At 48.9% G+C, this 119,006-nt stretch overlaps 30 protein-coding genes and 2 non-coding genes across 32 annotated transcripts; 18 read left to right on the forward strand and 14 right to left on the reverse strand.

The window, feature by feature from the left end:
* Window positions 1-8,262: 8,262 nt before the first annotated feature.
* On the reverse strand, window positions 8,263-9,854 carry BCR38DRAFT_337854 (acyl-CoA dehydrogenase; the record flags this gene model as incomplete). The annotated part of the gene is made up of 5 exons (XM_040855566.1): window positions 8,263-8,747; window positions 8,801-8,890; window positions 8,950-9,177; window positions 9,260-9,572; window positions 9,675-9,854. 5 exons carry the CDS (start codon window positions 9,852-9,854, stop codon window positions 8,263-8,265), a joined length of 1,296 nt encoding a protein of 431 aa, XP_040718166.1.
* A 2,387-nt stretch (window positions 9,855-12,241) lies between these two features.
* BCR38DRAFT_510657 (uncharacterized protein) lies at window positions 12,242-13,047 on the forward strand (the record flags this gene model as incomplete). Its single annotated transcript, XM_040865016.1, has 2 exons — window positions 12,242-12,570; window positions 12,653-13,047. Exons 1-2 carry the CDS (start codon window positions 12,300-12,302, stop codon window positions 13,045-13,047), a joined length of 666 nt encoding a protein of 221 aa, XP_040718167.1. The 5' UTR covers window positions 12,242-12,299.
* A 5,017-nt stretch (window positions 13,048-18,064) lies between these two features.
* Window positions 18,065-18,167, forward strand: BCR38DRAFT_t123. Its single transcript has one exon. It is a non-coding gene; the product is annotated as a tRNA-Thr (tRNA).
* Window positions 18,168-21,625: 3,458 nt separating this feature from the next.
* On the forward strand, window positions 21,626-22,363 carry BCR38DRAFT_522455 (uncharacterized protein; the record flags this gene model as incomplete). The annotated part of the gene is made up of 3 exons (XM_040865231.1): window positions 21,626-22,165; window positions 22,217-22,282; window positions 22,336-22,363. Exons 1-3 carry the CDS (start codon window positions 21,690-21,692, stop codon window positions 22,361-22,363), a joined length of 570 nt encoding a protein of 189 aa, XP_040718168.1. The 5' UTR covers window positions 21,626-21,689.
* A 467-nt stretch (window positions 22,364-22,830) lies between these two features.
* BCR38DRAFT_483158 (uncharacterized protein) lies at window positions 22,831-23,543 on the forward strand (the record flags this gene model as incomplete). The annotated part of the gene is made up of 2 exons (XM_040863587.1): window positions 22,831-23,101; window positions 23,236-23,543. 2 exons carry the CDS (start codon window positions 22,831-22,833, stop codon window positions 23,541-23,543), a joined length of 579 nt encoding a protein of 192 aa, XP_040718169.1.
* Window positions 23,544-25,180: 1,637 nt separating this feature from the next.
* BCR38DRAFT_365101 (Cupredoxin) lies at window positions 25,181-28,300 on the reverse strand. The gene is made up of 11 exons (XM_040857224.1): window positions 27,769-28,300; window positions 27,584-27,713; window positions 27,499-27,522; window positions 27,398-27,437; window positions 27,233-27,334; window positions 26,941-27,163; window positions 26,745-26,875; window positions 26,549-26,692; window positions 26,354-26,488; window positions 25,626-26,273; window positions 25,181-25,567 (listed from the first exon to the last, which is right to left on the reverse strand). The coding sequence occupies exons 1-11, from the start codon at window positions 28,016-28,018 to the stop codon at window positions 25,445-25,447; spliced, it is 1,950 nt and encodes a 649-aa protein (XP_040718170.1). The 5' UTR covers window positions 28,019-28,300; the 3' UTR covers window positions 25,181-25,444.
* A 9,023-nt stretch (window positions 28,301-37,323) lies between these two features.
* Window positions 37,324-39,979, forward strand: BCR38DRAFT_464677 (laccase TilA). Its single transcript, XM_040862674.1, has 6 exons — window positions 37,324-37,793; window positions 37,857-38,176; window positions 38,343-38,599; window positions 38,653-38,863; window positions 38,920-39,476; window positions 39,529-39,979. The coding sequence occupies exons 1-6, from the start codon at window positions 37,558-37,560 to the stop codon at window positions 39,646-39,648; spliced, it is 1,701 nt and encodes a 566-aa protein (XP_040718171.1). The 5' UTR covers window positions 37,324-37,557; the 3' UTR covers window positions 39,649-39,979.
* Window positions 39,980-40,501: 522 nt separating this feature from the next.
* Window positions 40,502-41,571, reverse strand: BCR38DRAFT_456278 (enoyl-CoA hydratase/isomerase family protein; the record flags this gene model as incomplete). The annotated part of the gene is made up of 2 exons (XM_040861899.1): window positions 40,502-41,305; window positions 41,560-41,571. 2 exons carry the CDS (start codon window positions 41,569-41,571, stop codon window positions 40,502-40,504), a joined length of 816 nt encoding a protein of 271 aa, XP_040718172.1.
* Window positions 41,572-48,597: 7,026 nt separating this feature from the next.
* On the forward strand, window positions 48,598-50,427 carry BCR38DRAFT_427465 (beta-lactamase/transpeptidase-like protein). The gene has a single exon (XM_040859835.1). It carries the CDS (start codon window positions 48,866-48,868, stop codon window positions 50,042-50,044), a length of 1,179 nt encoding a protein of 392 aa, XP_040718173.1. The 5' UTR covers window positions 48,598-48,865; the 3' UTR covers window positions 50,045-50,427.
* A 2,465-nt stretch (window positions 50,428-52,892) lies between these two features.
* Window positions 52,893-53,833, forward strand: BCR38DRAFT_522459 (uncharacterized protein). Its single transcript, XM_040865232.1, has 2 exons — window positions 52,893-53,125; window positions 53,224-53,833. Exons 1-2 carry the CDS (start codon window positions 53,006-53,008, stop codon window positions 53,620-53,622), a joined length of 519 nt encoding a protein of 172 aa, XP_040718174.1. The 5' UTR covers window positions 52,893-53,005; the 3' UTR covers window positions 53,623-53,833.
* Window positions 53,834-57,041: 3,208 nt separating this feature from the next.
* BCR38DRAFT_336997 (WD40-repeat-containing domain protein) lies at window positions 57,042-59,141 on the forward strand (the record flags this gene model as incomplete). Its single annotated transcript, XM_040855502.1, has 2 exons — window positions 57,042-58,358; window positions 58,449-59,141. The coding sequence occupies 2 exons, from the start codon at window positions 57,042-57,044 to the stop codon at window positions 59,139-59,141; spliced, it is 2,010 nt and encodes a 669-aa protein (XP_040718175.1).
* Window positions 59,142-60,650: 1,509 nt separating this feature from the next.
* BCR38DRAFT_483169 (uncharacterized protein) lies at window positions 60,651-61,798 on the forward strand (the record flags this gene model as incomplete). Its single annotated transcript, XM_040863588.1, has 3 exons — window positions 60,651-60,860; window positions 60,921-61,338; window positions 61,410-61,798. 3 exons carry the CDS (start codon window positions 60,651-60,653, stop codon window positions 61,796-61,798), a joined length of 1,017 nt encoding a protein of 338 aa, XP_040718176.1.
* Window positions 61,799-62,720: 922 nt separating this feature from the next.
* On the reverse strand, window positions 62,721-64,655 carry BCR38DRAFT_365109 (cytochrome P450). Its single transcript, XM_040857225.1, has 4 exons — window positions 64,357-64,655; window positions 63,765-64,309; window positions 63,097-63,689; window positions 62,721-63,011 (listed from the first exon to the last, which is right to left on the reverse strand). The coding sequence occupies exons 1-4, from the start codon at window positions 64,577-64,579 to the stop codon at window positions 62,843-62,845; spliced, it is 1,530 nt and encodes a 509-aa protein (XP_040718177.1). The 5' UTR covers window positions 64,580-64,655; the 3' UTR covers window positions 62,721-62,842.
* Window positions 64,656-66,326: 1,671 nt separating this feature from the next.
* On the reverse strand, window positions 66,327-67,510 carry BCR38DRAFT_483171 (Pyruvate/Phosphoenolpyruvate kinase-like domain-containing protein; the record flags this gene model as incomplete). The annotated part of the gene is made up of 6 exons (XM_040863589.1): window positions 66,327-66,504; window positions 66,571-66,764; window positions 66,789-66,895; window positions 66,965-67,140; window positions 67,200-67,276; window positions 67,337-67,510. The coding sequence occupies 6 exons, from the start codon at window positions 67,508-67,510 to the stop codon at window positions 66,327-66,329; spliced, it is 906 nt and encodes a 301-aa protein (XP_040718178.1).
* A 2,742-nt stretch (window positions 67,511-70,252) lies between these two features.
* On the reverse strand, window positions 70,253-71,151 carry BCR38DRAFT_407520 (alkaline ceramidase family protein; the record flags this gene model as incomplete). The annotated part of the gene is made up of 3 exons (XM_040858174.1): window positions 70,253-70,863; window positions 70,916-70,989; window positions 71,072-71,151. The coding sequence occupies 3 exons, from the start codon at window positions 71,149-71,151 to the stop codon at window positions 70,253-70,255; spliced, it is 765 nt and encodes a 254-aa protein (XP_040718179.1).
* Window positions 70,804-71,375, forward strand: BCR38DRAFT_427475 (uncharacterized protein). Its single transcript, XM_040859836.1, has 3 exons — window positions 70,804-70,863; window positions 70,916-70,989; window positions 71,072-71,375. Exon 3 carries the CDS (start codon window positions 71,150-71,152, stop codon window positions 71,324-71,326), a length of 177 nt encoding a protein of 58 aa, XP_040718180.1. The 5' UTR covers window positions 70,804-70,863; window positions 70,916-70,989; window positions 71,072-71,149; the 3' UTR covers window positions 71,327-71,375.
* Window positions 71,376-74,326: 2,951 nt separating this feature from the next.
* Window positions 74,327-75,440, reverse strand: BCR38DRAFT_510721 (uncharacterized protein; the record flags this gene model as incomplete). The annotated part of the gene is made up of 2 exons (XM_040865017.1): window positions 74,327-74,900; window positions 74,998-75,440. 2 exons carry the CDS (start codon window positions 75,438-75,440, stop codon window positions 74,327-74,329), a joined length of 1,017 nt encoding a protein of 338 aa, XP_040718181.1.
* Window positions 75,441-77,204: 1,764 nt separating this feature from the next.
* On the reverse strand, window positions 77,205-78,255 carry BCR38DRAFT_407522 (uncharacterized protein; the record flags this gene model as incomplete). The annotated part of the gene is made up of 4 exons (XM_040858175.1): window positions 77,205-77,385; window positions 77,449-77,652; window positions 77,740-78,200; window positions 78,250-78,255. The coding sequence occupies 4 exons, from the start codon at window positions 78,253-78,255 to the stop codon at window positions 77,205-77,207; spliced, it is 852 nt and encodes a 283-aa protein (XP_040718182.1).
* A 1,128-nt stretch (window positions 78,256-79,383) lies between these two features.
* BCR38DRAFT_483175 (uncharacterized protein) lies at window positions 79,384-80,201 on the forward strand (the record flags this gene model as incomplete). The annotated part of the gene is made up of 2 exons (XM_040863590.1): window positions 79,384-79,729; window positions 79,795-80,201. The coding sequence occupies 2 exons, from the start codon at window positions 79,384-79,386 to the stop codon at window positions 80,199-80,201; spliced, it is 753 nt and encodes a 250-aa protein (XP_040718183.1).
* A 1,905-nt stretch (window positions 80,202-82,106) lies between these two features.
* Window positions 82,107-82,504, forward strand: BCR38DRAFT_407524 (uncharacterized protein; the record flags this gene model as incomplete). The annotated part of the gene is made up of 2 exons (XM_040858176.1): window positions 82,107-82,332; window positions 82,401-82,504. The coding sequence occupies 2 exons, from the start codon at window positions 82,107-82,109 to the stop codon at window positions 82,502-82,504; spliced, it is 330 nt and encodes a 109-aa protein (XP_040718184.1).
* A 1,006-nt stretch (window positions 82,505-83,510) lies between these two features.
* BCR38DRAFT_338302 (uncharacterized protein) lies at window positions 83,511-84,827 on the reverse strand (the record flags this gene model as incomplete). Its single annotated transcript, XM_040855609.1, has 2 exons — window positions 83,511-83,966; window positions 84,027-84,827. 2 exons carry the CDS (start codon window positions 84,825-84,827, stop codon window positions 83,511-83,513), a joined length of 1,257 nt encoding a protein of 418 aa, XP_040718185.1.
* Window positions 84,828-87,455: 2,628 nt separating this feature from the next.
* BCR38DRAFT_427482 (uncharacterized protein) lies at window positions 87,456-88,784 on the reverse strand. The gene is made up of 3 exons (XM_040859837.1): window positions 88,436-88,784; window positions 87,867-88,373; window positions 87,456-87,811 (listed from the first exon to the last, which is right to left on the reverse strand). The coding sequence occupies exons 1-3, from the start codon at window positions 88,689-88,691 to the stop codon at window positions 87,585-87,587; spliced, it is 990 nt and encodes a 329-aa protein (XP_040718186.1). The 5' UTR covers window positions 88,692-88,784; the 3' UTR covers window positions 87,456-87,584.
* Window positions 88,785-88,896: 112 nt separating this feature from the next.
* BCR38DRAFT_510724 (uncharacterized protein) lies at window positions 88,897-89,265 on the reverse strand (the record flags this gene model as incomplete). The annotated part of the gene is made up of 1 exon (XM_040865018.1): window positions 88,897-89,265. A coding segment is annotated over one exon (369 nt), but the record flags the coding sequence as incomplete, so codon positions are not given.
* A 3,632-nt stretch (window positions 89,266-92,897) lies between these two features.
* On the reverse strand, window positions 92,898-94,967 carry BCR38DRAFT_337231 (uncharacterized protein; the record flags this gene model as incomplete). Its single annotated transcript, XM_040855523.1, has 2 exons — window positions 92,898-94,372; window positions 94,511-94,967. The coding sequence occupies 2 exons, from the start codon at window positions 94,965-94,967 to the stop codon at window positions 92,898-92,900; spliced, it is 1,932 nt and encodes a 643-aa protein (XP_040718188.1).
* Window positions 94,968-95,948: 981 nt separating this feature from the next.
* BCR38DRAFT_t124 lies at window positions 95,949-96,019 on the forward strand. The gene has a single exon. It is a non-coding gene; the product is annotated as a tRNA-Gly (tRNA).
* A 992-nt stretch (window positions 96,020-97,011) lies between these two features.
* BCR38DRAFT_407528 (beta-lactamase-like protein) lies at window positions 97,012-97,972 on the reverse strand (the record flags this gene model as incomplete). The annotated part of the gene is made up of 2 exons (XM_040858177.1): window positions 97,012-97,427; window positions 97,489-97,972. The coding sequence occupies 2 exons, from the start codon at window positions 97,970-97,972 to the stop codon at window positions 97,012-97,014; spliced, it is 900 nt and encodes a 299-aa protein (XP_040718189.1).
* Window positions 97,973-100,565: 2,593 nt separating this feature from the next.
* Window positions 100,566-101,396, forward strand: BCR38DRAFT_483181 (glycoside hydrolase; the record flags this gene model as incomplete). The annotated part of the gene is made up of 3 exons (XM_040863591.1): window positions 100,566-100,611; window positions 100,668-101,012; window positions 101,110-101,396. The coding sequence occupies 3 exons, from the start codon at window positions 100,566-100,568 to the stop codon at window positions 101,394-101,396; spliced, it is 678 nt and encodes a 225-aa protein (XP_040718190.1).
* A 2,533-nt stretch (window positions 101,397-103,929) lies between these two features.
* Window positions 103,930-104,682, reverse strand: BCR38DRAFT_483182 (uncharacterized protein; the record flags this gene model as incomplete). Its single annotated transcript, XM_040863592.1, has 1 exon — window positions 103,930-104,682. The coding sequence occupies one exon, from the start codon at window positions 104,680-104,682 to the stop codon at window positions 103,930-103,932; it is 753 nt and encodes a 250-aa protein (XP_040718191.1).
* A 1,389-nt stretch (window positions 104,683-106,071) lies between these two features.
* Window positions 106,072-107,694, forward strand: BCR38DRAFT_456294 (cytochrome P450; the record flags this gene model as incomplete). The annotated part of the gene is made up of 3 exons (XM_040861900.1): window positions 106,072-107,238; window positions 107,296-107,468; window positions 107,535-107,694. The coding sequence occupies 3 exons, from the start codon at window positions 106,072-106,074 to the stop codon at window positions 107,692-107,694; spliced, it is 1,500 nt and encodes a 499-aa protein (XP_040718192.1).
* Window positions 107,695-108,171: 477 nt separating this feature from the next.
* On the forward strand, window positions 108,172-110,574 carry BCR38DRAFT_336543 (fungal-specific transcription factor domain-containing protein; the record flags this gene model as incomplete). The annotated part of the gene is made up of 5 exons (XM_040855464.1): window positions 108,172-108,287; window positions 108,354-109,115; window positions 109,169-109,612; window positions 109,660-110,071; window positions 110,125-110,574. The coding sequence occupies 5 exons, from the start codon at window positions 108,172-108,174 to the stop codon at window positions 110,572-110,574; spliced, it is 2,184 nt and encodes a 727-aa protein (XP_040718193.1).
* A 666-nt stretch (window positions 110,575-111,240) lies between these two features.
* On the forward strand, window positions 111,241-111,584 carry BCR38DRAFT_160135 (uncharacterized protein). The gene has a single exon (XM_040853774.1). The coding sequence runs from the start codon at window positions 111,312-111,314 to the stop codon at window positions 111,519-111,521; it is 210 nt and encodes a 69-aa protein (XP_040718194.1). The 5' UTR covers window positions 111,241-111,311; the 3' UTR covers window positions 111,522-111,584.
* Window positions 111,585-112,809: 1,225 nt separating this feature from the next.
* On the forward strand, window positions 112,810-113,826 carry BCR38DRAFT_427503 (uncharacterized protein). Its single transcript, XM_040859838.1, has 2 exons — window positions 112,810-113,348; window positions 113,429-113,826. Exons 1-2 carry the CDS (start codon window positions 113,049-113,051, stop codon window positions 113,702-113,704), a joined length of 576 nt encoding a protein of 191 aa, XP_040718195.1. The 5' UTR covers window positions 112,810-113,048; the 3' UTR covers window positions 113,705-113,826.
* The last annotated feature ends 5,180 nt before the right edge of the window (window positions 113,827-119,006 follow it).

Below are 119,006 nucleotides of genomic sequence, written 5' to 3' on the forward strand. Positions count from 1 at the left end.
ATCAGAGGTCGTTACAACTATCTCGGATGAGATTTGACCCATAAGAAACCCAGTCTCGTCAAAATTATAGATATCCTCCTCTTGAATTCCATACTTATTAATTGTATTCCATACGAGATAAAACCACGCGCGGTACGCGTCGGGGTCTTCGCAGAGGACTCTCTGGTAGTCGATTCTTCGATTAAAACGCGTCCGGAGGTCTGGTTGTCGTCGTACGAAGCTCGAAGCCCAGTTAATACCGACGCGTCCTGCGTCGCGTTGGTGGAGTAGTCGATTCGTCATATCTTCAACACCACTTATTCGAGGAGGAAATGATCGTGAATCTAGGTCGAATATGTAGCGTACGATCGCGTCTTCTTCGGAATAGGTAAGCTTTTGCGTTGGTGATCGTATATCCTGTCGTGAAGTACCGCCGCGATATCGGTGACGTAAGGTTGTATGAGGGATATTATAGATCCGTGCTACGGATCGTACGCTTAGTTGGGGGTTATTTTGAAGCGCTTGAAGCGCTAATTGAATATCGCTTTCTTCCCAATTACGTGCCATTGTAGAAGGTGGAAAATAAGGGATAAAACCTAGGTTGTACGGAAATGCGCGAAAGTGTTCAATTGGACCGTGGGGTACGTTATAAGATATGTTCTTATAAAAGTATCAATGCTTGTTCCAAAGACCTGCTTTCGAGCTAAGTAGTTATTCGAGAGGGGATCGCATATCTCGACCATCTTGATATCCTTATAGCCACTGACGCTGCGAGAACCTTAATAAGTGTCGAAAGGACTGAAATCTGTTGTTATAACTTAGCCTTCAGCCTTAGTATAGTCGTCTTTATTAATTCTTTTCAGAGGGAAGACTTTTGCTTATCTCGCCTAGTGTGGTATTTCTCCTATTATTAAGGATCGTTATAACAGATAGTGTAACGGTGTGACGGTTGTCACGTGATTGACCTACACTGGTTTGAATAGATTGATAAGTGGTTGCAGATATCAAAGTCAGGGACTTTGGTATTGGTCTCTTTTGGTGAAGACATCTGGTACGGTGGCGTAGTGGCAAGGATTGCAACCCCTAGCACGGCGTGACAAACGGGGTAAGGCCGGACATCAGGGAAATAGGTTACGGGGCTAGGAGAAAGTTTATTTTCTCTTCTTTAAGAGGCACAGAGGCAGAGTAGGACACGAGTCCCCCATCTTCACGCATCATCATCCTCATCTTCATATTATCATCTCCTTCTTATCTATATCTTCACCTTCGCTTTTCAGTCAGTTATTTAGTTATTTTAGTTATTCAGCTTATCTTTACGTTCGAGATCCTATTATCACGATACGAGTATCAGAGGCACATCCGACCAACTCGCGCACCAGACGTATAATGAAACGGGGTCAGGCGGTCAGTAGGATATACCTACCACCTAACACACTGAACAGACGGCTCCAGTACCAACAGATCCCATCTGTTGGTCTTATCAGACGAAGATCGTGGTACTGGTTATAAGAGTGAAGCTCTTACACGTCTGGTGGGCGAGTTGGTCGGATGTGCCTCTGATACTCGTATCGTGATAATAGGATCTCGAACGTAAAGATAAGCTGAATAACTAAAACAACTAACCGCATTGACCACCTTTTTGCATGCACCCCCATTTTGCAGGGTCTAACGGAACATACAACCAATAAGAGGGACAGCGAGAACGGCAGACGACGCCGAGTCACTGGACCGCGTAGCGCAATAACTGACAAACGCCCTCAAGTGCAAGAAAAACACTTAGCAGACTGGGTTTTGGTCCAGGAAGCCCTTGGACTAGCCCCAACGCACGCGCAAATCAAGGAGCTCGCGCAGCGCGTCCTAGCCCTCAAAGGTGACCACCAACCACTCGGCAAGAATTGGCTGGAAGCCTTTCTAAAGCGTCACCCAGCACTAAAGACTAAAAAGCAACGCCGTATTGACTCTCAGCGTATCAATGGCGCGTCTACCGAGGTAATCCAAGCCTGGTTTGCTTCAAAATTACGTATTCCTGCAATTCAAGCGATTAAGCCGCAATGCAGGTATAATATGGATGAGCATGGCCTTATGGAGGGTCGAGGGGGCTCTGGGCTAGTTTTCGGGAGCGCTACCTTACGCGCAATATACCAGAAACAGCCTGGTTCGAGGGCGTGGACGTCAATTTTGGAATGTGTGGATGCCCTTGGCAATACCTTACCCCCCCTGGTTATTTTCAAGGGCAAGGACGTCCAAGAGCAGTGGTTCCCTGATAAAAATCTTCAGGACTTCAAGGAATAGCGCTTCAAGGCATCCCCCAAGGGCTGGACAGACGATACGATAGCTATCAAATGGCTTGAAGACGTTTTTATACCCCTTACGCTTCCTCAGGACCCTTCAGACACTCGTTTACTTATTTTGGATGGTCACGGTAGTCACACAACTGATACTTTTATGTCTCTTTGCTATCAAAACAACATATACTTATTATTTTTACCCCCACACTCATCTCATGTCCTTCAGCCCCTCGATGTTGGGGTGTTCTCAGCTATGAAAACGGCATATCGCAAGGAGGTCGGGTTTTTAACCCTATTAACTGATTCAGCACCTATTTGCAAGCGAAATTTTATGCGCTGTTACGCCAGAGCACACCAGAGGGCCCTAACGGCTCAAAATATCAAGTCTGGTTGGCGTACAAGTGGTCTATGGCCCCTAAATGTCGCTAGGCCCCTTACTAGCCCTCTTCTGCTTGAAAATAGCGACCGCACACGTCACCAAGGTCCATACATTCTTATTACAACCCAGAAAGTCCAGAAAACGCTCCAGACGCCTTTAGAGGGCAATATTGTATGGTCAACGCCAAAGAAGAGCGTAGATATAGAGCGCCAGTTTAGGGAGTTCAATCGACTCCAACAAACTAACATGACTACACAACGCCAGCTATTTAGAAAGATGAAAAAAGGGTTTTATGAGAAGGATTATCTATTAGTAAGCGCAGAATTACAAATTGAGGGCTTGAAACAGCGATTGGAGCTTATGAAGCCACGGAAAAAAAAAAGAAGGTGCAAATAAGTCCAAACGCGAAATTCGCAAGGATTGAGGACGTACGGCGGATGAAGGAAGTATCTAATGAAGCTCTTGTTGATGATTCGGGTTCAGAAATATCTAATGTATCTACTGTCGAAAGCGATTGTATAGTTGTTCAGAATTGAATTTGTGGTGGTTGTTTGAAATTGCAGTGTTATTCGTGGTGTTTTGTTTTATAGGGTGTCGGAATGGGGGTGAAATACGTTATCTCCAAAGATGAAATCCTCAACTAATTTGTACCCATTTCTCATCCAATGAATTGTAAAACGTTTTCCGGTCCATAATGGTAATATGGGTCTTTTCCCTTTCGTAACGCTGCAAGTCACAAGGTAGGAACTCTATAAGACCGCGAACCAAGCTCAAATGCACCTGTGACCATGCGTCCTCGATTACCGTACGTAAGTTAGTAGCGTTATGGAATGTTCTTAATCGTATTAGTATACACAGATACGCCGGCCTTACATTCATCCCTGCGTATATTATTCTTGGGTACCTAACGTACAAAATGGCTAAAGATTTCTCCTCCCTAGCAGATAGGCGTTTTGGTGCACCTAATCGCTTCTAATAAGGTGCAATCTTAGTTGATTTAGCTCTGCTGGCGATGTCGCCTATGAGTTCAAACCGAAAGGTTGTCAACCGCGTTAGCCGCCTCCCTCTGACCTTTGTCTCATACCCTCGCCACCATAGTCGCTGCACGTACTTTAGGGCCATATTCACAGTTAGGGCCGCCGTTTCCGTTTATAAACATACTCAGCTAAGAGCCTGATGGGGATACAGAACGAGTGCCTCCGGGTAGTCTGTGGCGCCCACAAAGCGACGCCGGTTCGCCACCTGGAAGCAGAAGCAGCAATCCCGCCACTAGACCTCTATCTTAGTGCCCGGGCTGCTAAGTTTGAAGAACGGCTACGGCTTAGCGGGAAGAGAAATCTGCTTCGCAGCGCGAGCGCTAAAGCGTCACATATACTCCGGCAGGATAGGCCGGCGAAGAGGAAGCAGGCGTCGCAGCTACTCCGACCGGCCGGGTACACTATGGAGAAGGAGGCCCGGGGCTCCGAGTGGATGAGTGAGGAAAAGGAGGTCCCGGCTGCCCTCCTCGGCCACTGGAGGAAGAGATGGCTCACCGGAGCAGAGCATCACGATCGCCAGCGACGGGCTATCGCTGAGGAACCGGAGGGCCCTTCGATGCAGATACCGAAAGGGGGCAAGTATTTCGGCCTGAACCGACTGGAGGCATCTACGCTGTGCCAGATCAGGACGGAAAAAATAGGACTAGCAGCCTTCTTATTCAAGATAGGGGCTTTTGGCGTGTACTCGCCGCTATGCCGCTGTGGCGACGCCCCTGAGACGGCAGAGCACGTAATCCTCTTTTGCGGGCTGTTGGAAGGACCGAGGGAACGATTACGGGCCGCTATCGCACCACGGCCACTATACTCTCGCAGAGACCTCGCAACGGCAACAGGGGAACCAGTAGTTAGTGGGACTATTGTAAGGTGGCTGCTAGGGACGGGTCGGGCAGCTTCAAGGCCCAGATAGCATCGATCTTCTCAGGGGGGACTTTGTTGGTAGGTTGATGATGCGAGTGCATATGGGGTGTGAATTGTTGTATTGGAAAAGGATGCCAGGTCAGCTATTCTGGCCTGGCAGAGCTCTTTTATAGCTCTTATCTATCTTATCTATAGCTATAGGGTAACCCCCATGGGGTCACGTATCAGTTGAGAACCAACGTAGTATGGTAGTGAACGCAACGCAGTCGCCAATAGGGCGAACCGACGACGCAGGGTATGTATTTAGTCCAGCCATTAGGGCACGGTTTGACATACGGGAGTACTAGTAGAGGTACTGGGGGCTTCGAGCCTGCGGCGTATTTAATAATAATAATAATAATATAAAGATACCAAAAGATCGAATGTCCAGGATCATGTGTGATTTTTGTGCCCAATGAAAGTCAGAGGTGGGTATTTGTCTTGTGATATGTCAATTAGGTCGTGTGGCCGAGACTTTTTAAGGGTGACTGCCCCCGCAAATGAATCCTAACAATCAGGCTACATTCGATCAGTTTGTCGTTCAGTATAACAGACAGGCCGTAACTTACCGTAGTTTTACAGGCCTTGTATTCGAAGAGGTCGGCATGGTAAGTGCGGCGCAAGATATATGAGCTGTAAGAGTTGGTGAGTCAATACCTTGCCATCGTACGACACAGGATGATTTATCCCTTCGAAGCAATGGGCAATGAATAAACCAGTTAGATCCACCAATTATATTGAACTAAGGCCCAGTACCCAATACGCTGCAAACTTCTTGCAGAAAGTCAGGGCGATAGTATTGGACGGGGTCCTCCAATGCTCGGGCTCTAAGCCGGGCAATACATAGTCGAGATCTTTGAGCACGGCACTCGCACTCGCCAGCCAAGGCAGAGATTCTATATTCGGCAGGGGTTTAAACAGGGGGGTCCATGCAATCGAAAACAGAGGATTTCCGTTTCAACTTAATTACGGGACGGAAGCATGCCAATAGGCTCTTGCCGTGGTAACTAGCGAGCGGGTTCCAGTAATACATTCTTCACTATATCAAGATTCAGCAAGCTTTGGGGCACGATGACTCTTTATGGTATTTAGCAAGCCGTGAAGACGAAGCTAGAAAGACAATATAGCATAGCTGGGGTGGCAATCCCAGCTCTAAAGGTGGATATCATCCTCAATCCTGCGACTAGCCTTGTATGGGCAGAGGGTATGAACAAAGAGATGCAAAAAGGCGTTCTGACGTCCAGGAATGGCAGTGTCTGTTGTCTGGGTTGTTGTTTACTTTCTATAGTGGGTGTGGCCAGACTTTTGCTTTTTAAGTTTAGCTCAAAATATAGAACGTGAATGAAATTACGTAGAAGTATCTGGTATGCAATCCTATGAACGGAAAATCTTTTTCGTAATATTTGTGTGGTACATCTAGGTGTAACGTAGTCCACGGTCCAATTGCACACTTTGGCAGACCTTATACGACAATGTATAAGTTAATTCAACCACAACGCCTATCATCAATTGAAACTACTCAGAATCATTATCTTCAGACGTCTCTACATCATTTCCACAAGTGCGCGCATTATGTCCGGGCTCGCCGCAGATTCTACAGCGCCGTACACGCGCAATTCGCCGCCTCGTACGACCACCAATTTGACGAAATTCGTCATGTAACTGCCCATCAACCTCTCGTTGAGACTGTAGGTCCTGTCCAGCTTGTATACGAAGTGACCCTCCACTCTGTAGCTGTTTTTTCTTCGCACGGCGACGTCGACTTAAGGTCTCATTTGCCTTTCGAAGTGATTCGACCTCGCCTTCTAAAAGGGCAAGCCGATGCATAACCTTCGTTGTACCTCGCGCAATCTGATCTATTCCAGCAAAAATTGACGTTGGTGAGCTATTTTGATGTCGTACAATCCTATTTTTCACATAATCGCTTTGTGATTGGGCTTCGGTTGGGTTGTTCGGAGTCTTTGATTCCCAAGGGACGGGGAGACCAGCCAAGCTACCCGGAGGTGTTGGCGTATGTAATTTCACATCGAGCTGTGATATGACATAATCTGCATCGTACGGAACTATTCCTACCCCTCGGAAACCTCCTTGGATATTTGAAACCGTGAAAGTTGCGTTGTACGCGTTTAAAAACGCCGGTAAAAAGTCTTCTTTCGAGATATGACTTATATGTGCTCGCATGAGAGCTTCGATTTCTTTTCCGTACGCTCTTTTTAACCCGCGAAAACAACCAACATCAAGAGGCTGGAGCTCATGCGACGAATGAGGAGGCATACAAAGCGTGACGATATTGTTAGCTTTGCAATATACCTCGAAATCGGTCGAGTGATGGCTTTCGTGACCGTCGAGGATCAATAGGCGATGAGTACCTTTCGTACGAGACTTGGTGTGATGATCGAAGTGTTTTATCCAATCTTCGCCTCTCTCGTTCGTAGTACAGCCATTTTTAATAACTACGATAACCCAATCAGGCGATAATGGGCTATTTTCGTACCATGACGAGAGGTGGGTTTTGCCGACGAAAATGATGTACGGAGGGAGGGCATAACCGGACGACCCAACGCCTTGAATAACTGTAACCCATTCCCGATTTCCTTGCTAGGCTACTCTAGGCCTTCCACGCTGATCAGAAGTCGTCACGACCATTTCGGACGAGATTTGGCCCATCAAAAAACCGGTCTCGTCGAAGTTGTAGATATCCTCCTCCTAGATCGCATATTTCGCAATTGTATTCCATACCAGGTCAAACCACGCGCGATACGCGTCGGGATCTTCGCAGAGGACTCTCTAATAGTCGATCCTTCGATTTAAACGCGTCCAGAGGTCTAGTTGTCGTCTTACGAAGCTCGAGGCCCAGTTGACGCCGACGCGTCCCACGTCGCGACTTCGAAGTATTCGGTTGGCCATATCTTCAACACCACTCAATCGGGGAGGAAATGCTCGCGAATCTAGGTCGATTATATGTCGTAAGATTGCCTCTTCTTCGGAAGGAGTCAACTTTTGCGTTGGCGATCGCATAATCGCTCGAGCGGTTTTACCGTCGCGTCGATACGCAAGGGTTCTAAAAGGTACGTTATAGATCTGACCAGCGCGACGTACACTTAATTTTGGATCAGATTGAAGCGCATGTAATGCTAGAATCATATCACTTTCATTCCAAGAACCAACCATAGTTATGTGGTGAAAAACCGCAGGTCAAAGTGGTAGCGTACGAAAATCTGCCGAAGTGTGCAATTGGACCGTGGACTACGTTATATGGTTTTCATCGTGGTAGAACGGAAATCGCTTTTGCGTGGATGATATTCAAAGGCCTAGACTTATAATACACGATCTAAATACATGTTGTTTTCATTCTTTTTCATTCTTTCCATATGAGTATTGCATCCTGGATCTCCGAATGTAATAGTTCTATTATATGCTCTAAACGACTGTTGAAATTATTAGGTAAAGCAAAATCCCAATCTGCCAATTCTTAGGTGAAATACTAAAAAGACGTTGGCCCATCAATCGATACGCCAAAGTGTTCGTAGAATTCATGAGCAATAGAAACGTGCGTATATTGAGTGAATCTATCTAGCTACAGCGGGATGACGGGAAGCCTGCATATATATGTAGGAATAGGGCCATGTCACTGACAGTGCAGGGGACATACTTACATCAATTTATAGAATTACCACAAGAGCTATGGCAATCTGAGCTTCTCCAAATCCCTTTTTTCTTGTGTTAGACACATTTCGCTTAGTATTTCCTCGCTGCCCCCGCCGATGACGAGCACGCGTACATCGCGGCTGATTCGCTCGACACGGGCTCCAGGGCCAGAGCGAGTGTATCCCAGAGCACCCATGATCTGCTGACATTCTCGTACAGCGAGCTCGGCGGCCCTTGCAGCACTGACTTTGGTCATGGCACACAAACCCCCCATGATCAAGCCCACCTCCTTATCTCCCTTAGCCGCGCTATCTCTGACCTGCACCAGAGACTCGAGCAAGGCGTACGTGCTCATTATCTGCATCCCAATGTTGGCAAACTTGAGTCGAATTGTCTGACGCTCAATGAGTGGCTTCCCGAAGGTCTGGCGCGTGAGTGCGTGCTGATACGCGTCCTCCAGACACACGCGAGCTAGACGTAGACAGTTGCCCGCAATCCAGAGCCGCTCATGATTGAAACCTGTATTGTTGTATCAGTAAAGTCTTACAGGTGTAGGTTGAAATGGTACCCACTAGACATGATGAGCTTAAAGCCTTCGTTTAGTTTTCCGATGAGATTTGCGACGGGCACCTCCACGTTCTTGAAGTTGAGGCTGGCACATCCTAGATTCCAGTTCATTAGCGTGATGGAGCTGGGATTCCAGCAAGATATATCAACGTACCACTCAAAGCAACGCCGGAATTATGAATCTCGGTTCGGATGACTCCTTCCAGCTTAAGGGGAATCACCAAAACCGAGATTCCTGACTTTCCCGCGCCACCCGTCCGGACCACAGCAGTGCAGAAATCGGCAGACATGCCGTTCGTTACCCACTGCTTTGTGCCATTCACGACGAATACCTCGCCCTTCAAGTCGGCCGTCATTGCGATGCCAGCCACGTCGGATCCAGCTGGTCATTTGAAATTGTATTGTTAGCTAATGGCGTCCAAGGCCGCGGGGCTAGGAAGCACGGCAGGGGATAACCTACTCACCTTGAGGCTCCGTGACACCCAGGCAGAACCTGGCATCACCTCGAAGGACGGCTGGCAGCCACCTTGACTTCTGTTCCTCGGTCCCAAAGCTAATGACAGGAGGACAGCCGATCGCATTGCCGCATCCAAGACCCCATAGGATACCCAGAGATCCACAACGCGCCATTTCGTCGATGGCGATCAGGTCGTGGAAGCTATCCCATTCGTGCGCAGGCACATCACCGGGTAGTCTGATTTGCCCAAGGTATTTACTTACGACAGAAGGATCCACCAGGACAGCTGTGTAACCTAGATCCGAATGTCGTTTCAAGACCTACGCATTCTCAGTCGGGAAATCAGAGGACGGGTTCACCAACAGAAAGAGGCCTCGTTGACGAAAAGATGTTGAACGCAAAGCAAAGAGAGTATATATTACCGCTGCTGGAATTGAACCCATAGCCTCCCACTCGGAGCAAAATGGCTCTATTTCGGTGTCGACATACCGACGGATCTCATCCCGCAGTCGCCGATGAGAGTCGGTATAGTGCGGGTTTCCCGGTCGAGAATACCACAGAGGCTCCGCGAAAGGAGTCGTGGATCCAAAGAATTCGGTCATTGAGGAGAAGAGTGTTGACAGAACCTGGTTCAGTGGGTGACTTGGGGGGCAATGATTACGGGAAGTGTCAAACTTCAATGATTGTAGTCTGCAAGATGGTGATGGTGATGTCTCGTGAATCCGTGGCCCGGTCAGGACAAATTCAAGATACGAAAGGCTACGGTTATGACAACTTAACATCCCTGGAATCGAACTGTCGGTCAGTGGCCACTTTTGCAACTGCTCAAATTCTAAAATTCTAGACTATAGGTTCGTCATGGACTATTACTTCGAATGTGGAGACAGTAACTCTTCGGGAACGAGTCAGAGAACATGGATACGAGTCAAAAAAAGCTCCCGTGTGGGTTTACTGATGAGCAGGGTTCTTGCGGGTATTCCCATTCCACATTGATGCGAGTGCATATGGGGTGTGAATTGTTGTATTGGGAAAGGATGGCCAGGTCAGCTATTCTGGCCTGGCAGAGCTCTTTTATAGCTCTAATCTATCTTATCTATAGCTATAGGGTAACCCCCCATGGGGTAACGTATCACACATATTCATATTTAAGTTTCGCTCATGCCGAAACTGACAAGGTAAAAAACCTAACTCCTTGGCAAAAGTTCAGCAGGTTCTGGTTATGTTCAATATATCCGATCGCGATACGAAAAGCTTTTGTCGAATATCACGTGTGTCCAATCGAGTAGTCAGAAGTGCGTAATATTGTATATGAATGAGGTGTATTGTTCCCTGTCCTCTCGAACTCCCGTTGCTCTGTCTTTTATAGATTCTTTAGAACATGTCGGAGGTACATTGTTCAGGTATCTGACCCCTAAGTGGACAGTAACTTTGGTGTTACTTTTGAGAAAAGGGTTCCTTTCGCCTTCTGAACTTTAAGTGACAATAGTCTTCTCCAGTGCCATATCATTGCTGAGCCTAGGAACTAGGTGCCCTATCTGACACTTTTCACTTACTACGGTATCAGGCCAAAGTTTTCACCCCCTTGACAAGCACTAGTGGACTACTGCCAAGGTAACGCTATACTGATTCTTGCCTAGCCTACTTATACTAACGAAAAGATACTTCCACCTCTAATTCTAACTTGCTATTAACACGTCCTAATAATCGCGTATTTAGTAACTATAATTAGGACTAAATACCTTATAGAAGCGGATCGCTAACGAATGCGAACCTACTACTTCGGCGGTAGTATATTGAAAGCCGAAATTCATACTACTATTGTAACGGGGTAAGGCCGGACATCAGGGAAATAGGTTACGGGGCTAGGAGAAAGTTTATTTTCTCTTCTTTAAGAGGCACAGAGGCAGAGTAGGACACGAGTCCCTGTAGGGAAAGAGCCGTTGTGGCGGGCCGGTCTCAGCTGACAAGCTGAGTCGGGAGGGATTCGCCCCGATCCGGTAAAACCCCGGAACCGCCCAGCTTAAGAGGAGAACTCGAGACGCTCGCACCTAGTTTAGATTCTTCAAGAATCAGTCTTGCAATATACGCACCCATGCACTGGCCTACTTCTAGCTACCCTTTGCACTACCTGACTATTATATTGTGAGACGTGTGGTATCCTCGTTACAGTCCCCCATCTTCACGCATCATCATCCTCATCTTCATATCATCATCTCCTTCTTATCTATATCTTCACCTTCGCTTTTCAGTCAGTTATTTGGTTATTTTAGTTATTCAGCTTATCTTTACGTTCGAGATCCTATTATTGTCACGACCTGGGTTGCATCGCATTGGTAGAGACCTCGATTAGGTGCTATCGACGAAGATTCTACTCTAAGGAGCGAAGGAAAGAAGATGACAACTTAGGTTTGAGGGAGCGCGACTAAGTCATCCACGCTTGGCGGGGCTCCTACAAGGGTTATGATTGGCTTCCCATCTGACACTGCCATGGCAGGTGTTCCAGCTGTAAGTCACCTGGTTGTAGTGAGTGCGAGGGTTGACCTTCACAATTATCACGATACGAGTATCAGAGGCACGTCCGACCAACTCGCGCACCAGACGTATAAGAGCTTCGCTCTTATAACCAGTACCACGATCTTCGTCTGATAAGACCAACAGATGGGATCTGTTAGTACTGGAGCCGTCTGTTCAGTGTGTTAGGTGGTAGGTATATCCTACTGACCGCCTGACCCCGTTTCACTATAACGTTTTCTCTTAACGTAGTCCACGGTCCAATTGCACACTTCGGCAGATTTGTAACGAAACCTCTAATAGTCTAGCTGCGTAAACCACTAAAGAGTCTGTAAGGGTTTGTGCTAGTAAGTAAGTCCTGCTGCGGAGTCCTTTAGCAATAATATCGGGGTCTGACATATGGAGTAGAGTGCTTTGGGTAATTGAAGTATTCAAGTAGGGTAATCGGGAATAGAGTCGTTAAGGCAGTTTGCCTCACCAATGGGTTAGATTGATGCTTAGATTGATCACTGAAGTAGAGACTGTCTATCTATGAAATGCCTGGGAGTCCTGTCCCTTATATGCCCATCTCTCCTTCACTGATCCCCACTTGGATATGTTGGTTGTCCAACATATCCACCCCTGTAGATCACGTGACCTATCGGTCCTTTCCTTCCTCCGATGTGGGGTCCCGTGATCCTAGCGTCTGTATCCACCTAGCCTGCCGACGGGCCTGTAATGTTGGTTCAGGGCCAACGGTTCGTAACATTATTCCCCTCCTTCATAATCTTTGTCCTCAAAGATCCTGGTCGTTTGAAACTTCTTCCTGTAAGTCCTTCTTTCCTTCCTTCCGACTGCCATCATGTCTGGTCGTGTATCCAAGTCTCGATCGCGTGCTAAGAAAACGGAGCAGCGGGATTCTCTTCTTTCGGCGATTCTTCAGAACGCTGTCACTATGCCTTCTTGTTCGTACGGGGTGAACTTCAATCTGCTGAAGAAAAGGTTCTTCGTTTGCGGAAGCAGAAGAAGATGTGGTTCGAAAAGATGATGCGTGCGGTGCGTCGTGGTATTGACAGTGTGGAGGAGTTGGAGCGTGTTGATCGCGCGGAGGCAGAAGCGTTGTCTGCGCGTCGTGCTGTAGGAGATCCGTCTCCTGTGGTTACTCCTTCGTTTCCTGAAGATTTCGAATTCGAGTGGAACGACGTATATCCTGATGTGTCGTTAACTCCTGGCCTTCTGGCAGAGTTTGGTGTTATCGGTGGAACTTCTCAAGCTCCTTCTGGCAATGCGCCAAATGCTGGATAGGTTCCCAAGAATTGTCTGCGGGTGGGTAGTCCTTCCATTTGATCAGGTATTCCGTTTGTTCGTTCTGACTTCGTATATCCAGAATTTGTTCAACTTCGTATTCGTGTTGGTCGATGTGTGCTTCGAGCTGCGTTTCGAGCGGGGCGTTCTTTGGGGCTGGTTCGAGTAAGGAAATATGAAATACGGGATGTATCTTCATAGTGTCTGGTAATGATAGTCGATAGTTGGTTTCTGAAATTGCTTCGTCGATTTCGAATGGTCCAATTTTCTTGAAATCGAGTTTGTCGCTTGGTCGTTTTGTTTTTATATTTCGTCGTATGAGGTAGACCTTGTCTCCCCTCCGTAAGATTGGTCCTCCAATCCTTTTCTTGTCGTAGTAGTGCTTCATTCTGTCTTGAATGATTACTAAATCTTGTCTGAGGCTTGCTTGTAGTCCTTTTAGCTTGTCGGCCTGTGTGATAGCTCTAGGTGCTGTTCCTTGTTCTGAGCCTTCTCTGAGTATATCTAGATTGAATCCGTAGTTTGCGTAGAATGGTGTCGTGTTGATTGCTTCGGTGTGTGAGCTGTTGTAGGCGAACTGTGCTACTGGTAGTAGTTGTACCCAATTGTTCTGCTCGTAGTTGACGTAACACCGTAGGTATTGTTCGAGAGTCTGGTTCATTCGTTCGGTTTGTCCATCCGTCTGGGGATGATAAGCTGTCGATAGCTTATGTTTCGTGCCGAGCTGCTTCATTAAGGATATCCAGAACTTGGATGTGAAGAGCTTGTCTCGATCAGATACGATTGTCTCTGGCAATCCATGCTGGCTGGTGATAACTCGTAGGAATGTGTAGGCTAGGTCCTCTGCTGTGCTGGCTTCCTTGTAGGGTAGGGAGTAGGCGTACTTCGTAAGTCGTTCGGTGATTACGAGGATGCTGTCATACGTAGTCCTAGTTAAAGGCTCCTTAGATTTGGGTAGCTTGACTATAAAGTCCATAGCTATTGATTTCCATGCTCTGTCGGGTGGTGCGATAGGTTGTAGTTGTCCATATGGTTTATGTCGAGAGGCTTTGCTCTTATGACATAAGTCGCATTCCTTGATAGTTTCTGTGACTATCTGTCGTAGTCCTGGGAAGTCATAGGCTTCCTGTATTCGTTTTGTTGTTTTGTACGTTCCTGATGTCCGTGTACTGGGTGCTCGTGATAGTCTTTGACTAATTCTTTTCGTAGTTTCTCTGGTACTTTAATTCTTCCGTTATATTCCTGGTTTTCTGGTTGTATTTCTTGTATCCGGGTTTTCCATTGCTGTAGTGGTTGTAAGGAAAATGTTGCGTTGAGCTGTCTTGAAGGTTCGAGATTTCGTTCGTCGTTAATTCGTAGAATAGCCTGTGTATTCTTCGGAATTTCCTGTTCGTGGTCGGGTCTTCGGCTGAGAGCGTCTGCTCTTCCGTTTTCGCTGCCTTTGCAGTAGATGATTTTAAAGTTGAATTCCGTCAGGAATTCTGCCCATCTGATTTGTCGTTTATTCAGATTTTTCGTAGTCGTAAATGCCGTAAGGTTCTTGTGGTCAGTGTAGACTTGTACCTGATAAGTCGTACCACTGAGATAGTGCTTCCATTCTTTGAATGCTTCGATAATAGCCATCAGTTCCTTGTCGTGAATCTGGTAATTGAGTTCTGGTCTGTTGAGTTTCTTCGAGAAGAATGCTACAGGATGTAGCTTGCCGTTTTCATCTCGTTGTCCTAATTGTCCGCCGATAGCGTAGTCTGAGGCGTCTGTTTCGATTTCGAACTGTTTGTCGGGGTCTGCCATAGCGAGTACCGGTTCTTGTATAATCCATTGCTTGATTTTATCAAAAGCTTCTTGCTCTCTGGGCGTCCATTGGAATGGTTTATCCTTCCGAGTCAGGTCCGTTAAAGGTCGGGTGTCGTTACCGTAACCTTTGAGGAACATGCGATAAAAATTCGCAAAGCCGATTAATCCTCTGACTTCCTTAATACAGGTTGGTATTGGCCATTCTTTAACTGCTGATATCTTGGAGGCTTGCATTCGAATTTGTCCTGGGGATATCGTATATCCCACAAAGTCGACTTCCTTCTGGTGGAACTTGCTTTTCTCAGAGTTCACTACTAGCTTTGTTTGCTGTAGTTTCTGTAGAACTTGGTGGACGTGCTGGCGGTGTTCTTCGAGGGTCCTTGACTAGATAAGGATGTCGTCCAGGTATACCACAACGAAGTGGTCGAGGTGTTCTCGTAAAACGTGGTTGATCATAGCTTGAAAGCTAGCGGGTGCGTTAGTAAGGCCAAAAGGCATTACTAGGTATTCGAAGTATCCGTATCTGGTCCTGAAGGCGGTCTTCCATTCTTCGCCTTTCTTGATTCGAATCAGATTATATCCATCCTTTAGATCTAAAATAGTGAACCACAAGGCTCCGTGGAGTCTGTCGCATAGTTCCTTGATCAAGGGTAGGGGGTATCGATTCTTGATCGTGATGTCGTTCAGTTGTCTGTAGTCCACGCAGAGTCGTAATTCTCCACTCTTCTTTGGTACGAATAGGATAGGGTATCCTGCTGGAGATGTCGATGGTCGTATATAGCCTTTCGCTAATTGCTCGTCGAGGTACTTCCTAAGTGCCTGTAGTTGTTTCTCGTTAAGTCCGTATATCTTGTGGAACTTTGGTTGTTCTCCTGGTTTGAGTGGTATTTCATGGTCCCATGGTCCATGTTCTGGTAATCCGAAGTTAAGTGTACCACTGAATAGCGTCTTGTATCCTCTGTATTCGATCGGGATGTTTTCGTGTATCGCAAGGTATATCTCCTTTGTATCGTGTTGTCGTATTGGATGCTCAATCCCTTCTCACCTGACTTCCTCTGTCCGTTGGGTGTCAGTTAGGTCGCCGTGCTGTCGTGCTGAGTGTAGTGGTCCTGTATCTTCTTGCATCGGCTTAGACTCCTGAGACTCGTCGCGTCGAGTTCCTGCCAGTGTCTTCTGAATCTTGCTTGTGATCTGTTTCTTAGGTACCACAGAGGCTAAGTTCCTTCCTGGTCGATCCCACTGAAGTTGGCCTGTTCTCCAGTTGACTATGGGATTGCTCACCCGCAGCCAGGGTATCCCCAAGATCATCTCATGATCTGTGATGTCCGTAATCTCGAGCGTGAGACGTTCTCTTCGGTTTTGGATGTCGAGGGAGAGTTCTGCAGTTTATCGATCAACGATTCCTCCGCCGTACGTTACTAATTCTCCATCCACGGTCCTTAGTCGGTATGGGGCGTCTTTTCCTGTCCATGGTATCTTATACCGGTTGAAAATTCGTGGTGATATGTAGTTTCCTTGCGCGCCGCTGTCTAAGAGCGCCTTGATCTTTCTGCCCATCACTTGTACTTCCAGTATCAAGTGGGCGTTGCTGTCTTCACATTTGCGACAGCTAGGGACCTGGTGGTGTCGATCGTGCGTGGTCCCTGACCATACGATCGCACTAGTTTTCTGCGTTCTTTTGGGAGTTCTCTCCTCGTTCCTTCGCTTTTCCTTTTCGTGACAGGTTTCGTGATTCCTTCTTATGGTGCCTAGTCGCTATAGGTCTTGCTTCCTCGTCTGACGATATAGGTGCGACGAATTTGACGATTCGTCCTTGGTTTGGCTGGCTCTCTCGCCATGCTTGTGCCTTCCTCTCGTAGTGTACGAGGCATAGGTCGAGGTGGCATTCTTCCCAGGTGACTTCCTTAGTCACACATCGTTTGGGGTACCGGGGGTCGTGTCGTAGAATTGCGAATTCCCTTTCGCTGCGTAGCGTGATACGGGTATGTTGAATCTCCGAGACTTCGTAGGGGTGTGGAATAGCTTGGTCCTTCACACGCCTAGGGAACCAGTTGTTCGTTGTCTTGGCGGGGAGGTGTAGTCCACATCGAGGATATACACACGAGATCCATGCGAGTTGCTTATGGTCTGTCGCCGTAGGGTGAATTCTATCGTCGTCTCCGAATTTTGTCATATTATCGCCGGGTTGCCTCTTTATTGCTTGTTGGATAGCGTTTTCGTCTTTTGTATTTCTTCCAGGGATAGCGATCCAGCCTTCGACCTCTAGGTCCTGTTTCTCTCGTAGGTACCTGTCGAGCTGATCGTCGTCGTAAAATTGTATTCGGCCTGGGCTGGGGGGGTTGTGCGTTTTCTCTTTTTCGATGGTTTCTTCTTCGGCGGAGCTGTCTTCCGAGAGTTCTGGGTTTTCGCGGCTTTTCCATCCTTCTAGGACTTCCTTCTCAAAGGAGTCATCCTCACTAGTCTCGAGGTCTGTCGGAAGCTGCGTCGATGGTTCGATCTGTCGTTCCGATCCCTCAATTAATCCTTGCTCCTGTTCCCTAGTGATTCCTCCGCTGTGTCTGGTCATAGCGAGGGTCCTGGTAGTTCCGGGTCGTCGGGGGTACCATTGCGCGCCTTCCTTGTCGCTGAGGTGGACCGGGCAGCTGTCGTCGTAGCACGCTGTCCAGTGTAGTTTAGGGTGATTTTCCTCAAGGGGGCTGGTATCCTCCTCATCGATGTCTTCGTCATCGGCTGTGTGTACTGGGCACACTATTGGCGTGTCGCACACGCATCCTTCGTCGCGGGCTGCTAGGTTGAGATGGCGCTTTCCCTCGGGTACCGGTCGCCATTGTTTCTTCTGCCTGCATTCCCGTGCGAAGTGTCCTTCCTTGCCACAGTTGAAGCAACCTTTCCCTCTAGGCTTGCTTTTGTCGTGTCTAGTGGCGTCGATGTCCATAGGTCCTGAGTGAGCGCCGGTAGAAGTAGAATAACGGTTGTAGCTTCCACGTTTGTCGATTCGCTGCACTTTTTGGCCCATGTTGGGTCGTGCCTGCCTCGCAGGTTGACCTTTCCGTTCCATACGTCTCTCGTACAATCGATTGTCGATTCGTACGACCATTTTTGGTTACAGCAATTACCCAATCGGACGGGAATAGGCTATTCTCGTACCAGGATAAGAGGTGATTTTGACCCGCGACAATAATATACGGCGGGATAGCCCAGCCGGACGAATTAATACCCTGGAGTCGGCTGGTGTAGTTGGTCACTTCGCTGGTAGATAAGTCCCGATTTGAGCCTCGCCCACTTGGGTCGGTGACGAGTCGCGGGTTCGAATCCCGCAGCTGACACACAAGGGGGTTTAGTCAACCCTTACGGCGCGCTGCCCACCTTGTTGACTTCGCCTACCTAGCGATAATAGGGAGATTGGTGCAGTTTAGGATTACGAAGCATCCTAGCCAGTCGACCGTCAAGCACTACGTCGGCGGAATATAACTCGACAGCCGGTCCAGAATTCGAATCGTTAATCCGACCCCTTATCGGACCTTGCCTTTCCGATAACGCTCGTCGGCGAACCCGTCCCCTCACGATAGAAGGCGCGCAGCACGCCCTCTCGCCGCGATTCTTGCGAGCGTCTGACCACGTTACGGTCTATCCACTTGAGCGTATGGTTGAGATGTATACGCTCGACGAGAACCCCAATTAGCAGATACTACGACTTGTCGCGACAAAAAAAATAGTCGAGCATCTTCTGCACATCAGCAGCATCCCACCCCTGAGGACGAATTTAAGTGCCACATTACCACACTTATCGGTAGTTCAGGCAGGGGTTGTAGCACAGACTTAGGGAGGGACAGGAGGTTTAGTAGTCATTTGGCTACAAGTTTACCTGTATAACCGCCCGACGCGGCTTAAGGGCCCGCTATATCATCTATAGCCCCTTAAGGGAGTACTTGTAGAGGTACCGAGGGTTAACACCTACGGCGTATTTAATATTATAATCAATACCCTGGATTACTGTAGCCCATTCTCGGTTGCCTTGTTGGACTGTACGAGGCCTTCCGCGTCGTTCGGCACTTGTAACTACCATCTCGGATTAGATTAAGCCCATCGCGAACCCTGTCTCGTCGAAGTTATAGATATCCGCCTCTTGGATACCATATTTCGCAATTGTATTTCGTACGAGCGTAAACCACGCGCGATACGCGTCAGGATCTTCGCAATAGGCTCGTTGGTAGTCGATTCTTCGATTAAAACGCGTCCGAAGGTCTGGTTATCGTCGTACGAAGTTCGAGGCCTAGTTGACGCCGACGCGTCCAGCGCCACGGTCACGGAGCAGTCGGTTAGCCATAGCTTCAACACCATGGAGCCGGGGAGGAAATGATCGCGAATCTAGGTCAAGTATGTATTGTACGACCGCTAACTCTTCTGATTCCGTAAGCTTATAACTAGATTGTCGAGTATCGCGTTGAGATAGTAGTCCGCGTTTTCAGTTAGCTAGAGTTGTACGAGGGACATTGTAGAGTTGGGCAGCGCGTCGGATGCTTAATTCGGGTTTCGATTGAAGCGCCTGACACGCTAGAATCATGTCACTTTCTTTCCAATTCGATCCCATCTTGGTATGTGTAAAGATGTTAATTAAAAGGTTGTTCGTACAGTGCCAAGAAAAAGTGGCCAACTTGCTTGTGTGGCCAACTTGCTTATGGGGTACGTTAGTTGAAATAACTTATATAGAAGTTAGATATGTGGAAACAGTGGGTAGCTTAGTAGTAAACCACGTTATATGTCAAGGTTATGATTATGGGGACAAACCTTCGTAACCAGCCTGAACGCCTCAACAGTTGTTAGGGTTCATTGAATGAACTGTTGGACAGACCGCACCAGCCTTTAACTCCCAACGGCTGGTTTTCCGCTTCCGGCTATAATACCCAATTGACCGGATATTGGACCGTTTGCATCGAATCCTCTGGTGTATCAGGTATTGTTATGCTTAGACGTGATCAGCTCTCTCAAAATGTGCAGCCAATAAGCACATGTTCTGTACTGAAGGTCCGTACGGCCACCTTCACTCTTTTGACTTGGGTAGCACAGTGACATATTCAATTGAATGATTTAGTATAGCTTGAACTAGGTTCGATATGTATGATCACGCCATAATAGTTCGCCGTGAGGTCATATTTTGCAGTGTATTAAACCATAGATAGTCCCCTTCGTAGAGCAAAGCAAATAAGCACTCATTCATTGCTTCATTTCAAACTTATACGGCAGAGCTAAGTTCATCTGCAAAGAAACCGGACAGGGTTCAGAGAGTGGATAGAGCCACGGGACCTGCAGTCTTGAAGAGAATGCGTAGCATCTAGTATGGGCACCAGTTATCCTACCCGGAATTTCAGAGCAGTGAATCGAAATGCCTTGCTAGCACACAATTGCTCAGCGAATTGTCCATGATTGTTCTAGAGCTACTCTCAACTATTTCCATCACCGGCAATCCAGAATGAAACCATTTAGAGCCGAAATAGATGTTGGACTCGAATCCGTTATGACCCGAGGACCCGGGATCATGCTTGGTGGAGTACCCATCGAAGACAAATACGTTGAGATGCGACGAATCTGGAACTCGGCATTCACCATGGCGTGGTTGGGAAGAACTATATCAATTAAGACTTCAGCTCAAACATGCGCCAGATGAGTGTCGACTACCTACTGCAATATATGGACTTCGGCTATCGAGAGCCTTATCACGAATCCGATAGTCCGGTAAGTTTTAGCAAGCATGCTTCAGTAAGTCTCCTGCTCAATGAATATCTAGGGTAGTTTCCGTTCGGTGGCATCTACATCGATCTAATTCCAGTTGTATTAACATGCGTTAATTCAGAAAATCGATTACATTTCATACTATTATTTTAGTGCAAAGTATAAGCCATAGTTCCAAAAGATTTCGACTCAGAGTCGCTCGTGACTCGCTACTTAAAGAAACAAACTTTACTTCCGACCTGCCCCAAAGTTTGAGTAGTATAGGCCTCATCCTAGACCAAACCTGAAACATTCAATTCAGACCTGGGCATAGCCACTATTACACATTCCCAGCTGGCATCAACGCCAAGACTCTACGGGATAGGAGTTCAAGAGGGGAATTCGACTGTCAGGCTCACCTCCAAGCGTTCTGAAAATTCGCCAAGTAAACAGTAGGCAAATATATCACAATTTTCGTCGGCCTCGGACTACTTTTACCGCTCTCACCGTCATGTGAATCTGTTCAGGTCATCACGAGTGTTCCATCGGAGGGCTCACGACAACTCCACCATTATGTATTGTCTAGACTATAACAGCCAAATGAACCCAACAACTCGCTTCAGTATACTGTCCATTTGATAGCCTTGAAAGCAATAGTCTGTAGCGTGTTTATCAAGTTTCACGCCATTCAGACGAACCTTCTCTCCCACTCGTCTCATCGTGAAACAACTCCACAGGCAATTCTACACGCAGTATTGTAAGGATGAAACAAAACAACAAAAGCCCCGTCTGACCTCATGGACGAATGTCTGTGAGGGACATGTCGGACCAAAGTTGACAGGACATCTGTGCGATCAAACTATATCGGCTATTCTACATTTCAGCGTCACCACCATTCTCTTGTCACGATGGATGGGGAGAGCGATTACGAGATTCAGATTTAGACTCTGAACAAACCATGCTGTAAATAAATATCCGAAGCTGTGTTGTGTCTGAGAGTTCCATAGAATATATAATTGGGTTAGTCTTCTCCTACAGATCAAATTGCTTGACAACCGTTCTTTCATCCGTCGCAAACTTTGTTGCGTGTAATCTTTCTTTCCCGCAGTTGTGTCGCCTGGTCCAGTCACGTTTCAAAGATGCAAATTTCGACTCTGCTCTCGGCGCTGGTCGTCTTCGGTGGTACAGCTTACGCCGCTCCAACAGGCATTGAGGTACGAGCAGGTGAGAATGCCGGCGGCCTTCTGGGATTGCTCGGCGGAGGCGGAGGCGGAGGCGGAGGCGCAGGGGGAGCTGCTGGTGCCCTAGGTGCGTTGGGCGGCGGAGGTGGAGCTGCTGGTGCCCTAGGTGCCCTAGGTGCGTTGGGCGGCGGAGGTGGAGCTGGTGGTGCACTAGGTGCGTTGGGCGGCGGAGGTGGAGCTGGTGGTGCCCTAGGTGCTTTGGGTGGTTTGGGAGGTGCGTTGGGTGGCGGAGGTGGCGCTGGTAATGCCCTGGGTGGTCTGGGTGGTTTGGGCGGCGGGGGCGGCGCGGGTGGTGCGGGTGGTGCGGGTGGTGCCAAAGCTAACGCCGTTAGTGGCGCCGGCGGCGCTACCGGCGACGATGGCGCATATACTGGGTGATTGACTCCGTCCACACTATTGGAAACAGGAATGACTAACGAGACAAGGCTTTCGGCAACTCTCAATCAGCAGGCTCAGGCGGCAGGAGGTTGTAACACTCCACTCGGTAACGTGTAAGTGCCCTATCTACCTAGGCCACGATACCTGTCTAACATTTATGATTTAGGTTGTGCGAGGCACGGGACAACATTTAACTTCTACTTGGAGGCATCGCCGTGCTGGCCTTCGGCGTCTTGGATATGTTGATGATGCGTAGACGGGCTTACTGTATATAGTAGTTTACTAAGTGCAAGCTTTCAAGCGTTGTTTGGTATGGTCTGGATACCATAGCTATTATTTATGGTCGCAACCACTCTCGTTCTAGGACGCTCACGCCAGCGATGAGCTTCATACCTAGTCGATGCTACAATGCACAATGTTAAATAAGTACTGTGTCAAAAGACAGGTGGTGTTTTAATTGAGGAAACAAAGGAGTTTGCGCACGGTGTATCAGTAATGACAAAGAACCTAAGAATGTTCACCGGATACGGCATAATTAATTTGTTTTTGGGCTTTGATGCGATGGCTAGCAGCACCATCTTTGTTTTTGAAGACATATCTGACACTGCCAACCTCAGAAAAACCTAAACGAAACACAACCAGAGTGTTTAGAACATTCTAGATGTTGACCTGTGTATTCGTAGTGCCACCCGCATCTCCTGGCAAGTGCGGGAAGAATAACATTGGCACATATGATAAGGAAGTGGATCACGCTGTTATCGAGGCAGATCTGGCGATTTTTAAGGCTGCGAAGTGGAAGTTGGAGAGGCAGTTGATACCGGCTGGGTATACTGTGCATGAGACAGTGCGTAGGGATGTGCAGGTTCCTGTCCACGACCCGGCGGATTCGGTGCATTTTGAGTCAGGGCTGCGGATCTTTGAAAAGATCATGTGTATGTTGGAGAGGATTTCGCATTCTTTGGCAGGCCTGAAAGGAGGAGATGACGGTTTGTGGGAAGAAATTACGTACGATTTCAACGCAGATAAGGTATATTTTGGAGAATGGCTCCTAACATAGGTTTCTCAGGCTTCTACGTGCTCACCCACCTCTCCTGGTGCGCCAACTTCGCCATGGGCTGGCAAACCGGCACTACTGTTGAGACCACCCCAACTGGCTGGGCAATTCCCCATCCCCAGGGCGAAGAGGTCGAGGACATGTACTGCGACTCAATGCTTCCCGGTAACGTCACACACCCACATCCGGGACACCCCCACATGTGGGACGCCCTAAAGATAATACTATATAATGTGAATGTACACCGAGCTGGCCACTTTCATGCGCCAACGCGACCGGCCAACTTAATGTTTGATTTTCTCAACAACCAATTATGGTAAAGTCATACAACGAAGCAGACTTAATGCTAGCCTTTCAAGCTCTCAAAAATGACCAAAAACTTACCAAGTCCCCCGAAGCACCCTCCAAACGCGTAAAAACGCGCCCAGGCGCTGTGGTATTTGCAACGGGACTGGGCATAATGCGCGAACTTGTAAGATCGCATTGCCATCTTCTGGAGAGGAAGATTCAGAGTAGTTTCAATTGATTTACGGCGTTGTGGTTTTACTACCGTAAAATTTCTATGCGAGATTATGTAAGGGTGGCCAGCTCGGTGTCATGGCCAGCTCGGTGTACATTCATTCACGTTAGCCAAAACTAGAAACTATCTGTGAAGCATGGTACCCGGTCCGTGCCTTACCAACCTGAGTGGTCGGGATGATATATGCACTGCTACTCCAGGCAGCCACCCTGTTATTTAGGGATCGTCGTCCGATTTATGGGGCTGGGACAGCTTAGGGTTTGGCGATATTAAGTTCCTTTACTCCAATGGTAATAGTTCATGTCGATTTCAACCTCGTCTGAAAATTTGACACAATCAGCCTCGATAACACCGAGAATCTACGATCTCTTCCCACCTCAAAGAAGTCTAGCGGCGAAACAGAGTTCAGCCTAAATGCAAACCTACATGTATAGAAGTATCCAGACGTCGCTAAGCCCACCCTGCCCCTGAAGTCGGATGCTAAAGGGGCTCTGGAAGATGGTCCAAGAGCGAGCCGCCGAGATTCTCGAAGAGCTCAACAAAGGCACTTGCACCACACCAACCGCCGTTAGGTGCGGGCGAAATGGGCTGCACGTTTGTCTCCATTGGTGGGCAAGGCAGCGTTGCCCGAGTCCACGGCCAGTTGATGCCCCATCTCGTGATTCATGCTCGAGCTATTAACGAGTAACCTCCTTTACTCTTTTTCGTCGTCCTTCTTGACTCCTGAATTTCTAATAATTCCAGAGGTCGAAGAGACAAGAAGATGCAGCTTCTCGTGTCGGATTGGGTGTATGATGTCACCAATTTCTGTTCTTGGAGCAAATGATTTGCGCACTCGCACACCATTGCCGAACCGTTCTCGCACCATGAGGAGATGAAGGAGTAGGGGATATGGATAGGATATGAGATGTATTCGAGCCACTCTCTCAATCCAAGATGGTGCAATTTGGATGTGGTTTCTTGCAGTAGGGTCAGATCTGGATATGAAGATAAGTGGTGCTGGCTTTGAATCTAATCTTCTGGGCCATCCAAAACCATAAGAGGCCACAATGGTTTCACCAAAAAAGGCCAAGTAGTTGAATCAATATCTTGGACCCTCAAGGCTACTACACCAAGACAGCCAAGTCAAAGAGAAAAGTATATGGCCGCAAACCGTACGATTATGGGCCAATATGACCTCTACCCGTCGAACCACACAAGTCCTAGCTGTGGGACAGGCATCAGTGATTCCTGTTTATATAAGGCCCCTATGACCGCCATTTACTTCTCTCAAGACTATCCAGAGATCATGACACGTTCAATACAAGACCATTTGCCCACAATCCAACACAATAATCAGACTGTCTTATGTATGGTAATAATTGCGAGTGTAATATCAGTGAAGTAAGGTTGGCATTCATAAACTCTGTGTCCACAATGCCTTATCGATCGAGTTACCCATGTTCTTGAATTGACAAATATTTCAGTTTATTCTACGAAAATGTATTAATGAGAATTTGTATCTAGCAGGAGACACTGCTGTTTCGTAATTCCCCGCAATACCTGATTGCTCACCCTTACGATTGATGAGCTAAAAATGTAAATATCAAAACACATTCGTGCACTGCCTCGCCATGAGAGCTTGTAGTGAACATATTATGATGAAAGACGCAGCGAATCAAGTTTTGGGACGGTATACCAGCTTCTAACTTCTCCACTAGCTCAACCAAATATTCCATCATTCTTTGGCTTGAACTCGATATGAGGCCGGTTCAGCGCACCAGCCGGTGCGTCCAGAGGATCCTCAGGGGTAATTCCCTCCAAAATGGGCGCCGCCATGCCCAACTAACCATAGTCAGTATACTCATCACGTCAAGAGTTGACCAGTCGAACCATAACTCACCGCGAAGTACTTCAGCTTGCCTGAATGGATCATGCCCGCCATCTTGCTCGTAACCTGGAAGCGATTGACGGTCCATCCCAAAGGCGGCAAGTCGTGGGAGATCACCCGGCCTGGATTTTCCAAATTGAGCGCCTTTCCATCCTCAACAGCCTCCCGTACCGTCGAATACTCGAACAAGTCATTCGCGGCCGAGCCCATCAGCCACGACGGCGCACCGTGCTTGTACAACGAGATACTTTCGTTCAAGTCATTATGTATAATTAAATCAACGACCGAGCCCAGAGGAAGGTCCTTGATAATAGGCGCTTCCAAAGTGTCGTAGTCCTGCGTCAGATTGACAAGGAGCAAAGGCTTCATGGCGCTGCGGAAGAGCTGCCAGGGTTTCTTATTGAGGTAGAACTCGGGCACATGGGGCTGGGTGAGGGAGGGCTGTACGCCAGTAGTCAAGTGGAATGTGAAATCAGCATCTATGGGAGCTTTATGGCGAGAAGTGGGTATAGGAGATGCTGGGTAGGGAGGCACGTAATTGAGGTCGACTTGCTTGCATCGGGGGTCGACTGAACCGTCCGGCAGGACACATACAATACTGTTTGCTGGCGGTTGCGGGAGTTCCATGGGTTGGCCAAGCATTGGCTGCTTTCTTATGCCCTGGATTGGTTGGCTTTGTTAGTCTTGAATGATGGGAATCGGTTGAGTTGGTTACATGAGAAGCACGGCTGAAGACTTACAGGATAACGGAGTATTGAATAACCCTGAAGATTCTGCAAAATGCTGGTAGAAATATAGCGCATGGTATAGTCCCCAGGCTCGCGGTCGAGCTTTACTAGCACTGTCACTCGTGCCGCGTTGGTGATATATACGACCTGCATAATTTACGTGTCAGCAAGGAATTTTTATGTGCTTGAATGATGCGGTCGACCTACATCTGTCTCGTATGGCTCGGTGAACCCGTTATCGTTAGCGACCACAATCATCTTGTGGTCGTCTATCGACACCATGACAGAATGCTCGAACCCAAGGTTGATCAGGTTCATCATTATGTATGATTGACCATTCGTTTCTATAATCTGTTTGGTTTGTTAAGATTGCCTCGAACTAACCATTAGGTGGCTAACATACCTCATAGGGTGCCGTGCTTGGTTTACAAGACTCGGCGGGAAGTCCAGGGGGCTGAATGCATCCCTTTTCGTCAAGAGACTGTCCATTCAGTTGGGCATAGTCGGGATGTCTACAGTGGACTCTTCCATGTCCTGTAAAGGAAGGTGAAGTTAGTCTTGATGAAAAACCTCTGCAGCATATGGCGTGGAAAATATACCGTTGATAATAATGGAGTCATAGCAGTAAAACTCGGACCCCTCTGCTTTCATCCGCAGGAGCTTCCATCCGGTATCCCGATGCTGATGGTTCTTAATATCCAGGTGCTGAATGCGGCTCTCGGCCTCCTTAATTTTCCGCAGTTCGATGGGATCTGAGGTAATCAAGTGGTATGGCCTAGGCCGTGATGGACTAGGCGCGATCCAGACTACGCCGTACAGTCCCTGAAAAAATTCATTAGCTCAACTGACCCTGAGTTGGCGTCTTGATGTGACTATAGTGGAATCTCTTACATCGACAGAACCTGCAGTAGTGTGCTCAATATACCAGCGCAGACCCCATTGGTCAGTGGTATCATGAACCGTTGAAAAGTTCCCTCTCGACAAGGTTGGATACTTGTGCCATGTTAGCATTTCGAAAACTCCCGTCCGCAGACCTTGAAAGATTCAGAGACTTGCCTGTGAAATACCACCGGTTCCTTCATTCCACGGGCCAGCTCTGGTCAAAAGCTATATTAGTAATTCATCTCTTTGGATGACGGGTTAGGTTTTGGGTTTACCTGTTTGGATAATGTAGGCCCGAACTAGAAAGCCACAGACATTAGCAAGGTTTCACAACGCTAAGGCATCGGAATGGTGGCTTACATGTGAATCGAGTTCTGAGCGTACATGTCGTTCTGCAGGTGCAGAGCAATGAGATCGCCTTCCTCGGCATACAGTGTTGGACATGGCGACTCTCCGTTGCAAGTGAGCATTACTCTCCAGCGACCTCCATCTGTGAACAAAATTAGCGAGCCATAAAAAACACAATGCGTGCTGGCAGATAGTACCCGGATTCATCCAACGAGTGCCAAATTCCAGGTTGTAGTGTCGAACAAGTTGATCGGCCTGTGTGGCTTTGCCATATAGCCAGAGTGGCCACTGAATGCCGAAAATATCATGGTTGAAAAGCCCGAGTGCTAGGACGACGGCAGAAACAATGAAGAAAGTGGGAGAAAAAAACACCGAGCGCAATGTAGAAGACCTCTTGAGAGGCTTTCCCTTCTCGAAATCGATCTCAATGCTTGCCTTGTAGTCCATTGTCGTGCTGTGATCAACGACGTCTGGTTCGCGTCCGTACAGAAGGTGTAGAAAATTATCCTTATGTCAAGTACTAGATATCTGACGGGATGTCTTCAACTAAGGGTGTACTCTAATATGCTGTTGGGCCCACTCCACTCCGAGTCACACATCTACCCCAGGTGGACCTTCTGGGTATATGATAGACACCGAGTCTAGAAGCCGGGAAGACCACTGCATGCACAAACTTTTAGATTTCAATCACCTCGAAGAAAGACATGGAAGTGAAGTTGCTAAGATCCCTGCAAGCAAAATTTTCAAGTTCATAATCTACTATCTGCTATCACTGTCCAGATTCGGGCCGAAATCCATAGAAAAAGCGCCGATAGAAAAAAAAAACAAAAAAAAAACAGAAACATCAAAGTAAGCTATTTGCTTCTAAGCCGATTCAAGCTACGTAGAGACTGAAGTCTTGGAACGTGGGGCGACCCAATAAACCACGGAAGTGGTGGGGGTGGGTTGAGTGGAGCCAACGAAGCACCTGAATCATTCACCCGTAAGACTGTTCATAACTGGGATTCAGTTCAATATATTCGATTCAGCTCAAGGTCTTTAAAACCTGGTAATTAATTGAGAAAGCTGCAAGCTTCTGCAAAGTCTCCGGGGGCTAGAACGCGAAAAGGCAGATCAAAAGCTAAGGTCTACTGCGTCGATGTATGCTAATTACACTTGAAGCCATGAAATCTCCTTCTAGGCATTATTGTCTAAAACTTGTGGAGATCGAATACTGAAACGGGATCAGGCGGTCAGTAGGATATACCTGCCACCTAACACACTGAACAGACGAAGATCGTGGTACTAGTTATAAAAGCGAAGCTCTTATACGTCTGGTGCGCGAGTTGGTCGGATGTGCCTCTGATACTCGTATCGTGATAATAGGATCTCGAACGTAAAGATAAGCTGAATAACTAAAACAACTAACCGCATTGACCACCTTTTTGCATGCACCCCCATTTTGCAGGGTCTAACTGAATCAACCTAAATACTTCGTCCATATTATTTATATACAGAACATACTTAATTTAAGTGTCCGAAGACTTAGATATTTTCTTTCGAGCCCTCTTTTTAGGAGGGACCCTTGCTTCGAGAAAAGTATCAATTTCTAACTGCTTATCCGGTAAAATAGGCCGTATTCGCTTATTTCGCTTGTCCTGGGCTGTTCGGATCGCTGATAAGTTAACGAATACTTTATTCGGGTCTGGCTCGACGGGCTGGCGTATATCTGGAGCGTATTTATCGAGTTCTTTATATAGTTGCTCGTTTTCGATACGTAATTTGGCATTCTCGGCGGCCTGGAGTGTAAGGGTCTTGCCCGCCTTGCCTAGGGTACGAATCTTACGAGATGCCCCGCCCTCGGCTTTCTCTATCGACTGTAGTTGGCTAGATAGTTGCTGCGCTTTCTGAGGAGTAAAAGCAACTAAAGGTGGTGATATATGAGGCGGAGGATCTGGTGTATGAGGCTCCGGGGGATCACAAGATACGTCGACTAGTCCTTCGGAGCCTAGGGGCCATATTGTCAGGGTACGGCTAGGCCGAAGGCAATAGTACAGAGTGATGGGGAGTAACGGGCGTCCCTCCTACGTAGCACCGGGTGGTCACTGGCGGTCTCAGGTAGGGGTGCCCACGGTGATGCATTGATCTCTGCCCTCTCTATCTTCCTCCGTCTCGACTCCTTACTTATAGCCAGCCGAGGTTCTCTCTTGGATTCTGGATGTTTGCTTCCGTATGTCTGTGTTCCTCCGACTTCGGCCAATATCTTGGACAGCGGCTCCTTATCTGCAACCAAGCGATTCCCTATCCGCTGCAAACGGCTTCAACGGCTCTCATTCGCCACAAGCGGCTCTCTAGCCGCCACAAACGGCTTCCTACCTGGTGGAAGCCGGCCCGCCTCGGATGACACTTGTGGCTCTGACAACTCCTTCCCTATCCTACTTCGAGATGGTCCTTATATAGATAGCTAGGCCGCCGCTTGGACCCGGCATAACAGCAGGGTCGGCGATGCCAAGGATCTTGACTCTCGTCATCCCAAAGCTTCACATAGATTGTAATCATGATTCGGGAGTCTTTTGTCCGAAACACCCCTCCGGCGGCCCGCCGGTGTCCTGCGTTCAGTGTCCTGACACCCACTGGTGCCTATGGCATTCTGTTCTCTGACACGACGACCCCCCCTGACAAGGCCCTGCCCTCAGGGCCTCAACGCTCATCCCGTAGAACACCGGCCCTTCCTATTCCCACATCCTCCGATGCCGCGCCGGTGCCCTCCGGTGTATACCCCGTAACTCTTCACGCGCAACAGCGTATACACTTGTGGCCTAACCACAGTGCTCCGCGCTGTCACCCGCACACACACGTCATGACATCGGTCCAGCCATTGCTCGAAAACCTTTGCCTGACAATCGCTCACGACAACGTATACACTTGTGGCCTAACCACAGTGCTCCGCGCTGTCACCCGCCTTCCGAAGCTATAGGTGCCTACCGGAACAGCACCGGTGGCCCTACGCTCCCAATCGTCGGAACATTGGCCCAGTAAAACGCTCGCAAGCCAATGTTCGACACACACGCGCAACAGCGTATACACTTGTGGCCCAACCACAGTGCTTCGCGCTGTCGCTCGCTCTCACACGTCACAGCATCGGTCCAGCCATTGCTCGAAAACCTTTGCCTGACAATCGCTCACGACAACGTATACACCTGTGGCCTAACCCCAGTGCTTCGCGCTGTCGCCCGCTCTCACACGTCACAGCATCGGTCCAGCCATTGCTCGAAAACCTTTGCCTGACAATCGCTCACGACAACGTATACACCTGTGGCCTAACCACAGTGCTTCGCGCTGTCGCCCGCTCTCACACGTCACAGCATCGGTCCAGCCATTGCTCGAAAACCTTTGCCTGACAGTCGCGCACGACAACGTATACACTTGTGGCCTAACCACAGTGCTTCCCGCCATCTTCTGCCATAGAGAGACCCTGCTTGTTACCGGCTTCCCAACGGTGTACCGTTGCCCTCGTAGTTATGTAGATGTGATAATAGGTGACTTACCTGTGATCTTTGTTCCGTTCATGCCCCCTCCCTGAGTGCCGCTCCTGAGGCACTGGTGCTAACCTGTTCTACTCCTAGGTGGCAGGTGGTGTTGTTTCTGTGCTCTCATAGCCCCATAGAGGGCAATAGTTCCTCTTACGGTCAATGAGGACTTGTTTGGCCGGCGTGCCCTTGATACAACTATTGCAGTCCGAGTTGTCACCCGGTGATACGTCGTGCCACCGAGTCTTCGTATTCTTTTCGTAGCTCTCGTGACAAGTGTCGTTGCGGCTCCCACGTATCTTCTGACTCGTCGTAGCCCTTCCACCGGACTAAGTATCGCCTGCTCTTCAGCGGTCCCTTGTGTGCTACAATGTGATCGACCTCGTATTCTAAGGTGTCGTCGCTTTCCACTGGTATCACCTGGTGCTCAACCGGTTTTCCTTTGTAGGGCTCGAGCTGTGACGGGGAGAAGACGTTATGGATGCGGTAACTCTGTGGTAGATCCAGCTCATAGGCTCTCCCACCGTTGATCACCCGGTGCACCTTGAATGGACCTAGGAACTTGTCCGACAGCTTCTTACACGGTCTGCGCTGCCTCACGTTCTTCGTCGATAGCATCACCAGGTCCCCTACGGTGAGGGACATGGTCTCTCGTCGCCTGTTATACCACTTCTCATAGTCCTTGTTCGTCCTCTCAAGGAGTTGTGCAATGGTATCCCTATGGCTCTGGAGCTCTTGGACCCTTTCATCCGCTGCAATAGCTCGGATCGGCCCAGTACCGTCCTTTTCGATATCATGTGGCCCCCTTGGCATATAGCCAAACAGCGCCTCTGCTGGTGCCATGTTGATGGCCGAATGCCACGCCACGTTGTACACGAACTGTGCCATCGGTAGTAGCGATGCCCAGTCATCTTGATCAAAATTACAGAACGCCCTCAGGAAGTTTTCCACGTTCTGATTCTGTCGCTCTGTCTGCCCGTCGGTCTGCGGGTGGTATGCGGTACTCAGCTTCCTCTTGATAGCCAGTAGGTGGCACACCGTTGCCCAGAACTTGCTTGTGAACAGGGAACCCCTATCGGATACCATAGTCACTGGGATCCCGAACACAGTGAAGACGTAGTGCACCAGCAGCGTAGCGAGTCCATCAGCGGTAAGGCTCTTCTTCGTCGGTATATATAGTGCGTATTTCGTGAAGCGGTCCACTATTACCAAGAGGCTGTCCTTCATCTTCCCATTGGTGTCCTGCGAAGATGGAAGCCCTGTAATAAAGTCGAGAGAGATCTGCTCCCATGGTCGGTTTGGTACCGGCAGACTAGCTAGCTGCCCGTAGGGCAGATGGTGTCGCGCCTTTATTCGCTGGCAGACTGCACACCCCCTAACAAGGTCCTTCGCATCTCTTGTCAGCGATTTCCAAAAGTACGACCTACTGATTCTCTTGACTGTCTTAGTGACCCCCAGGTGGCCACTAGTCTGCTCGTTATGGAAGGCCATCAGTATCTCCCGCTGGATCGGATGGTTATCTGGTACGAAGACGCGGCCCTTATAGCAAAGCAGCCCGTCCTCCTGGTACCACGCACCCGGTACGCGGCTGAGCGACTTCCACGCTCCGCTACTGACGAATTCGTCTTCTGCCTGGGCTTTCCTGACATCTTCAAGTAATGTCGGAGCCAACTCTTCCGGCATAGGGACACCAGCTGTAGCACCGCTTGCGCGCTGTGTCTCCATTACTCGCACTCTGATACTCCTAAATCGTTGTAGGAAGTCTGGCAAGAACGCTACTTGCGCCTCCTGTTTCTCACCCGCTGTCGCGCGGTGGTCAGGTCGTCTTGACAACCCATCGGCAGGATTCTTCGTGCCTGGTCGATATATGATCTCGAAGTCATAGTTCGCAAGGTCCTGTAGCCATCTACCTTGTCTAGCGCTGAGCTGCGGCTTACTGGCTAAGTAGCGGTGGTTCAAGTGATCCGTGAGAATCTCAATCGTCTGTTGACTGTACAGCAGATAGTGCCGCCATCGTTGTGTTGCCTCAATAATCGCGAGCAGCTCCGCATCGGGTGTCCCGTAGCGTAGCTCAGCGCCTTTCAATTTCTTGGACATAAAAGCCACTGGGTGCCACCTGTCTCCGTGCAGCTGGCTAAGTACTGCGCCAATTGCGAAGTCTGATGCGTCAGTCTCTACACGTATAGGTAGTCCAGGCTCGAAATGCTTCAAGATAGGTGCTCGTGTGAAGGCCAGGCGTAGCTTGTAGAACGCCTCGTGTGCTACATTATCGAGCTGCAGCGCTCCAGATGATCCTCCCTTGAGTAGGTCGGTCAGGGGTGCTACTATCTTCGAGTAGTTCTTGATAAACCGGCGATAGAACCCAGTGAATCCGAGGAAAACCTGTATATCATGGATACTAGCCGGGGCTGGCCATTGCGCGATAGCATCCACCCTGTCGGTTTCCATGCGGATCCCCTCCGGTGACACCACGAACCCTAGGAACTCGACTTCTTGCGTGTGGAAGACGCATTTGTCTTGATTAGCGTACAGGCCAGCGGCGTCCAACCGGCGGAGGACCTCCCGGACATGCTCTGGGTGTGACTCTCTGTCCTTAGAGAATATAAGGATGTCGTCCAAGTAGACGATACAGATCACGTCCACAAGTCCAGCTAGTGCGTCGTTGATGTAGCTCTGGAAGGTCGCCGGCGCATTAGCTAGTCCGAACGGCATGACCAGATACTCAAAATGACCGTATCTCGTCCGAAACGCCGTCTTCCATTCGTCTCCTTCGCTGATCCGGACCCGGTGGTATGCGTCCTTCAAATCTAGCTTCGTGTACCACTTCGCGGAAGCTAGCCTATCCAAGATCTCACCGATCAGTGGTAGTGGCGCTCTGTTCTTCACAGTGATCTTGTTAAGGCCTCTGTAGTCCACACATAGCCTCAACTTTCCTCCTTTCTTCGGTACGAATAGGATCGGCGCCCCAGCTGGGCTCTGCGAGGGCCGAATCCATTTCTTGCTCAAGGCCATTTTCAAATATTCTCGTAGTTCCTCGAGCTCTTTCTCCGCTAGTGGATAGATGGGCCCGTGCGGCGGCTCGGCACCTGGCTCTAGCTCGATCTTGTGTGACCGAAACCTTCCATCTGGCAATTTCCCTGCTAACTGCGCGTCGAATAGATGGAGGAATTCTGCGTATTCCGACGGCACGGTGGCACACTTGGCCTGCGGCTCTGTTCCGGCTCCTCTGTCCTTGCTAGCTTCGACCCTTGCTACCGCGGCACTGCTATCATACTGTACTTTGCCTCGTGGTACGCATTCCGTATATCCTTCTTGCTGGTCACCAGTTGCAGACTGTCCACGTCGAGAGGGTACGTCCATCCTAACGAGGACCATCGAAATATAGGCTCAACGGCACGGCACCAGGGGAGCCCAAGGATTGCAACCCAGTCTTCTGCATCTGAGACTCGGAATTCGTGAGCCTTCGTCTTCGTCACCCCGAAGCTGTCCGTCATCTTTGTATGTAATACCCTCTTGCCATAGTTGGGACCTTTGCTTCCCCACATGCCCCGCAGCGTCTCACCGGAGTCTTGTAACGTACCCGGCTCGATGCCAAGCACTCTTGAGTCCACGACATTCTCGTCGGCTCCGGTGTCAATCAAGGCTTTTCCAATGCGCCAGCAGCCGCCAACCCGGAGACGGATGGTGGTTTCCAGACGGAGCGGCTGCTCGTACCCCTATTGAGGCTCGGTGTGGCGGACCCCCAGCGGCGCTGTGTTTGGGTTCCGGTCCTCAGGACAAGGTCCGTCATGTTTGGTTCTACCGCAGGTCCTGCAGTTAGGGCATTGTCGAGAGTAATGTCCCGTCTGTCCGCACGAGTAGCACTGGCCGTAAGCCACATCCCTCCTGGGCGCCTGTTGGCCTGCATTCCCGTCTGATGTTTCTTCCCTTGCTGGTGCTGGGGTCGAGGACGATGTTGCGTTGGTCCTCGGGCCAGGCTATTGGTACACCGGTGGTCTGCTGCTTATTTGAATCGCCTCGGCTTGCTTAGCTACGTCGTCAAGCTCATACCGAGTCGAGGGAAGTCCTCGGGTCATGACTTGTCGCTTCAACTCCGGTCGTAAGCGGTTGAGTACGTTGACGACCCGTATACGTTCCGGTAGTTGATCAGGGCACTCTGTCTCTATAGCATCGTATACGTCGATGAACTGCTGGTAGCTCTGGTTGGGGCGCTGGGTGATACTATCGAGTCTCTGCATCACGCTGATCACTCGCGTATCGTCGCTAGCCACACTCCTCTCCAGCCACTTCTCCATAGCGTCCCACCGGACGTTCCCCAAGTCGTTTTTGTAAGTAGTAGCAACGTGGCTGGTCCACCGTCGTTGCACCGCCCCATCAAGGCATCCGGTGGTGTGCAGTACACGCGCCGCATCAGTGTCGAAGTCCTCCGCGTACATCATGAATCTCCCCTTTAGGTTTAACATGAACGAGGTAAGTTCCGACCAGTTGGTGCCCCGGTACTTGAGTGTCGGCAAGTGGCCTCTCCCTCCTAGATCAAGCCGAGGTCGCTTTAGGCCTGGTCCGATAGGTTCAACCTGGGTCCCACCGGCGGTACTATTATGCGGCTCTCCCCTTCTTAAAGCTTCCAATTGTCCAATCCTTTCTCGTTTCTTCTTCCTCACTACTTCTTCTTCCACTAGACGGTCAAGCTCTTCTAGCTCGAGCTCCTCTAGTTGGGACCGGCTCAGTTGCCTCATCGTCGCTGTTGTCGTCGTAGCGTCGACAGTGCCACTGCTCGTCTGCGTCGCTGTCGTCGTCGTTGCACTACTCGATGTAGCTCCTCCGGTGTCACCCAGCGTGCCTGTGGCTGTGGTCTGGCTTCGCATCAGGGCTCTTCGCATCGCCATTTTCTCCCCAACGGTCCGTACGCCCGGAGACGGGTGGAGAGATCAACGTGTCAGGGTACGGCTAGGCCGAAGGCAATAGTACAGAGTGATGGGTAGTAACGGGCGTCCCTCCTACGTAGCACCGGGTGGTCACTGGCGGTCTCAGGTAGGGGTGCCCACGGTGATGCATTGATCTCTACTCTCCCTCTATCTTCTTCCCGGGCCTCCGCCCCTTACATAGATAGCTAGAACCCGACGTCGGAGCCGCGGAGCACTAGTTTCCCCGATTGTTCCGCAAACCAAGACTTCCATATCGTCATGACTCGCACATTCCTACACCGGAGCCCCACCGGTGTCCCACCGGTGCCTATGGCATTCTGTTCTCTGACATCATCCTAGCCTTGATAATGACAGATGATTGTATCTTGCTCTGATCAGAGCAATCTAGTGCCAGCGAGAGCTTCAATTCGACTTCCAGAGCCAGACGTCTTGTTCTGAGAATTATCCCGCCACGAGTATCAGAGGCACATCCGACGAACTCGCGCACCAGACTTGCAAGAGCGAAGCTCTTGCAACCAGTACCACGATCTTCGTCTGATCAGACCAACAGATGGGATCTGTTGGTACTGGAGCCGTCTGTTCAGTATGTTAGGTGGTAGGTATATCCTACTGACCGCCTGACCCCGTTTCAGTAGTAACTCTGTAGTATAGTAATCATACAGACTGTTAACCGCTCAACTTGTTCAACTTCCTCGGTTTCTAAAGCTATCTATACTTATATTTTAAAGAAGTACATAATTTTTATCTATCAAATAATATATAGAGTATTTCCTAATAGCTTATCCGACCTACCTAGAAGCGGATCGCTAACGAATTCGAACCTTCTACTTCGTCGGTGGTACATCGAAATGCACACTACTATAACGTTTTCTCTTAATCATATTAAGACAGCTATTAAGGTCTTATTAAGCTAGGTAGCGAAGAGTTAGCGCGTGCCTAGGTGGGGCACGGTACAAACACACAATTGAAAACTTATCCATGATACCATAGTACCATAGTAGAGATCAGAAATGGAAAGCTCCAATTTATACGAGTCATGCCCCTGTCTGAATCGGCTGCTTCAAGTACACGCGGCCTTGTTTATTAGACTCCTTAAGGGCTGTATTGAATTATTTTAACAATGGTAGAATCCTCCCGTAGCGTGACCCGCTCATGCATTACAAGCGTCATTGAGACAGGGGCTAACTTAGGATTTATTGGATCCAGTGGGGAGGCAGGTGCATGACGTCGGATAGTGATGCGTCCCCGAGGACCCACTGCGGAAGAGGCGAGAAGTCTCAGAGGACAAATTTTCCTAGAGGATAATTTACGAGTCAGGCTCCAAACTAAGTGCAAACGGTGAAGACTAGTATACTTGCTGAAACTTCGGAGGTGATTTAGATCCTCTACAACTTTCCCTATATGGTAATTAAGGTAAGTATGTATGTAGCATAGGGAGAAGTTGGGCAACACTTGCTTCTCGTTCAGCGGCCGTTCTAGATCAGTAACGGTTCTCGTCCATTAGCTCTTCTCTTCCTGAATCAATTTTCATCTTGCAAAAACCACCACCATCATGGCTACTGTGATAAGGTGCATTTTGGCGTTGCTTGCCTTGCCGCTAGCAGAGTGTAAGATTACACGACGATACAACTTCACAATCTCGAACGTATGGAACACCGGAGACGGTCATGGGCGACCTGTTTTTGCCATCAACGGTCAGACTCCAGGTCCAGTTATCGAGGCCGACGAAGGCGATGAGTTTGAGATCTTTCTGGATAATCAGCTCACGTTCGAGACGACTATGCACTGGTTCGTCCAAACACTACTTTTAACCCTTCCTCCCATGTGACTTGACGCTTACTCCCACGCCAGGCATGGAATTTACCAAATTGATCGGCCTTGGAATGACGGTGTACCTGGAGTGACTCAGTACGCGGTCCAATCCAGAGATAATTATACCTACCGTTTCACCGTCCAGCAGCAATATGGCAGCTACTTCTACCATGGGCATTTCGGTCCTTCCTTTGCAGATGGCATGCGAGGCCCGATCTGGATCAGACCTGCGGAGTGGCGGCCACGCCCTTACAGCTTGATTTCCTCGCTGCCCGCCGATATTGAGGGAATGCGAGCTGCTGAAAAGCAGCCTCATCATATAATCATCAGTGACCGGAATGCAGAGCCAATGGACATTGGTGAGTACTCTCTGATTTATTATACCCGATGGTTTACTGACTGTGCTTGTAGTAAGCGGGCCTTCCAATATTCTCGCATCAGGTGCTCATACGCTTGACTCGTGATGACATTGCGACCTGAGCACACCAACAATAATAAGAGATACTGACTCTTCGCAGCTGTTAGTCATGTACCGAGATGCCGGCATTGTTCCCTGGTGCAGCAACTCCCTAGTTTTGAACAGCAAAAGCCGAACATACTGCCACTCGAAGGAAGTCCTCGAGTCGGTCGGTGGGCCGGGCCGAAACTCGCTGGGATGTCTGATGCAGCCTCGACAGCTGGAATTCTCGAATGAGCTGGTGTGCGAGGAAACACACACGCCTTTGGAGGTTGTCCAAGCTGCAGACGGACAGGAATGGGTCTGGATTAATTTCATCCACTCTGTGAGAATACTCGCCTTGGACGCAGACATGGAGTGGAGACTGACATATAGCAGGGCGCACATCATGAGATTCAAATCAGCGTCGACGAGCACGAGTTCTACGTCGTTGCCGCTGACGGTGAGTTTGTCCATCCCCAGAAGGTGCACGCTGCAAACTGCAACCTTGGCGAGCGCATCAGCATCCTGGTCCACCTTAACAAGAAGCCTGGCGACTATGCCATCCGACTTACCTCGCTTCGCCGGGAGCAAATCATCCAAGGCCTGGGTATCCTCCGCTATCCTAACACTGGAGATTCCACAGCCCTCAATGCCCCAACACAGAGCCTTGGGTCTTCCTCAACGGAACTCTCGTCTCCCCCTCCCTATCCGCCATGGACGAAACAAAGCTCGCCCCCTTCCCCGCGCGCCCTCCGCCCCAAACTAGTGACACAACGCTCAAATTCTTTGTCGAGATGCTAGGCGCCTCTACCTGGGCTCTCAACATCGGCCCACACCAAGCCTTCCGCCAACAATTGCCGCCCGTCCTGTGGGAAGAGAAGTCTCGCGGCGACACGACGTACGCCGAGGGCTCATTGAAGAACGGGTCTGTCGTCGATATCGTTATCGAGAACGGCGCCAACGTGACCTCGCAACACCCGTTCCACAAGCACAACCACAAGGCCTTCATCATCGGGAGGGGCACGGGTGGGTTTCCCTATGACACCGTTGAGCAGGCCCTCAAGGAGGGTGACCTGGCGGACAACTTTAATTTTGTGGATCCGCCGAATCGCGATGGGTGTCGGCTGGGTAACTCCACAGGCGATTGGACCGTGATTCGGTACGAGATTTCCTTCCCGGCAGCTAGTATGCTGCATTGCCATATGATCCACCATTTCGGAGTAAGCATCCACCCACACGGCGTTGTGCTGTACTTTGCTAACTTGGAAACAGGCGGGCCAACAAGTTGTCATATTGGAGGGCGTTGAGTCGATGGCACCAATCCCTGAAGAACTCAAGGACAAAGTCCATGCTGACTTTGAGCCGCTGCTCAGATATGGTCCACTGGATTAAGTCTTGGTGATAGCTCTCAGTCTGGGGCCCAGCCGAAGTAAAAGGGGAGTGATGAAAGAAAAATCACGTGTATGGGGAGTTTAATGAGCTCGGATTCTCAACTTCATTCCTAGCAAAATCGCAAGTCTTGACTGATTGACACAAACACTTGATGAGCGAAAGAAACATATTTGTATGAGGTAAATCTTATCTAGTTACAGCGAGACAAGGGGAAGCCTATGTATCTCGTGGGGACAGGGTCATGTCGATGGTTGTGTAGGGGATTCCTAGTCATAAGTCAATACCATGTCCCACATTATGTTTGTTCAACAATTATGTTTTTCCCATGGACCATGAGAGAGAGGAGATCATAATTACACAGACAGAATAAAAAAAGTCCCCGTGCTACAATTCAAACGTCATATTGTCTCAGAACAACCTACTTAGGTATACAAGCTGTTTGAAAAGTGTTCATGAATACTTGAATATCCAAATTGAACTTCTGTTCCGAGTCGCACGTCTTGAGCCATTTGTCGTGTCGCCTGACAGGACAAGGCCCTACCCTGTCCTTATGTATTCTAATATGCCAGTCCTGGAAGAGGTGCTCGATCTCAACGTGGTTGGAGTAGCATTATTCCCTTTCATTCACATAGCAGATAATTGGTCTGACTCAGGTAATGGATTCAACGCATACCTAGCGCCTCTCATGAGTGATGATGAGAAATGCGCGATAATAATCGAGGGAATATATATCGACCGCCGTTTGCACTGAAATGGCAAGAACTTTCTATGTAGAGCAGCAAGTTTTCCCACAAACGCCAGTTTTCCCCTCCCATCTATCGTTGTCGGAATAGGGAACCCGAGGTTTATAAACTCAAATACATCCGTTTCCGTCTCTATCTTCCCACAGAATAGCTTTGGTCCCCTTTCGAAATTGCGCAACTCCATACGACGATTCCGAGTTTTCCGCCAACATGGCCGCAAATACCTCGCCAACCGTGGTTTCCGTGTCGCCATCCCAGGCAGTCTCGCGAACCAGCATCTTACACAATGCAGAAGCTTGAGGGGCAGCCAACCTCATTGCCGACAGAAATTCTTCCGTGATTTTCTCCAGTGAGTCGATGTCTGGTGCGAGTGCGTGGAGTACTCCCGCGCCGTAGAGGGTTTGTGACTCCACCCTCCGGCCCGTCATCATGGCCATTCTCGCAAGACTAGTGCCCCACTCGCGCACTATAAACCTGGAAATAATGGCGGGACACAGGCCTAGCTTGACTTCGCTCAAGCAGAAGAAGCTAGTCGACAAAGCCAAGCGAACATCGCATACAGTGGCTAGTCCAACGCCTCCGCCGAAGGCCGGTCCGTTGATAACTGCAATCGTTGTCTTTGGACATGTGTCGATGACACTGAAAAGGTCTTGAAGCGCGGTTCTTCGCTGTGAGACCGAGCCAAAGAGATCCTCCTTGAGCTGCATTCCGGTGCAGAAATATCGGCCGCAACCGGTGATGATAATGCGGTGCACCGAGGCGTCCGTCGACAAGGCTTTGAATAACAGGGTGATATCCTGCATCATGGACAGCGTCAGCGCGTTTCCCTGCTCAGGGCGATTCAGACACAGTCTGATCGTCCCACCCTGGCGCGAAACTTCGTATCCATCGTGCGTCTGCAATGCTGTCCAGGGCTTTAGACTCGTTACAGTCGTTGGGCTTCTCAGAAAGCTGAGGCGGGATGACGAAAAGGCTTGCTTGATGAGGTTCAAGTCCAGATAGGACAAGAGCATTCTGGTAAAAAAGGTGTCCATTGGATGGTTTCGGCGAGACTGCGAGACTTGGATGTACGACCAGCGGGATGGAGTTGAAACGAACGGTGCGACTTGGACAACTCTCATATGTGAGAGGACCATGATGCCAGAGCCAAGAGGCGCTCCATGCCCACAAAGGGCGGCATCACGGTACTCGGCATCCTACGAGATGACGTGGATCTTCCAGCGAAACCCCGATCTGGAAAATTTGTGTCCTTTCTACCCCTAGTAACTGATATCGACAACGCTAAGATTCGTTTCAATCGAGGAAAATTTCGAGTATGAGTCAAATAACAAGGGCTATGACTACGATGGGGGTTACTAGGCAACTGCCACATTTGCCGTTGGCTATCCGATCGACTAACCACCGTATGTTCCAGTACTATCTATTCGGTAAATTGCTCCTAAACGCGTGAGAGCAAAGCCTCCGAGTTCAGACGATGTGTCGGGAACTACTCCAGGATCTACGCAGCGGTTATCAGGCGTAACAAAAATTTGAGCACGTCAGACGAAACTTTTACTGAAATGCTCCATATAATACGATTCATAATCCTATTACTCTACTCAGCTGGTTAAGGCGGTATCGTAGCCCCAGTAATCAGGGTGTGGCAATTTCCCTAAAGACCTAGCTCCTAAGATAGTGTGTTTCGTTACGAGGCGGTCTATCTTTCCCCCTTTTTTTTCTTCTCTTTTTTTTTCTTCTCTTTTTTTTTCTCTTTTTTCCGGGATGAGGGAGGGCCGGAGGAAAGGGGGGTGTGGGGCGAGGTGGATGAAAGGAAGGGGGGCGTAGGGGGAGGGTGTAGGAGATCGGTAGTGGATTACTAGATTACTACTCGAGTCTAGATCTGCGCCTTGGGCCGTGCTTGTTCTCGTTCGATCTGTGGATAATTCTATACCCGTTGTCACTCACTTAATCCCACTGTTCTTCTGCAACTGATGCGAGTGCATATGGGGTGTGAATTGTTGTATTAGGAAAGGATGGCCAGGTCAGCTATTCTGGCCTGGCAGAGCTCTTTTATAGCTCTTATCTATCTTATCTCTAGCTATAGGGCAACCCCCCATGGAGTCACGTATCAGTATGCTAAACTTGAGTAAAAGGTTCATACAATTTCTACATTTCCCTAATATTTATTAAATATATTGATGACAGACAGTGAAACCACCCGCAGGTTTAAGGTGTGAAGATGATGGCAACGAATAACAAGATTCTCAACAAGACCTTACTATCCGGGAGGTGGAAGGAAATAACAAGATCAAGAGCTCCTTGCCCTGATCGGAACGTGATGCGAGTGCATATGGGGTGTGAATTGTTGTATTGAAAAGGATTGCCAGGTCAGCTATTCTGGCCTGGCAGAGCTCTTTTATAGCTCTTATCTATCTTATCTCTAGCTATAGGGCAACCCCCCATGGGGTCACGTATCAGAACGACAAGTACCTCAACAGGTACTAACAACTGTAGCCTCAGCAGGCTGGGGAAGAAAAGGAACCTCAACAGGCCCTTGAACAATCACCTCAACAGGTGAAAGATGGGAACAATGGCCTCAACAGGCACAATCAGATCTATAGGGGAACAGAAAGTACCTCAACAGGTACGTCAGACATTGAATGCCTGTCCAAGTAAAGAGAAATTGGTTCAGATTACTGTGGAAAAGGCCGCTTGATTTTCTATCTTTTTCTCAAGAGAGTGACTATGTACATAAGGTCTTAAATACCCGTTAAGAACACGCTTAACGTAGTCCACGGTCCAATTGCACACTTCGGCAGATTTTCGTACGCTACCACTTTGACCTGCGGTTTTTCACCACATAACTATAGTTAGTTCTTGGAATGAAAGTGATTTGTTTCTAGCATTACATGCGCTTCAATCTGATCCAAAATTAAGTGTACGTCGCGCTGGTCAGATCTATAACGTACCTTTTAGAACCCTTGCGTATCGACGCGACGGTAAAACCGCTCGAGCGATTACGCGATCGCTAACGCAAAAGTTGACTCCTTCCGAAGAAGAGGCAATCGTACGACATATAACCGACCTATATTCGCGAGAATTTCCTCCCCGATTGAGTGGTGTTGAAGATATGGCCAACCGATTACTTCGAAGTCGCGACGCGGGACGCGTCGGCGTCAACTGGGCCTCGAGCTTCGTAAGACGACAACCAGACCTCCGGACGCGTTTAAATCGAAGGATCGACTATCAGAGAGTCCTCTTCAAAGACCCCGACGCGTATCGCGCGTGGTTTGACCTGGTACGGAATACAATTGCGAAATACGCGATCCAGGAGGAGGATATCTACAACTTCGACGAGACCGGTTTTGTGTTGGACCAAATCTCGTCCGAAATGGTCGTGACAACTTCTGATCGGCGCGGAAGGCCTAGAGCAGCCCAGCAAGGAAATCGGGAATGGGTTACAGTTATTCAAGGCGTTGGGTCGTCCGGTTATGCCCTCCCTCCGTACATCATTTTCGCCGGCAAAACCCACCTCTCGTCATGGTACGAAAACAGCCCATTACCGCCTGATTGGGTTATCGCAGTTACTAAAAATGGCTGGAATACGAACGAGAGAGGCGAGGATTGGATAAAACACTTCGATTATCACACCAAGTCTCGTACGAAAGGTACTCATCGCCTATTGATCCTCGACGGTCACGAAAGCCATCACTCGACCGATTTCGAGGTATATTGCAAAGCTAACAATATCGTCACGCTTTGTATGCCTCCTCATTCGTCGCATAAGCTCTAGCCTCTTGATGTTGGTTGTTTTCGCGGGTTAAAAAGAGCGTACGGAAAAGAAATCGAAGCTCTCATGCGAGCACATATAAGTCATATCTCGAAAGAAGACTTTTTACCGGCGTTTTTAAACGCGTACAACGCAACTTTCACGGTTTCAAATATCCAAGGAGGTTTCCGAGGGGTAGTAATAGTTCCGTACGATTCAGATTATGTCATATCACAGCTCGATGTGAAATTACATACGCCAACACCTCCGGGTAGCTCGGCTGGTCTCCCCGTCCCTTGGGAATCAAAGACTCCGAACAACCCAACCGAAGCCCAATCACAAACCAATTATGTGAAAAATAGGATTGTACGACATGAAAATAGCTCACCAACGTCAATTTTTGCTGGAATAGATCAGATTGCGCGAGGTACAACGAAGGTTATGCATCGGCTTGCCCTTTTAGAAGGCGAGGTCGAATCACTTCGAAAGGCAAATGAGACCTTAAGTCGACGTCACCGTGCGAAGAAAAAACAGCTACAGAGTGGAGGGTCACTTCGTATACAAGCTGGACAGGACCTACAGTCTCAACGAGAGGTTGATGGGCAGTTACATGACGAATTTCGTCAAATTGGTGGTCGTACGAGGCGGCGAATTGCGCGTGTACGGCGCTGTAGAATCTGTGGCGAGCCCGGACATAATGCGCGCATTTGTGGAAATGATGTAGAGACGTCTGAAGATAACGATTCTGAGTAGTTTCAATTGATGATAGGCGTTGTGGTTGAATTAACTTATACATTGTCGTATAAGGTCTGCCAAAGTGTGCAATTGGACCGTGGACTACGTTATGTAGTTATAGTTCAGAATAGACCCGAGTACTAGTATAGTAGCCTAGTGATGCGTGCACCTAGGGAGGAGGATGCTATAATGCAGCAGTGCGCAACGTTATAGTATCTAATTGAAGGGATTCACCTAACCTGTGGGTCCGCCTACCTTTTCGTATCACCTAGCTATTAATAATTAAAGCAGAGGCAATCATCGAGGTAGTACTACTTAATGCTAGGGCGTAGCCTTTCAACGGCTATATTAAATTTAACGGGGACGGCGAAGGATCACAAAAGCCTGTGGGCACTGCAGAGGTGGGCTAGGCTACGGAGCTGGGCCCCCCCTGTGGCCCACGGCTTGCCAGATCTCCGGAGGGACGCCGGCGACACGCTTACGGCACGTACACATGATGAGAAGGCAAAATTACTAGCTGAGAGGTTCTTCCCAGACCCGTGTATAGATCTATCGGACCTCGATCGCGGCCTATTACAGACGAGACCAGAGCTGAACGTCCCTAGGGAGGTGACCACAATGGATATCGAGTCTATCATCAAAGGAACGGCTGCTCGGAAGGCTCCCGGCGACGACCTGATCCCCACTGGCCTGCTAAAGGCCTGCGGTGAACCTCTATGGGAGATCCTAGCGGATCTGGCAACAGCTAGCTTTAGGCTGGGGTACTACCCGGAGCGCTTCCGCTCAGCGAGGGTGGTTGTTATCCCTAAGCCTAATAAAACGACAGCTCAGAAGCAGACCCCTGGCGGCTGGCGCCCCATTGCCCTGCTTAGAACGGTAGGGAAGGTAATAGAGACGGCGATGAGCCAGCGTATCACCAAAGTAGCTGAGGCGGCCGGCCTACTACCAAACGGCCAAATGGGTAACCGCGCTGGGAGGTCCACCGAACTGGCAATACGTATAGTTGAGGACGTGGTCTATACGGCGTGGAGACGCGGGGGCATCGCCTCGCTGCTACAGCTAGACATCAAGGGGGCATTCGATACGGTCAATTACAGACGGCTGATTTCCATATTAGCCCGGAAAGGCTACCCGGAGTGGGTTCAGGAGTGGGTACGCAGCTTCGTGGAGGATAGGACGGTACGCCTCCGGTTCGATGGCAAGGAGTCAGAGCCAATCCCCCTACGAGCTGGCGTCCCCCAGGGGTCACCGCTATCCCCGATACTGTTTATATTATACATTTCAACGCTGTACGAGGAGCTAGCGGAGCAGCATCCACTACTTTTAGTAGTCGGGTTCGCGGACGACACGAACCTGCTAAGCGTCGGCACCGATCCAGACACGACCTGCCGCCGGTTGGAGAGCGCATGGGCTACGTGTCAGCGGTGGGCAGTGAGGCACGGGATGGAGTTCGCTCCTGACAAGAGTGAGCTAATGCACTTTACTAGGGCCCGAGAGCCCTTGCCGCAAAGTATTCGCCTTGGGGACGCCACAGTGTCGCCGGTAGTCTCAGCGAGGTTCCTAGGAGTCTGGTTCGACCGCAAACTGACGTGGCACGCCCATGTTGAGCGTGTTAAAACAAAAATGGCAACTCAAAAGCTAGCCCTGACAAAGCTAGTCAATATGTCGTGGGGCTGCGATCTTATACGGGCGAGGCTGTTATATACGGTGGTTATCCGTAGCGCGATCGCCTTCGGGGCGACTGCGTGGCATACTATAAGTGAGGAACCGACAGGGCCAGCTAAGAGTCTGATGGGGATACAGAACGAGTGCCTCCGGGTAGTCTGTGGCGCCCACAAAGCGACACCGGTTCGCCACCTGGAAGCAGAAGCAGCAATCCCGCCACTAGACCTCTATCTTAGTGCCCGGGCTGCTAAGTTTGAAGAACGGCTACGGCTTAGCGGGAAGAGAAATCTGCTTCGCAGCGCGAGCGCTAAAGCGTCACATATACTCCGGCAGGATAGGCCGGCGAAGAGGAAGCAGGCGTCGCAGCTACTCCGACCGGCAGGGTACACTATGGAGAAGGAGGCCCGGGGCTCCGAGTGGATGAGTGAGGAAAAGGAGGTCCCGGCTGCCCTCCTCGGCCACTGGAGGAAGAGATGGCTCACCGGAGCAGAGCATCATGATCGCCAGCGACGGGCTATCGCTGAGGAACCGGAGGGCCCTTCGATGCAGATACCGAAAGGGGGCAAGTATTTCGGCCTGAACCGACTGGAGGCGTCTACGCTGTGCCAGATCAGGACGGAAAAAATAGGACTAGCAGCCTTCTTATTCAAGACAGGGGCTTTTGGCGTGTACTCGCCGCTATGCCGCTGTGGCGATGCCCCTGAGACGGCAGAGCACGTAATCCTCTTTTGCGGGCTGTTGGAAGGACCGAGGGAACGATTACGGGCCGCCATCGCACCACGGCCACTATACTCTCGCAGAGACCTCGCAACGGCAACAGGAGAACCAGTAGTTAGTGGGACTATTGTAAGGTGGCTGCTAGGGACGGGTCGGACAGCTTCAAGGCCCAGATAGCATCGATCTTCTCAGGGGGGACTTTGTTGGTAGGTTGAGAACCAACGTAGTATGGTAGTGGACGTAACGCAGTCGCCAATAGGGCGAACCGACGACGCAGCGTATGTATTTAGTCCAGCCATTAGGGCACTGTTTGACATACGGGAGTACTAGTAGAGGTACCGGGGGCTTCGAGCCTACGGCGTATTTAATAATAATAATAATAAATTTAACGAAATTAATATCTGAAGGTCGCTACTCTAAGAGATTGGCCTATGTGCAACTCGACAGCGTCATTTTATCTCTCAAGAAAATCTTCGAGGGCGATCGTCGATACGTAATCGTCCCTAGAAGCATTGGGCAGGGAGACTCCACTGTTGCTTTGGGGTTTCATATTTGATATGAGACTGGACCCGGATTCGGACACTTCAATCAAGTATGTCCAGTTCCGAGTTTACAGAGCGAAACGATGGACTTGTCGTTCAGGTCCAACACGACTTCTTCTGGTCATTCCATACACTAATAATGCAACATCAGTTATATTTGTGCAGTCGAGGTCGCAAAGTCTCATTATACTAAGGTGATACAGTGCTAATGGACGCATTCCGAACTTAAAGCTTCAGTTAGATGGCGCGGCTATACGGGATTCCTTGCCTGAGCTTCTGGACTTTCCTGGTCACATTCTCACCCAAATGGGAGAACATTCCACTGCGTTCAGCTCTACTGATCGCTGCCTTCATGGGTTATTTTGAGAGTATCTAGAAGCATGTCTAAGGGACAAGACGACCTTTTAACGCGATACGAATCAGACAGTTGAGGACAGATTCCAAATAGCAGTCTAAAGGTCCTGAGCACCTTAATAATAGTGTTCTTCCTTTTAACTTCATGCAACCAGATATGAATTGGCAAGGCCAAGGCCCGGGAAAGCGTAAGCTACGATGTGAAGCTCTATTCTCTTAGCGGGCCAATCACTACCGAATTGGCAAGGCCAAGGCCCGGGAAAGTGTAAGCTACGATGTGAAGCTCTATTCTCTTAGCGGGCCAATCACTACCGATTTAGGCATTCGTATGCAATCCTCGGGAGTTACTCGCACACCGTGCCCCGCATTGCATCTGTCCATCACCTTATTTGCCAGTTCGGAAAGCTGGGGAAGGGGTTGGACTGTGATATACCAAGCTCCACATGGCCCCCATTGTCTGGTTCGGCTTAGGTTCCGAATAGCACCTTTAACTACGGCGAATTCTTTTTCAGCCCGTCTTACATTGCAGAACCTCGTGATCAAAAGAACCCGTCTTCTGTTCCTGTCCACATATGTTTTGCTTCCCACTTTCATCATCATAACGTCTGTTGTCACTCGCCATAGACTTTCCATGGCAAACTCATAGCCTTTCTCAATCACCCGTTCTGCGCCACCCGTTCAGCCTTAATTGTACCTTTGTCTCGATTTTGTCAATGCCAACAAGCATGGCGCAAGTCCAAGGCCACTGCTCTGAGCGCTTCCAAGAAGTCGCATCCCTCTTCCAGCAATTCCTTGACTCAGGCGAAGAGATCGGCGCCTCCATCACCGTTAATGTAGATGGCGAAGAAGTCATAAATCTCTGGGGCGGCTATGCGAATGAGGACCGTAATCGGCCCTGGACTGAGAACACAATAGTCCCCGTCGCCTCGTCCACCAAAATGGTCTCGAGTCTCGCCGTACTCATGCTCATAGATGGCGGCGCCATCTCGGTCAATGACAAGGTGTCCAAGTACTGGCCCGAGTTTGCCGCCAACGGTAAAGAGAACGTCGAGATTCGACATCTACTCTCGCACACTTCTGGTGTCGCCGGGTGGGATGATAAGATTACTATGGAGGAAGTCTGCGATGTTGGTCCGTCGACAGCTAAGTTGGCCGGACAAGCACCCTGGTGGGAGCCTGGCACGGCGTCGGCATACCATGCTTGGAATTTCGGTCACCTTCTTGGCGAGATTGTGCGCCGTGTAACGGGGCTGAGTTTGAAACAATTCGTCGCCGAGAGGATCACCGGACCATTAGGAGCCGATTTCCAGATCGGCTTGTTGGAGGAATCCTGGCCTCGCGTCTCTGAGTTCATTGCTCCGCCCCCACCGGCGACCGCTCCGGACTTCACACCTGGGCCCCTTTTCATGAAAGCGATTGGGAACCCCATAATGCCGTCTGGATTCGGAAAAACTCTGGCCTGGAGGAATGGCGAGGTTGGTGCTTCGAACGGATACGGCAATGCCCATGCATTGAATACAATCTTATCGACCATCACACTTGCGGGCTCCGAGAATCTCGATGAGAACAAGCGCTTGCTGTCTAAGTCCACGGTCGATTTGATCTTCGACGAGCAGTCTCGGGGTATTGATCTCGTCGTCGGGGTGACTCTCCGTTTCGGCATCGGGTATGCTCTCAGAGGAGAGGGAGATACGTGGGTTGATGGGTGGTTTCCGAAGGGCAAAATCGCATACTGGGGTGGTTCGGGTGGCTCACTCGGTCTTATGGATGTGGATCGCCAGGTCACTATCACGTATGCTATGAACAAGAGGTCGAATAATCCCATTGGTAATACAGCGTCTAAGGCGTATGTGGAGGCGATCTACAAGGCTTTGGGGGTCGAGGTCAAGTAGCTGATTGGCACTGCATATAAAAGGGTGATCCGGTCGGTCTTCACTGTTCGAATGTTTGAAGAAATGTGTTTTCATTTGTTGCTAGTGCTGATCTTACACGATTTCAAAATAACGCGTAGTATCCTCAGATCGAAGGGTCATGTCGGACTGCACCATCCTTTGACTTCCAACGACTGTATTTTCCGTTTACGGCTACTACAGCCAGTCGACTGATAATGGAAGGACCCTGCGCACCAAAACCTTGGAAACTGCCCGCTGCTAGAACTTCAGGAACCAAACGTCTGGTGCGTCAGCAACTAACTCAAGTGTGCAGCCGAAAGGCACACTTTTCTGTATTTAAGGCTCTTATAGCAACCTACACCCTTTGGGCGTGGAAATCAGAGATACATTCAATTATATGCTTTTTTAAAGGTTGCAATAAGTACGATAGGTCAAAGGCTGCATTGAATATGTAGAAAAGACCAAACACCAGGCTGAGTAGAACTTCAGTCCTGACTTTGGTTTTCTCCCAGTTCTTCTAGGCAAACTATATTACTGAAATCCTGTGATATCAATGACCTTTTGACCGCAGGAAAGTCTCGGCCAACGCCCGTTTTTGAATACACCGCTTGGTCATGAATCCCTCTTAAGGATATTTGGTCGACAAATGAGCAAACACCCGAGTACAAAGCTCGTCAGGGATTTTGGACCAATTGGTCACGTGGATCAATTCCAGGGCAGACTCTAATTTCTCACGAAGTGACGAAGTGAAGGTGATCTCCTGATCGTATTCACGGCTACTTTCATCACTTTTGTCGGCAGTCGCTGCTGACGCATTGGTTGCCAAGTCGCACATCGCGCCTCTTTGACTTGTCAACCCCGAAATTCCATCCATCATCTAATTCTCAATATCGAGCGAATCTACCGCCTGAAGCATCTACCTAATCACCAACACTAATTTCTTACTAATTCTTACGACCTCGTAATGATTGTTTGCATAAAAATGTACTACCCCGCACGCCGGCACAACAATGAGGATTACATCAGATGTAGAGGCTTGCGCGCCTGCCAAAGCAAGGACATACTGTAAGATAGATTTGGCCCAATCGGGGCCTTGGAAGTACGATCAAGCGTTTGTAGGGCTTGGCTCTTGCGCTTTAGCGCAGTCTTCTTCCAAAGGAAAATTCGAATCTCGGGTTCTCATTCCTCGATCTCATCTGTTTCCCCTTTTCTCCAGAATTGGGTTCTCGTTGTTGAGGGGTCGGTCCATGGCCTTGAGCATCTCATAGGCTTCCTGGACTGATGCAAACAGTTTTTGGGTTTGTCCAAATACCTCGTTGATCTCCATTTCGGCTTTTCTATTAGCCTCTCTTGCGGCCTTATACTTCCAAGGTTATCTCTGTGAGTTCACCACACGGAGGCAGGGATTAGGGCTGCGTGATCTCTCTGTATCCTATGATGGGTGTTGATGTGAATTAGTAGTTATGGGTGGTAAGCAGAATTTCGCAAGGTGTCTGAGAAACTGAGAAGGTGCTTGGCAGGATACAATTGTAGTATACAGTGGGTATAAAGTATCGATTTGACTGTTGATAGAAGACCTTGAGTACTGGCTTCTCTATCTCAGGGGATTTATGATGGTCCTACAGAAGGGCTCGAACAACTGCTGCTTCTATAGGGGGTAAAATTGGAACGATAGAGATGAATCCAAAGAGTTCTTTCAGCAGGCCATCAGAATAAAGCATCATTAGGTTAGTAGTAGCAAGTATTTTACAGCATGAGGCGGTAATCTTTCAGGCTTCCAGAAAGGTGCGAGAGCATGCAGACGTGGATATTCAAAGGGATTGTGCAGATTGCTCAACTACGGATCATCAGAACAAGCACCTCTTTTGCTATCAACGCTCCTCTCCTAGTCCCCTATGTTACTCTGGGGCATGCTGTCATGTACCCTGGAGCTCAGGCTATCTGATTCTTCCCAGCATCTTCAGACTGGTATCCATCCCATGCTTGCTGACTTGCCAATGGTGACTCGGCTTTGGAAAATACATATGGTACTTTTGTCGCGAGTTTAAAACTTGTTGGACATATCCCATATTGGGACTCCCTAGTCTTAAGATCTTGACCAGCTATACGGACTGCCAAAATCCCGAGAAATATCTCTGGAACTGCTGGAATATTGGAGAAATTTCTTACGAATATTCAGATGAGTTGTTAGATATTGGGGCAGTCTCATCCCTCACGAGAATGGTGACTGATGCTGGTATTTAGATTCCGACATCCTAGAATTTCTTCTTGAACAGCTTGTTAAGAGAAGTGATAATGCCTCCCACGGGCTATGGACATGATGGTTGTTCAATGATACGTCGTGGTCTGCATAATATCAGCTGCAGATCTAGGTGCGTTGCTGTCCCGGTGAATGTGGGCTGTGAATATACTCATTAGGTCGTCAGAAGCGACTGCCTTCTTGCTTAATGTAGCGGGGGTTTTCTAAAAGAACATTCCACGAAAAAAAGCCCAGTCCTAGAACAATCCCTAGAACTGTGAACGTCGTTGCTGAAGTCATAATCTTCCGTTCATAGAGGAAATCTGGCATGGAAAGGACAATATGGTAGTTTCCCTCGGAGTTTTGAGAGCCAAGCTTGGGGATGAAAGAGACCCTTAGATAGATAGAGTCCAAAATAGGGAGGCCAGCCACAACAATGACTGGTGATGGTACACGTGACACCCATGTTGCTCAGAAGACGTGAACTATTGCGCACATGGGTGCCTTGGGCGAAAATCGCATTCCCCACCAGTTTATCGATAGTACGGCCCAGGTTTCTATAAAGCCAATGGTTCTGATTGATCTTTCACCTCCCATCCTCTTTCGATTGACCCAATCAAGCTATCGACAATCACGAAACCATCAGCCATCCCAAAATCACTCCCAGTCACTACTCCATTTTGTATCGTCGCTTCTTCCCTTGGACGATTCAATCAATTGAAATGTCGACCAAAACAGACACTCCCAAGGAACTCAAGGCTCCCAAGGCCACTGGCGTTCTCACCGAACGTGAGATGCAGGTCCTCGGCATCGCCTGGCAGTGCTTCACAAGCCCTCCCGAGGTAAGCACGCATAACTCACTCCCACATCACAGCAAACCAAATGGAACATTCCTTCATTGCAATTGTTGGAAACCATATCTAACCTCATCCCTCCTCAGATTGACGTGCCCAAGCTTGCCGCGCTTGCCGGTTTTGGCAACCCCCGCTCGGCCACCAACTGCCTGGCCAATGCCAAGAAGAAGATTATGGCTTTGGGGAATGCCTCCGTTGCTGGCAATACTGATGATGGCGATATCAACGGCCCTGGACCTTCCACTCCTGCCAAGGCCAAGACTCCCCGCAAACGAGCCCCCCCTGGCTCTGCTGCGAAGAGCACCACCGGCAAGCGCAAAAGGATTGCTTCCACTCCTGCCGAGGAATCTCCCACCAAGAAGCCCAAGGCTGCTGCCGCTGTCGCCGAGGAGGCTTACGACGAGGAAATCAAGGATGATGGTATCAAGGAGGCTGACGTCAAGGAGAAGATCACTAGTGAGTGTGACAATGATGCTGAAGCCTAAATCAGTGGCTTTGGGATCTCACGTGCTATTCACGACTGGCAGTTTGGCATAACCTTTCCTTTGTTAGTCTCTGGCATGTGAGAACAGCAAGACTGGTAATTTCCAGTTCTTTCTCATGGCAAATTTGCGGTAGATTTGCTGGGAGGGAAATGCGTGAGGATTGTGTCATAATCTGCTACATAGGCAGACATTACAAGTTGATAGACAGAAGCATGTTTGATATCACGCTTTTCTCCACCCTTGTTCAGGTCTATAAATGCCTTCTTTCTGTGAATGATAACTATCCTATTGAGCTTTGGTTTCTCTTGATAAGGTTAAGGACTTCTGTCAACTCGTCAGATGGAGTGTAAGATGTGGTGCAAGCCCTTTGATACTATCTAACGACTTCACCTCATGATTTCCAACATCCATTAAACTACCAGTCCAGTCAGAACTTGAACAGCAATGAAATGACATGAGTATCCCAGACCCTACCTCTAGATTTATGAGTAGGCTATCCAGGAGATCAGGGAGGCTTTGAACGTCCCTCAATAGCAGTTTCACTATATCATATTACATGCAATACATAGCAAACTAGAAGTCTCAGTAAAGATAAGATATCGAGCAGTACACCTCAGAAGTAGCAAAGTATGCCCCTCGATTCCGTGAAACAGAGGGCCAAGTACCACTATCGAATTGACGTAATTAATGCTTGCTTATCTGCCCGGACTACAGCCCACGTGGAAGGCGAGTCAAAATTGATAGCGCGTCACTCCCCCAGCAAGGATTCAAGGTATGAAGTGTGACTTACTAACATATTCGACCAAATCCAAAGGAATCGGCTTACAGTTTTCATCCGGAGACAGTGAAACTACCCATAATTGACATAATTGATGAACTCCAAGTTAGTTGAGGCCACTTCACGCTTTTTTGTATCAGACTTCTTGCAATATATACCAAAGAATGAACTGAATCTGTCTGTATCCTTTCAAAGTAAAAAGTGTCAAAGTGGCTATAAGGCCTTAAATATAGAAAGATGTGCCTCTTAGCTGCATATTTGATAGTGTTGATTCACGTCTAAGCATAACTCTGGCTGATATACCAGAGGAGTTGGGGCACAGGGTTCAACAACTTGTCATCTAGCTATTATAGCAGGAAGCAGTCAGACTGCCGTTGGGGGCCAATGGCTGATGTGGTCCGACAGTTTGTCCCGCATCCCCCCATTGGTGGTATGTACAAGCCTGCTGGTCTCCACGTTATTTTCTGCCATCGTTTATAGAGGCTATATCAGTATCATGTTTAATGGTGCGTGATGAAGATAGGTTCTCCTGAACATGGGATGTTTCAACAAGCATATTCCATGGCTGATGCTGAGCAACATTAAGTAATCCGATGCTTCTGACTCATCATCGCTCTGGCAAGACATTAGCATGCTGATGCTGAAAAAGTAAGTCGATATAACCCACATCATACAACTCTGCTGAGCTAAGTCAAGCATAGACATAGGATTTCGAGGACGCTTCTCGTAATCGGCAAGATCTCTACTTCTCAAAGCTCCCCTGACCTGTGCAGTCTCCCTCCTCAACTTCTTCGGCGTATCCACCTGCGCCCTAAGATTATCAGCGATACTGGTTAGGTTCTTCATTGCCTCGCGGCAATGAGCAAAACAGTGTCGTTGGATAGGCGGGGTTGCATTGTGGCCCGGTGTTGGTTGACTTCATTTTTTATATCCCAAATCAAAGAATCGAGGATCTCGATCTGTCGCACCAAATCTTGGGTAATGTCAGAAAATCCTGCATCTCATCCCATATCAATTTCAGCCTGGGGACGACATTGCCAGCGTTTGCCGCAACTTCGGCGATGGCGATGGCGCTGACTACGCCGAACACCTCTGCTATCGCATCGATGGGCTGCGGTCAAATATGCAAAAGCTATGAGGTTCTATAGAAACCGTCTCAAGGGTGAGAAATTCTAAGATAACGTAAGTTCATTGTAGATCGGGGTAAGGCTTTAAGAATGTTGATTGGCGTGGTAGTGCTTAATCAGTATACCTCACAGTATAGCCCCGGTCATACAAGCTCTAAGCCGAATACCAACCTACATATATGTAGCGAATTAAAGACAGTTATGTCTACAGATTGGTTGTGACCATGTTTATCACGTTACCAGCAAGTCCATGGTATGATACGAAGGCGTTCGTAACTTGTTCCCATCGTTCTTCAAAATAAACAGTACCGCGTACTGACTTTCATGTGGAAGTTGGTGACAACATTCAAACAGTCACTTTCTGCACTATAAACAGTATTAATTATAATTGCAGTGCATATCAAATCGAGCAGCAAGGGCAACATGACATCCATGCTACCAAGTCAACTGCAGTTGGTGAGTCTGGGGCTCGAGCATATATACATATAGGTATTAAGGGCAAGAACCATCCAAGATCTCACACCATCGCGCGCATCTGGCTTAGATTTATCTTGGCACGGGGCTATGGAAGCCGCGGCCACAACAAGCTGTGTACATGAACTTGTAATCTTAGCTGAGCGACATGATTGGACGCCAGAAACTATGCAATTTGTGGAGAGAATCATCGCTTGACATACTGCGGTGCTTGTGAGAGGTTTACAACAAGAGATCTTGGGACATCAGGAGGATCGTTCATGTTAGGAGGCGTTTTGAGTTTTATTCATTTCAATTATTTCAGACCGTATGACGAGATACACACGAAGCTTTTAGCTATATATATACGGTATTTCTATAGTAAGGGGCTGAATGCCTAGATGACGACTGGTGAAGCTCTGATCCCAATAGTATCTTATCTTGCAACTTGTTAGCCTGCAGGTTCCTGAGATCTGGGGAAATCCCACATGACACAAACATGAAATGAGACGAAATGAGGACTAACCTCAATTGTACAAGGAATCGAACATCGTGAAGATAGTGACTCCAGTGTCTTAGGCTGGTGCTGGGGATGCGTTGGGAATATACGGGTAAAGAATTGCAAAGGGCTGGGCAAATACAAGCCTGAAACATCTTTAAAAGCAATGAGACACTCCGAAATATAATCTCGTTTAGAGCTTTTCGAGAAGGGTTACTCCAGAATATTACTTACGTACTTTAAGTAGAAGCAGTTTTGTTTACGGTAGACAAGATACTTGCTGATTGGTCAGAGCTCATCTTTGCCCCCACATCTGCTGTTTGATAAATCGCATTTGTGCATCTACTTCGCAGAGACAGCAGTCCATCTTTAGAACATGCAACTGCATAAGGCTGCGACAACAGCGACCGCGCAGCATCAGTGGAAGCGCCAATCGCACCCCGGTCGATGCTGACAGCACCAGCGATCCTAATTCCCGCGCGTCCAAGCAAATTCAGCCGCGAAGATGGAGGACTTCGACAGGAACTCGGATGCCAGCTCCGGGGAGCAAGAGGACGAGCTTATGGCCGACGTAGACGATGCTGAGGAGGTTGAAGACGAGCAGCAAGACCACGACGACGAGGAGAATGATAACGATAACGACGACGATGATGATGACGACCAAGAAAACGAGAACGACGAGGAAGACGAGAACAACACACAGCAAAGCAGCGCACCGAAGCTAACGAGAACATCAGCAACCCCGGCGCCTATCTTCGATGGATCCAAGTGGCAGCTTAAGGTCCGCCCTGAGGTGCTGACGGCGACATCCTACGACATCGTCCCGACCATGGCCGCGCCCATGGCGACCAGCGTGAATGCCATGTCCATTACTCCCGACCTGCGATACTGGATGACGGGCGGCAGCGATGGTTACATCAGGAAATACGATGGACCGGGCACCATCAATGGCAAGACGCCCCTGACGGTCGCCCAGCGACATCCATTCGTCGAGTCGGTCACCAAAGCCGGCATACTCATGTCGTATTGGGAAAATGCCGAGCCTCAGCCTGCTTCGACACGCGCCGAAGATATCGTCTTGAGCCCCGTCTACTCTCTTGCAGTCAACTCATCAGCACTGTGGTTGCTATCCGGGCTCGAAAGCGGCGGCATCAACATTCAGAGTGTGCGCCATGACGAGGGCAAGCGCATCACTTGTCTACAGAAACACACCAATGCCGTCAGTGTCCTCACTCTCTCAGCCGACGAGAAGAGCGTGCTAAGCGGTAGTTGGGACAAGAACATCTTTGATTGGGACTTGAATGTTGGCCAGGTGAAGAGGACGTTTGATGGTAGTGGCGGACAGATCTCAGCACTGGAAACCAGGCCGATGGGTGGGGTACTCGTCCCGCCCGAGGCGAGCGTGGAAGAACTACCCAGCGATACCTTCTTTGGAAACAACGGTGCTCCTATCAATGGCGACTTCGACTTTTCCCTGAAGAGCGAGGCAAATATTGGCGGCAATGGGGGGGGTAACGGTGCGGATGGAGCAATAAATGGCGTGCTAGGCCATGACGACAACGGGCTCGCAGATGCTCAGGGTAGTCCGGCTCACGACAGTCTGTTCGGCGGCAGTCCTGCCGGATCCGATTTGTTTGGCGACAACTTCGGCGGGGAAGACGACAACGAGTTCTCTAGAGCCATGATGCAGGATGCGAACGCGCAGGAGGCCCAGGAAGCACAGGAAGCTCAGCAGGCACAGCAAGCACAGCAGACGCAGGTGGCACCGGGTGAAAACACCATGTCTGACTTCGATATGACAGTATCAGCTGGGCTAGATGACCTGAGCAGGTCGATGAACAGCGGTATAGATAATGTGCCCCTCGACGGAACCACCGATGTGCTCAATACTGGTGTCTCGAGCGAAGGAACTCTCGAGGCTGTGAACGGAAGCTTCGACAGCAATGTCAATTCCACGCTGCTTTCACAGACTCAAATGACGGACTTTTCTCAGACAATGACCACTCAGCCAGAAACGACGCAGCCGGAGGTTCAAACCCCATCTGCCTTCCTGCACCCGGAATCACCATCGGCAGCCTTCGTTGAAGCTCCAACTACGCATTATGACACGACACAGACGTCCAATTCAACCTTCCTATCTGCTTCCATCGACGGCCCTCTCCGCATCTGGGATCGCCGCGCGCCGAATCCGATTGCCCGCATCGGCAACCGCCACAACGTGCCCCCGTGGTGCATGGGTGCCTGCTGGAGCCACGACGGGAACTGGATTTACGTGGGACGACGAAACGGCACGATCGAGGAGTTCAGCGTGGCGAAAGCACGAGGTGGACGAGGCGGATGGCAGCCTGAACGAACTTTCAAGTTTCCGAATGGTAGTGGACCGGTCAGCTGCGTGCGGCCTATGGTCAATGGACGACATCTCGTGTGTGCAAGTCACGATATTCTACGTCTGTACGATCTTCGATCCGACGAGAAAGGGACCAAGCATGCGCCGCCTCCATTTCTTATTGTGCCGGGGCCCCCTAGAGCTGGGGTTATCTCAAGTTTGTACATCGACGCGAGCAGCAGGTTCATGCTGTCGGCTGCTGGGACGAGAGGTTGGGAGGGAACGAGTACCGAGGTGCTGATTGGATACGAGATTGGGGTGCCTACAAATAGGTGAGGCGAGAAATGCTGGCTGAGCAACATACTCTTTGGACTTGCTGTGCTCTATTGGATTTACTCGGAGACGATACCCTGGAGTTGGCTTTCATCCGGGCGGGCGTTTTTTGGCATATATATCATCGAACCGGCATTGCTGAATTTATCAACGGCGTTGGGTCCAGACTGCTTCGCTCGAACTATCTAATGGTTCATCAAAAGGAGTTAAGAGATCGAAGAGCTGTGCCTCTCAGCAATTCCCCGGAGCCGCGCATTCAAGGAATCTAACGGGTGAAAGGACTCGCGCAGCCCGTACTTCAATGGCATTCGCCGTTGGCATTCAAGCGATGAATGCCAGGGGGTTGGGGGCACCGCGTCAATATCATCCCATCGCTCATCGCTTTCTCAGACTGCAGGCAGCATTTGCCGTGTCCGACGCTTCTACAAGGGACCTAACATGTTTGAACCTAACGGCGTAACTTTCAACGGTACGCTCACACTTTTGGTAGTTCCTAAGGCCAACCTCTTTCGTTGAGCCCTGAAGCTGTCTGCTTCGAAGATTGGAAGTCGCACACACGCCAGATCTTGAGCTCGCCTAGCTGAGAGAGACAAAACAACAAACCCGGGGGGCGCAGCTAGAGTAAAGCTCCGCTTGAATGAATCATTCCTCACCTTTACAACATCACCACTCACAACAAGCGACTGTTCGCGCCGATCTACTGGCAGTATTGACGATGATCATGGAACACAATCGATATAATCCGAGCGACAACAGGGTCAGAAATGAGACTGAATTTGCGAGACACAAAGTAAGGGCCTTACTATGTGGTCGCCGGCTGCAGGATGCCATCAGATTTGTGCGTACCTTGGTCGGGACTGCACGAGCACGAGCGGTATCTCCGAGATCCGTATTAATATCTAATCTCTCATCAAATGCGCGATCTCAGTTTGCCGATCGACTGGAGCCATCAGATACGCACGCCAATTGAGTTGAGCTACGAGTCCATATGCTGGAAATCGGATTACACGCTGGTTGGTTGAGATATATTGACATTGCTCTGTGCCCACGAAGAGCTTCAATACGTGTCCATCTCCGCATCAACTCCATCGAATAAAGACCAAGATTGCTGATCGTCATAATTGTATATACTAATAGCCAAGATGACGAGTACACTCAGACTCAGAAACCCATTGCCACACCCCAGCATCCCTGTTACTGTTTAGCTCCCGCGGCTACTGCACCTCTACCGAACATAGCCATCATATCCTGTTGAGCTAGCAAATTGTCCATTTTATCTCATCATTGACTTGAACATGTCCGTAAAAGTTGCTTAATTCACCATATCCTGTCGACAGGTGCCGGGAAATGATGAGAGTACCTAAGATGGAGCCATAGCGTGCGTTATTCTCTGTTCATCTTACTCGTGCCCACGCCCTACGATGGCTCCAGGGATATAGCCTACTAATGCTTCAAACCGGGTTTTGACTTCTTAATTTACGTTCATCTGAAGTTTATCTCAACTCAGCAACCATGGGGCCCTCAAGAGTCCTAGCTGGGACAAATCTATTCGTGTTTGCTTCACGAGCCATTGCGGCTCCGCTGACCGCTACCACGACCTTTGCCGCTATGGCCAGCACTACAGTACCGAATGTGCCAATTACCAATGTGACCTCCTACCGACCATACAAGGGCACGGCAACAACCACAGGCGCTATATCGACGACTGTCTTGGCCGCCTCCGTCCACGCATTGCCAGCGGACCCCAACAAGTTCGCATACCCTGCCGATGGAAAGCTTTAGGCTCCCCAACCGGCACCTTACATGCCTGCCGGCGGCTTGGGTATTAACGGCTCCGTCCCGTTATACCGCGTTCAGAGCGATTTCGACTCCGAGTCCATTGCCCTAGGTCTGTATCAGGAACGGGAATGGATCGAGCTCGACCTCATCCGTTGGGGTCGCGCCATCTTCTCCGTTGAGTACTTTGAAGCCGCAGGCCTTACTTCCGAAGATCGTGCTTTTCTCGAGTACATGGCGGACCAAGAAATTGGCCACGCCACTCTTCTGACCAATATGCTTGGCCTCCAGGCCCCCAAGCAGTGCACATACAATTACCCCGTGTCCAACGTGCGCGAGTACGTCGACTTCTTCCAGAAGCTGACCCGCTTCGGCGAGTCGGGCGTATACGGCTTTCTCAACCATCTAGATTCTCGCGAGGTCGGTCAGCTGCTCCTATCGAGGCGCGCCAGCAGATGATTTTCCTTCAGTTCAACGGCTTATTTCCTATGCCAGTCTGGTTCGAAGTTGGCATTCCACAGTCCTGGGCATGGACCCTCAATGCCACCGGTTCGACGGAGGACTGTGGCCCAGCTACCACCCAGAACCGTGCCCTCCCGTTGTCTTACCCCGGACGTCATGTCTTCCTCAACTGGGACGAGCCCGGCAAGCCTGTTGGGCCGGACAACAGCTACGTTACTTCCACCTCGGCCAGTGCACCTAGGTTCGCGGTGTGGGTTTCGCAGCTTAATGTTACGTACAGTCCGTTGTTGAACATTAGTGGGAACAAAGCGTATACCATTCAGCCTGACGCCAGTGTATATGAGGGCGATCCGGCTGCTAATGGGACTATGTTCATGGCGCTTACGGATGAGAATTTGTTTTTTGTTTGTGACGCCATTTAACTTGTCAATGATCAATCCATATGTGGCTGCTTTAGCGCTGTACCAGGCTGGATAAAATTAGAGGCAGTATTGGGCACACTGGAGACGATTTCGATATGGAGAGTTAATCTAGTATTGGGATGATAAGTTTAGATGAATGGAAAACTACCACTTGAGTAGCGCTTGAAGAGTTCTTATACGTATGTTGATGAATTCAGACAGCAATGAATTGGTATACGATGAAAACCAATTCACAATATCTATGTGGATTTGTTTACTTGCAATGACTTTTGGCACTCAACCCAGCTATGTGAATCCTTATCCAATCCCGCGACAGAGGGTAAACGTCGGTGCACTGCCTTGCTAAATATTGGTTGCACTACATTTCTAACACAGAAGTGAACCCTTCGTGGGGTTTAAAACTGGTTCCATCCGTCGCCTGCTGGTACGTTGAGTTTTTGAGGCTCGCTCTCCCTCAAGTGAGGGAGCAGATCCAATCCTGCAGAGGAGCTCTCAGCCAAGCAGCCCCGAGCTACAATTGAAGACGAAGTGCAGAAGAACGATTCCCTAGACAGGGCTCTTAGAAACTGAGACAAAGCTATTGATGGCCTGAAGATGAAGCCGATAATATCGGAGCAAGACCCCGATGAAGCTCGCAAAAACAGGCTTTCAGGTCGAGAGACGTTTGTACTTGGGCATAAGCCGATCTTCGGTCGCATGAGGTCCTCATATCATGAAACGACAACTAAAAGACTGCTTGTATGAATACCAAAAGAACTGGTTATGCCTGCTCATTGGTTGCATGTAACCTTACGGGGTGTTATGCTGTAGAATTGAGACAGACAGACAGGATTTATAAGTACAAGCGTTGTATCAATTATGATAGCAAGACAAGCGGCATGGAGAAATCCCCAACGCGCACGTAAGGAAATAAATTTCATTTGTGCCCTGATGCATTGCTTAGATGAATTACTCAACATCAGCTTTTGCAGCATGCTACCAACAAACATATGTTCGGATCTTACAGGTATTGCCCGCACCACAACAAGTCATCTTCTCAACTGACTATCCTCTATACTCGGCAACAAACGCCTTGATCCCACTGCTATCCGCCGTCCCAATAATAAACCGATCGCTAGCACATACGACGTCTTTGGGTCCTGCACCATCAAACTCGAAATCGAAGCGTTGCACCAGCGCAGCGATGACCATATACAATTCGGCCCAAGCAAGCCTGGAGTCAGAGAGTCAGCAAAGCACTGCGTACCAGTCCTCATAGATAGGGGAGCAAAAGGAAACGAAAACAAAAGACAACATACTGCATGCCGCCACAATTCCTCGTTCCCCTCGAAAAAGGTGCAAACGTCTTGTCCGCTTTCTTCCTCACCTCTGCGTCCATCCACCGGTCGGGCTCGAACAGATCAGGCTCCGGATACAGCCGCTCATCCATGTGCATTAAAATCGTTGTCATTCCCACGGGCGTGCCGGCGGGTATGCGCCAGTCACCGTACATCAAGTCCCTGTCTGGTGCGATGCGAGCCATGCGAGTTGCGTTACCGGGGCCTAGACGCAGGCCCTCCATTATGACGGCAGTGAGGTAGGGAAGCTTCTTGAGTGTACTGAGAGTATGATCTTCGGAGTCGCCGTCTACTTTCGGGGCTTCAGCAAGCTCGGCACGGAGACAACGGAGCATGGTTGGATTGGTGTAGACATAGTAAAGGATGATGCGCAGAGCATGGGCGGTGGTCTCGAAGGCGGCTCCAGTGACGGCGCCTATTTCGGAGTAGACGCGCTCAAAGGTTTTCTCTTCTGGTGGAAGGCTGGATGACGCCAGAATATCGTGAATAACGGTGCGTGGGGACTCGGGGTCTGAGGCAGACGCCATAATGTCTTTGGTGAGTTGCGTCAATTCCTGAGAAAGCGTAAGTATATTGCGAGGCCGCCCAAACGAGAATTTTAACAAGGGGGAGTATATGTATCTACTCACCCTACGAAACGCAAGAAACGCCCTTCCGCCCTCATCTCCCACTTTCCTCGCAACAATAAACGGCAGCGCCCTCATCAACGGTCCAAACCAGGGTGCATGCTTACTTATCCTCCACAAGATCCCCGAGCCCTGGAAAATGGCACCGATGCTGATATTGAAATCCTCCATATCCAGGTTATGGATATCCTTCCCCAGTATAAACTCGGTCGCCACGTCTCTGACCAGTGCGCCCACGGCAGCACTGAGATTGACAGTTTTCGTTTTTGAGCCAGCGAATTCCGCTAGGCGATAACAAAGCTTATTCGCTTTGTCGTGGACAATGGCTTGTTTCCTGTTCACATTGGCCTTGGAGAAGAAGGCGTTCAATGGCGCCCGCCGGCGCCGGTGCACGTCGTGCTCCACGCAGAAAACGGTCGAGTGTCGAGCGTGGAATCGGGTGTACGACCAAGCGTACTTGTTCCAGCGCCCGTCTTGGCGGTAGAGCTTCTCAAAGTAGGCTGGGTCGTTGATGTGCAGTTCATATGGACTGATGCGGATGATGGGTCCTTTGGAGGTTAGGTTTGGATATCATATGATCATCAGAGATTCTCACCGTATTTCTTATGCATCTCTGCGATTTTCCAAGTGTATTGACCATGGCAAATAACATCATAATAGGCTTCGTAGTAACGAGTGATGGCGGCCAATTTGGGCCCGGGATATCGGGAAAGCGGATGCAGAAATAATTGGTAGAAGGCAAGGCTTGTAAAATATACGAAAATCGAGGCGGCCACATGCTGCCAAGACAGGCCGCGTATTGTCGCTAGAGTGTCCATGTTGGTTGAATGTTTGGCACTATGCCATTAACTTGAAGCTGGATGAGGTTCCAATTAAGTGACCTTACAAGTGGAGATGGTGCATGTTCTCGAATTTCTGTTCGCTTGAAGGCTACTTTAGATTATGAACCATGCGCATCGGCCTGGCACGACCGGCGACTTTCAGGGGCAGTAGAAAAGGTTATGACCGGAACCCCAACAAGAGTTGAACCGGCGAGTTTTCCATTATGGAGTGGATCTTCTCCAAAGCACTTTGCCAATGGCGTATGTTACCATACAGTGCAGTCAGGCATCCAAGAAAGTCGACACCACCCAAACGGCTCAGAGTGGAAGTGGAGATAGTACACGACGGCTAATTTGGTAGAAACCACCGCTCGTTGAGTTCAAATTTGTTTCGAAACTAAACGGTCGAAGATGTCGGGAGCAAACTTCCGAACCATTTATTTCCGTTATCCAGATCATAGCTCGAAACAAATCCAACAAATACTTACAGAAGTAGGATCGAAAGTGTGCGTAACACTCTGGCTCATACCACGTTGGAGGTGAAGACAATGATGGTCGACAAACCGATGCTCTATGGTTAGTTACATAGTTAGCTAGATAGATGAGTATGCTGATCAATTTTCTAACCTAGACCAAATATCACGTCCCACTTGCCTGCTAGTGGTGGATTACGGGGACTGGGGTGTGAGTAGTGGAATCCAGCCCATAGTTGCGGCATGTCTTGGCACGTATGTTTAGCCGCCCGTCCACTAAAAGTAGCAGTGATACATTTTCAGTTGGAAATAGCAAGTCTGTGCCACCCCCATCGACCTTGATATCCACCAGGTCAGCCAATTACTTAAGTCTTTGAATAGTTTACTCTGCCCTTCTCCCCTTGGCGTGGTCCAGTATTTTGAACCTCAATTAGTTTTATGTGAGAATTCGATCAACGAGCATCTACTACCTGTCCCTCTAGATACGCTAGCCGTTGATGTGATCTCGGTTACTCGAGTCTCGAGCAATCTTGTGATCAACCATGCATTTGCTTGACCTGCCGCTGGATTGCTTCAGTTCTGGGAGGTTCAGGATTTCTTTCTACGGGACAATTACAGCCCAACAATAGAGAACAGCCCCAACAACATTATCGAAAAGTCAATCGAAATGTAGGTAGCTAAGATATCGGGTCGACAGATTTGAAAGATCCTCCGAAGTCTACTTAGATATTCGTTTAAATTTAATTTCTTCTCTGAACCTAGATATTCGTCGAATAATGAAGGCGGAAGAAACGTGTCTTCGCCGCAATATTCAGCGTCAGGTTATTGGTTCACAATTCTTCGAATTTTTATGATTTACCAACGCGCCAATCGCTTATGTGAATGCGAACAACAGTGTATAATGGAAAAATATATTTGCTTCTTCTGGGATAGGACTGTACCTGGTACGCCGCAGTCCAAAGACCATAAAAGGGGGCGGAGCCAGTTTAATCTAACCATGCAAATAGATCGAGCCGTTATGAGACAATTGATAAGCGTATATTAAATGCCTTACCATACCATCTCATGACCGAGCAGCACCATCTCGAAACCAATTTGAGTTACAACACAAGCCATCTGACGACATGTGCCCCATTAGCCAGCAAGTAAAACATCATGATTATTCGACTATAGTAAATGTAACTTGGAAATTCACCCGTTACCAACGAGCCTCTTACGTTCTAGTGTAACACCTCATATCACAAGATATGTGCCTTCCCATTCATTAGAATCTACTTCGTGTGTCCAATCGCCGCATCATCGGCTTTCTCGGCCTTCTGGGCATACCCCCTCGCAGTTTGCACGCCACCATGAACAAGATGTGCCAGCCCCCAAACATCAAAGATCACAGCAATGCATCTATATCCCTGCTCAATCATCATGGGAATCATTTCTGGGCTCATTGCACCACTGAATATTCCGATCTGTCAGCCACAAACACCATTTGTCCGAGAGCAGGGTAAAAGGAGAACTCACCCGAACAAAGGCTTCCCATACTTCTTTCCCGCCTCCGCGACCTTCGCAATAGCCCCGACAAATTTGGGGTGCGTATCGCTACTCCTATCGAGTGGCAACCCCGCGTCAGCCTTGAAATCTCCCGGCCCAAACATCAGCCCGGAGATTCCCTCGACGGCTGCGATCTCATCCGCGTTCTCGACGCCCTTGATGCTCTAGATCTGTGCTATCAAGACAACGTGGCGGTTCGCCGTTGTCATGTTGAACGAGTCGTTAGGGTATAGGGACGCGTCCGATATGCCAGGGGTGAAAGTCCACGGGCTGAAGGAGCGGGCACCGATGGGAGCTGTTGAGTGGGAAAGATCCATATGTTAGTGGACAGGGTGAGGGATTAAATATAAAAGGAGTCACTCACGATAGTAGACCTCCTTGATAAAGTCCTTGACTTCTTGAGCAGATTCCGTGTGAGGGATCACGATGCCCGATGCGCCCGCGTCCAGGGCAGTTGACAAGCAAGTCTCGTCGTGCTTGGGAACTCGGACGACGACCATGGTTTTGCCCTCTGAGTGGTGTTGGGCAGCATGGATGGCGCTGAAATTGAATTAGAGCACTGTTTTCCCCTTTGGGATTGGATGACATATATCACTTACTCGTGAAGGGTCAGGCGATCGAACATGCCATGCTCGACGTCTATCCAGATGAAGTCTGGCTTTGTAGAAGCAATCACCTGTGACATATCAGCACCCGCTGCAGGTTCGTTATGATATAATTTCAGATGCACACTTACTTTAGTGACGAAAGTGCTTGGGATTCCTTGAGCGACGCCAAATAGTGTCTTCCGGGGATCTTGCTGGGCTTGTCGTAGTGCTTCGCGCAGATTTCCAGGGTGCGTCAAAAGAGACGAACGGAAGGACGCATTGGTATGCAAATGCGGTTGTTCAAGGTAGCCCTTCACGGCCATGTTGGCTGAAGTATCAGAGACGGAACCCATGTTAAATTTCTAGTAGAGAGAGGAGAGATGATTCAGTATGTTGTGATGTGAATTGCAATTATAAATGGGACGTCTAAGGCTTTTATCTTTCAGAGGATGGCAGGTCTTCGCCTCGCTTCACTTCATGTAGCCTCATATCGGGTGAACAACCTTCCCGAGTTCCTTGGATGTTGGATGGAAATGATGCGCGTGTCTGGAGCCGTTGGGCCGGTTCGATAATATCTCCTAACTCCTGCGTTAACCATGGCCAACTGCAGGAATGGTGTGGCGTTTATGGCGTGGCGTCGATAGCGCTTATGGTCTTATGACACTTTAGTTGGCTGACAAGGCTTTCGTAGCCTAGGATCCCGGAGACGCCTAAGCCCGGCTTCCAAAGCGTCGGCAGGTCTAGTTTAGACAACATATTATCAACTGTTGAGGCAAAGTAACATTATTGGAAACAGAGGCATGGCCGAGCCAATAGTGGGAAGTATTAGTTATACGTGATTTCTAGCAAGATACGAAGCCCAACTATGGCAGGCTGGTTGCCTCATATTGATCTTTGTCAACGGGGGTACGTGCATATCCACCACTACTACTTGGTTCGAGCCCACCAGCACTAGCCTCGCTTACCTAAATACATCACTCTTCTATCTCTCTTTGTGTGCCTCCACGTCAACCAGGTTCGGTTCCGAGTAGTACCTGTTATATTCCGGACTCGAGGGTCAATCGTCCACCGAGAGCTCGAAACTCGACCACTTTGTCGTTATTTTCTTAATCCACCTCCTGCTTCTTGATGATTCTCCACATACTTCGAATCAAACTGGCTGAAGCGTAGCACTAAAGACATCTGGCCTCCTGGACAGCGTGGATTTGACAACTGAATGCCATTGTGAAGCCAGTGACACCAATGCGACGGCCGAAGATTGCGGTCTTACTCCAAATTAGTGCCTGTTTTGCTGTGTTACGTTACATGCTTTTTGCAACTGCCGGATACCTGATTGCTGTCGTGTTAGCTATCTACGCCACGTCAGCGCTATATACCTAGACGTCACGGGCTAATACATTATTAATCATGCTTTATTCCGCAAACTGGTGAACAACAACGGCGACATGACAAACTTCCTCCGACACCTCCGGTTTCCAATAGAAAATTTAAAGACGAACAATGTAGTTAGATCAGCGTCGTGGCAGATTCATGCATAGAAGACTTGTGAGCGAGCCCGGCACGTGTTTTTCTCGGATGCGGACAACATTACATTGCAGATGGTCTTAGGTAATCTCTTAAGCCACTAATTGCGATTCATAACCTGAATGATAGTGAAGTCCATAGCCCAAATGATCAATACTTCGACGATCAGGACTATAGTGTTTATCAGCCTGAATAGGCTCTGCGAGTGCTGCGTAACAACTGCGAAATGCACAAATACGGATTCACGGCAATGAGAGATAGTGAGCAGAATGGGGCACGAATAATAAAATAAAATTGCGAAAAAATGACCAATGAAAACACCATAATCGAACACAGCACAGTAAGGCACAGCAAGGCAGTTATAGTGTAGAGACCAAAAGAACCAAAAAGGAAAACAATGTGAATCCGTGTTGGCATTTTCCGAGAATGAACTGTCTCCCTGAAAAAGCACGATCCAAAAGCCCGAATAACAGGCGCGGTCAGAGACCAAAACGATAACGTCAGCATAGGCATTTCACATATAAACTACCACAGCAAGTTAAGTGTGACCAATGCGTTCGAGTCTTGACTATCGTCACTCAATTATAGCGTTGAGGAAGGTGGCCAGGATTTACCACCGACTTGGATTTCAAACGCACAGCCCACGGATTTACCACGGACTTAGATTTTGAGCACCACTACGCCCGGATTTACCATGGACTTGCATGATTCAAGCACCAATGCTACTAAATATCGGTGCTGATATTCAAAGTTTGATCTACGCTACACGATGCATTCGTGCTTCCTACAAAAGGTCAACCTGGTCAGTTATTGGAACTTGACCGTGCACTGCTGAGGTGATCCATACCGCGCGGCCGACCAAAGCTTTGACCCCCTGAAGGTCTGAAGGCAGCTGTGCACATGCTAGCTGGTGCAATGCACAGCTTTCATGTCTGGTGATGGATCCAATCGATCACTCAACTAGGTGGGCAGAAACGTACGTCCAGCTGAACCGTTACTAGAGCATGAAGTAAAGTATACACATGTGTAGATTGCGCGATGGGAAGATTGGAGAGACAGGACATACAATCACCGTCACATACAACCTTGTAGTCACAGAACAAGGGTGGGAGCGGAAATGGGCTACAGAACATCGCATCTGGTTAGTCGAAAGTGCTAGAACAGGCAGGGTGGGATGCTAGATATGCAGCAACATGTGCAACCCGGTGACTCGTGTGCTACACCTGTATCCATCCTTGGTTCACTGCGGAGCACCTGGGAGTGTTGCACCTGATAATTGGGGTGAAGGGGGTTTCGCGGGCAGGCACAACTAGTCGGGCAATCCCATCTTTAGTCCAAGCAGATTGTTGCAAGAAGGACAAGGCGGTATGGCGCCTCCCCTGCGTCTCTGTATCTTATGTCTAACATGAATGGAGCGGACAAGTCGCCCGTTTGACATGTATCTCGATCACCTGCTGTACGGCTCGTGCGACATGAAATCTCGCATTGAGCTGGTCTTCTTTCGTCCCGTGAAGATGAAAGCAAGACTCCAGACTCGAGACTCAACTGTCGCACAGCTCCCGAACCAAGAGGATATACTCGTTGGCACCAACCGCCGTCAAAACATGCCACCAGCCATGAAACTCCAATAACCACGACCACGGCATCCCAATCGCACCCCTAATCTTCCGCAACTCAAAGCACCTCTCCAAGTCGATATTCCAAAGAACATAGCCGCTAATGAGTATCACCAATGACTTCCCATACCGTCTCAGAAGCCTAGCCTTCTCCTCCTTGGACCTTCCCATGCCGTAAAACATATAGAAAGTGCGCACACCAATGACAGCCAGCATGGTGTTGAAGATGTAGACATGATGCAGGATATTCCCCGTGTAGACGTAGACGCCGCCCCAAAAGCACGAGTTGGCCACGATGAGGGCGCTGATGACCCAGCTCATGGTGGGGGATTGCCCCGATGCGTAGAGTTTCTGCAGATATGCGGTTCCCAGGATTATCATCGCGAGCTCGTCACAGAACTGCGTCGCTTGGTGCATGGTGGCGTGGAAGACACCGGAGAAAACGCCTAGGATGAAGAGTGCGGTGGCCATGCTATCGAAAGGCCAGAATGCCTTTTTTGCGCCTGGGCGGCGGGGATGCCGGAGAGCAAGGTAGACTGCATCATGTCAGGATCTATGTGCCTCTGTGTCGTTGCCTGAAACGCTTACTGTATGCAAGATTGGTGAGAGAGTTGATGAACTCGGCTATGTATCGCGTAACTGCATAATCCTCTTCACAGAAACTAGTGTCATAACGAATAAGCCTGTGCATCTATGCTATGGTGGTCTGTGGCATGGAAAAGGAACATGAAGAATTCGCCTTACTTTGCCGCACTTGTCGGTGTGCCCCAAAAGCCCATTGACGCATGTGGATCGCCCGAGAAATGGTGGTTGTGGTGTCCCATGATTGCTCGAACAGCGTTAGGTGCTTTATGCGACGGTGAATACGGTCGATTGCTGGGCGTAGGTCGGGATCAGCGTCACATGCAAGGCTGGCTAGGTGATTGCTTTGAAGAGATCTTTGCGAATTCTCTCATACAGCTGCTTTTAACCAGATTTCGGAACGCACGGGTGCGCTAGAACGTACGAGCCGGAAACATGAGATACTTGTGGGGGTCGGACATATATGTATGTATCCACGTATATGCACTTTGCCCATTTTGTTACAGGCGATAAGGTCCAAATCCAATTGAATTACCTATCATCAATATGAGCTGCTAGCGATGAGGTATCAAAAGGGGTGAAGTCAGTTGCCTTCTGGAATATGTTCATAAAATAATTTAGTTCAAAAGTCCAAGAAGATAACCAAATCAGAAGTTCCAGCAACCTCAGCCACGATGTGTCCAAGCAAAGCAAGATCGTGTTGATTTCTCCTTGGTGCCGGGAACTTTGTTGATACCGTCTTTTGCTGCGAATGAAGTCTCACCATTAAGGTGGCTGCTGTAAGTCTGCCATGCTGACTGTTGTAAGTTTGTCATGCTGACTGTGGTAAGTCTGTCATGCTGACTGTTGTACCTCGTGATGCCCGAATCCCGACCCCTGAATCCACGTGTAGATCTACCTAATAAGTTGGCCAGGTGTCGGCTATAATTGACCATTCAACTCTCAAGCTTTTGTTACATGATACCCTACTTCAGCTTGTATAAGGCATCTTGGATGCCACCCAGCGCACCAAAATCAACCTGTACTGTATCATTTTGTCATTCTTCTGCCACTTTGAACAAACGCAACTTACTTCCAGCACAAGATTGCTTCCCAGTTATCGCTTACAATTTTACAAAATAGCCGGGTTCTCCTTCTGAAAATCATGCTTTTCGCAAAAGACTGCTCCTCACCCCGCCGTCGCATGTACCTCCCCAACGTAACCTGTCTCGGGCACGCAAAAGAAACCATCAAATATAAATCGCCCATCCGACCCCAAAACGCATGCAGCTGAATCAATGATAACCATCTCGCTAACTTCAGGACCAATCAGCGCCTTTATGTCTACCGACACGATAGCATTTGTAATGCCCTTGCCGTTATGAGTTCTTGCCTGATTGTAGACCTTAGAAGCTAATTCTGGGGTGAGGGAGCCCGTCGCTAGTTGCTTGCCCAGTAAGTTTCCCAAGGAGATGTGGTGGGCCTTGCGCCCGTGGAACCTGGAGGTCAGGAGATTGCAGTTTGTCCCCTTTTTCGGCGCCGGGCTCTCCTGGTGGTGAAAGCTTGTGTCGTTTTGATCTAGAGATGATTTCCTATTATTGACCGGGCACGAAAATTATATATGCCCTCGTTGTCAAGATGTGTTGGTTGCGAATTGAGGCGATGTAAATTCTGGCGTCCAAAATCATCTCATCTGATATGGAATATGGCGTTGTTTGGTTAGCTCTTCAACTTGGACTCTTCAGCAAACGTATAGCTGCCTGAAGTTTCCAGAAATTGCCTAGAAATTCTGCCCGCAACTCAGAACCTAGAATCTCTATGCAGCAGAAGTGATTGCAGAGCCATGTGGATTTCTTTGTGACAATGAAGCAGGTCTTGGTGAAGTACGAATACTTCCAAATCTTTAACTTGAACTGACCAACGTAGTACATACTAATTCATTCAGTCTGCCCCGTATACTCTACTCCATCTTGGCACAATTGGAAGGCTTCCCTCCCTCGCACCCATATAGTCTAATCACCCCACGTGATACACCCAATCATGGCATTCATTCCACCACTTTTGCCTAGCAGCAATACCGGTCACATTACATGCCTCCTACTGTTTCTAGACCTATATACCGCTTCGTACTTATATGCAGTGACCAAGCGTCTGCAAAACATCACGCCCCTTCTCATCTCCGTCAATTACTTCCCCAGCCGCCTCTGCAACAAAGAATGCGCTTTGTGCTTCCACAACGTAAAAGTCTCGTACATGGCATCAAAATACGACATCAATCGGGGCCAAATATTTTCCAAGTGTGCGGGAATGAAGAACCTCAATATTGCAGGCGGTGAGTCATTCCTGCACCCCGGCGTCCTCAACGCGCTGGTCAGGTACAGCAGATATGGTCTCAAACTCGAGAGCGTGTCCATCATCAGCAATAGGAGTAATATTAGGAAGTCTAGATAAATGGTGTACGGCGCGTATCTAAACATCCTGGCCATCTCGTGTGATTCGTTCGATGAAGCGGTTAATATTAGGATTGATTAGGGATAATGTTTTTGATTTCTTTCGCATCGTGGAATGGTGTCTCAAGAATGGAATCAATTTCAAGATTAGTACGGTGGCATGTCGGTATACATTTGGCGAAGACATGGCGGCGCGTGGCGCCGAGCTGGAACCCTTTCGGTCCAAGGCTTTTCACGGTTTGAAGGTCGAGGGTGAAAGTGACGGGTCTGAAGAGATAATGGAATGTTAGGACAAATGGTGTTTTATTGAATATGAGCATCTCTGAAGAGTCCTCTCAGGATTGTACTGTGTGCAGAAGGGTCTTATATAGGTAAAAATGAGCGGTGCCTGCGCCGCAGGCAGAAGTTAAATGGTTAGAAGGGTGGATGCCACATTGACCGAAATCGTAGGATAATTGTGATCATGTCATCACAGGCTGGCAATCTTTGGTGTAATAGCATTGGAAGTCCAACAACAGACGCTGCGAGATGTGGCCAACTTCGAGATCAAAGACCATGAATTTAAGCTCTTCTGCCATCGGCATTGATATTTGCCTTGTTTCTGCCTGAGAGCAACGTGATGTTGGAGTTGAGGTGACTATGTAATCCGTGTTCTGGGATAAGAAAGCCTTCAATCACCGTGGTAGTCTATGTAGAGTCTATGACTGGTTCAAACAGGAACTCACGCTTGAGGGTACTTGTAGAAATGGCTTGCCTGAGGATAAGTTTTTGCAATGGTGATGCTTCGGTTTCGCATGTTCCGGATGAGTGTGTGCATCGCAAGTTGAGAGTTCAGGAACAGATATTATCACACGTGTGGTGGGGCGATCAAGTCTTTCTTTGTGAAGTTCAATAGCCCCACTAGTATACTCCTTCGTATTACGTCACAGCCACTTAGTCATCAGCGAATGATGATCTAATACTGCTACTCAATAAACTTGGAGTGGGACTAAAGGGGTATTTTTTCCTTGACAGGTATGTACGACGTGTCCTGTGAGATAGAAACCGCAACCGCAACCGCAATGGCCAAAACTGAAACTATTGAAAACAAACAGGTTCCGAGAACCATGCGACCCTGTTCAGTCCATGCCCATCTGTATATAAATTCTCTCATATCTCGTTCCTGACCGAGAAACCTGATTGCCGTAGAAATGGCAGAACCATCGGTGCTATCCACCTTAAAGATCCCCGATCCGTCTTCGAGCCAGCTTCGGAACAAGTTGCTCCTGTTCTGGATAAGATCTGAGAACTGAATTGCTCCGACCCCCAATGCCAGAGCGATCTGAGTGACATTCTTTGATTTGACTCCGGAATCCGAGCGCCCACTCTGCCGACGTTGTAGGACCTCGTGCTCATGCAACATTTGTCGGGCTTCTGCCGATCCTCTGCGTACCAGCTTGGTTGCCTTGCTGACGGTTGTGTTGCCCTTAACAATGTGTTCGATGAGCTCCTGATGCGTCGTTTGAATATCACTTTGGACGTGAGAGTGTCCGACTTGGTCGCTGAGCTTTTTGAGTTGGTGGCTATAAGTTGTTAGCTGAGGTTATCCTGGAATTAACGGATCAGGGACTGTCATGAGTTCTGAAAAATGCCGTATGCGGGTCGCTTTGGGTTACTTACCTTGTATTCAAAGCGACTATGCAACTCAGGTCATAGATGCATCTCTCCAAATTAATCACATAATGTTCGATCTCCTCCTTGCTGATCATATCCCTCATCCACGTCCGCGCATTTGATTTCAGTTTACGCCCTCTTTGCACGCCGCACTTCTCCAGTAGCATCTGCAGGGTATTCGAAACGGCCTTTATCCGTGATATAGCATCTCCTGCGATTTCGCGAAGTTGTATTGACACCCGATCTTGTGTCTCAATGCATAACTCTTTGCTGTCGACGAGGTCGCAGATGACTTGCATGCTGTTGAGACATTCCTTCATGCCCCTTTCGGCTTGTCTCTGAGTTTGCGATGATTGATGAACTTTTTGGAATGCCTTAACCCGCCTTAAGGCAAGGTTTCCAAGGTCAAGAATGCTGCAGGAGAGGTCTATCGCTGTGGCTGGATCCATGATTACGGTTTGCGTCGTATAACAGTTTACAATAGAGATTGGCGGTAACAGGAGAACATGCACAAAGTTCCCGGGTTCTACACATCAGCACTTTAAATCACTTTTAATATTCACTGCTCGGCATCATGACGATATTTCTCATATTGTTGAGAAGGTGAAGCACATGCCGAATGGGAGGCTGGATCAAGTCATGTGGCTGGCTAGTGCACATTGGCTGGGTAAGGTTTGAGGCCGAACGTTGGGCTTTGCTACAAATGAGATTAGGTAGTGCACCAACACTGAGCGCGGTTGAACTCAATACGGTTTGAAACACAAAGGCTAGGTTTACCGCCTCTATTTGGGTCATCTTGATGGCGGACAGGCCAGTTTCGCGCGATAACCGCCAACTGTACCTAAACAAATTCGGTCACCATGGCCTAACACGATGTCGGTGTAATATTCATATTCGCTCTTCGTTCGCAGCTACCACTGGTATCCTGGAAGTTGGTCATGCGACCATTTTCTGGAGAAATCAGCCAACGCCTTGTTATAGCAGCGGTCCCAATGCTACGCTTGTTCTCGTCGGCACCCCAAGCGACTAGTACCAGATGAAGTCCAACATGATTACTTACGTCATAAATAAGTACGCTAAAAATGGTAAGAATAATTTCATTTCACTGGGAAAATACAGAAAGATACATAAATCTGTAGATATTCCGAGAGATCAATTGTTAGATTATATTTCAATACTGTGTATAGTCTGACTACTTCCTGTTTCATTTTTATTTTCTTTTGAATTCGAATTTCTAAATCGCCTGTGACACTGTATTAATGGGCAGATTTGTGCTGGAAACACCATCCAACGCAAAGCTCTTCGAAGCGTTGGTCGGCCTAGACCTGCAAACCATCATTTCTCGGCTCAAATCACCTCTCCATGTTTTTGAATGCCGTCATTTTCTTCTGCTTCCATATAACCAGCTAACGATCTATGCTTGCCGATCAGTGGCGCTTAGCTGGGCGATGCACGTCTCCAGTGCATCTCGATCACGGCAAAGTCATGAGACCCCCCACAAAAGAAATGGCAAATTTAAGAACACAGAATGATATTTAAATTAAATTAAGCTTCACTATTCACTTGGTATTCATAATTCGGCTCTTCAGATGCTAATTCGAGTTTAGTTCGATATGGCGTTTTTCGTAAACGACAACGCCGCAATCAAGCACTGCGAGAATCACATACTAGGCCTACTATTGTTAGAGACCGAGAACATTTCGGAAGGCCCAAGACTTATCATTGAGTACGCCTTGATAGTCCACAACTCACAGGAGCAAGCGATACAAATTGTCCCGGAAGTCTATCAGCGTTTCCAGGATGAGGAAAGACATATATTCCATCGATTGTATGTAACAATCAAAGACAGTGATCCTCTTTTATCCAAAAGGGATTCAGAATGAACAGAAAGTCCTCAGGCTGAGACTGAGTAATACGGCTACGATAAAACAGGTTATTGTGGTGGAATTAGCAAGATGGTGAATATGGACGCATAGGCTTGGTATTGGACAACGATGACTATGAGAATCGGTAACGGTACATGCATGACTAACATGCAGTCATTTCCACGTCTTTCTCCACGGCGGCAAGTCCAAAGAATTTTCCGTGATGGCATCAATGATCCCTTACCCCGTTCTATATCCATCATGGCACTGGTCTGATATCCTCAAATTGGCATAGGTTTTGCCAGTGCTCTCATGGAAATCCCATCGCAGTTTCATTGCCTGGGCATCTCAAATCGGATCGCTACCCCCAGGCCAACCCTGCCTAGCATATCCTGGCACCTGTAGTGCGAGCACCCAGCTCAGCATGAAGACATACGGCTGATAATAGTTGACACTAATATCCACACCCGGATACACGGGATCGTGTCTGAGGACCTCTTCGCCATCGAGCCTCACTTCAGGACACCAGCTGGCTCAACATCAGTCTTGCGTGATTCTTCAAAGCTAAGTGCAAGATTCGGTCAATGCTTACTGCATTCGATTCTCCGGCTCATCGACAGAGGATGCGGTGCCCATGTACAAGCCCTGTTCATTAAAAAGCACACGTGTGAAACCGGGGTTCATACCCGACTCCCACGGCCGCCCAGATAATACGGGGAACTCGTAGATAGGCTCGTCCCAATTTCCGGCGCCGGAACTAACTTCGTATGTGTCCATGCGATAGTCGGATATACGACTACGATACCCTATCAGTTGGCCAAGAATACTAAACAACAAAAGACACAACGAAAGTAGAAATAGTTACTGAAAAGGGGAAACTCACAGTTCGTGCGGGTACGGATACCCGTCATAATCCGGAAACTCTCTAGTGTCGGCGTATGGGTTGTTATGGTCAGGTGCGATGAGCATAAAGACTCGACGCGCGGCTTGCAGAGCACGAAAGATGTCGTAGCCACGGTAAAGGATGCCGTTATTAGCGTCTTGTCTGTACCGGCTGGTGGACATGAGGAAGAGCGGGATTTGATTCCGACGGTTTTCATTCTGGTACCGCACGAATGCGTCCTCTGAGTCATTCTCAGGGTCTCTCCAGTCATCATCATCCTCTGTGCGGGCCATGAGACGTGTTTCAAGACTGGTGACCTTGTCACGGCTCGATATGAGGTTGTTGCATGTTTTTGAGTTGGGCAGAGGCATACATGCCACTGCGATGTCCCGAGAGTTGGTATTGGCTTCGATGGCACGTCCACTCGCCAAGACCACCAAAGCTCCTAGTACGACGATGAACTGTGGATTGGTATAAGGAAAAGTTGTGCCACTATATCAGAGAACTTACCTTCATGTTTGGTAGTTGTGGAGGTAAGTCTTTGAAATGGAAGAATATGAAACTCTGGTTAAGGATAACAGGAGAGAGTTCAGAATAGTTTGTTTTCCTCGTCAATATTTGTAGGCAATGCCTCCGATTTAAATTTCTTAAACATAGAGACAAACATAGAGATTAAGAGCAATCAGACAACAAAGCCAAGATTCAGGGGTTGTGGCAGACAACACATCTTTGCCAATATAACATTTTGTCAGAGTTGAAGTCATAGTGCGGACATATGAAATCCAGTTGTTTTACATAATAGACACTGACATATCATGTTGGTCTGTTATCCTGGCTAGACTGTTAGTACGGAAAGGAGTCGGAGGTTTATCAGAAGTGCTTAACCCGATATCGTGTCATATCTTCCGAACTCGAACCATTTTTATCCGTGTTGTTTCTTGGAACTAGCTATGGCAGAGCCTTGTTTTATTTTCTGTGTCTTTTAACTTTCAGCACCTAGGTTTCGAGGAAATCTTTTCTGGTGTTTTCAGTCTTACTGGAGACTACTCTACCGGTAGCCATCCGAGATAGTAGTCGAAAACAACTCTAGTAAGTATTGCACTGTATTTTAGCAAATGTAACTAATGCTATTCCAGATGAAGTTTGATTATGGGAGGAACTGCATCATGCACCTTGAGAAAGAGAAACTGGTTCATGCAGTTTGCTGCCTCGAGGCCATTGCGCGTGTGTAGGGAGGGGGCAAATGTTTGTATCGTGAATGTCGAACACCCTCTGACGATAAAATGCCTTCATTACCAAGTATAACTCTAACGTGGAAGCTTCCCTTATGTTTAAATCGGCATGAAACTTGGTCTTTAATGCTAGGGAATATGGAATCATATGAGGGGCGACGAGTGATCAGCCTTTCACACGGGGTACGATGTTTGTTGTAGCAAACAGATTGCCACAATAATGACCGTAGATCGAAATTTGAACCGAGCTACGATGTTCGTCACCATTTAGTTTGTGTTATGCATTCCGCGAGAGACAGAAGTATAAATCGGTGCTCCCACTACTCGAACAATTTGGCGATTAACACATTGACAGTCAGAATCAGAACAAACAAGCCCCAAAAGCTAACTATACTAACAATAATTGCTTGTCATGCGATCTGTTCAGATTTTCGTTGTCACTCTCCTGCTTCCAGCAATTCTGGCTTTCCCTGCCAGCATCATCATCCTTGATGATGTCGATGCCATCAAAACCAGTGGCTTCGCCCCCAAGAACAAAACCTCGCCTCCAAATGTCTCATTAGCCAGCCAAGGCAAAGACTGCGCTTGGGCTGAAGCTCACATTGGGAAGACATACATGGACTGCGCCAAGACCACCGGGAAAGACAGTGACCATATTGACTACAAGATTAGTAAGACGGGTTTCAACTACTTCTTCCGCTTCTCGGACAAGTTCAGGAGCAAAGAGTACCGAACAAAGCTGGTGCTCTCAGTCCTCGGTCGAAACCTGCATTTCATTCTCTTGTCTCCAAAAATATGAGATTGCTAATAGTCGCCGTCCAAGCCCTCACAGGAACGGGTCAAAAGCAGACAGACTGGGTCAAGGGGATCTACGACAATATCAAAGACCAGTGCGGCGGAAACGCCAACTTGTACAGCACGAGTTCTGTGCAGAAGAACAGTTTCGAGACGCTCGCCTTCACCATGAGCAACGGATACGGTAACCCCAAGAAAGGCGAGAACTCGCTCGTTCTGGTTTACGGTGTTGTCTTCTCGTTCACGCTGAAGTGGCCCTGGGCGGAGGAGGATGCGGATATGAAATGCATCTCGACGGCGGTTCGCAAAGCAACTTGTGATGGGGTGGCAATGGTGAATGGACATACGTGTAGGGACAAGAAGGAGACAGAGTGGAAGAATACGTTGAAACAGCCTGAGGTTCTGGAGTCACACAGTCTGTTTGGTCCTGCTTAAGACGATATTCCGGCATTCTTGGACTGACCGATGGACGACGGTCAAGTGTACTTGAAAAGTTGCAATGAAACCGGTCATCTGATTCACATTGGCTTTCAGCTAGATTCTGTGCTAAACAGACTAAATTTTCTTCAAGAAGCCACAATGATCTTGCAACCATCTATCGGCTTCATTGATTTACAAATAGATAATACGGCAAGATAATCCATGATAGATGGAGATGCAGATCAGTCCAAGAATCGAACAAGTCAAGAAACGTTGAATTGAAGCCTCCAAACGTTCCGGAATAGACTCCTTTTTGACAGGCGAACATTCAAACCTGCCTATGCCAACTCATTTGGACCCGATGGACCATTTAAGCATCTAGTTAAGGTTTATATATACATTGAAACATTTGAAGACCTGCGAGATGCTTGGTCGTGGTTTAACACGATCGGGAAATGTCTTTCAAGTATCATGTCCGGTGAGACAGACTTGAGCAGCATGGGTATCCGATTACATGATAAAAACAACTTGCCACCCAATCAGGTAGATGAACATCTTCGGAGCTCTACACCGGCTGATGACGGCAACAGCGGTTTCAGCACCACCGCACCAGCAACACTATTAAACGACTGGAAAGCAAGCACGGAGAAATTGTACGAGCAGCTGAAGGTCCACGCATAGTTACCCCTTATGTTTTGGAGACAATCTCAACAGAGGACGAAGAGCCAGTTCTGAGTCTCAAAATACATACCAGTCTTCGAAACACATTTGCGGAACTTATAAGGAAGATGGAACTGAGGCACGTGGGGTTTCGCAGGGTGGGCGCTCAACAATACCATTGAACTCCATGCTGTCATGGGAGCGATATGTACCTTGGACTGGCTGAAGCCAAGTTGGGATGACTCTTTGCCACACCGAAAAGACTTCCAGCGCGGGATCAGCGAGTTTGTGCTGGGTACATTGTAGGATATTGTGATTTTGTAAATCGGAATGAAATTTTCTTGGGAACACAGTATCAGAATCAATAACAGCGAAAGGGCCTTGGGGCCTTTATATAGCCGAAGTGCTGGCGACTGTCAACAGGTGTTGTAAATATCAACAGCCCTCTGTACTGTCCAATTCGCTTGGGTGATGAGCACAGGTAAACTAAGCTGGCCCGATCCACCAACGCATCAATGCCAGAAAGAAGTAGCTACTTGAGGCGTATGATCCTTACGGTCAGTCCTGTGTCACTCTGAAAGCATATTTTCAACGGCTTTTGGATGTGGCTTTCATCCTTCACGAAAACGGGAATCCTCTCCAGAGCGAAACATCCAATCATACGGCCTCATGGGGAAGTAACACTGCCTTGGTTCATGTAAGCACTCCCAGCCATACGGAGGCATTGCCATGTGCTTGGGTCGTTGCCTACATGCTTTAGCTTAGCAAGTATTGCCGAGTCATATGATATCAGGGACCGATCCTTGAAGTTGGGAAATTGTCCCGGGTTTGCTTCACTTGGGCAGCTAGCTCGCCCACGTAGCATTCAGTAATGGCAAATTTGACTGGCTTGGTATACTGCGCACGACAGCACAATGTAATATTAAAAAATGGCTATGCATGAATGCCAAGATTCACTGCTGTATTCGGAATTAGACTTGAATCACTGTATGCTTCCACATTTCTAATTCCCGCAAGGCCCAGCCTTTTCGCCTTGGTTACGTGAGAACTTTCAAGATAGCAGCTTACTCGTGACATTAATGCACAGTGCACACGACAAGATTCCCACCGTAGCGGATAAGCAACAAAAACCGCATGGAGCAAGATACAAAGGTGTAATAGACTTATTTGCGGAACCCTAGAACCTAGCATCTTCTATTATTAAGAGAAACACATCATCAAATATCAACTAGGAACGTAAACGAGTAAGCTCAATACGTAATGGTGGCAATACCGGAAGCGATGCACTTCTATACCGGCAGCCTTTTCTCCAACTCCGGACGAGCACGCGAGGATGAAGAAATTCGAATTACGATTCATATCACCGGGGCTCTAAGCTACCAAAAATACATCATCAAACTATACCGTGCTCTCATGACCTTCGGCACAACGCCTCGAGGAGTCGCTGCGCATGACCGCCCCCATTCTGGAGATGAAGAGCCAATTTGTATATCCCGGATTTCATGGTTGTCTTATAATATTGCAGTATCACGCTCACTACCGAGGTTTATTTAGTGTGCGCGGGCGAAGACATGGATGTTGGCAGGTTAAAAGGCATCCCTGACATATACAAGGAGGTGTTGCATGATGTTATTGATGGCGAGGAAGCTACCGAGTGATTGACAATAATTTACCCGGAAAATAGGCTAAATGAAAGCAAACCCCTTTGATGTTCCTGATCGGCTTCGTCGAATACCAGTTGGCTTCACCGACGGTAAAGCCCCCCCCCCCCCCCCCCCCGCCAGTCCTTACCCAAATTGCCAACCTGATGGGCGCCTTTGATATCGGCATCACGGGGAATCTTCGTTTGAGAAGACAAGTTCATATTGCGGCAGCAGCGCTTTTGCCCGCGCTTTTTTTGCAGGTGCCTGTGGGCTAGTAGCGACTGGAAGTCTCCTGAGTGGGTTGGTCAATGGGACGAGTTCGGTAAGCTATCTTGGAATAATCGAAATACTGAGTCTGATTACTGATAGTTCGGGTTTTGACAGGTAACACTTGACCTTAATCAGGGCTCAGATATAGATCCGGTGGGGCGCTGCGTCCATGATCGAGATAGCCATTGGATTGGCCGTAGGGTTGTTCTGGAGTGCCTTGGTCGTATATCCATTTTGTGAGCGCGGGAGTGGCTTTTTTAGCTTCTAGTATGTGTTAGCAGAAGCATAGCAGCGGCATACTCAGTTTTGTGGTACGGAAGAGTTTTGGTGCGAATGCGACAAGTTGCAACTCGATTGCTAGAATCTCTAGATTGCAGAAAGGGGACAGCCTCTTGCTACTTATGACGTCGCCATGCCAAACCAGTAAAAACCATTTATCGGCACGTCCGCAGCGAAAAAAAGATACATGCAGTAGTGCTGGTGTAGTCAAACACAACTGGCTTTTATTGCGAAACCTTGTGAAGGGTATATCTAATATAGAAAATCTAATAAGTGTAGCAAATCTACCCATGTGCTCCGGAATGCCAGAAATAAGGAAACAAAACAGAAAGGAAAGGAAATCCCCCGCGAAGGCTACCCCAGATACCCAACTTATCGGAAAACTCTATATCTCATAATCAAACCCCCTCCGCACCGCTATGCAAGCCAAATCAAGTTGAACCATGGAAAGACAGGCAAAGTAGCCTAGCGTCTACCACGTCCCACCCATTCCCAGCCCTTGGTTCATAGCCTCCCATGCCTCAGCCCTGGCAGCCTCGACGTCAAACCCATTATGCATATACGACCACTTCCACCCCAGCCTCTCGCCAATCAATACCGGATCGAGCCCGGCCCCGGGATCCCTTCCCGTAAGCACATCCGCCAGCTCAAAGGTATCCTGAGCGACGGCCTCGGCGCGCGGTCGGCACACTTGATCAAACGCCTGTAGGGCAGCCGGAATCTCCGCCTTGGACATTGTGCGGCCGAGCATGGTGCTTATGATGAGTGCTTGTTCGAGGGCGAGGTTGGTGCCTATATTCTGCATAGGGAACAGGGTGTGGGCGGCTTCGCCGATTAAGCAGGCATTGGATGAGGCATAGGTGGGGGTGTGGACGTGTTGCATTTGACACATGCCGGCTACTTGGACGGTGTAGTGGCTTTGAACGAGCTGGGGATGTGTTAGTATTTAGAGCACTGAGACACTGTAGTGGGATCATCTATGACGTACCCTGACCATGCCTCGACAAGCCTGAGGCGTGCTCCCGCAAAACATCTGCTCCATCTCTTCAGGCGTGAAAAGCCTCGCCCAGGAGAACTCTTCCTCGGTGTCTCCGATCATGGCATACAGGACGATTTGGACCTCACGGCCGTTGCTTAAGATATCATGCTGCATCATTGTGCCCTCGCCCAGCCAAACGACTTGACGCGGGTTTTGCGGATCAAGAAAGTGCGAGCCCATCATTTGGCGTGCCCTCGCGATGGGGACCTTGATCGGAAGTCCCCAGATCCCCGACGGCGTGGGATACCCAGCTGGGTCGTTGGGGCCGACGACATGTGAGCGTACCATGCCGTGGACTCCATCCGCACCCACGACGACGTCGTACACCTTTTGAGTGCCGTCATCGAATGTCAACAGGATGTCTCCCTCGGTCGTCTTCTGTATAGATGAGAGACGGGTGTTGGTATGTAGCATCCGACGGGAAACACCGGACAGCATCTGAGCGAGGAACGCGTCATTGTCTACGCTCTTCTTGGAGGGAGTTCCAAGACTGGCGATGTCGACTTTGCGGCCCGTGTGTGAGCCCGAGGCAACTCGTAGCTCCATGGGTCCGTAGACTGCGCCAGCCCGGTTGAGGCAAACTTCGAGGGCCGGGTTAATAGCCTGAAGAGCCAGTTCTGTAGATGGACTGAGGGATATACCGGGTCCTTCTTCCCGGAATGACGGACGGGACTCGTACATGTCGACGACTAGGTGGGGATATTGTAGCAAGCCGCGGAGTAGGGCTGCACCAGCGATTCCACCGCCCATAATGGCCACGTGGAGAGTTTCGTACGATTCCGACATAGCGGTTGGAGAGAATGGACACGGACTGATTTATTTCAGGGTGATAACGGGGCTTCTCGTTGCCTGTTGCAACAGTTGTGTAGTGCGACATCTTGGCTAGGAACATTTCTCTTAAATGCTGTATAAGTTTGTCTGCCTGGGATTGTTGAGCTCACATCAATGATCCGAATATAGAAAACTCGACTTGCGCCCCCTTGGTGGTCCCATGGACGGATTTTAGACGACTATCTTGGGATTCTGGATCGAAATCGAATGCCTGACTAAAATTCCACAGGTGGAGCGCAGAGGTGACAAGCGGACTTTCATTATAAATCCTACAGTATGCCAAGTACCCGAAGCCTGCAAGCTTCCAGCGTGCGCAATGGGAAAGTGGGGTGGATGCTGCATGTTACCGAAAATCGCACGTTCTGCGAGTGCGACTTCAAGTCACAGAACCATGGCAGGGTGTCTCGTAGGGCTGATGAAGACCCATCTCGCTGGAAGGAAACAAACTGCACCCAGGTGGTAATGTTGATTGACAGATACTGGTGCTGCATGTTGATGCAGTTGGACATAACGCCGGTATAAGCTCGATGGCTCAAAGAGGAAGGGCAGGCGAGGTTCTGGTTGCTATTGGACGACTCCGCATCCGTGTCCATCGATTCCCTGACGGTCGTATGCTGAATGCGAAGATGATGGGACACAAAGTAGCCGTAGCGTCGTTGATTGGGTGCATCCTGATACGTTGTCCGGTAGTCTGGTAGACGTCAGCTTCAGTTCGCAGTCGAGTGCTTGCAGGCAAGGGCTTGATTGCCCAGAAATGGCATGCGTCGTCGGGCTGGACCCGACAATTTGATGCGGCGCTGGAGAGGAGAAGAAAAGTCGCATTGTGGTCAATTGATGGGAAAGGCCAATAGGGTCCGTCATTGGGTCGTTGGCATAATCCGTGTCAGATCTGGTCAGATGTCAGGGGCGATGATCAAGATATCCATTGGTACTCCTAAAGACCGAACGGGCGAGTGAGCAATGGAGGAATACAGGCAACCCTTCCGTCGGGCCGTGCTGTTGGGACCTTTGATGGACGCTTTTGATGTTCGGATTGTAGCTCTGCCACTTTCCTGCGCACCAGCTCCAACGCGTTTGGCTCCACCGAATAAAGTTCGGGGGCTACGGATCAAACGAGAGCTCTACAGAAGGAGCAGGCAGATACATAGCTGGGAATAGCTTCAAATCACACAACAGAAGCTAACGTGGGATGTCCACTAAGCCTGGTCCGAGCCGCTCCAGTTTGTCGGGTTCCTTTCATCCATGCTAGCCCAAGGTTAGCAGTCCACTCACTGTTGCGCTTCGGTCTTCATCACAAAAGCCCTGTGGCGGGGTGCAAAAGAATCCGTCCTGGTTGTGCAACAGTAGTTGAATTTTGCGATTGACTCGTCTGGGAGAGTGGCGTTGATACTGCCCATTCTTTAATTATCAATTCCGTCGCCTGGGAGGAATGGTTGGTCTCAATCTGCCAAGCTTTGGCGGGGTTAGCCCTGCCGGTACAAGCAGCGAGTAGAGACCCCAGCCATTTAGTGCATTCGGAGTGGCCAGTGTGCTGGCGCCCTCTGTCCAGGTTGGCCAACGCTTGCAACTCGGTGTGCTTGCGACCCGGGTTTAGGAATGCTGAAATCATCCGCCGTAGACACGATAGACACATTCATCGCGAATCAAACAACATCCTACATACTTCCCAGTCCCCAGGTGAAGCTGCAGTAGAGTTTCCAGGCGTGAATATGGGTTTGCCCCCCCGGTCACTTTACACCAAGGCCGCGTGTCCTCAAAGCACTCACATGTTGCACAACGTCCCATTGCAACCGCGAGGAATCTGGCAATGCTATGAATATCTTTTCTCAACCCCGAGATCCAAAATATGTTCGTTTAACCATCTCATCATTCCCCCGACATCATGAAACGAGGCTCAGCACTGAAAACATTCGTCGTGCTCGCCAGCGGCGTTTCCGGGCCCATGCTTGAGAAAAGAACACACGAGGGCTACCTGTCACAAGATATCCCACCAAAAGAAAACACCATGACCGTGGTTCCCATTCCAAGTTGAGCATCTTATGGCAGTGGTTAGCGAGTACACACGAATGCAATTGGTAAGCAACGTGTTCTTACAGTAGGTCAGATCATGCTGACCAACGTGAAAGGCAATGTCGGTACTCAGCAAGCACCTGACTCCTGCTTAGACGGCCATTGGTCATCCTGGCATAATAGTTGGCGACTTCGATCAAACCGTCATCACAGAACTCCCCCCAGGCCACGGAAGCCCGTGGTTGGGCAGCATGCGAACAGTGATCAACATTTGCATCTAATGTTGTAGGATAGTAAGACGGCATTCTCGGAACAAATCTGATCTTTTCAAGTTCTTGATGGTATGGTTGGCAATTACGTATCACGGGGTTTGTGTCATTGATCGCAAGGGATAGAAAAGGTTGCCATTATTAGCCGTTATGTATATTTACCAATCCACTAAACGGGGTAAAAGCTTAGTGGCGGCCACGGAGGCGCTACGTGATAAAAGTAGAGGAATTATATTGTAACTCAAAAACCTGAGAAGACTCCCAATATTTTTTTATCACTCTCCTGCTTACATAGAATTTAAGTCACATCGCCGTTCATTATATGTGTGCTTTATGGCTGCGTTCTCGGATTTTCTCTCATCTAGCTAATATACCGGATAGGAGCATTTCCGGTATCCTAATATTTGTAACACAGGCTATCCGTTTCAGTTGTCATAACAGACTCTACCGTCACGTCAGTCCCTAATCCCAGAAACTGCAGGCTGTCCCCCAACGCCGCGGGCGTCTCATCAGGTTCCTGGTTCTTCCTGCCACTGTAATCACGATTCCGTACACTCGCATCTTCCTGTTGCCAAAGCCACCAAAGCCGATCAATCTGGCAATGATGCATGATGAACAGCGGGTCTAATCAATGTCAGCCGTCGTGTTCAAGAACGCCCTATTCCACCTCCTTTCTTACCGTTCGGCGAAGTCGCTGGGACCATATCACCGCCCAGCACGTTATGAATCGCCCCATGCGGCCCATTCTCCAACGCATCCCAGAAGTTCTCAAAATCATGATTAGACTCCGTCAAGTTCTTGATCGCAGCCGGTGTATACCACGCCGCCATCATGTCTTTGTTCATCTCCGGATCCTCATCGAATCCATCCGTAAATCCGCGGTTGATACAGTGCGGGCGCGCATCGCCGGCGTAATAGGCAACTGTCAAGTTAGTGAACGCGCCCGTGCTGATGCATGATGTGAGCGGATTGGGCCTCGAGGGCGAGACAAAGCCACCCGATCCGTCGCCGCCGAAGCCCGAGGTCGATGAGTTTGAGAGCACGGGGGAATCGCGCATGTGGCCCGCATCTAGGGTCCAGTCCCAGAAAGGCATGGGCGATGTGTAGCCGCATTCTGAACGGAGGGCTGTTTCATAGATATGGACGAACCAGCGGTGCCAGGGGAGGAACGACGCGACAAAGTGGACTGAGAATGGTCAGAATTGCATATGCGTAGGACGAGAAACGGCATTGGGTTTGAATACTTACTCTGGCTGTTAAGTTGGTTGTGAACGTAAGGAAAGTCGTCGTATAACGTCGAATTAAGTCCTAGTTTCGAGGGCTTGCTGGCGAGACACTGGACGGCTGATATATACTCCTCCCTTTGCACAACGGGCAGAGATCTCCATTCCGTTCTCTGCGCCGGAGCAGTACATGATGACTGTTGACGGGGCAGGACGGTGGCATGGCTTAGAGAGGTGCCGAAGGCCAGCACCCAAACCGAGTATTCAAATATCGTCTTCATGACTGTTTACGTCAAACTATGATCGCTTATCAAGTTTACATCAAAAGATTCAGAGACGAAAAATGTAATATGGGCGACTGTGCCAAACGACGGGGCCCGCGAAGAGTAGAGTTTCGCAATTCTGGAAGCATTTCGTATTCACTCATTATGACCCACTGTACGAGGATCCTCGTATAAGGTATGGCATTGAAGCTCAATCTGCCATCTAATTATAGTTTGATATCGTTGGATCCCGAGTACAGGGGGCTGCATTGGTATTAAAATCACCCCAAAAGGTCTGGCACCAAATCAATAGTCGGTCAATAAGGGCCTGCGGGATTGCCCAACACGACTCCGGGTCCAGGGTCTTCATTGTCCCCTTGTCAAGTTCTTCGTTCTGTAATTCGTGTAGATTGGCGTGTTTTCCGTAGATATACGCCTTCATATGATTCCACACATGCTTAGTGAACGACTGATTAGGACTATAAGCGGGCCATTCGATGGTCTGCAGTCTATACCGCTCCTCCCACTTTTTCGAGACGTTGCTAGTATAAATCCCGGCATTATATTGCTGGAAGGAAGTGCACGGAGTGTACTACGGTATCAGGCCGAAGTTTTCACCCCCTTCACAAGTACCAGTGGACCACTGCCAAGGTAACGCTATACTGATTCTTGCCTAGCCCACTCATGCTAACGAAAAGGTACTTCCACCTCTGATTCCAACTTGCTGTTAACGCGTCCTAATTATCGCGTATTTAATAACTACAATTAGGACTAAACACCTTACAGAAGCGGATCGCTAACGAATTCGAACCCTTTACTTCGGCGGTGGTACATCGAAAGCCGAAATTCACACTACTACAACGTTTTCTCTTAATCATATTAAGACAGCTATTAAGGTTCCTTCAAGCCAGGTAGCGAAGAGTTGGCGCGTGCCTAGGTGGGGCACGGTACAAACACACAATTGAAAGCTTACCCATGATACCATAGTAGATTAGCAGTATTGCTTCTCCCAGAGCTTAAATGAAAGACCGTGGAGAAATCCCTTGTTGAAACTGTAGATCGCTCCATGCTAACGATACCGGACGCCCCCATACATAAATGGCCCCCAGACTACAATAGAGATATTCGGCTTCCCTTGATCTATATAATTTACCATTAGCTTGTAAAATCCCTCGTAGAACATTCGCCAGATCCAGCCGGTGCCAGAGTTTGACGTGCTTTGGACCGTACATTCGTCGCTGAAGATTCCCCGTTGATTGGGTAGAATTAGCGCCGAATGGCGGAATCCGACGCCCCGGTGCCATTTATACGTACTTCTTTCAATTGTGCCTCTCTGCTCTTTCAACAACGGTAGTATTTGGTCCGTTTACCATCGGATTTGGTGGTTAGCCAGATGCGCCTTGTGGACTTTCGGTGCTTGAGATTCTGGTTGAAGGCTATGCATGGGGTAGTCCGGATTGGCGATGTACATAGCTGTTACTTGACAGTACGAAAGAGCGCCGACCAGCCGGTTCGCGGCCTTTTCCGAACGATTTATTTCATGTAGCGATAGTCACGTATAGAAAACTTCTTGGGGCTCCCCGTACGCTGTTACGAAGCAAGTTATTAAGTGGCTTCAAGGCGGGTGCTGTTCTGGCTCTTAGATACACTAGTTCGTGCCTGTGTAGCTTACACCCCTCTATAACTAAGGCCACAGTTACTCGCAGTTATCATCTAATGCGAACGTTACTTCACATCATATGGTTACTAGTAGTTGACTCAAGTCTAGTTCCGTGTAATCTCTGACGATTATTACAGCCAATAACTACTTATACGAAGTACCGGGTTCAGGTGTAGTCAGAGAAGTAATTATGCAAGACTAAAGGAAGCGAGGCTGCAAACCCCCAGCACTTGTGGAAATCTGAATACGTCGTTGATGAATAACATGATAGCATGCGTTATTTTGTTGTCAGCATCTATCACGAGGAGTACGCGTAAATTTTATAATAACGTAGGGTTGACAGAGGTGAATAGTGGATGGACAAACGAGTACACCAACTGCGTCATGCGCTAACACAGCATGTTCGTCGCATCCAACAGAGCGAAACGATGTCAACGTACTTACATTGAGGTTTAATCATGAATCACTCGTTCGGGGAAAGGGAGGGTGCGGGCACATAATATAGTCTCAAGTCATGTAGTATATGGTCTGGCGTAATCCAGGCAAATATATGTTTATCCTACGCCCAACACGTCAGCATTGAGGCCAAGCAAATTTCCGTACCAAATGCAAGCAGTATAACGTGGTTTAACACCGAGTCGCGCATATCACCGAGTCGCGCACTTTTTCAACTTTTCCAACCTTTTGACTTCAACACTTATTTCCTCAACAACAACACCATGTCAGTTCAAACCCAAGAAGCCAAAATCAACCTTGCCATCGAAGCTATCCGATTGACCAAAAATATGAACCAACGTCGAGCAGCAAAGCTATACGGTGTACCCGAGTCCTCACTCCGTGACAGAATCCACGGTCGCACCCCACGTACCGAAATCTGGCCGAATAGCGCACTACTCGCCAAGATAGAGGAAAGAGCTATTGTTCAGCATGTACTTGACCTAGATTTGAGAGGGTTTCCTCCTCGGCTAGAGGGTGTGGAAGATATGGCCAATTCCATTCTTGCGACGCGGGGTACCCGACGCGTCGGCAAGCTCTAGGCGCATCGCTTTGTAAAGCGAACCCCAGAGTTACAGACGCGTTTTTCTCGCTCGTATGACTTCCAGAGGGCCCTCTGCGAGGATCCAAAGATTATTGAGGACTGGTTCCGGCTTGTATCGAATATGAGGGCCAAATACGGGATCCAGGACTGCGATATGTGGAACTTCGACGAGACGGGCTTTATGATGGGCGTTATTTAACGCTCGATGGTCGTTACCTCGTCTGAACGTAATGGTAGAGGCAAGAAGGTCCAGCCAGGTAACCGGGAATGGGCCACGGCGATTACCTGTGTCAATTCGGAGGGTCGCGACATCCCGCCATTTCTGGTAATTCAAGGGAACTATCACCTTGCTAATTGGTATACTGAGGGGGACCTACCAGCCGATTGGGTAGTCAAACCGACCGAAAACGGGTGGACGAACAACGAGACTGGTCTAGACTGGATCAAACATTTCAACAAGCACACTATCTCGACCAAAAGAGGCGTGTATCGGCTGTTAGTATTGGACGGGCATGAGAGTCATACATCGGCCGATTTCGAGTCTTATTGCAAGTCTAACGGCATTGTTACTATCAGTCTGCCCCCGCACTCGGCTCATCTGACCCAGGCACTTGATGTCGGGTGCTTTGGGGTCTTGAAACGTATATACGGTCGAGAGATTGATATATTTATCAAGTCCCATATGAACCACATTACTAAGGTCGAGTTCTTTATCGCCTTTAAGGAGGCTTATTTAAAGACAATAACCGACAAAAACATCAAGGCAGGGTTTCGAGGGGCCGGCCTAGTCCCCCATGACCCTGAAGCCGTTATCTCGAAGCTGGATGTTAGGATTCGGTCGCCTACACCCGTTAGCCCCTCTCTTCTAGATACTGACCCTTGGGTTTCGCAAACGCCAAATAACCCGACAGAGGCTCTCTAGCAATCCGATTTTGTCAATCGCCGAATCGCCAGACATCAGGGAAGCTCTCGGACCCCAATTTTTGATGCTGTTGGCCACCTTGCGAAGGGTATAACTCGATTAGCCCATGAGAATACCCTCTTGAAGGCTGAGTGCTCTACCCTTCGCAAGGCAAATGAGGCACTAAGCAAGCGTCGGAGGGCAAAAAAATCGCGTGTCCGGCAAGGAGGTGCACTTACTGTCGAGGATGCCCTGGACATTTTGGCCCGGAAGGACGCGGAGGCCCAGGTAAAGGAGGACAAGCGCTCTAGGGGGGGTAAAGAAAAGGCTGGTCCGTCGACTGTACGACGATGTAGTAAGTGTAAGAAGACCGGACATAATGTAAACACTTGTCAGGTCGAACTATAATTGTCAGATGTATATAGCTCTGAATAAATTTCAATAAACTTTAGTCTGTTGTGGCTTTTTAATTGAACTTGAAATTATAGTGTGGTAAAAAGTGCGCGACTCGGTGATATGCGCGACTCGGTGTTAAACCACGTTATGAGCTGTTTCTTCCAGTCCCAAAGTCCTCTGCGATGTGCATCTGTCTCCGCGAAAGGCAAAATCATGATTCCCTCTTCGTCAGTCACCTCGGTAAGTATCGCGGCCTCTGCGTCCACTTCGGCCATTTCCTCTTCCACTTTTATTACGACCTCTATGGGCCGCAGGGAAGAATGTGATGTTGTTGAAATTCAAACTTGAGGGTGGCATGGAGCTGTTCACTGTGTGCGCGAGGTTCGGGTGGATACCAACGCCGGGCTCCTTCTCAAGGCGGAGGAACACAGCATCCTCCTGACTGATGGCCCAGATAGAATAGCCCTTGGCCACACTAGCGCGCATCGTCTCGCGCAGCACATCCGTGAAACTAGCAAGGCTCGGGAAAGTTTCAATTCCCATCTCAAGCATGAACTGGTGGAAATTGTCCACCGTATGCAAGCGACGTACTTCTGCGGCCATGCGTTTGGAAGCACCAGGAGGAGGGGCACCATGGCGAGCAAAGAGCTCATCGCGGACTTGGGTCAGGGGAACGTTCGAATTTCGTGCCATGCGACGGAACAGCTCAGAGAACATGAGCAAACGATATGACGTGTGAGAGCCTTCGAAGGCTTTGCCGAGCCGGTAATGGGACACGGCATCCGTCTCCATGTACGAAAGCTCGGGGCTGTTGCCGCCCTTTCTGTCCAGTAGCCAGACCACGTTGCGCGTGATGGCCTCGGTAATGATGGCTTTCGTCAGCTGCTCGGTAATCTCAACATCGCTGATCAGGAGGGCCACGAGAAGGTGACCGAGATTGGGACAGTCGCCCTTGGATCGCTTGCCTTCACTGAAGTTGTTAATCAATTGATTGGCTTGGCTGATAATGGCCGGGTTCTCGGTTGCCAGGCATACCAGGAGGTGGAATAGGTGGAAGTAAGAGTCGATGGCCTTCTCAGATGCATGACGCAATGTACTTCTGGAGGCATGCAGGTCACTCCAATCCACAGCGACTTCGTTGAGTTTCACTACAATATCATTCATGAAGGAGTATAGAACTTGAGGGTTAGATGGGTTGTCCATCTTAATATGCTGCTTCAATCGAATTAACGTTTCATCGGCGTCGTCTTTGACAAGCCTCCAGTGTCGCTCGGAGATAGGAATCGGGAGCCAGTAGATAAATGGAATGTTGTGTACAGACTGACGAACACCGAGGTCGTTGTAGGCTTGTTGGGACAGAAGATCGAACTCAGAGTTAAGGCCATTCCTGCGATCAAAGGACACACCGACGCCAAGATTGACTTCGTGGTAACTCTGTTTCAATGTGAAGCATTGCAACTCGCGTTGACGAACGATATCGAAGTTAGCGATGAGGCGACTGATGTGAGACCAAGCGCGTGCAAAGTTGGCCAGATGCTCGAAGTCGTCTATGCCATTCAAGATGAGCAGTAGAATCTCATCAGGCAAGTTGTCGATGCTGCTGCCGTGGATGTTTTTCTTTCCGTTTCTGCCGCTAATCGAGCTCATACTTGTGACCAATAGACTGTCAGTCCTGTCTCTCAACGTGACGCTAACTTCACTCTCTGTGCTGGTTGATCCAGTCGCGCTACCGGGTTGCCATCCTCGCCTTCGGCGCGAAATTCGGGTGGGGGTCTCATCAACGTATACAGCTCCTGGGACTTCTCTGTTTCTCAGAGAATGGCCCCTGTGCTGCCCAAAACCACACTTCTGACAGACATGATGATCATGATTGGGGTTCCATGCCCTGTATTCCTGCAGATCGTAGGAAAAATGACCGCCTTGTTGCTCGATGGAGTCGCTACCAAAGAAGCTCAACAACTGGATTGCGATGCCCTTCAGTGTGTAGGCTGGAGTGTACGCGGTGGAGTCATTCAGAATCGATGCGCAGATATAATTACCGAAAACGTTGGGATGATCGACGTCGGAATCCATTCGGATTTTGGGGGGCTTAAGAGGGTACCGACCAAGATTCTCAATGGTCAGGTGCATCTTTTTCCATCCCACAGGAGACAGGAGGAGGCAAATCCGCTTCAGGTCATTATCTGCTACGTGAATAGCTATGTTTGGGTAAGGCTTTCGGACTAGCTCATCCACATCTTTCATCAGTCGCTGGTGACAGTGCTGCGTGATTGTGTTACTGTCGGCCCTTGAATCCATTATGGAACGGATGCGCAACGGAAGTTGGGGGTACGGTGTGAAGTTGCGGGTGAGGTTGGGTCGACGATGACACGGCCAATCCCCAGTTGATGCAGAAAGACGCTTGGTTGCGAGGTGCCAAGTTGAACAATCCTGAGCCAAGCGCCTTTTACTAGAATTTATCGCTCATTGAGTTAGGCTTTTGAACTGGTGGCCGCGTAGAATTTCTTCATGAAGCGCGGTTAGAGAGGTAAGTGATGCGTCTGCCCATTTATAATGGTAAAATGCGGCTTGAAACCAAGCCAATGATTCTCAATAAAGACAGAACCAGGGCTGGTGAGCCAGAATACGCCTGTGTGTGTCATAAGGCATGCGCGCTAGACCTGGCTGAGCTCGCCGTCACCGTGTGAGTCAACCCGTTTGTAGACCACTAAAACTGCGCCTTGATCATCCTGCTCGTCGTAACTGCGATTGTGCTAAACCACATTGCTCCAGGTCGCATAGACACTAAGCTAATCCATATTTGCCTAAAACGTTGCTTGAAGTCCTGGAGTCCTTCTTCTGGGGATTAGACCATTGCTGTTTCTTGGTTGGTCTTGGCACTATGGCTGCATTTCTCTCTTCAGCCTGAACATTGCGCTATGAAATGCCTCCTAGATATTGTTTCAGAGGTTCAAAGCACTTACGGCAGTGGCTGTACCCACTTGAGAACAGGTCTAAGCAGCCTTCCAAGTCCATGTTAGGTAAATTACAACAATGGCTGCCCCCATTTGAGTTTCTCTCCAAAGGCATTCATTTCACTTGCTCTGGGGAGTACGTAGCAGTAAATATGGTTGTATCATTGTGCAAAGATCGACGGTATATCAAGGAGCGATAAGGGGTAATTAGTCTTGGTCACTGGCTTGAGCATTCTGGATATCATAGCTCAGTAAGGAAGGTGCCGGCGTGTTCAACAGTGAATTTGTAATGGCAAACAAAAGATATAATGATAACGTTAAAGGAGCACCCTTGGTGTAATGGTAACATATCAGCTTCCCAAGCTGATGCTTCGAGTTCGATTCTCGGAGGGCGCACTTGGTATTCTTCATTTTACAAGGTGTTATGTCTTAAAACTGTTGTTTCCGTTATTCATATGTATCTATATTTCCACATTTTGTGGTCTTCAGTTCATCTACATATGGTCTGCCGGGAAGTACGATCCTTTTTGTTTGAGCAAAATATTACAAATATTCGTTCCACTTGTGTTGCGACTCCCTGGCCAAGCAAGGACTTGAGACACTATTTATAGATCTAGCCCTACGTAGCTTGGGTCTTTCTTACTGGATATTTCATAGAAGGACCACAGCTTTTCGCATTGCGAGTAATCCTTCCAGGATGCTATGAAAAAGCTAGATCGAGTGCAACCGTGTTGACGTTTCGGACATAATGCAGATACCGCTACCATGTGATTCGGTACATAAAGAAACCGTATGATGCATTTTCGGCGTATTCAAGCTCGGGGATAGCTCTGGGGCATTTCGGTGCCATTTTGGCGCTAGAAGCAAATTGGGAAGCGTACTGGGGAAGTGTACTGGGAAGTGGTGCAGATATCTGGGGTGTAACTCTTGTCGGACCGCACCAGCCCCTTTTTCCTAGCTCATTCATGCTCTTTTGTGTTCGGTGGCTGATTTAGAATCCTACAACTTGCACTGGTATGACCCGCCAAGAGGCGCACTTTTCTATGCTCACTTTCTGTACTTAAGGCCCTAATGACTACCTTTACTCCTTTGTACTTGAGGAGATCAGACACATTCAATCCTATGCTTTGTAGTAGCTTGCGACAAGTCCGAGACCTCTATCTCTTCACAGATTATGGACAATTAAGAAAATCTTTGAATCATCAAGGTTTAGAAACGGCTTGGGAAAGTTATCACACATCTAACTCAAAGTCTTCAGATCTTGTCGACACATATAACGGGCCTTGCGGTTCTTATCTAAACAACCCCTATGTCGCTGGGCTTGACAAACTACAATCTGTGGTGACAACCCGAATATTACACCATACAACTGCGATATGAAATACACGTTACCAGACACTCCCTTCCATCTTTATAGGCACATGCAACAACCTGTATCCCCCCTCCGTCTGCCGCGGCAACCTTCCAGCTCGAATATTGACCTGCAGCGCCTGATGTATGAGCTTCGGTTCGGCGAGGGAATTATCACGCTCGCTCCTCCACTTGATAAACTGCTCTGCTTGTGTGCCCAACTTCAGATGCTTGTTTGCTTTCCTTTGGTCGGCGACCGTCATATACGGCAGTGGCTCAGACCGCCCTTCTGATGCTGGAGGGTAGTCATGGCCAGTCCAGATCCTAAAGTTCTCTGGGAGACTAAGCAACTTCTGCGCTGATTTGTAGAGATCCACGGCATTGCCTCCCGGGAAGTCGCATCGGGCGGAGCCGACGTCGGCATTAAAGAGAGAGTCGCCGCAGAAGACGTTAGCTAGGGTCAATAAGAGTTAGCCATACATCATGAGGAAGGCAATATGGAAAGAGTTACTCACCTCCGATCATATACCCAACGTGATCAGGGGTGTGTCCTGGGAGATATAATGTCTGCACCGCTAATTCCCCAATCTTGAAGATTTCGTCGTCCTCTAACAATTTGTCGAACACACCAATATACTCGTCTGTGCTTAAACCATATTTCTGCGCAAATCTGTCCTGTACCTCCGTGATTCTGCGACCAATGCAGACCTCAGGGCGTATGCTTTGTATCTTCTCCAATTTTCCCTGAAGGTAGTTCGCAGCCGTTAAGTGATCAGCATGCGCATGCGTCTCGAGGAGTCTGTGTACTGTGTATCCCTTTTCTTGGACTAGCGCCAATAGTAAATCGGCCGTTTCGGTATAGATCATGCTCTTGACCGGGTCGAAGTTGAGCACGGAGTCAATAATTGCCGCTACTTTGGTTGACGGGTCTGCGATAACGTATTGCCATGTTCCCGTCTGGGGCTCAAAGCATGGGTGCACAAGAAGTTCGGTCGACATGGCTTAATTCTGGTGGTGATATTCAGGGAGCATGTATTTGCAATGGAACTATTTGGACTCAAAATTGGAAAATGCGACGGACGGAGACATTGGTCATTTAAGTAGACAAACGACACTACTGTATTTTGGGGACCGGCGACTATGCCTCGGGGATCTTCTCCACTGGACAATATGGTGACTATGGGCCTGCTATTTTTGACCGCAAACTTTATCTGCTAGTAGACTTTCACTAGCTTCCCCCGGAGCCACGTTTTGTTTCTATCTTTCTAGAAGTCGGCGAGCAATGAACATCAGAGTGCGGGGAGTGTTGCCAAGGCCGGTGGTTCCGATGCGTAACTCGTCCGCGTCAGTGTGTTCGCCGAAGTGAAATGTCGAGAGACCCCGGTGGTCACCGAATAGCGGAGGCTTCATTCTGAAACGAACATGATGACTTCCATCCCAAGTTTCACTGGGCACTTTCATTTCAGTGCATGCAAACTCCAGACCCATCAATTTTGGCCAAGTTGCTGGGTATCATCAGCTGAGAAATGTGACGTAATGCAGTAGTCAAAGATATTCCCAAACCCACACTTTCCTCCTCAATTCAATATAGAATATTTATCAACTCGTTTGAAAGAAAGCCGCATCGAACGCACCCCAAGTCTTACATCTCTAGGCTGTAGTGCCAGTGCATCGACGCGCAAATACGATGTCATATCAACGCTCTCGAGACGCGACCATAGAGGTATTTCGAAGCCAAAGTCCTATGTAAGTATCAATAGGAAACTCTAGTAGAGTAGATACTATAAAACGGAGCCTACGGGCGGTGCCCCTCAACGTATTTTACTACCGCCTTCGCGTAAAAGATGCTCAGAGTCGTGATACGTAAGCCCATAGGGGTCCACGCCCCCCTGTAAAGCAGATAAGATAAATGATACGAAAAGGTAGGGGGACCCACTGGTTAGGTGAATCCCATTCAATTAGATACTATAACGTTGCGCACTGCTGCATTATAGCATCTCCCCCCCTAGGTGCACGCATCAATAAATTAGGGATGCAAGGGTGCCAGCTAGCTAACCAAGCTTCATCAATACATACGCCTTAATCCCAATATGCACACACATCAGGTTGGTAGGGATAACAGCCCTTTAGGCGTATACTAGATAAACGGCTTTATTCAGCGCTATAAGTCTATCCGTCCTAACATTAGGCGCTGTCACGGTGGGAACGTCAGGTCTAGGTCTTCACTGTTGCTGTTCTACAAGAAAAGAAGGAAATAACTATCTAGAAGGTTGCGCATAAGGCGCGAGGTAAGTGGTGTACGGATGCACGGGCCAGCTACGAAGGTGCTTGGGTAAGATCAGGGCAGGTGCTGTGACAGGCGCCCGGTACCTTGAGAGAGACCACTCCCTATTAATATTATATATGTGGAATTAAGCGCCATGGTCATGCCCTAGTAGTGTAGCTAATAGGTTAGATCCTTACCTTTTATCCCAGAGTACCTCGCAGAGCGTCTTAACTGGAACAGGGATATCACACGTGTCAAAATACTAGTAAGGTAGTGCAAAGAGCCACTGATGATGTGTCAATAATGCGAGTGCGTATATTGCAAGACTGGTTCTTAAGTAGTCTAAGTTGGGTAGAGGCGTCTGGAAAGTGGACAGTAGAGATAGCTTAACTACGTTAAGTCAATGCGCGATTAAAGGAAAAACTTGATAGGTTTAAGCCGGATATCCATCAGACTGTTAAGAAAGATCCTGTGAAGGTTTTCGCCAACTTATCAGATATCCGGCGCGTAGAGGATAAGCGTAGGAAGCGATCATGGCCTCTAGATGCAGATAAACAGCTACAAATTGACGCTTCTCTCTTTTCTCAAAAGAAGCAACGGCCATATAAAGCGACGAAAAGTTCAATTTTGCACATTAAAAAATGGAAATCATCACTGTTTTGCTGCTTTAATCGATCGAGTGACAGTGTTGACTAATTGTCCGGTTTGTTGTTGGAAACGAGGGTACGTACCAATGGGGTGGTTCAATGCGGTTAAGTAGGTTGGTATTCGAACGGATGTATTGAAACATTTAGAAACCCAAACTGCGTACTAGAGTACAGCACAAGCTAGTGGTGCTTACACATATGAGGCGGGATTGTACCATGTCCAATTCTTGACCGAGTTTTGCAGCATGCCACAGATTATGGCAGAGCATTGACGGCATATCACGGACCAGGAATTGCAAAACAACCACCACTACCCGGATTTGACGCCAAACCTCACGGCATAAGAAACCTCCGTTAGTCCAGGTTTAATAAAAGATGCCGGATCGTTCGTGCTCTAAGTGGCTATTTGATATACCCGGTCCATATTGCCCTCGGAACGTGCCTAAGTAGGAAAGCAGTATCCAGCTTTATTATTGGCCATCACAAGCTTTCGAGTGGATACTGGGAATCACGCAAACGTATATCAAGGTAGCGGTGATCTCGCGGCTTCAAGCTGTGATGAGTGGTTAAGCTGTTTACCTTGCACCAGGATTATATCGATAGATCTATTCACTGCCAGTGAATCTTGGAGTAAACCCGGCATAACCCAGCTATTTGTTTGTTGACAATGCGGTTCACCATGGGGATTTTGGCTCTAGCCATCACGGCTTCAGCGGCACCACACTGTATGACCCTCTTTTTCTATTTTATATCGTCCCGTATCTAACATGGAATCTCGTAGACACCTTCCCCAAGATAGCTGGGACCTCTGACTGGACTGCCGTGCGAAAAACCAAAAACTTTCAAACCAATGGTCCCGTAACAGACGTCAACTCCCCTGACATCCGCTGCTACCAACTCGCCGCCGGCAACGAAGGCGCCACAACGCAGCCTTTCAAGGCAGGCAGCACCATCACCTGGGTCGCCGCGCCTAATATATACCACGTCGGTGCCCTGTCTGCTTACATGGCGAAAACTCCCGTTGGGACGAAAGCTGAAGACTGGGATGGAGCGGGTGCGGTCTGGTTCAAGATTTTTCAGGACATGCCGACAGTTTCAGGTGGGCAATACAACTGGCCATCAAATGGTGCGTCATATCCGCAGAGTCCCCCCTTTTCAGTACTAACCCATTGCGGCGACGCCAAACTTTGAAATACGAACTAAAACAAACTCGTTCGATATAGGCAAGGAACAAGTTAGCTTCACAATCCCCCCTTGTATTGAAGACGGCGAATATATGTTCCGCGTCGAGCACGTTGCGCTGCACAGCGCGGCTGCGGAAGGAGGTGCGCAGTTCTACCTTTCCTGCGCACAACTAAGCATCACGGGCGGCTCTGGGTCGAAGAAACCGACAGACCTGGTTTCTTTCCCGGGAGCATATAAAGCTACGGATCCAGGACTGATGATTAACATCTACAACAACGGTGGCAAGCCGTACACGCCGGCTGGGCCGCCAGTGTTTACGTGCTAGAAATCACAATAGGGGCTGATGCAGAGGGTTTACTAGGAGTTGTAGTTAGGTTTATGCAAGTTCAGGCTGCAAATATCGTCAGATTACTAGTTTGAAGGTTACTAGTCGAATGCTTTATGTGTTTGAATCATATCAATTCAACAGATGGCCGAGCGTTGCAGTTGAACGACTTTGCGTACCTACGTGCCAAGAAATTGACACTGCCTCTATTCCGGTCCGGGGAGAATTGATGGAAGGCCAAAAAGATATGTTGTATCAGCTATCGTCTTATGGCTACTTCTGGCTTAATGCGGGGTTTTGAAGGCCTTCGACCGTGTACTTGGCCGTACCTTCCCATCTCAGGGATTGCATCCGGACTGTGTGGAACCATTGGGATAAATTTAACCCATCGTAATTCATAGCAATATTGACATGCTGATTCAGCACAATTTTGTCCTTAATCTCAAGCTATACACATCTTTCAATGCCTTCCCATAACTTGTTCGTGTCAGAGTGTCGAGTGCAAGACACCGGTACAGGGACTTGCTAGTCATGACCTAATATGGAAGTCTTGATATACTGAGGAACCAGAGGAACTGGTGCTCTGCTGCTCCGATATACAGGCTCTAATTATCTATGTAAGGGAGTTATTTTGGATGAAGAGAGTACGAAGGTTAGAGATCAATGACCTCTGGGCACCTCTACCTGAGACCACCAGTGACCGCCAGTGACCACCCGATGATGACCAGTAGGGACAAATATTACTCCCCTTCACTCTTTACTGTTTCCTTCGGCCTGTACGTACCCTGACCATTCGGCTATGGCCCCTTTGCTTGATATGATATATTAATGTCCCAGGCAACTTTTGTCGCCAGCTGTGAAACCGAGAACCGATTCTCGATCGGAAGTAAATCAGTCTAGATGGCTTACTCAGTAGAGGCGGTGAAACTCCTCACTAACACAAAATGTCCACGTAGTGAGAATCACTAACCCATTAACACCTCCCATGATGGGGAGTATCGAGGCTCCAGACGACCATTCACATGTGACCCCAAGCAAGCACCTGAAGCAGTCTGGAAAATAACAGATAACGGCAATTTCCTTCTCCGAGCACTAGGAAACAACATGGAAAGACATTTCGGTGTTCGGAATACTTCGAGACACCGATCCCAGAATGCTTCAAGGTCTCAATATGGTCCTTGCCCACTCGTATCAAAGCTTTCCGCTCCAACAACAGATTTCCAACTGGCCCAGGCCTCCAGAGATACCGTGATATTGTCACGACAGTCCTTGGATACTTTGTTCATCGCAGCTGCGTGAATACCCATGGAAGCCCCAAAAGAGCCAACGGATGCTGTGCAATGATATGGGAGCTCCTCCGCCAGGTCATCATCGCCGTGGCCCGTGAAACGCACCAGTTTCCCACCGAAGTCCAAAACATGCTGACCGCATTCCGCTGGTACTTCAACCGATGGTCCCGAAAGCTGTTTCGTCTGTAATACAACGTAAATATCATCCATCGAGGGAAGCAAGGTCTAAGACGAATAAGAGATACGAGAAGAAAGAAAAGAAATTCGAAATGGGAAATGTGGTCGAACTTGCCCTAAATTAGGCGTTCGGCAATAACGCCTGCTCATGTTTCTATGCATTATCTCCGACAAAAGCTCAGCTTAGCCTGTGACCTCAATGGTCTTCCTAGGATGTTACGGGGGTCCTCGCTCAGAAATGAGGATTTGTCGGCGAGTGCCCAGGCTGAGGAAGATATTCGACATGAGCAGCTCGACAAGCAGGAGGTGATCAATTCTATAAGGCAAATGCTCAGTCAGATAACGATTACGGGGCGGTGCTTGAAACAGCGCATATTAATCTTTGTTGAGAAGGAATGCAGGTAGAAAGAAGATGTCTGTGTTAGAACGGGTGATAGATTTCGTTCGAGGCAGAACCTTGAGTTACGAGCGAAGTAGCTACAGCCAGCGGCGACACAAAGGGAAGGCTAGTGTACGAACACCGCTCGAATATGGCTTCCTGCACAATCTGTTGAAAATTAGTCTCCGAGACCGTTACAAAGTTGTTTCTGGCGGTTATAATGGGACATTAATTATGATGAGGGAAATTCCACCCCCCGAATCAACGAAAATTTCCAGGCATGAGAAGTGGCAATTTTTGTTCCACATATATATGTAATCATATGCTTAAGTATCATGGCAACGTTCATTGGCCCCGTCGGCCAAAACCACCATGCTTCACATTTTACGCATCTGAGAAAAAGCTAATACTGGTTTAAAGATGTTTTGACTGGCAGCATTTCTTTTGCTGGTCCACATGTGGTATAGTGTGGCTCGAAAGCTGAACCGAGATAGCTGAGATCATTACAAGCGTTAATCACCCTCTTCAGCTACGAGGTCCACCAGCAATATCGTCACAACATGTTATTAGCCCTTGGCACCATTAGAATCACATTCGTAGCCGCCTAAACGCTTCGTAGTAACTTTTCATTCAGCACATCAACCCTAAGCCTGCCAATGGATGTCTACATGTCCTCAACATACGCACCTTACTCTGTGTCCTCACTGCTTTCTGACAGAGCAGAGCAAATCCAATCTCGCTCTCTTTGGAAGTCATACGTCACAAACCGTGGTCCCCACGTCTTCAGGAATTCTTCGCCAGAGAGTCTGCTAATATCCAGCAGGAAATCCATCTCTCCCGCCGTCGAAGTCATCATTAGAAGTTGGCACGACTCAGAGCTGACACTCGAGAACAATGCACGGTCCATAAAGGGCTCGATATCGTCGAATCCTTCCTGAATGTCTGAATACTTGCATTCCCAGCAGCACACTGGGTCCATGTCGTACGGGTCCCACTGCAATTCTCGGAGGAGTCGAATTTGACCGCATTGTTCTCTCGGCAGTGGAGTTGCGTGGTTATTAAATGGGATCTCCCAGGGTCTATGTCCATTCACGCTGGGTATGTTGAGCCACTTTTCCTGCCACCACTTGTTCTCGAGAATACGCGCGCCGCTGAATTCGAGAAAAAAGATGTCCTTCTCGATATTGACGTGCACACAACCTTTGCTTCTGTCTTCCTGGTTCGTCGACCAGATGTTGAGCTTGGTCGGGTAGGCAACAAGTGCTCGCTTGCGGCTTTGTGCATTGACTGTCAACAAGGCCGAGGAAAGGTGTGTGGTGGGATAGATGCGTCTATCATTATCGTTCAGTAGGATGAGACGTATGTCCTGCTGCAGTGATGCATCCCAGATCTGGTCTTGGAGCTCGAAGGGCAGCTGGGGGAACTTGTGGAATTTCACCATGGTGCGCGATGTGCGTGGTCTAGGACGAGGGTTATAAGTTGGGAAAGCTAAAGACTCGATTGGAATGAAAGGCCAAGATGAGAGGACGGGTCACACAAGTTCACTATCTTAAATATGGTCGTTTTCTTCAACTAGAAGCGGGATTAGGCGGTAATGTTATGGCCAGAAACGGTTATCTGAAGCAAACAAAGAATGTGGGCCCAAAGCTGGTTGTGCCTTCCTGAAGTCTCCAGATTGTGCTACTCTGTCGAATTTTTATTACTATTAAATATAACTTTGAAGCTGGAGCTTAATAATCAAATTCATACCAGCAAATTGATCAACTTGTGGTTGTCCCCTGAACGAGATGACGAGATTGTGAGATCTGGCGAAAACATGCATTATAAAATTACAGCGACTTTTATGTGTCATCTTCATCCCTGTTTATGAGCTGGATAAAATGGTGACAATAGCCGTTGTTACTCTATTTGAGTATCAAGCAAATTTCGAAATGCGACGACCCCAGTCACGAAAATTCCCTTTCCCACATTCAGGCACATTTCCTGGTATTAAGAGCTCTTTCGAGCGCAGCATGAGCCGCCTTGCCCCAGAAGACACAGCTTTGCCGCTCAACGGCGGTAAAGAGAAAAACTTGTCGTAGACACAGACGGTTCAAGAAAAAAAGGCAAACGATTCGGCGACGATGAACACCTTCTGGTCGCTTTCTTATGATATATGGTTGTACACCTGGCAGATGTTTAGTAAAGGCGCCTACTTCGGTAATATGCCATTACGAGGCTCACTGGACGAGTGGTCAGGCGATGAAGAAGACGCCCAAGAGTTGTATATTGGCCGAGCCATTCCGCCTACCAGTGAGGAAGCTGGCACTAATAGCGGCGGATACATAGCTGCAAAACAACCGTTTCTTGAGGATGGTGACTGACAAGACTGTCTCATAGCACACTTATTGATTTAACAAGTACAACTACGATCCACTACTCCGGATTACATTTCCTAGGCGCGGAAAACATGGAAACCCCATCCCTTGTATGACTTTATGTTGGGGCACACAGAAATATTGATGTATTGTGTTATCGAGTACAGCTTGACTAGTGCTGATGGCCTGGGACCAAGTGGTGATGGCTACGTACGGACTACTGCTGACACTTTAGGATTATGTGCGTATTGGTGAGCCTATGACAAGGCTTCACTACCCCACTGACTTACATGGATTGGACAACAGCCCAATGATCGGAGCTTTGATTGGCATTGGATCAGATAGATCGATTGCACGAACAGGATTTAAGTGGGTTCGATCTGACATTTCAATCTTCCAGGAGATGTGTGGACGAAACATCTCGACTTCACTATCTATCGACTTCTTGCCTCGAGACCTGACCGCAGGCTGCCATGGAGGGTGTCAGCATTTTCAGCGCTTTGTTGGCCAGTATCACCTTTGGATCTTTGGCAGTATTCTTCATCGGAGCCTCATTTTCGTACGGCTTCTATAATGCATTCCTCCACCCCCTCTCTCGGTATCCCGGCCCTCTTCTGATGCGCGCATACATGTTCCCACTCATATATCAGCTCTGCACTGGCCAAATCGCGCATAACCTGATCGCGTATCACAAGAAGTATGGTCCCGTGGTTCGCATCGGCCCCGACGCACTGTCATTCATCTCCGGCAAGGCCTGGACCGACATCTATGGCCTGCTACCTGGACGGTGCCAGAATCTCAAGGATAAACATTACTTCATCCCAGGTATGGGAGGGATCATTTTGTCGGATAATAGCACACACACGCAGCGGCGGAGAATGTTGATGAGTTCCTTCTCCGCCAGGTTCCTGGAGGAGATACAGCCAATGCTGATGAAGTACGTGGATCTCATGATGGCGCGATTGCGAGAAAGAATCGACGAGGATGATACAACGCAGGATATTGGAAAATGGTACAACTGGGCTTTGGTTGACTTTACTGGCGACTTTTCCTTCGGACAGTCGTTCGAATGCCTCGAGAAGCAGGATTGGCATCCGTGGATCAAGACTGTTTTCGACGGCATCACAGCCGGGTTTGCCATTAGCCAGCTCGAGCGCTATGGCCTGTACACGTTTCTCAGGATGGTTCTGCCCGAGTCGGCGTGGAAGATGAAGAAAGACTTTGACGATTTTGTGCAAGCTGTCGTTCACACGAGACTCGAGAAAGGGCAGGGAACGAAGCCGGATGTCTTTCGCAATATTTTACTCAACTCTGGAGGCGAGGAATTGGAGCTGCAACCGCTGTACCATGACAGTACGAGCCTTATCATTGCTGGCAGCGAGACGACGGCGACCTTACTGACAGCGGCAACTTACTATTTGCTTCGAGCGCCCGAGAAGCAAGACCGTGCCGTTGAGGAGGTTAGGAGGATGTTTCAGTCCGATGTGGACATCAACATGCATAGTGTCAATGGGTTGAGGTATCTAATTGCCGTTCTGCAGGAGACGTTGAGGATATTTCCCCCCATCCCCGGCGCCATGGCGAGAGTCGTCTCACAGCCTGAGGGGCAGATGATAGAGGGAAACTTCGTTCCTTACGGTGTAGGATGCCCTCGAGATTTGTCTTGACACTTTGTCCGGAAAGCTGACCTCGAGTAGACAGCCGTTGGAGTGCATCAGCTCGCAGGCTCTTTGTCCCCACGGAACTGGACAAGACCAGACGAGTTCCTCCCGGAGAGATGGCTTCCTGAAAACAAGGAGGAATTCGAGGGAGATCACCATGATGCCTCAAGAGCTTTCAGCTACGGTCCAAGGGATTGTATTGGAAAGAAGTAAGCGAGATAACATTGCATTGCCCGTCATTCGTGATCGCGAATCTTGCTGACGCTTAAAACTAGTTTGGCACACATTGAATTACGCATCATTATGGCGAAATTGCTCCTGCATTTCGACATGGAACTTCCTAAAGAGATGGAAGAATGGAGGAGTGGATGCCAGCCTCATATCGTTTGGGATAAGCCGCCATTGATGGTGAAAATGAAGCGAGCGCGTAGATAACAGCCCCGGGTGGTGCAGACCGTGTTATTCGGCGGATAACTTCAAGAGAACAGTGCCGAACAAGTGAAGTATGCCATATGGTCTGGTTTATAGTTTTCACGTGTCCCATCGGCGCCACTGGAGTCACTCACAGTACACTACAATTGGGCAAAACCGGCGTCGTATCATAGATATAGCAAAAGGGCCGAAATGGAGATGACGTGGAAGTTGTGATGATTTCCCCAGCAGCTTCTCCACCATGGCCCCTGTCGGTTCCGGGATCTCCACGACATGTGCGACAGCTTCCCCGCAACCTGCCAAGAACTCCCAAGTCTCGCAGATCTTAACTTTCTTGCCAGACTGACTCATGCTTGCGTGCAACTTGAAACGTATCCGAGTTGTGGTTAGATTGTGGAATTCCTTTCCTTTTGCCCACTTTTCCGCTACTTCCACACGACGAGTTGGACGGCGGGATGCAACTCTTCTGCAACCGCCCAGATGGAGTCTCCACGGCAGCATTCCGAGTCGCCTACTCTCATATCCACCTCGACCAGGAAACGGAAAAGAAGCACGGATCGCGTCCGCGTCACACGTGCCTGTGACCGATGCAAGAGGTCTGTCGTTACTTAGCCTCATTATGCTCGGCTTTTGTGCCTCATACTGTACTGACTGGCCTGCAGGAGAAAGATCAAATGCTCAGGTGTTCAGCCATGCGAGTTGTGCATACTTGCAGGCCTCAAATGCACCTTCGAGGCCACCTACTCCAGGGGCAGGCTACCGTCAATCCCAGCAGTAGCCAATGTTGAAGCTAGAAGTGCATCTTCCAGGCAAGATGTGCCGGCTAGCGAAAGAGCGGATCTTTTCCCAAAGATGATCACGCCCAGCAACAGTCCCCCAGTCCATGAACACCAGAGCTCAACCCCATCTCCTTCGCGATCCCGTCGCCAGATAGACTACCATTCGGAAATTCACTCAAACAGCCTTCAGCCCCCTGGTCTGGCCTATGCTCCAGCATCCTTAAGAACCTCGCCTGAGCCATCCCAGACCGATCTCGAGGGCCACTACGTTGGCCCAGCCTCTGGCGTGTCATTCCTTCTCCGGATTCAGAAGAGGTTGCACCAAGCCGTATCGTTCTCACATGCTTCTTCGATATTCACATTTGGAGATGCTCCCATGCCAAGTTTTGATCCGTCCTTCTGCATGCTGCTCCCTCGCGAGGAAGCACAGAGACTTGTGGACCGGTATTTCGATTTTGCTATGCCCACATATCGGTTCCTTCATCGACCAACCGTTCAAAAATGGCTCGGCGAGTTTTACGACACCATGGGTATCATGGATGATCGAGACAGCGCGCCCGCAAAAATTGCTCTGCTGTTCATGGTCTTTGCCCAGGGAAAGGAATACATGCCGCCCTACGAAGGGTCCACATATGCTGATTTCAGGTATGTCAGTCTGGAATCAAAATTTAATAGTGCTTTGAGTTGACCTCATATAGCCAACGATATTTCCTCGTTGCAGAGAACCAGCTTTCCAAAGAACGGGGCGCAGTGCGTCTGACAAGTGTGCAAGCCCGTCTTGCGCAATGCTTCTTCCTACTTTCGCAGTCTCGCATCAACCACTGCTGGAGCCTCTTTGGAACTATGAGCCACTTGGCTCTTGCTATTGGCTTGAATCGGGGTCGGAAATCTGAACCCACTAGTGCTTCCAGTCAGATAGAAAATGAGTGTCGGCGCCGAACCTTCTGGTGTGCATACACCCTGGATAACTATCTCAGCGCTGCCCTTGGTCGCCCTCGCACGTTCCACGACGAAGACATTGACCAGGATCTCCCGTCATGTGCTGACGATGACGAGCTTTCGGGTGAAGGTCACTCTTTCCGTCCCGTGAATTCTATCAACCGTGGCCAACCAATCATGTTTGCTGCCGTTGCACATTTCAGGTAATTCGGATTCAGCTCAAGCCTTCGGAACCCGCTAATTATTTCAGGCTTGTGCGGATAGTCAGTATCATCCTGCGGAATCTCTATTCAATACATCCGCTGTCGATGTCCACACGCGCGTCGTTGGCGGCGAAGTATTCAGTTAGTCTCGTGGATTGGAGAATGGAACTATCCAGTTTTCTTGATGCCGATGGTTTAAACACGGCACCGCTGATGCCAATATTCCAAAGACAACGCAACATCCTCAACCTGGCCTACTGGCATGCCCAGATCCTTATTCACCGACCATTCCTGCTCAGCAATTTCATGCGAATGCAGGGCCAGAGCCACCATTCTAGTGACCATATATCTAGTTCTCAGACAGAAGAGAGTGTCAAACAATGCTTGACGGCCGCCATGAAAATCGTCGAGACCATTGACGAACTGACAAAAACCCACTTGATGTTTCGTGCATTTTGGGTAGGCCAAAGTTCACCCGTAGAGTAGAGATTCATACACTAACTGTGACGCAGGTCACGACGTATTTCGCGTTCACAGCAGTGATCATCCTTTACGTATACACTATTCAGCAACGCAACTCGCCACCCGAGACATACAGTCGCTATCTCTCAGCAGCCTCACGCTGCCAAGCCCAAATCGCCAATGTTGCGAAAAACGAGTCTCTCACCCAACGGTATTGCGTTGTTCTAGAAGAGCTGCGACTCGAGGCATTGAGGCAAACCAAGCGGGTGCAGCTGCCCGCCATGACGGGGCCTCAAGATGTCGCATCGAGAACCATCATGCCTGGTTCATCGCATCTTCCGTCGGTGAAGATGCAAAATACTTCCAATGATGCGACGATGTCTGATTTCTCGGGTATGGGTCTGGGTGACTTTACTGACTGGGGGCACTTTGCATCTATGGTCTCTTCTGGATTGGGGAATTTGGATGATTTGCTTAATGATAACTCGTTGGGTCTGTGAAACGATGAGATAGGTGATTATTCCTTGTTTTATCACGTCTTGGTCAACGTGATCGTGGTCTGCGCGTCCGAGTCGCATCTTTCTAGGTCCCACTAGTACAACCGAAGATACACGCTGCTCACAGATGGAGCGGTCCATGATCAATCAATATGTTTCATTAGAGACAGGCCGCAAGGCGGGAGCAGACTATAGTTGAAAGATTTAGAACATAGCAAAGTTTAGCCTTGAAACCAGACTCGAATATAGCGCTGCCTGCGTGTGGCATATCAATCTCACCTCATTGATGGTCGACGAGTTTGCGCTGCGTCAAAAGGCCGATTTACTTCGTCGTTGCGGAGACTGCATGAAGCTCAACTTACGCTCTTCATCCTCACCGCACCATGGTCGAAGAAAGAGATCACCACGGGCCGCAGGATCGGACATGTTGGTCATAGGTACCAAACACCAGTGATAAATAGTTTTGATCCGTGCGAAGCCATTGTTGAAACGCATCACGGCTTCGGGAAGCTCGACCCAAGCTACACTGGCGATGAAGACATTCGCGAGTTTTCTGCAATGATGGGCCTCGAACTTCATATCGACTGGAAGCTGAACGACTCCTATCTACTATAACTGCCCCGCAGGTTGTTCTCGACGCCATCACAGCTTCAGAATCGTTGGGTTGCCGGTGTCTTTAGGTGTATAAATACTATATCGACCACATTATTCTTAACCATGCGCAAACCTAAACCGACCTGATGGATTTGATTTATACCTATGCAAAGGTTACTATTATCGCCGCGGTCGGACTAGACAGCAGTTACGGGCTTTCTGGAGCAGGAGAGAGATGCACACGTATAGCCTTAATAAATTCTGGATGGTCTCAGACCGTCGATCCACGAGTATGCCTCGCGAAATCTGAGTCGGCCTCGAGACTCGCTGGCTGCTTTCCTCGGGATACTAAATGAATTGCTGCAAGGCTAGGCCTGGAGACGCCATATCGTATCTTTGTAGAATTACTTATCTTGGACCGCCAATTGCATCGGGTGTCAGACTTTATCGACCGGATAGCTCCGATTTTATACCTCATCTGTGTTAGTCCCATTCAGCGAGGTCGCCGGAAGGAATCGTCGCTCTACGTCGCGAACAGTTTCCGTTGTGGCCGTGGGCTGGTTGGGAAAATCAGGTCCAATATTCGATCAGTAACGTGGCATGTGTAGTGGAAGGGCGGATAGTGATGGCCGTACTACTGAGCGTTCGATCCGGAAGACCTTCGGAAAGGGTCTTGATTAAACTATCAGCTTTGCCCCTGCCAGTTGAGAAATTTGATTTCGACGAACAAACCTCCTCGTGGACTTCAGCAATACGAAAAGAAAGCCATCTATTTGAAATAGTCTCTTGGCACCTCGAAACGGTCCAACAAATGAAGGTGGCCATAAGGGCATTAAGTACAGAGCGATAAGCGGTCTTCCTATCCGAGAGAAACTGACTCAAGGGAGACTTTTGTCATTGAAAGTCGAACCCTACTGACGTTTCAGCATGGCAAGAGTTACGTCAGTATTAAGTGTTATCGGACTCAGTTATGACAAGTTGATAGAATTTGCTTCAGAACTTTTAAATTGAAATCAGTGGGATGGACGCAATGATCTCTGGTGAGTTTTACTGAAGGCATTCAACGGCAACTTCTCGACGATGTTTGCTACGAGAAAAGCGGCCTCTAATAAGTATGGAGTACAACTGCCTTATTACGAATGCTAAGTAACTTGACTCCGCCTGTGTTAGAACAGATTTAGCGTATCACAATGATGATATCGCTCACGTGAACCCTCCGGAATTCCACCTGTTCAAGTCATACTAGGGGTACTTATTTTTTCCCAATAACATGTGGCCTGTTATGTGAAGCAGGATTCTACGAAGCTTGAGTACATAACTCTACATCCCTGCGATCGTACAGGAGATCTTGATTTGCCTGCCTACCTTTAGACGGAGGCATCCACCGACCATTCAGGGACCAAGTCTGTGTTTTGCACAAGTTAAACCAACATAGAACTTGATTGACCGAATGGTCGATTGGTAATCCAATTTCTGAATCCAGAATAGGTTATAGCTAAGCCATATTGGGTTACATTTCAGTGGAGTTTGCGCGGATCACACCCCACCGTCTTCCCTAAGAGGTATAGCGGACAGTGAATCTGTAAACTTGTCATTCTGAAGTTCTGAGAAGTCGCATTGGCAGTGTTCAATAGACTTTGAAAGTGTCTTTACTAACGTACCTCATGCAAAGGTTGCTTTCCGCTCTGTTGCCTTCTACGTACCAGTGCGCTCTGGACTAGCGTATCCGTTCGCGTTCGGCGTTTTCCTCGCAGCCGCATTTTATGTCCGACGTCACCCTGAATCTCTATCGACCTCAATGTTGGTTCGCATTGAAGTGGCCGAATTAGGTAGTGGTATCCGTCTTTGGAACTAGCGACACGTGTGTGACGGCTCGATTCGGCATGGCCGCATCCTTCTTTTCCGCCTTCAAGGCGCCTTCTCGCAGCGGCAGCGCATGGTTCTCAGTTGGCCTCGCCTCATCATTCCCAGACATCACCGAGTCGGGCAGTACTGCTATATCTCAGCGGCTGCCATGCAAGTCGTCTTCGGTACCAGGATGCAAGGTCTTTCGTGTTTCACGCAACGACAGCTCTTCTGCTACCGAAGTACCTCTAGACGATGTCCAAGATCCCGAGTTGGGAGGGTTGAAGGATCAGGTGTTGGTGTTCCAGTATAAAGGAAAATTTCATGCGGTGAATAACGTGAGGCATTTCCCTGTCTTCTCATCTCCACTCTATGGCCTGCAGGCCGGTGTTCAGATGCTCATGTCACACCCTAACAGGAATGTCCACACGCATCATACCCCCTGTCGAACGGAACCCCCTTTGATATTGAAGATTTTGGGATCAACCTAAGCTCTGGTCTCACATGCCCGAAACACGGGTGGTCATTCGATCTCTTCAGGGGAAATGGGGATAGGGGAAACTATAGATTGGCTGTGTGGGAGGTTCAGTTACGTCCAGTTACGAGCAACACAGCTATTGCCTGTACCGAGAGCACAAGTGAGGACGATCCAGTCGAGGAAGTGTGGGTGAGGAGAAAACAGAGAATGGGATAGGCATTGCTCAGTACGTAGTTATTTAATCTAAACCCCCGGGGTGTTGGTCATATCCAAGCTGTTGGACCAACATATCCTGCCCTGCACACAATATTGACTTATATGCAGATACAGTATTTACCCTTCGTGACCACCCAAACCATGCTATGTGAATGCACAAAATCCCACCCCAGTATTTTCCATCACTACAGGCACAATATGCTACTGAAAATGCACGTGGTAAATAATCATGACATAGCGTCTAAAATTGACTTTCAGTATATTTATACTATAAGTACTTACCCAAGCCTCGTAATCTATCAGGACCTTCGGTTGTAGCAAATCAGAGAAAGGGAATACAGTAAAAGAGATTATACATGAGAATCTGCGGTGCGAAAAATAACCCCGTTACACGACTGATAGCATATTTCTGCGATCTTTCGTCTCTTGCAAAGTCTATCAGCGGGCTCGGGCCACATGATCGTATATAACCCACTGTGAGAATTTCAAGCAACAATGTCACAGGAATTAGATAACTGCTTTGTGCTTAAGAAACTGCCGGGTCATGAAACTTATCCCCGTGGCGATGTGGTGAAAATAGCATGCCTTGGTTGCGCCAAAAATGAACAAGGTGGTGACACCGTGAAACGCTATAAATGTAGCAAAACCACAAGCCATAAATTTAATAATGTCATGAAACACCACCGTTTGTAAACGCAGTAACGCCATGAGATGATATTAAAGAAAAAATAGTAATGCCGTAAGATGATATAAATGTGGCGACGACTTGAAGTCCCAAAAGCAACCAGAGACACATTTTTCCTGCTAACACGCAGTTTCTGGCCCCGTCCGACCTTAGTCATAATGCAATGAACCTGGCAGCCAAGCCGTTGTTTGAATAAGTACATCATGTCTTCTTATACACAATTCCCAACTGGTCTATTGATCTTGCCAAGACTTGGATCGTCGAGCAGGCCAGCTTCCGGGGCTTCACTTCCACAGAACTGGTTGGCCAAAGGGTTCAAGTTCTATGCGGTGAGATAACTACTAGTTGAGTCTTTGTAATTCTGCCAACACCCGAAGAACAAAACATATTGATTCGAGGTCGAAGCCAGGAAGTACGAGGTAAGTAGTTGTCCTGCCGATAGCACTTGGATTTGATGTTCCCGTTGAAGGAGCAAAAGGAGGGCACATATGCCTAACCTGTATGTATTGTAGCTAACTCTGGTCCTCTCTTCGAGGGTCTATGTATGGAAACAAAAGGGTTCTTATATAGTCAATGAATGGTAGACTTGCTGATTAATTCAGACAAGTTGTAGAAGCATATAGATAAGTAGGGAATGTTCTATCCTTGCCACATTTCTCGTAATAGAGGTATGTGGGGATGGTCGCCGTTCTAGGTGGCGATAGTGGCAAGTATAGGACCCACATGGCCCACAGGGCCCATATTGTCCAACTATAGCCTTGATGCATTACTTTTGTCTCCCATCTGACGCAACTGCAAATAAGGCTTTCTTCATTCAAACTCATCTTAACCACAGGTTTAGGTACTAATAATTCTACCCAGTCCGGACAGCCACAGTCATTAAAACACCATTACAGCCAAAAATGTCGTCAAGAAGGCTACAGTTGCCTAGACAGGTTCTCGACAACGAAGCCATCATGGCATCACCGATACCGGAGTTCTCCTCGGCAGCCCAACCCAGAATATCTCCCATGACACTAAACCATCACTAATATCCTGACTGACTATCTGACACTACTAGCAGAAAAATCCGATACTCTACTCATATTTACCAGTGATAGTGGCCCGTAGGCGCTCTCTCGATTCTTCCAGCAGGCCGCAAAAGAGGATTACGTGCTCTGCCGTCTCGGGGGCCTCTCCACAGCGGCATAACGGCGAGTACACACCGAAGGCTCCTATCTTAAATAAGAAAGCTGATAGTCCTATTTTTCCGGTCCTGATCTGGCATAGGGTAGACGCCTCCGGTCGGTTTAGGTCTGAGTACTTGCCCTGTTTCGGCATTCGCATCGAGGGGCCTTCCTGCTCCTCGGCGATAATGTGACGGTCAACCCTCGCAGACTCACTACAACCAGGTGACTTACAGCTGGAACACCTGCCGTGGCAGTGTCAGATGGGAAGCCAATCATAACCCTTGTAGGAGCCCCGCCAAGCGTGGATGACCTAGTCGCGCTCCCTCAAACCTAAGTTGTCATCTTCTTTCCTTCGCTCCTTAGAGTAGAATCTTCGTCGATAGCACCTAATCGAGGTCTATACCAATGCGATGCAACCCAGGTCGTGACAGATAGCGCGTCGCTGGCGGTCGTGTTGTGCTGCCCCGGAGAGCCATCTCTTCTCCCAGTGGTCTAGGAGGGCGGCCGGGACTTCCTTCGCCTTGCCTATCCACTCGGAGCCCCTAGCCTCCTTCTCTATCGTGTACCCCGCTGGTCTGAGCGATTGTGACGTCCGCTTCCGTCTCGCCGGCGTGTCCTGTCGGAGTATGTGTGACGCTCTCGCGCTCGCGCTCCGAAGCAGGCTCCTTTTGCCGTTATTCCGTAGCCGTTCTTCAAATTTCGCCGCCCGGGCACTGAGATATAGGTCTAGTGGCGGGATAGCTGCCTCTATTTCTAGGTGTCGGACCGGTGTCGCTTTGTAGGCGCCACAGACTATTCGGAGGCACTCATTCTGTATCCCGACTAGGCTCTTAGCTGGTCCCGCTGGTTCCTCGCTTATAGTGTGCCACGCAGCCGCCCCGAAGGCGATCGCGCTGCGAATAAACGACGTGTACAGTAGTCTCGCCCGTATGAGATCGCAGCCCCACGCCATGTTCACTAGCTTTGTTAGGGCTAGCTTCTGAGTCGCCATTTTTGATTTAACCCGTTCGGTATGGGCGTGCCACGTTAATTTGCGGTCAAACCAGACCCCTAGGAACCTTGCCGAGACCTTCGGCGTTACTGTAGCGTTTCCAAGACGGATACTCTGCGGGGAGGGGTCTCGGGTTCTAGTGAAGTGCATCAGCTCACTCTTGTCCGGAGCGAACTCCATCCCGTGCTGGCGGCCCACCGTTGGCACGTAGCCCAAGCGTCCTCTAGTCGGCGGCAGGTCGTGCCCGTGTCTGTGCTCACGCTAAGTAGGTTCGTATCGTCCGCGAACCCTACGACTAAGAGTAGGGGGTGTTTCTCCGCTAGTTCCTCATATAGCGTCGAGATACATAGGACAAATAGTATCGGGGAGAGTGGCGACCCCTGGGGGACGCCAGCTCGTAGAGGGATCAGCTCTGACTCCTTACCGTCGAACCGGAGGCGTACTGTCCTATCCTCTACGAAGCTGTGTACCCATTCCTGAACCCACTCCGGGTAGCCCTTCCGGGCTAGCATAGAAATCAAACGCCTGTGGTTAACTGTGTCGAACGCCCCCTTAATATCAAGTTGTAGTAGTGTGGCGGTCCCTCCGCGCCTCCAAGCTGTATAGGTTACGTCCTCGACTATACGTATCGCTAATTCGGTGGACCGCCCCTTTCGGTTACCCATTTGGCCGTTTGGTAGCAGACCGGCCGTCTCCGCGACGGTAGTGATACGCTGGCATATCACCGCCTCTATCACCTTCCCTATCGTACTAAGCAGCGCTATCGGTCGCCAGCCGCTAGGGGTCTGATTTTGGGCTGTAGTTTTGTTCGGCTTAGGGATAACGACTACCTTTGCCGAGCGGAGGCGCTCCGGGTAGTATCCTAGCCTAAAGCTTACGGTCGCTATATCCGCTAGGATCTCCCATAGGGGTTTACCACAGATTTTCAGCAGGTCCGTAGGGATCTGATCATCGCCGGGGGCCTTCCAAGCCGCTGTCTTCTTGATAACAGCCTCGATGTCCTTCGCGTTTACCTCCTTAGGGACGTCCAGGTCTGGTCTCGTCCGTGGCGGGTTGTGATCGAGATCCGACAGGTCTATATCCGGGTCTGGGAAGAACCTCTCAGCTAGCAGCTTTGACTTCTCGTCGTGGGTGCGCGCTGTGGGTGCATCGCTTGCGTTCCGTCGAAGATCCGGCATCCCATGGGTGTCAGGGGGTGTCCAGCTCCGCAGCCTAGACCATGGCCGCTGCATACACGTACAGACCTGGCAACGGCGACGGGGAAACCAGTAGTCAGCGGGACTATCACAAGGTGGCTACTCAGGACTGGCCGGATAGCGCTTAGGCCCGGATAATATCGATCTTCTCAGGGGGACTTTGTTAGTAGGGTGAGAACTAACATAGTATTGTGGTGGACGTAACGCAGTCGCTAATAGAGCGAACCTACGTAGCAGCGTATGTATTTAGTCCAGCCATTAGGGCACGGTTTGACATACGGGAGCACTTGTAGAGGTACCGGGGGCTTCGAGCCTACGGCGTATTTAATAATAATAATAATAATAATATTTACCAGTATTTCTCTGCTGGTTCCCCAGTCATTCTGTTTTTACGTACATTCAACACCTGCAGTAATCTCAGATGGCTCAAGTTTCAATGAAGAAACGCCCAACATACAAACCATCACCAGCTACAAGAATAACACATCAGTAGTAACACAAAATCCATCCTTGAAGTTACCCGTAATTCTACTCAGCTCTACCAAACGCCCATTCCTTTATCCATGCTGGTCTCTTTCTTTTGCAGATGTCCATATACTGTCACGTCGTATGTTCAACTTAATATGACGCGCGAACGGGAAAAGAATACAGTTATGTGTAACGTTGACGTCGTTTCACGTTTTCATCGTAATGCATGATTTAAGCTTTGAAGCTCGGTTCATGTTCTTTCGTCATCAGTCCTGCTCCATGAATCTCAGGATCGCTTAACCGAGGAGTGCAGTCAGATCGGCCATAATTCATCGGACCTTTTGGTAAGGTGTCCTACCTACTGGGACCATAAATTGCTCTCTGACATGAGATCTCCGATACGTTCTGAAAATCTTACTTCGCTACCAATCTACACTCCCAATGCTGTCCCGCCTATACGCTCCTGACCTCGGAGCTAGACTGGTCGATGCTCTACTGAAGTCAGTTTTGTTAACCCTTTCCAAACGCCTGCCATACCTGTTCTTGAGATAAAAGCTGAGCTAGTCAATAATACCAGCCCCTCTAGACAACCGCTGCTCGTGAAAGAGCTATCAAAAGTGACAGCCGTGAAAACGTCGAGCATTTTCTGAACAGCATCCTCGTAGTCTTCGTGTTTAGGTTCTCAACCTCCGTGAAGAGAATAATTGGGTGGTCACACCTCCTTCATATCCTCATTCAAGATCTCGATTACGTGATATCAGGTTGCGTCTGAAGTAAGGATACAACGTATGTA

This window comes from Pseudomassariella vexata, assembly GCF_002105095.1.
Source record: "Pseudomassariella vexata strain CBS 129021 chromosome Unknown BCR38scaffold_4, whole genome shotgun sequence".
Lineage (NCBI taxonomy): Eukaryota > Fungi > Ascomycota > Sordariomycetes > Amphisphaeriales > Pseudomassariaceae > Pseudomassariella > Pseudomassariella vexata.

Excerpts from the sequence above, each read along its gene's own strand:
- BCR38DRAFT_365101 (XM_040857224.1), bottom strand. The coding sequence starts at position 28,018 with ATGGACTACAAGGCAAGCATTGAGATCGATTTCGAGAAGGGAAAGCCT. Across the intron at positions 27,714-27,768 it reads CACTCGTTGGATGAATCCGG|ATGGAGGTCGCTGGAGAGTA; the intron begins GTACTATCTGCC and ends TTTTGTTCACAG. Across the intron at positions 27,438-27,498 it reads GGCCTACATTATCCAAACAG|AGCTGGCCCGTGGAATGAAG; the intron begins GTAAACCCAAAA and ends GCTTTTGACCAG.
- BCR38DRAFT_464677 (XM_040862674.1), top strand. The coding sequence starts at position 37,558 with ATGGCTACTGTGATAAGGTGCATTTTGGCGTTGCTTGCCTTGCCGCTA. Across the intron at positions 38,864-38,919 it reads GCAAATCATCCAAGGCCTGG|AGCCTTGGGTCTTCCTCAAC; the intron begins GTATCCTCCGCT and ends GCCCCAACACAG. Across the intron at positions 39,477-39,528 it reads ATATGATCCACCATTTCGGA|GCGGGCCAACAAGTTGTCAT; the intron begins GTAAGCATCCAC and ends ACTTGGAAACAG.
- BCR38DRAFT_427465 (XM_040859835.1), top strand. The coding sequence starts at position 48,866 with ATGCCAACAAGCATGGCGCAAGTCCAAGGCCACTGCTCTGAGCGCTTC.
- BCR38DRAFT_522459 (XM_040865232.1), top strand. The coding sequence starts at position 53,006 with ATGTCGACCAAAACAGACACTCCCAAGGAACTCAAGGCTCCCAAGGCC. Across the intron at positions 53,126-53,223 it reads GCTTCACAAGCCCTCCCGAG|ATTGACGTGCCCAAGCTTGC; the intron begins GTAAGCACGCAT and ends ATCCCTCCTCAG.
- BCR38DRAFT_365109 (XM_040857225.1), bottom strand. The coding sequence starts at position 64,579 with ATGGACACTCTAGCGACAATACGCGGCCTGTCTTGGCAGCATGTGGCC. Across the intron at positions 64,310-64,356 it reads AGAGATGCATAAGAAATACG|GACCCATCATCCGCATCAGT; the intron begins GTGAGAATCTCT and ends TAACCTCCAAAG. Across the intron at positions 63,690-63,764 it reads CGTTTCTTGCGTTTCGTAGG|GAATTGACGCAACTCACCAA; the intron begins GTGAGTAGATAC and ends ACGCTTTCTCAG.
- BCR38DRAFT_427475 (XM_040859836.1), top strand. The coding sequence starts at position 71,150 with ATGATTGCTCGAACAGCGTTAGGTGCTTTATGCGACGGTGAATACGGT.
- BCR38DRAFT_427482 (XM_040859837.1), bottom strand. The coding sequence starts at position 88,691 with ATGAAGACGATATTTGAATACTCGGTTTGGGTGCTGGCCTTCGGCACC. Across the intron at positions 88,374-88,435 it reads CAACCAACTTAACAGCCAGA|TCCACTTTGTCGCGTCGTTC; the intron begins GTAAGTATTCAA and ends GACCATTCTCAG. Across the intron at positions 87,812-87,866 it reads CCCAGCGACTTCGCCGAACG|ACCCGCTGTTCATCATGCAT; the intron begins GTAAGAAAGGAG and ends GACATTGATTAG.
- BCR38DRAFT_160135 (XM_040853774.1), top strand. The coding sequence starts at position 111,312 with ATGGATTTGATTTATACCTATGCAAAGGTTACTATTATCGCCGCGGTC.
- BCR38DRAFT_427503 (XM_040859838.1), top strand. The coding sequence starts at position 113,049 with ATGGCCGCATCCTTCTTTTCCGCCTTCAAGGCGCCTTCTCGCAGCGGC. Across the intron at positions 113,349-113,428 it reads AATTTCATGCGGTGAATAAC|GAATGTCCACACGCATCATA; the intron begins GTGAGGCATTTC and ends ACACCCTAACAG.